At 41.1% G+C, this 144,179-nt stretch overlaps 1 protein-coding gene across 1 annotated transcript; it reads right to left on the reverse strand.

Annotated features, from left to right (window-relative positions):
- Positions 1 to 80,920: 80,920 nt before the first annotated feature.
- Positions 80,921 to 81,340, reverse strand: LOC138875629 (uncharacterized). Its single transcript, XM_070154479.1, has one exon. The coding sequence runs from the start codon at positions 81,338 to 81,340 to the stop codon at positions 80,921 to 80,923; it is 420 nt and encodes a 139-aa protein (XP_070010580.1).
- Between the last annotated feature and the right edge of the window lie 62,839 nt (positions 81,341 to 144,179).

The following is a 144,179-nucleotide window of genomic DNA, read 5'->3' on the forward strand; positions in this document are numbered from 1 at the left end:
TAAACACGCACAGACAAATACAAATAATTCTTCAAAAATATCACAAAATTGCACACCAAAGAAAAATCATTTTATTTTTGAATTTTTTGGGAGTAATTCTCATATTGGGAAAAAATCACGTGCTTACAGCTGCCCCTCTTTGCCCGAAGACACGAAGGGTTTTCGTGCAAAGATAAAGCGAGCGATTTTTGCCCATCCGAGTACTCCGTTGAAGCATTTTTTTGAAAAAGATTTGACCGAACCTTTGCTTCAAAGGTTTCCTACATATCCTGGGCTAAACAGGAATCAGGTCAATGTAGTTCGGGAAATTTTGGTAGCTGGGACTACCGTTGGACTGCAATGTTACTGTTGTTGCATGCTATTACTACTGCTTACCGATCTCCTTGTTACACCGTGCTTAAAAGAAAACATGAAGCTAGGCTAGAGTACAATTTGTTTTTGTTGCCTTGCTTCCTTGTCTGCTTGCATTTCTTCCGGTACTTTTCTTCTTTTGACACATGCACTTGAATTTGTGCTGTGACCTCTTGTTGCAACCTTCTGCTTCCCGGTGCCGGGGAATTTTATTGTTTCCTGCTGGGGATTCCTATTGTAACCCTCTGTTTTATTGTTCTCTGACTTGATCTTGAAATGTATGCCTCTGTTATCTGGGCGGGCTCCCAACTTCAATACTTGAAAATTAAAGACTTGAAATGTATGCCTCTGTTATCTGGGCGGGCTCCCAAGTTCAATGCTTGAAAATTAAAGACTGAAATGTATGCCTCTGTTCTATGGGCGGACTCCCAACTTTAACAACAAAAATGAATGTCATTCCTGTCTTCAATCGGGCTCCTGACTTCAACAACAACTTTGAAAATAATTCGCCATTCCTCTCTTCAGGCGGGCTCCTGACTTCAAACAATACATCGCCATTCCTTTCTTTAGGTTGGCAAGATTTCAACAACTTTTAAAAATGCCTTTCCTCTCTTCAGGCGGGCTCCTGACAACAACTTTGAAAATAATCGTCATTCCTCTCTTCAGGCGGGCTCCTGACTTCAAACCATACATCGCCATTCCTTTCTTTAGGTTGGCAAGATTTCAACAACTTTTTTTAAAAAATGCCTTTCCTCTCTTCAGGCGGGCTCCTGACAACAACTTTGAAAATAATCGCCATTCCTTTCTTCAGGCGGGCTCCTGACTTCAAACCATACATCGCCATTCCTTTCTTTAGGTTGGCAAGATTTCAACAACTTTTAAAAACGCCTTTCCTCTCTTCAGGCGGGCTCCTGACTTCAAATCATACATCGCCATTCCTTTCTTTAGGTTGGCAAGACTTCAACAACTTTTGACAATGCCTTTCCTCTCTTCAGGCGGGCTCCTGACAACAACTTTGAAAATAATCGCCATTCCTCTCTTCAGGCGGGCTCCTGACTTCAAACCATACATCGCCATTCCTTTCTTTAGGTTGGCAAGATTTCAACAACTTTTTTAAAACGCCTTTCCTCTCTTCAGGCGGGCTCCTGACAACAACTTTGAAAATAATCGACATTCCTCTCTTCAGGCGGGCTCCTGACTTCAAACCATACATCGCCATTCCTTTCTTTAGGTTGGCAAGATTTCAACAACTTTTTAAAACGCCTTTCCTCTCTTCAGGCGGGCTCCTGACAACAACTTTGAAAATAATCGCCATTCCTCTCTTCAGGCGGGCTCCTGACTTCAACCAATATATCGTCATTCTGTTCTTCAGGTGGGCTCCTGACTTCTTCTTAAATTCTTCATCCTCGTTCTCCAGGTGGACGCCTGACCTATTCTTAAATTCTTCATCCTCATTCTCCAGGTGGACGCCTGACTCCTTCTTTAATTCTTCATCCTCATTCTCCAGGTGGACGCCTGACTTCTTCTTCAATTTTTTTTTCATCCTCATTCTCCAGGTGGACGCCTGACTTCTTCTTCAATTTTTTCATCCTCGTTCTCCAGGTGGATGCCTGACTTCTTCTTAAATTCTTCATCCTCGTTCTCCAGGTGGACGCCTGATTTCTTCTTAAATTCTTCATCCTCATTCTCCAGGTGGACGCCTGACTTCTTCTTAAATTCTTCATCCTCATTCTCCAGGTGGACGCCTGATTTCTTCTTCAATTTTTTCATCCTCATTCTCCAGGTGGACGCCTGACTTCTTTTTCAATTTTTTCATTTTTTTTATTATTATTATCCTAGGAGAAAATTCATCAGACTAGGATTTGATATCTTATCTTAGGAGAAAGATTCATCTGACTAAGATTTTATCTTGGGAGAAAAATTTCATCAGACCAAGATTTTGACTCTAGGAGATAAATCGTCAGACTAGGTCCATTTGTTGTGATCTTAGGAGAAAGATTCATCCGACTAAGATTTTATCTTGGGAGAACAATTTCATCAGACCAAGATTTTGACTCTAGGAGATAAATCGTCAGACTAGGTCCATTTTGTTGTGATCTTAGGAGAAAGATTCATCCGACTAAGATTTTATCTTGGGAGAACAATTTCATCAGACCAAGATTTTGACTCTAGGAGATAAATCGTCAGACTAGGTCCATTTTGTTGTGATCTTAGGAGAAAGATTCATCCGACTAAGATTTTATCTTGGGAGAACAATTTCATCAGACCAAGATTTTGACTCTAGGAGATAAATCGTCAGACTAGGTCCATTTTGTTGTGATCTTAGGAGAAAGATTCATCCGACTAAGATTTTATCTTGGGAGAACAATTTCATCAGACCAAGATTTTGACTCTAGGAGATAAATCGTCAGACTAGGTCCATTTTGTTGTGATCTTAGGAGAAAGATTCATCCGACTAAGATTTGATATCTTATCTTGGGAGAAAAATTTCATCGGACCAAGATTGTATCGGGAGGTAAATTCATCAGACTAGGACTTTTTATCCTAGGAGAAAAATGTAGTAAAGATCAATGATTTGAGAAACTTACCTTCGTAATTTCTTCTTTTCTTTTCTCCTTCCTTTGCGCTGCTTTGTTCTTGCTTGCTGGGGATAATACCACTGTGGGAGTCTCCTTTCTTCCCCTCCTTCAAATTTGTTGTTTCTTTTTTCTTTTTTTTTTCAACACTGCTGGGGATAAAAGTGTTATCTTCTTGGGATAACGTTGTTGAGGATAACGCTGCTGGGGAATTTTATCCCTTCAAATCGATGCTTCATTCTTGTGGAAGCTGCTGGGGATGATAATGGCTTTTTGCTTTTCTGAGCACAAGCGTCATCCCTTTATTCTGTCTGCTGGGGATAACTTCCTCCATTGAAACTTATTATGTTGGGGCAACACTGGTTCAAAGACCACTTCCTTGGTGTTATCTTTATTCTTCCCCAGATGGGTACCTAACTTCCAGAAAATTTTCTAATTGAAAAGAAAATTTTCTGCCCCAGTTGGATAATCTTTTTTTTTTTTTTTATGGCATGCCTTTCCGTCATCAATGTCATTTCCTTTACCTGTTTCAAATCAAAAATTTGTTAGCTTAAAGCGTGGTAGTTGGCTGTGATACTCCACTCGGATGGCTTTTCCCTTTCTCCTTCCTTGCTCTGCATTCCACAACTTGCTGGGGGATGATATTATTTGCTGGGGATAATCCTTTTCTGCTGGGGATATCCCTCTTCTTTCGTGGCATGGCTCGGAGACTTGCATTTTCCCGACCTTTTAGTCGCGCATGAATTTCCCAAATCATGCTTATTGCTCTCCTTGTTTGTCCACGGGCCTTGGCCTTGAGGTTTTAATAACCTCTGATTTTGGCAAGGATATCCCTCTTACACTCGTCAATCCTTTTGTCAATTCCCTTTTGCTGGGGATATCTTTCTTGACACTGGCCTTGTGCTCGTTCCTTGCTGACTATACCACTTGGATGTACTAGCCATATCTCATCTTGCATAATTAGAAAGCTGATGGCCTATTTTGAAGTCATTTCCCACTGGTTCTGACCAAACAGACTCTACTGGGGAATTTTCTATGAAAGGAGAAAGATAAAAAGGAACAGAATAAAAGACAAAGGAAAAAGATGACTCTTTAACAAAAGAAATTATAAATAAAAACCTATCAAACGCAGACACCGACTCTAATGGTCATGACATGCATATGTGGCCTATCCTCCGTCGTCAATCGTCTTTCAAGATCTTCCCTTGACTATCCTCCATCTGATTCCCAATCTTATTCGACTTGTAGTGCCCAAAAGGTTTTCACCATCAAGTCTCTCTCATTTTGGTTTTTCTCTCATCTTTCATCGCCTTATGGTGTCCGTGAAGATTTTCACCGATAAGACTCTCTCATTTATATCACTTTCTAGCTGGGGATTTGGAGTGTTTCCGGTATGACTCTCTCTGCTGGAGATTAGAGTCTTTTTTGCTGTGGAACAGAATATTATGTTCGCCGGTAAGACTCTCATTTGTCTGACTTGGCATCTTTTTGCAGACTGGTCAGAAGGTCTTTCTTTGGACCGTAATGTGGGTTTTTTTTGGATAGGTTTAGAAAGAAAGGGTATTAAAGGCTCAAAAAACAAAATAAATTTGGGGTTTTAAAATTACAACCTTCGGAACCAATTTTGCTTACCACGAGCGCAACCCTTGCCCCAGTTTCTTGCTTGGGGATTATTTATTTATAATTTTTTTTTTTACTTTTCAACACCATGCACACCATGCACACTATGCATACTATGCACCCTATGACCGAGCTGTGAAGCGCCTACGTATCCTCTTTGAGGAATCAGGTCAAACGTAGTTCCCAATTCCTCTGTTTTCATTTGACTTTCTTTTGTTTTTTTTTTGTTGTCATTTTTCTTTTCTTTTCCTTTTTTTGTTTTTTTGTTTTTTTTTTATTTTTTTTTCTTTACCTTCCAGGCTCGTATTTCCTAGTCGTTGCTATTGATTCCGAACGAGGGGTATGAAAGAAAATAAATAAGGCTCAAAGGGGGGTAACGAAGGATAAAGTGTTTAGATAGCAGAACAAAATGCCTTCGTCATTCCAGTCTTCAAAACATGCCAAATGCAAACAACACAATTGATCATAGATTTATAGTCTCTTCCGATGGTGCTGGACTTGACAATTATGTTAAACACTTGCTTTTTCATTTGTCATTTCTAAAGCACCGTTGGGCGACACTCTCATTCTCATGAACGACCCTCATGCCAATTTGGCGAATCTTGCATTTAACGGTTTTCTTTAAGTTTTACTTGCCCCAGTTCCACATGACTCGGGCTTCAAATAATCTCAAACTGTTCTTATTTCCCTTAAATGCTTTGATCACCTCTCCAGGGTTTTATGATTAACTTTAAAGACCAGGCCCAAACTGTGTGCACATGTCATGTCACTAGAATCGGCGTTGAATAAAAATGATAAAAGGACTAAACAAAAGACGACTGGAAACAACAAAAGACCGACTTTTGTATTAGACTACTGGCGAAATGGTTTGAATAATAAAACAAACAAAACAACCAGAATAAAATCCTAACACAGCCTTGACAAAACTTAAACAAATTGATATGACAAACTGGAAAGATAAGAAGGTTTGACACAAGACAATATTCGGATTACAACCCTAAGAATAATCCGGACAACAGAAATGACAACAAAATAAGACACCACCAGCTTCTCTCTTGCTAACCAAGGAACGGAGCGTCCTCCCATTTTATCAAAGTTGGCATCTTTAGCCACTGAGCTTTGCAGTATTGTCCAGACCATTTCCAACTTCGATATCATTATCATCAGTTAGCGGCTTTCCGGGATGACTCTAAAATCCCATGTCACCAGGCATCCTCCCCATAAAATGTGCATCATGATGTGCAGGTAAAGGATTCTGCGCGATATTCTGGGTGTCATTACCTTGGATCACAATCAGATTTTCCTGTATCATCCTTTCTATTTCTTTTTTCAAATCCCGACAACTTTCAACATTGTGCCCCTGGGCATTGGAATGGTATTCACACCTTTTAGAAGGGTCAAAGCTTCTTGCACGTGGGTCCAGATGATTTGGAGGAATAGATGCAATCATGTCGTGATGCTTTAACCTCTCAAATAAGCTTTCATAGGACTCTCCTATTGGTGTAAAATTATCTTTCAACCTTCGTTCCCCTTTATACTTCTGGCTTGGATGTGGGTTATAGGGCACCTGAAAGTTATGTGGAGGCTTCTGGAGATTTTGTGACGCTCGTGCTCGCCTTCTGGGGCGTTTTTGTGGCCGGGCAACATACTGAGGTGGAACAATAGAGTGTTGTGGGTTCTGAGGGGGATAATCTTGCTCAGGGGATTCATAGATAACTTTAGGAGGCTGCTCATACCTTCGAGATGTTCTCCTAGGACCTCTTCTTGACCCTGATGTCATCATGATTTCTTCAGTCTTCTCATTTGTGTCGCAAAAATTATCAGACTCAACCCGGACAGCGTGAGTTGCAGCTTTAAAAACTGCTTGACTTATAATTTTTCCTGTCTTAAGACCGTTCTCTATTATTTCTCCCATTTTGATTGCTTCCGAGAAGGATTTGCCAACTGCGGACATCATGTTCTGAAAGTAATCTGGCTCTTGCGCTTGAAGGAAGACAGTTATTAGCTCGTGGTCATCCATGGGTGGCTTAACTCGAGCTGCTTGCTCTCTCCATTTAATGGCATATTCCCTGAAACTTTCACTTGGTTTCTTTTTCAGGTTTGAAAGGGAAATGCGGTCTGGGGCAATGTCGACGCTGTATTGGAACTGTTTGACAAATGCTTGTGCCATGTCGTCCCAGACATACCAGCGAGACGTGTCTTGATCCATAAACCATTCGGAAGCTACTCCCGTAAGGCTTTCCACAAAATAAGCCATCAACAATTCTTCATTTCTTCCCGCACCTCTCATTTGATTGCAATACCTTTTCAGGTGGGCAATGGGATCTCCATGTCCATCGTACTTTTCAAATTTGGGAGTCTTGAAACCAGGCGGCAAGTGGACATCGGGGAACATACATAGATCTTTGAAGGCAACACTCTTTTGACCAGACAACCCTTGCCTGTTTTTCAACCATTGTTCTAAGTTTTTCACTCTTTGGGTCATTTCTTCTTGTACCATCTTTCGGGCAGGCTCTTCAATCTTTGCAGGAAGATCAAACGAGTATGGGTGGTACTTAGGAGAGTGGTACTGCTCTTGTTGTGTCGCAAATTGTGACTCATGACGAGGTTGTCCTTGCCCACTGGCCCATGCTTGACACCCTCCGGTCATTTGCTGTTTCAGTATTCTATTTTTCCGGCACAGTAGACTCTTGTTGAACCCTCTCAACAAACCGACCAACTCAACTTTCTTCACAATTCAAAACAAAACGTGTTAGAATGGACTCAGTCGGTTCTTATTACTAGCAACATCTTTTTTTTCGATTTTTTTTTCAATTTTTTTTTCATTTTTTTTTGTTGTGGTCGAATCTTATGGAGATTGCCTACGTATCATGACCCCGCATGAATCAGACCTTGCGTAGTTCGGACCAATAAAAGATAAGCAATACTAATCATTTTTTTTCAATTTTCATATTGGGTTTCAAAGGTTTAAAATGACCTACAAACTTGAAAATCAAACAACCCGCATATTCTAATCAAAAGATTTACAAACTCAAAAACAAACGGCCAGCTTCCTTTCCCCGTTTGTCAAATGCAACCAAACGGCTATTTTTGTAAATGTGGCCCCTTCCAATTCTCACATGAATTTTGAGGCCGAGGAGGATTATTTTATGACACTTTACCAACTTGTTCATTCTTTTACGAAAATAACCTTTCGACAACTGAAAGATACTCTAAGGCTATTTCGGCAAGAACGGTTTAAGACGCGGCCGAAGCTGGCTCGGCTTATTATGACAAAAATTCAAACGGTATTCACCTTACCGCCGAATCTTTATTTTTTTATTTTTTCAAATTATAATAACAACCTGGTGTTGCAAACACGGCCCTTCAGCGCCTCGGGGACGAAGATTTTTTAAGGCTGTGTGGGTCAACTGGACCAAATCTTAAAAAACGACCCAAAGGTGGCTGTTTATGCAAAGTCAGCCTTCCGGCGTCCCTTTCGGGAATATTCGGCTGTGTCTTGACAAAACAGCGTCACCCGACTTCTTTATGTCAAAATTAAAATTTGACATAATATATATTTTTTTGGCTATTATTTTTTAGCAAATTTTTTTTGCTATTATTTTTTAGCAAAAGGGGAAGTTGGACACCGCCCGACTTATTTATGACAAAATTAAAATTTTGACACGTTTTTTTTATTATTATTTTTTTGGTTTTTGGCTATTTTAGCAAAAAGGGGGTTGGACCCGATGAGGGTTGCCTACGTATCTCACATCCGGTGAGAATCAAACCCGCGTAGTTCGGGCAGGTCATGAATAAAGTAAGTAAACTAATTTTAAATTATTATTATTTTTGAATTTGTAAAAGAACTGCTTTAAAAGAAGAAAGGAAGTATATATATATATATATATATATATATATTTTTTTTGGATTTTTGATTGATTTTCTTTTTGAAAGAAAGACTTCTAAGAATTCCTTTTCTTTTGATTCGAACTTTGAGAATTTCAAAAGTAAAATGAAGATATTTTTTTTGTTTGAATTTTCATTTGTTTTCTCTTATTCTAAAGAAGAAAGAAAAAATATATATATTTTTTTTTGGAATTTTACCTTTAATAAAAGAAATGCTTTCTAAAAAAAATATTTCTTGAATTTTGAATTTTCTTTTCAATTTTTAAAGAAGAAGGAAAATATTTTCGAATTTGTTTTATTTTATAATATATATTTTTTTTAATAATTAAAAAGACTTTCTAAAGAAGTCAATAATGGAAAATATTTTTGGATTTTTTTTTGTTTAGAAAATTGGGAGTCTAAAAAAACTTTTCCAGACTTTTTGGGCAGGACAAATATTTTTGCAACAAATAAAAATATATATACATTTTTTGGAAATAAAGAAAAACTTTTTGGATTTTTATATATATATATATATTTGTAACAAATAATAAAACCACTTTCAACGCGACTCGTTTTATTTTATTATTTTGAATTTTTCAGAAACGAATAAAAAAACTATTTTAAAAGTAAGACTCTTTTTCATTGTCATTTTCAGGGGAAGACAAACTATTTTCCTTTATATATATATATATTTTATTTTTTTGAAAAATAAGACAGAACAACGATTTTTTTTCTTTCTATTTTTTCTTTGGTTTTAATAAAACAAACTAATAAAACATTTGTTTTTCATTTTCTCAAAATTTCGGCAGAGTTTTGACAGTATTTGGGCATTGGTTTTTTTTTCAAAAATAAACAGTCAATTCCCTAACCGCTATTTCTTTTTTCAATTTTAAAATATTATTCATGATATTCAAAAGTCAGTCAACACACAAATCCGGATCAAATAAATGCGCAAGTAGCAGCAAGTAAGATGCATCAGGATGGTCATTTTTTTGGGTACACCTGTCCTAGACAGACTCAACCCCTGTGTTGAGTCTCCAAAGTCAAATGCACGTGATGCAAACAATCGCTCCTACTAGGGATCCGGCATGAAGCTGAGTTATTCTAAGTGAAAAAACCTGAGGCATATTGATCTAGCCCTGGCTTACCCAAACGGACAGTTTGAGCCGAAGCGGGGGCAACGTACCGGGAGCACGAAAGTCTACCCGGCCTAGTTACTTGTCCCAACTTCGTCTTATTTGGTATGACTTTAACAGAAAGGTGGGCCACGCGCACGTGTACACCATAAATTCAGAAGACTCAGAAAGAAGAAGGGTTTCGTAGCAGTTTTATATACACAATTCAAATAATATTAAAGCGGTAAAAGCATCATTTAGCACATTAAACATATATCATGTAAAAATCAGATAATAAATAAAGCCAACTGTAGCAGTTATTTTAAGCTCGAATTCTTGAACCCTGAACCAGTGGTTCTGGGTTTATCCCCAGCAGAGTCGCCAGAGCTGTCACACCTCCTTTTTCCGCGCCCGCGTGGGTGCAAGAGAGTTTTTTCCAATTAAAGGACAGTCGAAACAGGATTTATTTCTTTATTTCAGAGTCGCCACTTGGGAGATTTAGGGTGTCCCAAGTCACCTATTTTAATCCCGAATCGAGGAAAATAATGACTCTGTATTACAGTCTGCGCACCAGAAATCCGGATAAGGAATTCTGTTAACCCGGGAGAAGGTGTTAGGCATTCCCGAGTTCCGTGGTTCTAGCACGGTCGCTCAACTGTTATATTCGGCTTGATTATTTTGATTTGCTAAATACATTTTTTATTGCATGATTTTATTGTTACCGCTTCTATTTAGATTTAAAGTCCCTTCTTTGAATCGAATCACGCGTACGTATATTCGTGTTATAAATTATATTTTTTAAAACATGCGGAGTTGTGTCACGCGCACGTGTACACAATAATATAGATAATATTTTTATTAAAATAATTATTTTCGAAATTATGCTTTAAATAAAATCAAGAATATTCGCCCTTTTTGTATAATTAAGTAGTGAACCTCACATCTCGGGTTTTTATGAAATTAATAATGATATTCTCCGAGAAATCCCTTTTATTAAATATTCGATCGAAGTTGCGCGAACGCATAATCCGAATTGCCTTTAGAAATATAATTAGGTTACGCGAACGTATCCCTAATCACAAAAATATTCTTGATGGTAGTATAAATTTGTTTACAAATTGTTTATTATATCCACGTATTTTTATGTGAACATCATGAGAAATAAATATTCTATTAGTCTCTAAATTCCTTAAAAAGAATTTACAATTTATTGGACGTTGGTCGCAATTTATGTTTTTCGCGTATGAATTATATTCCTCAAACCATTCGAATTTGTGGAGTAAAAATAAATATGTGATTAATACTACCATTTAGTGAATACAATATTTGCCTACCCAAATAGACAACATGCAAATTATGTATAAAAATTGGGAAAGAATGGATGTAAGGAAGTGATATTTTTGAAGAATTTTCATTGTTCTATTTGAAGCGAATGCTAAAAAAATGTTATAATCTATAAATCTAATCACCTTCTACATTAATTGTTTTTTAATCCAAAATTATAATCGTTTGATTAATTTGTTTATGATGGTAGATAGACATCAAGTTGATAAGAAAGGGAATTATTATACAAATCGATTGAATAAAATTGCCTTACATGCAACACAATTGTCCGTCTTAAAACATTCATAACACTCTAACATCGTAACGAGCTATATCAAATCACCTTCCATATATGATTATATATATACTCATCATCATGCCATATATGAACATACAACTTATATCAATCTAAACCAAAAATCAGATTTTTTACAAGATATACTAATAATGTAATTTCTTGATACTTCCATTCTACTTTACATTTAGCTAACAATATTACGGGATGTAATTAATGACCCATTTTATGTCATGTTCCCTACCTTGATAATTCAATCATGACTTCACTTAATGAAAATTCCGAAATAGGTGATATTATTACAACACTTATACGAACTTTAAGAGGTAACAATTATCTTATATTCATCACGACAAACGTACTACTATATTAATCAACTGAAACAAAACCAAATTTTAAACTAATGAACTTGAACGAATGGAAAACAGAATTATAATTCCCGAACTTCATTAATATGTCATGTTGAAGCTTTTCATGACATGAATTTACAGATATGTACCTGATATTGGAAGCAAGAAAATGAAGATGAGAATCAGCGGCAGTAATAACAGTACAACATCAACAACTGCCCAGCAACAGTAACAACCCAGTACAAACCGGTGGAGTAGTAATCCCAAAAACAAAAGCTTTAAGCTTTAAATGAAACAACAACCATTAATACTAATTTCAAACAAAGAAAGAAAGCAGTAGATTTTTTAGCTTTTATTTTTATTTTGAAAGCTTAAATATTTTTCGGAATTTTTCTCTCTTCTATTCTCTGTCCGTTTTTTTTCTCTATCTGTGTGTGTATTTTTTCTCGTATCTTTTCTGTCTCTATCTGTATTCTTGTTATCCTCATTTGTCTTCAAGACTTCCCATATATATAATCCCATCCCATAAATCTTTTAATCAATTAAATCAATACTTTTTCTCTACCCAACCCATTATCTTTCCACTCATCCCCATTACATTAAATAAACATATCACACCACCCCATTATATTTTGTCCCCCATGCTTTAATTAAAATAATGCAAGATTCCCCTTTAATTTAAATCTTGTCCCCCCTTTATATTAAATAATCATATCACAACCCACCCCATTTCATTTTGTCCCCCATGCTTCAAATAAACAATTTCAAAATGTACAATTCCTAAACTACCCCTTCCGACCTTACTGAAATTACCAAACTACCCCTGAACGTATTACAAATTTACCAAACTACCCATCAGCTATAACACATCAATTAATCAAACTTAACCAAAATATAGACAATATGATCAATTTCTAACAATGTTCAAACAACAATATGAACATGGATGAACATCATAACAACAATATCACATGAACACGATTTTAACAACATTTCAACAACAAATCACATGAACACAAATTGAACAACAAAGAACAACTAAAATTTGATTGAACAATATTTTAGCAACAAACCTATTTTCGGATTTAAACAACAACAACAAACAAGTATATTTAGATTTCTAACTTCAATCATATTGAACTTAAAATCAACTACTAACAACATTACAACAAACAATTCTTATATTAAACTTTAAACAAGATTATGAGACCAATTCAAGAAATAATCATAAATGGTAAACAAGAAATCAAACTATACAAATTTCGGATTCAAGATCAACCAAACAAAGTATGAACATGAATGAAAATATACAATAACAATAACAAACAAACTTTGTTCAAACTTTGAATTAAACTTAAACAAAACAAATAAACATATTCAAATCACTAATCTTCAAATAATCAACTAATCTTTCTTAAATTAAATCCAACGAAACTTATAACAAAGATGCATGATCCAAAAATTAAAACCAAAACATAACTTCACATTAAATCACTAAATTAAAACCAACTTCAAAAAATGAATACGAATTAAATCTATATTAACAACAAACAACGGATTTAAACGATTTAAACTAACACCTTTCTACATTAAAACTAAATCCTCTTAAAATTAATAAAACAAACTGAAAATAATTAAATTAAATCTTCAACTTAAATCTAACAACAATATAACTAAACTAACAATTTTTATCTAAAACAAAATAAGAAAAATAAAGCAAACTTATGCTAATTCAAAATCTGAAAATATCAAACAAATTATGGACGTAATAGAACTTAGAATAACTAACCGTGAATGTCCAACGACGAACATCGAACGAACTCTAAACGAAACCAACGAACTTGGGCATAAACGGACTTGAAGACGACAAAGAAACAAGCATCATTTGAGGTGAAAGATGAAGAAAAACGCAGCAAGAAGCAGCTGGAACGGAGCAGCAGTAGCGCGATGGAGTTGGGCTTCGATGAAGAAGAAACAGCGGCGTCCATGGATGTCGAGCTCAAGCTTGAGCTCGACGAAGAGGACGAAGGCAGACCCGGCGAGAAGCAGCTGGAGCAGAAACGTGAGCAGCAGCAGCAATGGTGAAGCTGAAGACGCAGCGACGCAGCAACACGACGGAGCGACAATGGAGCTCGTTTTTGGGTTGGTTTCGAGCAGCTCTCATTGCTGCGTTTTGGAGAACGGAGCAGCATGGTCGCTTGGACTTGAAGTTGAGAAGATGGAAGTAGAAGGCCCTCCATGGATGACGAAGGAACAGCAGTAGCAGCTGCAACGACTGGAAGAAAACGCAGCAACAATGGCGGACGTGAAGCTACTCCAATGGTCATTTGGTTTCGACAACGGGAAATGGGGGGAGAAAGCAGCCATGGCTGCTCGTGTTGGGGTAGATGGGACGATGGAGAATGTCGTGTGTGTGTGTGTGTGTGTGTTGAGGTGGTGTAGGCGTGAGGAAGGGCAGCCATGGGAGGTGGAGAAGCTTGAGGAAGAAGAAGAAGATAGGAGGGGTGGGGGCGGATGACTTCTTAGTTTTTTAGGGTTTTTTCTTCTTTCTTTCTTTTGGTTTGTGTTGTTTGTAAGATAATAGGGGTGTTGGGTTATGGACTGGGTCGACCCAGTTCAAAATGGACTGGGTCGTAGGGAAGATTGGACCATTTTTTGGGCCTATAGCTTGAAATTGAAGAAGAGGCCCAATTCCGACTTTCTTTATATTTTCGCTCTCTTTTCTTCTTTTGTTTTTCTAAAACTAAATTATAAAAATACTTAAACTATTATTAAGAACTAAATTAAGTTATAAAGGCGCAAATTAACTCCCAATAACAATTAACGCACAATTAAGTATTAATTAAGCATAAAATTGTATATTTGGACATTAAATGCTAAAAATGCAAACGATGCCTATTTTTGTAATTTTTAATTTTTGTAAAATAATTTTAATTACTAACAATTGTAGAATTAAATCATACATGCAAAATGCGACATATTTTTGTATTTTTTAATTAATTTAGCGAATAAACACGCACAGACAAATACAAATAATTCTTCAAAATATCACAAAATTGCACACCAAAGAAAAATCATTTTATTTTTAAATTTTTTGGGAGTAATTCTCATATTGGGAAAAAATCACGTGCTTACAATGACTTGCTACCATACTTTCTTAAGGAGAGGATTGGTAACTGTTCATGTTACGAACAGTGCAGGGACTGAAGAATTAGTGTAAAATTAAAAAATTGGTGTGGCTGTTGCTCTTTCTCAATAGACTGTCTTTTTTTAATTTTTTTTTACCTTTGTTCTCGATATGAGTATACTACTAAATGCTACCAGATAACGAAATAGTGCATTTGGGATGCTGAAAACTATTTCTATCTCTCTTTTGGATTCATTTATTCTAGAAAAATTATGCCAGGTAAGAAGAAAATTATTTATAAAGAAAGAGTTGTAAGTATTTTATGACCCCAAAACCGACCCGGTCGTGATGGCGCCTATCGTGAAACTAGGCCAGCCAACTCATTTCCAAAATAAATCATATTTCATTTTAAAACTTAAGTAAAACCATTTTTCAACTGAAATCCGATAAAAGATATAAAGTCAAAATCAAACAAAGCGGAAAATACAATCCCCATCTTGGGTCTTACTAAGTCATGAGCAACGCCACAATAGTTCCGAAACAAGACAAGACCAAAATAGTCTGGAAATAACAACAATGTATTAATAGGAAGATAGAGAAGGAGAAAAGCGGAACTGTGATCGCCAGGAAGCTACCTCGCTATCTCCGTGAAGTCCACGACTAGAATATCAACAGCTGCTACCGTGGCCTGAGATACCTGGATCTGCACACAAGGTGCAGGGAGTAACGTGAGTACACCAACTCAGGATGTAACAAGTCCAAACTATGGACTGACAGGTAGTGACGAACCAAAACCTCAAGAGATAATACAATTAAACTGTACAGTAAAGTAGGCATGCTTGCAGTTCGAATATTCAACTCAACAGTAAATAAATACAATTTGAACAGTGTGGAGTATAAAGCTCAACGAAACTCTATGTACCAATGCATAGAAGGAATGAAAAATGCACCATGTACCTCCACTCTCAGGTCCTCAACCACTCGGTACTGCATATGGCCATCCGGCCCAGGGAAGATCCATCCCGGAATATATACACATTATAACCGCAGTCAACCAGTACCGAGGAAGGCCATTCCAGCCCTATGGAGAAAATCCATCTCCAGGTATACATACTTCGGACAAGATACATGTCTAGGGAAGATCCATCCTTCAATAATATCAACTGCGCTCACTGGAGGTGTAAAGATTCTGGAGGGGTTCCTTTCAGCCCAAGCGCTATAACAAGCCAACGAATGCATAATCAATATCCCGCTGCGACGTGAAGTCCGATCCTATACTGTCACTCAATGCCAGGCTCTCGGCCTCACTCAGTCATCACTCTCCAATCTCACACACACGGGCTCAAAATGCCATGATACTAGCCCGAAACAATGATATGATGTGCCAAATAATAATAATCGAGAGTGAGACATGATATAATATGCATAAACAGGATTGAGTATAGAATAACAATGAAGCTAATGATATGACAGCAAGAAACGACCTCCCGGGTCTCAACAGTATCGACGTGAAGCCTTAACATAATAATTAGCATGATTTACAACTCATTAACTTAATCACAATAATCACAACACAGATATCAGCAAGAAAGAGTCACTAAGCGGTGCCATGGAATGATCCAAGCCGCTATTCTCACGGTGCACGCCCATATGCCCGTCACATGGAATTTGCGTCACCTTAGTATTAATCATAGAACATATAGTTCAAGGTTTCTAACCCTCATAACCAAGTTTGGAAGCGTTACTTACCTCAAGCCAAGCCAAAACTCTAGCCCACGACGCCCTTGCCTCTCGATTCGGCCTCCAATTCCCCGAATCTAACCAAAATTAGTATATTACTAGCAATATACGCTAAAGGAATGAAACCCATACGAAAATCATCAAATTAAGTCAAAATCCTGAAATTGGTCAAACCTGACCCCCGGGTCCACGTCTCGGAATCCGATAAAAATCGCAAAACTAGAAAGCTCATTCGCTCACGAGTCTACCAATATCAAAATTCACAAAAATCTGACATCAAATGGCCATCCAAATCCTCAAATTCAATTCTCCAAATTTTCTTCAATTTTCCCCAATTTTCACCCAAAACTCCCAAATTAAATGATAAAAATCAAGACCTAATCATGAAATTTAACCAAATTTTAGTGAAGAACACTTACCCCAATCAATCCTCTAAAAATTCCCTCCAAAATTGCCTTCTCCCGAGATCCCTAATGAATTTTGGAGATATGGACGAAAACCCTCGATTTTGATCTTAAACTTTCTGCCCAGATGTGTCCTTCATCGCGAACACGACCATCTTCTCGCGTTCGCGAAGAACAAACCTCCACTGCTCACTTTTTTCCTCTTTCGCGAATGCGAGCTCCTTCTCGCGAACGCGAAGCTTCAGCTGCCAAAGCCTTCGCGAACGCGACCCTTCCTACGCGAATGCGATGAGCAAACTCCTGGGGTCCCAACTACTCCAACTTCCCTATGCGAACGGGACACCTCTCACGCGTTCACGATTCTCTGGAGACCAAACCTACGCGGACGCGTCCTTTGACTCGCGAACGCGAAGAGCATTTTCTCCCTTAGGCCAAGCTCTTTTTCGTGAACGCGGGACAATCTTCGCGAACGCGAAGAACAAACCTTCTGCAATAAAATACCAGCAAAAATCTGCCATCTCCCAAAACCAAGGATTGGTCCGTTAACCACCCGAAACTCACCCGAGGCCCTCGGGACCTCAACCAAACATGCCAACACATCCCATAACATCATTCAAACTTAGTCAAGCCTTCGAATCACTCAAAACAATACCAAAACATCAAATCAACCTCGGATTCAAGCCTAAGAACTTAGAAACTTTCAAATTCCACAAACGACGCCGAAACCTATCAAATCAACTCCGAATGACCTGAAATTTTGCACCACACGTCACAAATGACACTACGGGCCTACTCCAATTTTCGGAATTCCATTCCGACATCAAGATTTCCACTGCCGACCGAAAATGCCATAATTTCCAATTTTGCCAATTCACGCCTAAATCTACCACGGACCTCCAAACCACATTCCGAACATGCTCCTAAGCCCAAAATCAACTAACGGAGTTATCCGAACCATCAGAATTCATGTTCGAGACCTTCTACACATAAGTCAACGTCCGTTGACTTTTCCAACTTAAGCTTACTCAAAAGAGACTAAGTGTCTCATTCCTCTCCAAAACCACTCTGAACCCAAACCAACCACCCAATACCACATAATATAGTTGAACAACACATAAAGAAGCAGAAATGAGGGAAACGAGGCTGAAATTCAATAAACTACCGATCGAGTCATTATATCCTCCCCCTCTTAAACAAACGTTCGTCCTCGAATGAGTCAAGAAATATACCTGAAGCCTTAAACAAGTGTGGATATCTGCTCCGCATCTTGCGCACGGTCTCCCAAGTAGCCTCCTCCACTGTACTTTCACTCCCGCTATATCTTTTGATCTCAACTTTCAACCTGCCGCTCCAAAATAGCCATTGGATCCACATCATAAGTCAAATCACCATCTAACTAAACCGTGTTGAAATCCAAAACATGAGACGGGTCACCAATATACTTCTGGAGCATAGAAACATGAAATACTAGATGCATACTCAGCAAGTTAGGTGGCAAAACAAGCTCATAAGCCACCTCCCCAATCATCCGAAGCACCTCAAAAGACCCAATGAATAGAGGACTCAATTTACCCTTCTTGCAAAATCTCATAACACCCTTCATAGGCGAAACCTTTAGTAGGACCTTCTCCCTAACCATATAGACACATCTTGAACCTTTTTGTTAGCATAACTCTTTTGTCTTGACTACGCCGTACGAAGTCGCTCCTGAATCACTATCACCTTGTCCAAACCATCCTGTACCAAGTCTGCACCCAACAGCCTAGCCTCACCCGGCTCAAACCAACCCACTAGAGACCTACACCGTCTCCCATATAAACCCTCATATGGAGCCATCAGAATACTCGACTGATAACTATTGTTGTAAGCAAACTCTGCGAGCGGTAGAAACTGATCCCATGAACCCAAAATCAATGACACAAGCGCACAACATGTCCTCCAATATCTGAATAGTGCGCTCGGACTGTCCATCCTTCTAAGGGTGAAAAGCGGTGCTCAACTCGACCTGAGTACCCAACTCTTGCTGTACGGCTCTCCAAAACTGCAATGTGAACTGAGTACCTCTATCTGGAATGATGGAAATTAGGACACCATGCAGGCTAACAACAATTTCTTGGATATAAATCTTAGCTAACCGCTCTGAAGAATAGGTAGTGCACACAGGAATGAAGTGCGCGGACTTGGTCAGCCGATCCACAATCACCCAAATAGCATCGAACCTCTTCAAAGTCCGTGAGAGTCCAACTACGAAATCCATGCTGATCCGATCCCACTTCCACTTGGGAATATCCATCCGCTGAAGCAAGCCACCCGGTCTCTAATGCTCATATTTCACCTGCTGATAATTGAGGCACCGAGCTACAAATCCCACTATGTCTTTCTTCATTCTTCTCCACCAGTAGTGATGTCTCAAGTCATGATACATCTTCGCGGCACCTGGATGGATGGAATACCGCGAGCTGTGGGCCTCCTCCAGAATCAACTCCCGAAGCCCATCCACTTTAGGCACACATATCTGGCCCTGCATCCTCAATACTCCATCATCATCAATAGTCACATCTCTGGCATCGCTGTGCTGAACTCTGTCGTTGAGGACAAGCAAATGAGGATCATCATACTGGTGCTCTCTGATACGATCAAACAAGGAAGACCGAGAAACGACACAAGTTAAGATTCGACTGGGCTCTGAAATATCTAACCTCACAAACCGATTGGCCAAAGCCTGAACATCAACCGCAAGAGGTCTCTCCCCAACAGGAATAAATGCAAGACTGCCCATACTCACCGCCTTTCTATTGCAAGCATTGGCCACTACATTGGCCTTCCCCGGGTGGTACAAGATAGTAATATCATAGTCCTTTAGCAGCTCCAACCATCTCCGTTGCCTCAAATTGAGATCCTTTTGCTTGAACAAGTGCTGAAGGCTACGATAATCAATAAACACCTCACAAGACACACCATAGAGATAATGCCTCCAAATCTTCAACGCGTGAACAATGGAAGCCAACTCCAAATCATGAACGGGGTAGTTCTTCTCATGAGGCTTCAACTAACGAGAAGCATAAGCAATCACTCTACCCTTCTGCATCAACACACACCCGATACCAACTCTAGAAGCATCACAATATACTGTTTAGGAACCTAAAGTTGATGGCAACACTAATACTGGAGCTGTGGTCAAGGCAGTCTTGAGCTTCTAAAAGCTCACCTCACACTCATCCGACCACCTGAAAGGAGTACCCTTTTGAGTCAATTTGGTCAAGGGTGATGCTATAGATGAAAACCCCTGAACGAACCGACGGTAATAACCCGCCAAACCAAGAAAGTTGCAAATCTCTGTGGTTGAGGACGGTCTGGGCCAACTCTGGACCACCTCTATCTTCTTCGGATCAACCTGAATACCCTTGCTGGACACTACGTGCCCCAAGAAAGCCACTGAGCTGAGCCAAAACTCACACTTGGAGAACTTTGCATATAGCTTCTCCTCCCTCAACCGCTGCAGTACAACTCTCAAATGCTCGGCGTGCTCCTCCTGACTACGCAAGTACACCAGAATATCATCAATGTAAACAATTACAAATGAGTCGAGATAAGGCCGAAACACATTGTTCATGAGATGCATGAACGCTGCTGGGGCATTGGTTAGCCCAAATGACATCACAAGGAACTCATTATGACCGTGTCGGGTCCTGAAAGCTGTCTTAAGAATGTCCGAATCCTTGATCTTCAACTGGTGATACCCTGAATGAAGATCAATCTTGGAGAACACTCGCGCTCCCTGAAGCTGGTCAAATAAATCATCAATACGAGACAAAGGATACTTGTTCTTGATTGTGACTTTGTTCAACTGCCTATAGTAAATGCACATCCTCGTCGTGCCATCCTTCTTCTTCACAAATAGAACGGGCGCACCCCTAGGTGACACACTAGGTCGAATAAATCCCTTATCAAGGAGTTCCTGAAGCTGCTCCTTCAATCCTTCAACTCTGCCGGTGCTATACGATACGATGGAATAGAAATGGGCTGAGTGCCTGATACCAAATCAATACCAAAGTCAATATCCCTGTCCGGTGGCACACCCGGCAGGTCTGCAGGAAACACATCCGGAAAGTCCCTCACTACCGGAACTGAATCAATGGTAGGATCCTCTGTACCAATATCCCTCACGAAGGCCAAATAAGAAAGAAAACCCTTCCCAACCATTCGCTGGGCCTTCAAAAAATGAAATCACTCTACTGGGGACATAATCCGTCGAACCTCGCCACTCAATCCGTGGCAACCCCTGCATGGCTAACGTCACTGTCTTAGCATGACAGTCCAAAATAGCACAATACGAAAGTAACCAATCCATGCCCAATATCACATCAAAATCGACCATACTAAGCAATAAGAGATCCACTCGGGTATCCAAGCCCCCAGTAGTCACCTCACATGACCGATATACGCGGTCCACAACAATAGTATCGCCCACCAGAGTAGATACACTAGCAAATAAAAAAGAGACTCGCGGGGCGTATCCAAATAATGAGCAAAATATGACGACACATATGAATAAGTAGAACCAGGATAAAATAATGCAGAGGCATCTCTGTGGCATGCGGAGACAATACCTGTAATTACAGCGTCTGAAGTAATAACATCTGGCCTGGTTGGGAATGCATAGAAACGGGCCTAACCACCACCTGATCGACCTCCCCCTCTAGGGCGATCCCTAGTTGACTGTCCTCCATCCCGAGCTAGCTGGGCGGGTGGGGAAGTAACTGGTGCTAAAGCGAAGGCTGACTCCTCTACTGGGATGGACCTCCCGTAAGACGGGGACAGAACCTCTTGATATGACCCAAATTTCCACACTCGAAGCAACCTCTCCCAGCAAATGGCGGCGGGGACTGAAGGGAGCCCTGAGCACCGGGATACCCACTAGAAGAACCTGGCATAGATAAGCCCTGAACTGATGGTGCATGAGCCGAAATCTGAGCTGGAAGGGCATTAATAGATGAGTGACCCTGATGTGAACTGTGAGAACCATGGCCAGATGATCCACCACGGTGACCCGAACGGGCTGGCTGAGCATGTCTGAATGGACGGCCTCTGCCGTGCTGAAACTGACCTCCCAAAGGAACACCACAAAAACTACCAGATCCCCGAGGCCTCTTGGCCTCCCTCTCATCTCGCTCCTGGCGGCGAACTGACTCTATCTCTCTAGCAATGTCAACCACCTCCTCAAAAGAAGTGCTAGATACTCTCTCTCTGGTCTGAAAAATCTATAGCTGATAAGTGAGGCCATCAACGAACCTCCTGATCCTCTCCCTATCCGTGGGACCTAGCCAGATAGCATGACGGGCCAACTCGGAGAATCTCATCTCATATTGCGTCATGGTCATATACCCCTAACGCAGCTGCTTGAACTGCCTGCGCAACTCCTTTCTGCGGGAATACGGTACATACTTCTCTAAGAAGAGAATGGAGAACTGATGCCAAGTAAGGAGACTGCACCAACAGGCCTACGCCTCTTATAAGCCTTCCACCAAGTGAAGGAAGCTCTAGAAAACTAAAAAGTAGTAAATGAGACCCCACTAGTCTCCAAAATACCCATTGTAATAGAATCCTCTGGCACTTGTCCAAGAAACCCTGGGCATCCTCGCCCTCTGTACCATTGAAGGTCAGAGGCTGTAGTCTACCAAATCTCTCTAATCGACACTGCTCGTCATCAGGCATAACTAGAACCACATAATCCTGAGCAGGTGCAACCGGCTGGGCTGGTGGTGCCTCCGATTCTGGAGTCCCTGCACAACCTGCTCCGGTGTACGAACGGCGGGAGTCTGAGTACCTCCCCCGGCCTGAGAAGTAGCTGTTGTAGTGGAAACTGCGACCGCCTGAGCAAGACTAGTGCACATGGTCAAGATCTGAACCAAGGTCTCCTGGAGATCCCGAATAACAATAGGCACAGTCGGTGCCTGGGTTGGTCCTGCTGGAGCATCCCCTACTAGAGCCTGATCATGAACTGGGGCGGCTGGTGGATCTGCAGGTGCTGCCCTAGCTGCTGTGCGGGCTACACCCCTGCCCCTACCACGGCCTCGACCGCGACCTCGACCTCTAGTGGCCCCAACTGGTGGTACTAGTGGTCGTCCGACCTAACCGGTAGCACGTGTCCTCACCATCTGTGAGAGAAAAGAATAACAGAAGTTTAGTACCAGAATCAACAGATTCATACGACAAGAATTCAAGAATGTGAAGTTTTTCCTAAAGGTTCTGCAGCCTCCCGAGGATAAGTACAGACGTCTCCGTACCGATCTGCGAGACTTTACTAAACTTGCTCATGACCCGTGAGACCTATATAATCTAGGCTCTGATACCAACTTTTCACGACCCCAAAACTGACCCGGTCGTGATGGAGCCTATCGTGAAACTAGGCCAGCCAACTCATTTCCAAAATAATCCATATTTCATTTTAAAACTTAAATAAAACAATATTTCAACTGAAATCTGATAAAAGATATAAAATCAAAATCAAACAAAGCGTAAAATACAATCCCGACCTTGGGTGTCACTAATTCATGAGCAATGCTACAATAGTTCCGAAACAAGACAAGACCAAAATAGTCTGGAAATAACAACAATGTACTAATAGGAAGATAGGGAAGGAGAAAAGCGGAACTGCGATCACCAGGCAGCTACCTCGCTATCTCCGTGAAGTCCACGATTGGAATAGTCATCAGCTGCTACCGTGCGATGAGATACCTGGATCTGCACACAAGGTGCAAGGGGTAATGTGAGTACACCAACTCAATAAGTAACAAGTCCAAACTATAGACTGACACGTAGTGACGAACCAAAACCTCAACAGATAATATAATTAAACTGTACAGTAGAGTAGACATGCTTGCAGTTCGAATATTCAACTCAATAGTAAATAAATACAATTTGAATAGTGTGGAGTATAAAGCTTAGCGAAACTCTATGTACCAATGCACAGAAGGCATGAAAAATGCACCATGTACCTCCACTCTCAAGTCCTCAACCACTCGGTACTGTATATGGCCATCCGGCCCAGGATCATGACCGTAGTCACCCAGTACCGAGGAAGTCCATTCCAGCCCTATGGAGAAGATCCATCTCCAGGTATACATACTTTGGACAAGATTTATGTCTAGGGAGGATCCATCCCTCAATAATATCAACTGCGCTCACTGGGGTGTAAAGACTCCGGAGGGGCTCCTTTCAGCCTTAGCGCTATAACAAGCCAACGAAGGCATAATCAATATCCCGATACGGCGTGAAGGCCGATCCCATACTGTCACTCAATGTCAGGCTCTGAGCCTCACTCAGTCATCACTCTCTAGTCTCACACCCACATGCTCAAAATGCCATGATACTAGCCCGAAACAATGATATGATGTGCCAAATAACAATAATCGAGACTGAGACATGATATAATATGCATGAACATGACTGAGTACAGAATAACAATGAAGCTAATGATATAACAGCAAAAAACGACCTCCCAGGTCTCAACAGTATCGGCGTGAAGCCTTAACATAATAATTAGCATGATTTACAGCTCATTAACTTAATCACAATAATCACAACACAGATATCAGCAAGAAAGAGTCACTAAGCGGTGCCATGGAATGATCCAGGCCGCAATTCTCACGGTGCACGGCCACATGTCCGTCACTTGGCATTTGCGTCAATATTAATCATAGAACACATAGTTCGGGGTTTCGAACCCTCAGAACCAAGTTTAGAAGCGTTACTTACCTCAAGCCAAGCCAAAACTCTAGTCCATGACGCCCTTGCCTCTCGATTAGGCCTCCAATTGCCCCGAATCTAACCAAAATCAGTATATTACCATCAATATACGCTAAAGGAATGAAACCCATATGAAAATTATTAAATTAAGTAAAAAATTCTGAAATTAGCCAAACCCGACCCTCAGGCCCACATCTCGGAATCCGATAAAAATTACAAAACTAGAAAGCACATTCGTTCACGAGTCTACCCATATCAAATTCACCAAAATCCGACATCAAATGGCCATCCAAATACTCAAATTCAACTTTCCAAATTTTCTTCCATTTTCCTCAATTTTCACCCAAATTAAATGATACAAATCAAGACCTAATAATGGAATTTAACCAAATTTGAGTGAAGAACACTTACCATAATCAATCCTCTGAAAATCCCCTCTAAATTCGCCTTCTCCCTAGATCTCTAATGAATTTTGGAGTTATGGACTAAAACCCTCGATTTTGAACTTAAACTTTCTGCCCAGATGCGTCCTTCATCGCGAACGTGACCACCTTCTCGCGTTTGCGAAGAACAAACCTCCACTGCTCACCTTTTTCCTCTTTCGCGAGCGCGAGCTCCTTTTCGCGAACGCGAAGCTTCAGCTGCCAAAGCCTTCGCGAACGCGACCCTTCCTACGCGAATGCGATGAGCAAACTCCTGGGGTCCCAGTTACTCCAACTTCCCTACGTGAACGCGACACCTCTCACGTGTTCACGATTCTCTGGAGACCAAACCTACGCGGACGCGTCCCCTGACTTGCGAACGCGAAGAGCATTTTCTCCCCTAGGCCAAGCTCTTCTTCGCGAACGCGACTGCAATAAAATACCAGCAAAAATCTGCCATCTCCCAAAACCAAGGATTGGTCCGTTAACCACCCGAAACTCACCCGAGGCCCTCGGGACCTCAACCAAACATGCCAACACATCCCATAACATCATTCAAACTTAGTCAAGCCTTTGAATCACTCAAAACAACAACAAAACACCAATTCAACCGCGAATTTAAGCCTAAGAACTTAGAAACTTTCAAATTCCACAAACGACGCCAAAACCTATCAAATCAACTCCGAATGACCTGAAATTTTGCACACACGTCACAAATGAAACTACAGACCTACTCCAATTTCCGGAATTTCATTCCGACTCCGATATCAAGAATTCCACTGCCTACCGAAAAATGCCAAAATTTTCAATTTTGCCAATTCATGCCTAAATCTACCACGGACCTCTAAACCACATTCTGAACATGCTTCTAAGCACGAAATCACCTAACGGAGCTATCAAACTATCAGAATTCACATCCGAGACCTTCTACACATAAGTCAATGTTCAGTTGACTTTTCCAACTTAAGCTCACTCAAAAGAGACTAAGTGTCTCATTCCTCTCCAAAATCACTCCGAACCCGAACCAACCACCCCAATACTACATAATATAGTTGAACAACACATAAAGAAGCAAAAATGGGGGATTTGGGGCTAAAATTCATAAAACGACCGGCCGGGTCGTTACAAAGTATTTTATTATTATGTTTTGCGCTGAATATGCCAGTTAAATCCCAAAGCATCTCCATATTGGAAATATAGTTTCTCATTTGAATCATTTCTCAGAATCAAGTTATTCTGAAGATAGTTGAGACATAAATTTAGTTGAAAAAATAAGTAAAGTGGCAAGAACTGTCACACCTCCTTTTTCCGCCCCCGCGAGGGTGCAAAGGAGTTTTCTCCAATTAAAGGACAGTCGAAACGGGATTTGTTTATTTGTTTCAGAGTCGCCACCTGGGAATTTTAAGGCGTCCCAAGTCACCGGTTTTAATCCCTGAATCGAGGAGAATATGACTCTGTTTGTTATTCTGCGAACCAGAAATCCTGAGTAAGGAATTCTGTTAATTCGGGAGAAGGTGTTAGGCATTCCCAAATTCCGTGGTTCTAGCACGGTCGCTTAACCATTTTTATATTTGGCTTAATTATCTTGATTTACTAAATACATTTTTTATTTGTTGCCCAATTTTATTACCGCTTTTGTTTAGATTGTTTACAATTATGTAAACGAATCACGCGTACGTATATTCGTATTATATTCCCTTTGTAAAAAATCGTGCCACGCATACGTGTACACAGAAAGGTTAATAATATTATTTCTTGTTTATTTTTATTATAAAAAAATAAACTTATGTTCGAAATTGTGCTTAAAATTAAGAACGTTCGTCGCTCTTGTATGATTAAATAGTGGACTGCATATCTCGGGTTATGTGAAATTAATATTGATATTCTCCGAAGAACCCCCTTTTTATTAAATGTTCGCTCGAAGTTGCGCGAACGCATAATCCGAATTGCTTTTAGAAATATAATCAGGTTACGCGAACACATCCCTAATCACGCAAAATATTCTTAATAGTAGTATAGATTTTCCATAAATTGTTTATTACGTCCATGCATTTTTATGTGAAAGTCATGAGAAATCAATATTTTTCTAGTCTCTAAATTCCTCGTTGATCGCAAATTATATTTTTTTTCGCGTATAAATTATATTCCTCCGAGCCATTCTAATTTAAAGAATAAAATAAACAACGTGTGATTAATACTACCATTTTTCTCGTAAATACAGTATATGTATACTCAAATGCGAATGTATATGAAACTAAAAAAATCTGACTCATGACAGGGAATGCTATTTTTGAAGAATTTTCATTATTCTATTTGTAACGAATGCTATTTTTGCACTCTTAAAATTGTTACACATTATAAATCTAATCTACTCTTACATCGTTTGTTCTTAATCTAATAGGTGAAATTATTTTGATTAATTCTGCTTATGATTGAGTTTGGGATGGATATATATATAATCAAACCAATTTGATTCTCAATCTATGTGAACTATTGCTAAACACTAACTTTCGCATTGTATAAATTCCTAGGCCATTTGTTATTAAGAAAGAGAACAAATTTACCTGTTGACTTAATAAGATGATATTACATATAACATTATTCACCATATTTCAACATTATGAACATAACGGCGGATTGTACTAATGCATCTTTCAACTATTGATTATAAACATAACCATTATTATGCCATATATGAACAAAATAAAACTAACATCATTTGATCTACAACTAAATCGGATGGTTGACAAAATAGGCTAGCGATATAGTTTTTGCCATTTCCATATTATTCTTTACTTAACTAACAATGCCACAAGACTTAATTAATGGCCAACTTTATGCCGTATTTCCTATTTCTTGATAATTCAATCACAACTATACATAATGAAATTCTGAAATATATAACACTATTACAACACTTATGCGAACTTCAAATGGGAATGATTAACTATAGTCGTTATGTCAAGCATACTACCATGTTAAATAACTAAAACAAAACTGAAATTTAAACTAATAGATTTAAACGAGTAAAAGACATAATCATAATCCCAAACTTCATTTTTTCTTCCAATGTTCTTTTCACAACATGAGTCTTAAAAAATATGTACCTGGAAATGAGGGCAGAAAGAGTAAATTTCAGCAGTAGCAGCAGTAACAAAATCAGCAGATTTGAGCAACAAATGGGACCCGTGAAACCCAGATACACAATAGCAGTATTTTTTTAGAAATTTCAGATTTTTAACTAAACAATAGGATCACATAAATCCGGACAGATTCAATGAAAAACAATATTTCTGATTTTTGAGACTTAGGACAAAGCAGACTGAGAATAAAAAAACTTTCAATTTCAAAACACAGAATCAGCTTCAATACTAGTTTCTGATGTAGAATTCTATTTTACTGTTTCTGCTTTCCTTTCTTTCTATCTTCCTCTTATTTCAGATTTCTTTCTATATGGTTGTTCTGTTCTCTATCTCTCTCTTACAGGTCTGCCTTTTTTTTTCCTTCCAAAATCAGTCCCAACTCCTCTCTTATATAACTCATTCCCCTAATGCTGTCCGGACCCTTTCTTTCTTTTAAAATCAGAAAATCCTACTGAAATTCTGTTTTTATTACTTTAAGTTCCATTAAGTAAAACTTTTCCTGATTTTCAGCACTCCCATTACCCTTTGTTTCCCATTATCTCATTAAGTAATAGCCATTATCACTCCACTATCAGCACACTACTATTATCACATTACCCTACTGTTTCTATCCCAGAAATACCCTTGAAAATCCCTTAATATTACTGTTATTACTGCCCCAGACCAAAGACTGCCTAAACCTTAACAGATTTATCTGAATTAAACTATTTAGCAGCTAATAACCAATTCCTAAATCAAACAAACATTCTGTCCTTACAGACTATGCTAAATAGGGAAATGCATTAGTTAATGTACAAAAGCTAAATTCAGATTGAACACTGAACTTGCATACAAACATATTAACAAATAACAACTTAACAGAACAAAATTTGAATCGAGATTGAAGTTGGCATGAATTCAGGGGCATTGTCAGTATTGGCATTACCTGAAACTAACTGCACAGAAATCAATATACACACAACATCCATTTGACGGACTCATTGATTTACAAACAAGCATGATTTAAAAGACTAATCAACTGACTATCTATAACAATTGTCAACAAACAATAGGTAAACAGATTGTTTCAATCAGTATTATCATAAACGGGAATCCATAATATAACTAATCGACGAACCTAATCGAGTCGATTACACACATTGTAAACAAACATAACATACAGAGACAAATGCCATTATTTGATCACAGGAACGGGTATGAGACAGAATCACAAAACTAAATAAACAAATATGAAAAGCACACAGGCTATTGAAACAGGCAACAATATACACATAAAATACAGAAAGAAATAAGAAAATACCTCTGAATCTTCAAATGAATACGGACCCAAGCTTAACTTTGAATTCGGACCTTTTTGAGGCTAAACAGACTTTATTCGAAGTATTCTCAATTGAGAATACTTCGATTAAAGTCTCTTAGACCTCAATCCCTCACTTGAATTGAACAGATTCCATGACTGGAAATTTTTAGGGTTTCAAATTCTCCGATCTCAAATCCGAACATTTCTAGGTATATTCGAATCAAAGCAATGGTGTTCTAGGCACGAGGGGGGTGAAGTGGATAACTGGTGTGAGTTTGAGGTAGGTTGGAATAGGGTCAGGTTTCACTCGAATCTTCAAATGAAGATTCGAGCAGTTCCAGGCGGATTCGAACCATGCCACTAACAGATCCGTGATGAGGATGGACAGGGGAGACTGTGGTGTTAATTTGGAGGCCATCGGAGAAGGTTGGTTTTTCAGACCAACCTTCAATCGAAGATTCGAGACTATGTGATCTGATTCGAAGGAAACTAATATTAGATCCGTAAAGAGGGGGTTGTGAGGAATCGAGGGTGTTTAGGAGGTGACCGGCGGCGTTGTTGCCGCCGGGTTTCAGGCAATGGAGAATTAGGGTGGCTAGGGTTAGGGGTGTGTTTCGGAGATGACGATGAACATGAGAGGAGGGGGGGTGTTTAGTTAGGGGGCTGGGGTAGGGATTTGGATTTATATAGGATTGGGGTGGATGGATCAAGGCCGTCGGATTAGCCGAGATCAAAGGCCTGGATTAATTGGTATGAGAGGAACGGTGTCGTTTGAATTAAACTGGGGTATGGGTTGGCCCGGGTACTGGATCGGGTAGGGATCACGTGTTAGGTCAAAATCCTGGGAGCCCTTGGATCAGAAATAATGAACGGCCCCGATCTATTTCAACCAAACGACGCCGTATGGTTTGCATTTGTAATTAAATGACCGGGCATCATCAAACGGCGTAGTATTTGCCCTATACTACGTCGTTTGATGGTCTTTGGGTTGACTGACCTGGGCTGGGTAAAATGCATTGTTTTGGGCCTGAATTTTTTGTCAAAATAATGGCCCAGTCCGTTTTTCTTTACATTTTAATCAACTCTTTTCCTTTTCTAATTTTGTTCCTTAATTATTAAATTCCTAATTTTAATTATAAAAACAAAATTACCCTTACAAAAAATATTAATTACCTTTTAACAATTATTAACACATAGACAAAACATTAATCACACAATGACATAATTAAATGACCAAAATAAGGTAAATGCATATTTTTTTGTGATTTTCTTTTAATTATCTTTTAAATGCATAATTAAATCCTAGATATGCATGCAACATGTATTTTTTGTTTTATTTATTATTATTTAACTATAACAAAGTAAACATTTACGGACAAAACACAAATAATTAATAAACGCCACATAAATTCTAAAAACTACATACTAAGAGAATTTTTGTTTTATTTTTTGATTTATTTTAGAGTAGTTTTCGTGAGGAAAAAATTACGTGCTCACAGGTGCCCCTCTTTGTGCGGAAACTCGAAGAGTTTGCGTGCAAAGATAAAGTGAGCGGATACGAGCGATTTTTGCCTATTCGAATATTCTGTGGGAAGCATTTTTTGAAAGATTTGACCGAACCTCTGCTTCAAAGGTTTCCTACATATCCTTGGCTATAAAGGAATCAGGTCAATGTAGTTCGGGAAGTTTTGGGTAGCTGGGACTACCATGGGACTGTGATGCTACTGCTGTTTCGTGCTGCTTTTACTGCTTGCTGACCTCCTTATTACCCCCTGCTTTAAAGGTAAAACAAAAGCTAAACTAGACTATGGTATATGAATTACAAGATCTTATCTAGATCATGCCCTTGCGTTTCTTGTTGTCTTGATGTCTCGGTGACTCTCGGGCATCTTTTGCTTCTGACTTGTTCCGCATTTCCTTTCATTGTGCCTCATATTTCCTTTATTTGTTTGGGTCTATTGTTGTTTCTTGCTGGGGATTTGGTTGGACTCCTCTGCTTTATTGACTTTACGTGTGCTCCTTTCTCATATGGGCAAGCTTTTGACTTCAACCCGTAATGTCAAACTACATTGCCATTCTGTTCTTCAGGTGGGCGCCTGACTGCTGATCCTTCAATTGTATTCCCTTATTCTCCAGGTGGGCGCCTGACTGTTGATGCTTTAATTGTATTCCCTTATTCTCCAGGTGGACGTCTGATTGCCTTTTCGATTCTTCATCCTCATTCTTCAGGTGGACGCCTGATTTCTTCTTAAATTTTTCATCCTCATTCTCCAGGTGGACGCCTAATTTCTTCTTTAATTCTTCATCCTCATTCTTCAGGTGGACGCCTGATTTCTTCTTCAATTCTTCATCCTCATTCTCCAGGTGGACGCCTGATTTCTTCTTCAATTCTTCATCCTCATTCTCCAGGTGGACGCCTGATTTCTTCTTTAATTCTTCATCCTCATTCTCCAGGTGGACGCCTGACTTCTTCTTAAATTTTTCATCCTCATTCTCCAGGTGGACGCCTGACTTCTTCTTAAATTTTTCATCCTCATTCTCCAGGTGGACGCCTGATTTCTTCTTTAATTCTTCATCCTCATTCTCCAGGTGGACGCCTGATTTCTTCTTCAATTCTCCATCCTCATTCTCCAGGTGGACGCCTGACTTCTTCTTAAATTTTTCATCCTCATTCTCCAGGTGGACGCCTGACTTCTTCTTTAATTCTTCATCCTCATTCTCCAGGTGGACGCCTGACTTCTTCTTAAATTTTTCATCCTCATTCTCCAGGTGGACGCCTGATTTCTTCTTTAATTCTTCATCCTCATTATCCAGGTGGACGCCTGATTTCTTCTTTAATTCTTCATCCTCATTCTTCAGGTGGACGCCTGACTTCTTCTTAAATTTTTCATCCTCATTCTCCAGGTGGACGCCTGATTTCTTCTTTAATTCTTCATCATCATTATCCAGGTAGACGCCTGATTTCTTCTTTAATTGTTCAACCTCATTCTCCAGGTGGACGCCTGATTTCTTCTTTAATTCTTCATCCTCATTCTCCAGGTGGACGCCTGACTTCTTCTTAAATTTTTCATCCTCATTCTCCAGGTGGACGCCTGATTTCTTCTTTAATTCTTCATCCTCATTCTCCAGGTGGACGCCTGACTTCTTCTTAAATTTTTCATCCTCATTCTCCAGGTGGATGCCTGATTTCTTCTTTAATTCTTCATCCTCATTCTCCAGGTGGACGCCTGATTTCTTCTTTAATTCTTCATCCTCATTCTCCAGGTGGACGCCTGACTTCTTCTTTAATTCTTCATCCTCATTCTCCAGGTGGACGCCTGATTTCTTCTTTAATTCTTCATCCTCATTCTCCAGGTGGACGCCTGACTTCTTCTTAAATTTTTCATCCTCATTCTCCAGGTGGACGTCTGACTTCTTCTTAAATTCTTCATCCTCATTCTCCAGGTGGACGCCTGACTTCTTCTTTAATTCTTCATCCTCATTCTCCAGGTGGACGCCTGATTTCTTCTTCAATTCTTCATCCTCATTCTCCAGGTGGACGCCTGATTTCTTCTTCAATTCTTCATCCTCATTCTCCAGGTGGACGCCTGATTTCTTCTTTAATTCTTCATCCTCATTCTCCAGGTGGACGCCTGACTTCTTCTTAAATTTTTCATCCTCATTCTCCAGGTGGACGCCTGACTTCTTCTTAAATTTTTCATCCTCATTCTCCAGGTGGACGCCTGACTTCTTCTTAAATTTTTCATCCTCATTCTCCAGGTGGACGCCTGACTTCTTCTTTAATTCTTCATCCTCATTCTCCAGGTGGACGCCTGACTTCTTCTTAAATTTTTCATCCTCATTCTCCAGGTGGACGCCTGATTTCTTCTTTAATTCTTCATCCTCATTATCCAGGTGGACGCCTGATTTCTTATTTAATTCTTCATCCTCATTCTTAAGGTGGACGCCTGACTTCTTCTTAAATTTTTCATCCTCATTCTCCAGGTGGACGCCTGATTTCTTCTTTAATTCTTCATCATCATTATCCAGGTAGACGCCTGATTTCTTCTTTAATTGTTCAACCTCATTCTCCAGGTGGACGCCTGATTTCTTCTTTAATTCTTCATCCTCATTCTCCAGGTGGACGCCTGACTTCTTCTTAAATTTTTCATCCTCATTCTCCAGGTGGACGCCTGATTTCTTCTTTAATTCTTCATCCTCATTCTCCAGGTGGACGCCTGACTTCTTCTTAAATTTTTCATCCTCATTCTCCAGGTGGATGCCTGATTTCTTCTTTAATTCTTCATCCTCATTCTCCAAGTGGACGCCTGACTTCTTCTTAAATTTTTCAACCTCATTCTCCAGGTGGACGCCTGATTTCTTCTTTAATTCTTCATCCTCATTCTCCAAGTGGACGCCTGACTTCTTCTTAAATTTTTCATCCTCATTCTCCAGGTGGACGCATGATTTCTTCTTTAATTCTTCATCCTCATTCTCCACGTGGACGCCTGACTTCTTCTTAAATTTTTCATCCTCATTCTCCAGGTGGATGCCTGATTTCTTCTTTAATTCTTCATCCTCATTCTCCAGGTGGACGCCTGATTTATTCTTCAATTCTCCATCCTCATTCTCCAGGTGGACGCCTGACTTCTTCTTAAATTTTTCATCCTCATTCTCCAGGTGGACGCCTGACTTCTTCTTTAATTCTTCATCCTCATTCTCCAGGTGGACGCCTGACTTCTTCTTAAATTTTTCATCCTCATTCTCCAGGTGGACGCCTGATTTCTTCTTTAATTCTTCATCCTCATTATCCAGGTGGACGCCTGATTTCTTATTTAATTCTTCATCCTCATTCTTAAGGTGGACGCCTGACTTCTTCTTAAATTTTTCATCCTCATTCTCCAGGTGGACGCCTGATTTCTTCTTTAATTCTTCATCATCATTATCCAGGTAGACGCCTGATTTCTTCTTTAATTGTTCAACCTCATTCTCCAGGTGGACGCCTGATTTCTTCTTTAATTCTTCATCCTCATTCTCCAGGTGGACGCCTGACTTCTTCTTAAATTTTTCATCCTCATTCTCCAGGTGGACGCCTGATTTCTTCTTTAATTCTTCATCCTCATTCTCCAGGTGGACGCCTGACTTCTTCTTAAATTTTTCATCCTCATTCTCCAGGTGGATGCCTGATTTCTTCTTTAATTCTTCATCCTCATTCTCCAAGTGGACGCCTGACTTCTTCTTAAATTTTTCAACCTCATTCTCCAGGTGGACGCCTGATTTCTTCTTTAATTCTTCATCCTCATTCTCCAAGTGGACGCCTGACTTCTTCTTAAATTTTTCATCCTCATTCTCCAGGTGGACGCATGATTTCTTCTTTAATTCTTCATCCTCATTCTCCACGTGGACGCCTGACTTCTTCTTAAATTTTTCATCCTCATTCTCCAGGTGGATGCCTGATTTCTTCTTTAATTCTTCATCCTCATTCTCCAGGTGGACGCCTGATTTCTTCTTTAATTCTTCATCCTCATTCTCCAGGTGGATGCGTGACTTCTTCTTTAATTCTTCATCCTCATTCTTCAGGTGGACGCCTGATTTCTTCTTTAATTCTTCATCCTCATTCTTCAGGTGGACGCCTGATTTCTTCTTTAATTCTTCATCCTCATTCTCCAGGTGGATGCCTGATTTCTTCTTTAATTCTTCATCCTCATTCTCCAGGTGGACGCCTGATTTCTTCTTTAATTCTTCATCCTCATTCTCCAGGTGGACGCCTGATTTCTTCTTTAATTCTTCATCCTCATTCTCCAGGTGGACGCCTGATTTCTTCTTCAATTCTTCATCCTCATTCTCCAGGTGGACGCCTGACTTCTTCTTCAATTCTTCATCCTCATTCTCCAGGTGGACGCCTGATTTCTTCTTTAATTCTTCATCCTCATTCTCCAGGTGGACGCCTGACTTCTTCTTAAATTTTTCATCCTCATTCTCCAGGTGGACGCCTGATTTCTTCTTTAATTCTTCATCCTCATTCTCCAGGTGGACGCCTGATTTCTTCTTTAATTCTTCATCCTCATTCTCCAGGTGGACGCCTGATTTCTTCTTTAATTCTTCATCCTCATTCTCCAGGTGGACGCCTGATTTCTTCTTCAATTCTTCATCCTCATTCTCCAGGTGGACGCCTGATTTCTTCTTTAATTCTTCATTGGTTGAAAAGACTGTTTTGTCCTTATAATTGATCCTTAACTATAGGATCCCCAACTGTATGTTTTCCTTCAAACCCTTTTAACCGTAATCATATGTCTCTCCTGACATTGCTGATCCACTTTTGATTCCACTTTTCTTACACCCATATCTTATTTTTTGTCCTATTACCTCCTGCCCATCATGGCCGTATTTTTGTCCTATGCAACCTTGAATTTTGGTAGTATACCTTGACATTCCTCCTTATTTGTTTGGAACAAAGCTCATCTCAAAAGCTTTAGAAGAGTAAGATTATTAGTGACGAAAACATGACGATTTCGACAATCTAAAATGAAAAGAAAAATCCAAATTTGGATGACTGTTGGAGAAAGAATAAAGGACTTATCTGATCGGAGTCACTGGCACCAATGATCATGGTATGCATTTTGGATTAATCAACCCAGTCTTTTAATCAATCTCCTTTCAATTGTTTCATTTTGTTTTCCCAAAATTTCCATAACCCAACTTCACTTTTTTTTTATTTGACTTGCAATATCTTAAAGAGTTTTCACCGACAAACCTTCCTCATTTGTTCATTTCTTAATTCCTTTTCGCCTTATGGTGCCTGCGAAGGTTTTCACCAATAAAACTCTCTCATTTTACTTTCTCTCAACTTCCGTCGTCTCATGGTGCCCGTGTGGGTTTTCACCTATAAGACTCTCTCATTTTTACTTTCTTTTCTTCCGTCGTCTCATGGTGCCCGTGTGGGTTTTCACCTATAAGACTCTCTCCTTTTTACTTTCTTTTCTTGTTTGGACCAGAGTGTTATGAACCATTTTTATTTGCTCAACTCGGCATTTTTCTAAGATTGATCGAAAGGTCTTTTTTGGTATGTGGTTGGAATCAAAAGTTAAACAATTTTGATATGGGTTTAAAATTACAAGTTTTGGAATCTTTTCTTATTACCAATACAATTCCTACCCCAGTTTCTTGATTGGGGTCTCTTGATGTTTCTTTTTGTGCACATTATGCATATCGTGCACCCTATGACCGAGCCGTGAGGCGCCTACGTATCCTCTTTGAGAAATCAGGTCAAACGTAGTTCACAACTATAATAGTGATTTTATATATATATATATATATATTTTATTTGACTTTCATCGATTCCAAGAGAGGGCAAGAAAGAAACGAATGTGGTTCAAAGGGGAAAACAAAGGGTACAGTGTTTGGATAGCAGAATAAATTGCCTTTGTCATCCCAATCTTCGAAATAATGCCGAATACAAACATTTAATAATTATACCAAAAAATCATGCATAATATCTCTTTACCGCATCAGAATTGATAGCCATGTCTATGCATTTGCCTTCAATATCTGTTAAACATAATACACCATTGGATAATACTCTGGTCACGATGAATGATCCTTGCCAATTCGGGGCAAATTTGCCTTTTGCCTCAACCTGATGTGGAAGAATACGTTTCAGCACATGTTGACCCACTTCAAACTTCCGGGGACGCACCTTTTTGTTGTATGCTCTTGCTATTCTTCTTTGATACAATTGGCCATGACATACTGCGGTCAATCGTTTTTCATCAATCAAGTTTAACTGTTCCAGACGGGTTTTGACCCATTCATCATCATCAATCTTAGCTTCGGCGATGATCCGAAGGGAAGGAATTTCAACTTCTGCAGGAATTACTGCCTCAGTGCCATATACCAACAAATAAGGAGTTGCTCCTACTGAAGTGCGAACAGTAGTGCGATATCCCAATAACGCAAATGGTAATTTTTCATGCCATTGTCTTGAACCTTCTACCATTTTCCGAAGTATCTTCTTTATGTTTTTGTTGGCTGCCTCGACTGCTCCATTCGCCTTGGGCCGATATGGGGTAGAGTTGCGATGTGTAATCTTAAACTGTTGACATACTTCCTTCATTAAGTTACTGTTAAGATTAGCACCGTTATCTGTGATGATCACCTTTGGGATTCCGAATCGACATATGATATTTGAGTGGACAAAATCGACCACAGCTTTCTTGGTTACTGATTTGAATGTTTTGGCCTCAACCCATTTGGTAAAATAATCAATGGCTACCAGAATGAACCTGTGCCCATTGGATGCTGTCGGCTCAATTGGTCCAATAACATCCATGCCCCAAGCGACGAAGGGCCATGGTGCCGACATTGTGTGCAATTCGGATGGTGGAGAATGAATCAAATCTCCGTGTATCTGGCATTGATGACACTTGCGCGCAAAACTGATACAATCTCGTTCTGTGGTAAGCCAATAGTAACCAGCTCGGAGGATTTTCTTTGCCAACACATATCCGCTCATGTGGGGTTCGCAAACTCCCGAATGTACTTCAGACATGACAGCCGTAGCTTGTCGGGCATCTATGCATCTTAATAATCCAAGGTCTGGTGTTCTTTTATACAAAACTCCTCCGCTTAAGAAGAATCCATTTGCCAATCGCCTAATGGTTCTCTTTTGATCCCCTGTGGCTTGTGCTGGATATATCCCCATTCTGATATACTCCTTGATGTCGTGGAACCACGGTTCACCGTCAAATTCCTCTTCAACCATATTGCAGTAAGCGTGCTGATCGTGGACTTGAATATGTAGTGGATCCACATAAGCTTTGTCCGGATGGTGCAACATCGATGCCAGGGTAGCCAATGCATCGGAAACCTCATTATGGATCCTTGGAATATGCCGGAACTCCACTGATCGAAACCGCTGACAAAGATCATGTAGACATTGTCGGTATGGTATGAGCTTCATGTCTCGGGTTTCCCATTCTCCTTGAATTTGATGTACCAGAAGATCCGAATCTCCCATGACTAAGATTTCCTGGATACCCATGTCTACGGCTAGCCTTAACCCCAAAATACAAGCTTCATATTCAGCCATATTATTGGTGCAATAAAATCGTAGTTGAGCCGTAATAGGATAGTGATGCCCTGTTTCAGAAATGATTACAGCTCCTATCCCGACTCCTTTCACGTTAGCGGCCCTATCAAAGAAAAGTTTCCAGCCAGGTTTTTCAATTTGCTCCATCTCATCTATATGCATTATTTCTTCATCGGGAAAATAGGTTTTCAATGGCTCGTACTCCTCGTCGACCGGGTTTTCAGCTAAATGATCAGCCAGTGCTTGGGCTTTCATTGCAGTTCGAGTCACATAGATGATGTCAAATTCTGTGAGCAATATTTGCCACTTTGCAAGTCTTCCCGTTGGCATAGGCTTTTGAAAAATATATTTCAACGGATCCAGACGCGAAATGAGGTAAGTAGTGTAGGATGACAAATAGTGTTTCAATTTCTGAGCTACCAAGTTAGGGCGCAACATGTCTTCTCCAGATGAGTATACTTAACCTCATAAGCTGTGAATTTCTTGCTAAGGTAGTAGATGGCCTGTTCTTTTTTGCCGGTGAGGTCATGTTGCCCCAATACACAACCAAATGAATTTTCCAAGACCGTCTAGTAAAGAATCAGAGGTCTTCCTAGCTCTGGCGGGACCAACACGGGTGGGTTCGACAGGTATCCTTTTATCTTATCAAACGCCTCTTGACACTCATCGGTCCATTTGACCGCAGTTTTTTTTTCAAAAATTTGAAAATAGGCTCACAGGTTGTTGTGAGCTGAGCAATAAACCTGCTGATGTAATTCAACCTTCCCAACAAACTCATTACTTCAGTTTTGTTCCTTGGAGGTGGCAATTCTTGGATGGCTTTGATTTTTGATGGGTCTAGCTCGATGCCTCGCCGACTGACTATGAATCCCAGCAACTTTCCAGATGGAACTCCAAATGCGCATTTGGCAGGGTTAAGCTTGAGGTTGTACCTGCGAAGTCTTAAGAAGAATTTCCTCAAATCCCCAACGTGGTCGGCCTGATGCTTTGATTTTATGATCACATCGTCCACGTATACCTCAATCTCCTTGTGTATCATATCATGAAACACTGTGGTCATTGCTCTCATATAGGTTGCTCCGGCGTTCTTTAAACCGAATGGCATTACCCGGTAGCAATAAGTTCCCCATGGTGTGATGAATGCCGTCTTTTCTGCATCTTCTTCATCCATTAGAATTTGATGATACCCGGCATAACAATCCACGAAAGACCCTATATCATGCTTGGCACAATTGTCGATCAAAATATGGATATTGGGTAATGGGAAATTATCCTTCAGACTTGCTTTGTTGAGATTGCGGTAGTCGACGCATACTCTAATTTTGCCGTCTTTCTTTGGTACAGGAACGATATTAGCTAACCAAACAGGATATCGAGTGACTCGAATGACCTTTGCTTCCAACTGTTTGGTGATTTCTTCCTTAATTCTCACACTCATATCAGGCTTGAATTTTCTCAGCCTCTGCTTGACAGGAGGCACCATTGGATCGGTGGGCAATTTGTGAACCACTAAATCAGTGCTCAAGCCCGGCATGTCGTCATATGACCATGCAAAAACATCTTTGAATTCTATGAGTGCTTTAATTAACTCTTCTCGGATCCTTAGTTCGAGATGGACGCTTATTTTAGTTTCCCGGATATTATTCGTGTCCCATATATTGATGTCTTCGGTATCACTCAGGTTAGGTTTGGTTTTTTCCTCAAAGTGAATTAACTCTTTACTAATCTCTTCAAAAGCCTCATCTTCATCATATTCTGATTCATAATCACAATATATTTCTTGAATTATTATTTCGAAACCAGATTGATTTTTAAGACTGGGCTGAGGATTCCTCATGCATGCCATATCACTAGAGCCAGCGTAAAAAGAACTGTACAGAAAAAGAAGAAAAGGCAAAGAAAACTATCAGGAATGATAATGAAAAGGGAAACTGTATTTTATTGGATGATGAAAGATAACAAGGTTTGCACACTTCAAATAAACTGTAAGATAAGCATTGGGATTACAACCCTGAAGTAACCCAAACAAACTGAAGGAAAATCAAAAATAAACTACCAAGACTCCTTTCGAATGGGGAGAGGAGTGACTTTCCAATTATTAAGCTTTGTTTTTGGCCCAACGAATTGAACTTCTGCGTTGCTACAACCTTCCCCGCTTTCCACCATATTCACATCGTCAAACAATTTCTCGAATCTTTCAATTAATTCCTCCTCAGGATTGACCAGGGATTTAGGAATTGTTGTTATCGGGCGATTTTTAGCACCGGTCTTGACAAAAGACTTTGATAGATGTGGGACTGGTTTTGGAAGAACCCATGCCTTTTGTTTCAGCTTTCTGGCCTTTCTCACGTCGGTGACAGTGGGTATGAATCCCAAACCAAATGTTCCCCAGTTCTCGGGGAGAGATACTGGTTGTATAATTCCTTGCAAAGATGAGCCCAGACCTTTGCCGGGTATAAAACCATTTTTTAACATTTCATAGGCTACCATGACTGATGCAGAGGTTATCTTTGGATTCGGAAGGTACTTCCCCTCTGGAATTTTCTCTACCGACACTGTATCGGACACTTGGTATACCCATGGTCCCTGGTCATTTTCTATTCCCTCGACCGGTACAATGGCACTGCTGTGAGCATTTAAACTTTCTTCCCCATGCACAACTATTTCTTGATGATCCCATTCAAACTTGACCGCCTGGTGTAGTGTTGACGGGACTGCTTTAGCAGCATGGATCCATGATCGACCCAACAACATATTATAAGAAATAGTTATGTCCAGTACTTGAAACTCCATCGTGAATTCAACTGGCCCTATTGTCAGTTCCAACACTATGTCTCCAAATGAATCTCTGCTTCCACCGTCAAACCCCCGCACGCAAATGCTATTCTTCTGGATCCTCTCCTCTTTGATTTTCAATTTGCTTAAAGTGGAGAGAGGGCAGATGTTGGCACTTGACCCGTTGTCAACCAATACCCGGGTTACTACGGAGTTTTCACATTTCACGATGAGGTAAAGAGCTCTGTTGTGCTCAGTCCCTTCCACAGGCAATTCATCATCAGAAAATGTAATTCTGTTCGCCTCAAAGATTCTGTTGGCTATTCTTCCCAAATGATTTACAGAGATTTTATCGGGAACGTGAGCCTCATTCAGGATTTTCATCAAAGCCAGACGGTGCTCCTCTGAATGGATCAGTAATGACAATAATGAAATTTGAGCGGGCGTCTTCTTCAGTTGATCCACAACAGAATAGTCATGGAGCTTCATTTTTCTTAAAAACTCTTCCGCTTCTTCTTCCGTCACAGCTCTCTTTATTGGTGTTGGATTATTTTTAGTTTTTCTTAACTCTTCGGGAGTAAAACATCTTCCCGAACGAGTCAAGCCTTGCACCTCACAGACTTCTTCCTTGACTTCTTTTCCCTTGTACATTACAGTCACCCGTTCATAGTTCCATGGAATGGCCTTGTTGTTGATCACTGGTAGCTGGGTTACAGGTTTGATAATAACCCGATCTATACGGTCTCCTTCCACGAATACAATGGGTTCGCTGGCAACCCCTGGTACTATCACTTTCGGCCTTTCTTGCTTTGTGGCTACTTTGCTCGAAGATCCTTTCTCGACTACCACAGATGGTTCATCACCATTTCTGTTCTGCTTAGGTACCGACTTCTCCTCTGTTAACTGCTTATCCGGCTTGGCTTCATGAGACCTGATCATCATGACGGTTTGTGACGGCTTCTTTGTCTCCCCATCAACCTGTACTATTTCTATCATATTAGCCTCCTGATGGGCTGGCATTGGATTTCTATTGATATTGGGAGCTTCGGGGGTTTGAACCTCGATTTTATTAGTATCAATCAGCTCTTGTATTGCATTTTTTAAATGCCAGCATTTTTCCGTATCATGGCCTGGTGTACCGGAACAATACTCACAGCTAATGGTGTAGTCCAGATTCTTTGGAGGAGGATTGGGTAGCTTGGATTGTATTGGTCTTAGCATGTCCAGCTGTCTCAACCTGTGGAACAGACTAGTGTAGGACTCTCCCAATGGAGTGTAGATTTTCTTTTTCTGCCCCCTTTCACCCCTGAATACTGGACTAGGTCTGAAACCTGGTCCGGAGTGGGCTCGCGGATAAGGGTAGGTACTTGGTATGACAGGAGCACGCCAATTAGCGTGAGCAGGTGGATGATTGTATGCTTGTGCATGGTTGATGGAAAAATGAGGTTCTGAAGGGTGATAGTAGTGTTGAGGTGAATTGTGGTGGTGAGTTGATTGGTGAGGTCGATGTTGATTATAGTAAGGAGGTGAACCTCTGGATCCCGACCAAGTTCCTGAATCAACTACCGCTACTTCCTCCCTCTTCTTTCTTCCGATTCCTCCTACCCCGCCTTGAATAGCTTGAGTAGTCGCCTTAATAGCCGAATAGCTCATGATTTTATTTGTCTTGAGGCCTTCTTCCACCATACCTCCCATCTTCACTACTTCGTTGAATGATTTTCCTACCGCTGAAACCAAATGGGCATAGTAAGTTGGTTCCAAGGCTTGAAGGAAGTAGTCTACCATTTCACTCTCCTTCATAGGAGGATCCACTCTTGCTGCCTGTTCTCTCCACCGGAAGCCATACTCTCTGAAACTTTCATTGTGTTTTTTCTCAAATTTTGTGAAAGATAGTCGATCTGGGATGATTTCCAGATTGTATTGGAAATGGTATGCAAATGCCTGTGCTAGGTCATCCCAGGTGTACCATCTCCCATGGTCCTGGCGTGTATACCACTCCAAAGCTGATCCGCTTAAACTTTGACTGAAGTAAGCCATCAATAATTTGTCCTTTACCCTAGCTCCTCGCATCTTGCTGCAGAAACCCCTTAAGTGGGCTACTGGGTCGCCGTGCCCATTGTATAGGTCAAATTTAGGCATCTTGATGCCAACTGGTAATTGTACGTTTGGGAACAAGCACAAATCCTTGTATGCTACACTGACTTGCCCACCTAACCCTCGCATATCTTGGAACGATTGTTCTAGGCTTTTGACCTTTCTGAACATCTTTTCTTGTTCAGCATTTTGGCTGGCTTGTCAATTTCGGTTGGGAGGTCAAAACGAGGAGTAGTTGAATGGATTTCGGAGGCTTTGAGGGTGGGCTCCGGGGGTAATATTGGTTGTCCTGGGCTAGGAATGTAGGCTCACTAGGAGATTTGTGGAGTGTAGCTGTGGGAGGTGTCACAAAGACAGGATTTACAGGTGGAGGAAAGTATGGATCTGGTTTAGGAGGGGGAGACTGCGGTGTGTGAGAGGTGGTGCCTCGGTAGTGTTGGTAGATGGGGAAATTTGGGGATAATTCAGTGGTAAGATTATCCCGAGTTTGGGCCATTGATGGAGCAGGGTTAGTTGGGTAAGATGGGGGTGACTGCCCTATAGACCAGGCCTGGTACATCTCAGCCATTTGCTGCTTGAGTTTAAACATCTCTTCTTTCATTTTCCCGACATCCATCTCCTCTAGCTCAATACCTATGTCAACATCTGGGATAGACATACTTTCGGGTATTGGTCCTTTTGATCTCGTGTGATAATGATAATATTCCAGTATACTCTTTAGAGAAACTAACTGCTTGAATTCTGGAAATGAGTAAACTTGTTAGTTTTGAGAGTTTAACACATATATAATTACACGTTGAGATGCAATACTCCTAGACAAATAACCCATTTCTATTATGCATTTGCTTGGTTGCTTGTGTCATCCCAGCTTTTATTGGTCTTTTATTGTTGTTCACTCTTATTTTATTTTATTTTTTATATATTTTTTATTGTGGTCGAATCTTATAGAGATTGCCTACGTATCATGACCCCGCATGAATCAGACCTTACGTAGTTCGTACGTAAGGCAAACATTTTTATTTATTCTTGAAAATAATACAAAGATGGAACAAACATTACATTTGAAAACCTTATAAGAAAATGGTCTGAAACACACACACCTAAATCAAAATAAAAGACACAACTCTTAACATCTCTCATCATGCTCCACTTTCCACTTTTGTTGTCAATCATTGGATTATCTGCTCAATGTGGGGCTTGACCTGGATGACCTCCCAGCGTACGATACATCCTTTCTAACTCCATTGCCAGATGACGGGCAAAAATAGGTGCATGTTCTATAAACCTTTCATAATCCATCTCTTGGCAGTTCACATAACTTTGAGAGGTGTAAACCGCTAAATCATGGATTTGTGCCCTGAAATCTTGGAGACGTTGGTCTTGGTTTTGCAGTTGCTGTTGGCGAGTGGTGGCTATATCTCTGATACGGTCCTCACGATCTAAAGCTGACTCTAACTAAGCTCGGAGTCTAGCCAGATCGAGTCTTGCCTGTGCCCTTTCTCTGTCGATGTCCGCATGTTGATGTTCTCTGTTGTATCTTCTCGCCTCTTCCAGTTGTGTACGAAGTTGGTCTTCTGAACGTATCCAATGGTCTTTTTCCTTCTTGTATTGTGTCCTGTCTTCTTCGGATTGCCTTACTTGGAGTTCCTTATTAGATCTGGCTTCTTCGTTTAATTATTGGATTCTTTCTTTAGCTTTGCTCAACGCCCTTTCGTTTTTTGCAAGAATGGAATCATAATCTTGCATTCTTTCAAAAAGATTGGCGATGGTTTTTTGATCCTTCCAACTCCTCATTGGTGTTTCAGAAGCTTTTTTCATTTTTTGAAATCGAGCGTGAAGATTTTCATTCTCACAAGCTAGACTCTTCTTCTCGCCTTCGGCTTCTTGTGCTTGCAAATCTTTCTCCAGACTGAGGCTCCTCAGATTTTCCTTTAGGGCATGGATAGTTGCTTTGTACCCTTTTTCCTTTTCTCCCCAAATCAACCGCTCTTGGATTTTATCATTAAAGGTTTGAACATGGGGTCTTTTTGTTGGCCTTCTTAGCTCGGGTTCTGGTACATCATCCACGCGAGACCGTTTCTCAAACCACCTTGCATATCCTGGATTTATCTCGCCCCTTGTAGTGTCTGGGACTTGAGTATCACTTTTCAAGTATCGACATCCATTCCACATCTGCTGAATTAGAGCCTCGGGAATAGTGGCTTCAGGGTGTAATTCGATTACTTGCATACTCAAATCTTCATCATCAGGAACTACTTGGTATCTCCCTAGTTGTCTTAGAACTCTTAGTGGCGCATATGGCTGGATGCTTCTCAATCCCAATAGTAGCAAATAACTATTTGAGGTTGACATGTGTATCACTTCCCTCATCGGGAGCCATCCCAAAGTCCACTCAATTTGATTTGCCGTTAAAGCCCTTAGATGAGATACCCAGGCTTCTATCCCTTCTGGGGACTTATAATCTTTTATTCTTTCCTCATAACTCTCGATGGAATTATCATTGCTTGGCCCATACTGTATGATCTTGGGCTGATGTTGGAGATGTTCAATCACCCACATTTGCAACAAAATTTTGCATCCTTCGAAGACTTTTGCCCCTGATTTACATAAAGTCAACGCCCGATAAATGTCTGAGAGAATGATCGGGACAAGGGTGTGATTTTCCTTGGTGGTGAGGACCTGTACAACTTTCGCTGTGCGAATATCAATTGTTCGCTCTTTGTTTGGGAAGACCATGATTCCTAGAAAAGCCACCATGAAGGCGAAGCGACGGTGAATCTGCCAGGTGTCTTTGTTTTGCTTGTTAGTAAGGCCTTTCTCATGAATTTCAAATCCATCTGGCTTTCCGAACCTTGAATACAAGAAGTTGAAAGAACAACATCCGTTGATGACATTGCTTTTCCTGATTTGATTACTGATGTTCAGAAGACCGAAGAATCGATGTACCGAGGGAGCCTTTGTGAATATCAGGTTTTGATTTCTTAGACTTCCGTCAAAACCAGCATATCCAGCTATCTCTTCTAATGTAGGAGTAAGCTCGAAATCAGAGAAACGAAAGACATTGTGAACAGGGTCCCAAAAGGTTACTAACGCCGCAATCAGATCATCACGTGGTTTAACTTTCATAATATCTGTGATATTTCCCAAATGCTCAATGACCCATTTTTGACCATCTTCGCCTAACTCATACCACCACATTTGAAGCTGAAATAGAAACTCGTCTGTATTCGTGGACGGGGGTTTTGTGTGGTGCTCATTTTGTATCTGAAATTTAATTTTAACAAAATCAAGACTCATTTTGAAAATATACACTCAAAAAAAATCATTTTTATTTATTTAACACTTTTTTTTTCAAGATTTAAAAATATTTTTTTGGGAATTTTCTAAAACAACCCATTTTATTCCTTGGCTCTCACAATGATTTCAATTAAGCTGGTCAACAAGCAAATCCGAGGCAAATGAATGCACAGGTAGCAAGTAGGATGCATCAGGATAGTCTTTTCATCTTGGGTTCACCTGTCCTAGACAGACCCAACCTCTGTGTTGAGTCTCCAAGGCCAAATGTACATGATGCAAATAGACGTTCCTACTAGGGATCCGGTACATGGCTGAGTTATTCTAGGTGAAAAACCTGAGGCATATTGTTCTAAACCTGGCTCACCCAAACGGACAGTTTGAGCCGAAGTGGGGGCAACGTACCAGGAGCACGAAAGTCTACCCGGCCTAGTTACTTGTCCCAACTTCGTCTTATTTGGTATGACCTTTAATAGAAAGGTGGGCCACGCGCACGTGTGCACCATAAATTCAGAAGACTCAGAAAGAAGGGGGTTTCGTAGGAGTTGTATATATTCACAATTCAAATAATATTAAAGCGGTAAAAGCAACATTTAGCATATTAAGCATAAACGTGTGAAAATCATATAATAAATAAAGCCAACTATAACAATTATTTTAAGCTCGAATTCTTTAAACCCTCAACCAGTGGTTCTGGGTTACAGTTTTCACTTTTGTCCCCAGCAGAGTCGCCAGAGCTGTCACACCTCCTTTTTCCGCCCCCGCGAGGGTGCAAAGGAGTTTTCTCCAATTAAAGGACAGTCGAAACGGGATTTGTTTATTTGTTTCAGAGTCGCCACCTAGGAATTTTAAGGCGTCCCAAGTCACCGGTTTTAATCCCTGAATCGAGGAGAATATGACTCTGTTTGTTATTCTGCGAACCAGAAATCCTGAGTAAGGAATTCTGTTAATTCGGGAGAAGGTGTTAGGCATTCCCGAATTCCGTGGTTCTAGCACGGTCGCTTAACCATTTTTATATTTGGCTTAATTATCTTGATTTGTTAAATACATTTTTTATTTGTTGCCCAATTTTATTACCGCTTTTGTTTAGATTGTTTACAATTATGTAAACGAATCACGCGTACGTATATTCGTATTATATTCCCTTTGTAAAAAATCGTGCCACGCATACGTGTACACAGAAAGGTTAATAATATTATTTCTTGTTTATTTTTATTATAAAAAAATAAACTTATGTTCGAAATTGTGCTTAAAATTAAGAACGTTCGTCGCTCTTGTATGATTAAATAGTGGACTGCATATCTCGGGTTATGTGAAATTAATATTGATATTCTCCGAAGAACCCCCTTTTTATTAAATGTTCGCTCGAAGTTGCGCGAACGCATAATCCGAATTGCTTTTAGAAATATAATCAGGTTACGCGAACGCATCCCTAATCACGCAAAATATTCTTAATAGTAGTATAGATTTTCCATAAATTGTTTATTACGTCCATGCATTTTTATGTGAAAGTCATGAGAAATCAATATTTTTCTAGTCTCTAAATTCCTCGTTGATCGCAAATTATATATATTTTTTCGTGTATAAATTATATTCCTCCGAGCCATTCTAATTTAAAGAATAAAATAAACAACGTGTGATTAATACTACCATTTTTCTCGTAAATACAGTATATGTATACTCAAATGCGAATGTATATGAAACTAAAAAAAATCTGACTCATGATAGGGAATGCTATTTTTGAAGAATTTTCATTATTCTATTTGTAACGAATGCTATTTTTGCACTCTTAAAATTGTTACACATTATAAATCTAATCTACTCTTACATCGTTTGTTCTTAATCTAATAGGCGAAATTATTTTGATTAATTCTGCTTATGATTGAGTTTGGGATATATATATAATCAAACCAATTTGATTCTCAATCTATGTGAACTATTGCTAAACACTAACTTTCGCATTGTATAAATTCCTAGGCCATTTGTTATTAAGAAAGAGAACAAATCTACCTGTTGACTTAATAAGATGATATTACATATAACATTATTCACCATATTTCAACATTATGAACATAACAGCGGATTGTACTAATGCATCTTTCAACTATTGATTATAAACATAACCATTATTATGCCATATATGAACAAAATAAAACTAACATCATTTGATCTACAACTAAATCGGATGGTTGACAAAATAGGCTAGCGATATAGTTTTTGCCATTTTCATACTATTTTTTACTTAACTAACAATGCCACAAGACTTAATTAATGGCCAACTTTATGCCATATTTCCTATTTCTTGATAATTCAATCACAACTATACATAATGAAATTCTGAAATATATAACACTATTACAACACTTATGCGAACTTCAAATGGGAATGATTAACTATAGTCGTTATGTCAAGCATACTACCATGTTAAATAACTAAAACAAAACTGAAATTTAAACTAATAGATTTAAACGAGTAAAAGACATAATCATAATCCCAAACTTCATTTTTTATTCCAATGTTCTTTTCACAACATGAGTCTTAAAAAATATGTACCTGGAAATGAGGGCAGAAGGGGTAAATTTCAGCAGTAGCAGCAGTAACAAAATCAGCAGATTTGAGCAACAAATGGGACCCGTGAAACCCAGATACACATTAGCAGTATTTTTTTTTTTAGAAATTTCAGATTTTTAACTAAACAATAGGATCACATAAATCCGGACAGATTCAATGAAAAACAATATTTCTGATTTTTGAGACTTAGGACAAGGCAGACTGAGAAAAAAAAAGCTTTCAATTTCAAAACACAGAATCAGCTTCAATACTAGTTTCTGATGTAGAATTCTGTTTTACTGTTTTTGCTTTCCTTTCTTTCTATCTTCCTCTTATTTCAGATTTCTTTCTATATGGTTGTTCTGTTCTCTATCTCTCTCTTACAGGTCTGCCTTTTTTTTCCTTCCAAAATCAGTCCCAACTCCTATCTTATATAACTCATTCCCCTAATGCTGCCCGGACCCCTTCTTTCTTTTAAAATCAGAAAATCCCACTGAAATTCTGTTTTTATTACTTTAAGTTCCATTAAGTAAAACTTTTCCTGATTTTCAGCACTCCCATTACCCTTTGTTTCCCATTATCTCATTAAGTAATAGCCATTATCACTCCACTATCAGCACACTACTATTATCACATTACCCTACTGTTTCTATCCCAGAAATACCCTTGAAAATCCCTTAATATTACTGTTATTACTGCCCCAGACCAAAGAGTGCCTAAACCTTAACAGATTTATCTGGATTAAACTATTTAGCAGCTAATAACCAATTCCTAAATCAAACAAACATTCTGTCCTTACAGACTATGCTAAATAGGGAAATGCAATAGTTAATGTACAAAAACTAAATTCAGATTGAATACTGAACTTGCATACAAACATATTAACAAATAACAACTTAACAGAACAAAATTTGAATCGAGATTGAAGTTGGCATGAATGCAGGGGCATTGTCAGTATTGGCATTACCTGAAACTAACTGCCCAGAAATCAATATACACACAACATCCATTTGACGGACTCATTGATTTACAAACAAGCATGATTTAAAAGACTAATCAACTGACTATCTATAACAATTGTCAACAAACAATAGGTAAACAGATTGTTTCAATCAGTATTATCATAAACGGGAATCCATAATATAACTAATCGACGAACCTAATCGAGTCGATTACACACATTGTAAACAAACATAACATACAGAGACAAATGCCATTATTTGATCACAGGAACGGGTATGAGACAGAATCACAAAACTAAATAAACAAATATGAAAAGCACACAGGCTATTGAAACAGGCAACAATATACACATAAAATACAGAAAGAAATAAGAAAATACCTCTGAATCTTCAAATGAATACGGACCCAAGCTTAACTTTGAATTCGGACCTTTTTAGGCTAAATAGACTTTATTCGAAGTATTCTCAATTGAGAATACTTCGATTAAAGTCTCTTAGACCTCAATCCCTCACTTGAATTGAACAGATTCCATGAATGGAAATTTTTAGGGTTTCAAATTCTTCGATCTCAAATCCGAACATTTCTAGGTATATTCGAATCAAAGCAATGGTGTTCTAGGCACGAGGGGGGTGAGGTGGATAACTGGTGTGAGTTTGAGGTAGGTTGGAATAGGGTCAGGTTTCACTCGAATCTTCAAATGAAGATTCGAGCAGTTCCAGGCGGATTCGAACCATGCCACTAATAGATCCGTGATGAGGATGGACAGGGGAGACTGTGGTGTTAATTCGGATGCCATCGGAGAAGGTTGGTTTTTCAGACCAACCTTCAATCGAAGATTCAAGACTATGTGATCTGATTCGAAGGAAACTAATATTAGATCCGTAAAGAGGGTGTTGTGAGGAATCGAGGGTGTTTAGGAGGTGACCGGCGGCGTTGTTGCCGCCGGGTTTCAGGCAATGGGGAATTAGGGTGGCTAGGGTTAGGGGTGTGTTTCGGAGATGACGATGAACATGAGAGGAGGAGGGGTGTTTAGTTAGGGGGCCGGGGTAGGGATTTGGATTTATATAGGATTGGGGTGGATGGATCAGGGCCGTCGGATTAGCCGAGATCAAAGGCCTGGATTAATTGGTATGAGAGGAACGGTGTCGTTTGAATTAAACTGGGGTATGGGTTGGCCCGGGTACTGGATCGGGTAGGGATCACGGGTTAGGTCAAAATCCTGGGAGCCCTTGGATCAGAAATAATGAACGGCCCCGATCTATTTCAACCATACGACGCCGTATGGTTTGCATTTGTAATTAAATGACCGGGCATCATCAAACGGCGTAGTATTTGCCCTATACTACGTCGTTTGATGGTCTTTGGGTTGACTGACCTGGGCTGGGTAAAATGCATTGTTTTGGGCCTGAATTTTTTGTCAAAATAATGGCCCAGTCCGTTTTTCTTTACATTTTAATCAACTCTTTTCCTTTTCTAATTTTGTTCCTTAATTATTAAATTCCTAATTTTAATTATAAAAACAAAATTACCCTTACAAAAAATATTAATTACCTTTTAACAATTATTAACACATAGACAAAACATTAATCACACAATGACATAATTAAATGACCAAAATAAGGTAAATGCATATTTTTTGTGATTTTCTTTTAATTATCTTTTAAATGCATAATTAAATCCTAGATATGCATGCAACATGTATTTTTTGTTTTATTTATTATTATTTAACTATAACAAAGTAAACATTTACGGACAAAACACAAATAATTAATAAACGCCACATAAATTCTAAAAACTGCATACTAAGAGAATTTTTGTTTTATTTTTTGATTTATTTTAGAGTAGTTTTCGTGAGGCAAAAATTACGTGCTCACAAGAACTAGCAACCTTGAGAAACTATTTTAACTTTTCTCATGAGATCGAACCTTTGCAAAGCCTGCAAGTGAATCTGCTTCAAGGAAACTAGTAGTTTCTTTTATAATTTGTCTCTACAAGGTCTTAACTTTATTAGCTGATTCTAATCTTATAAAAAATGTTGAGCCTATGACTTGGTATAAATGTGATCATGATCTATCATTGAAATATCGTGTACTCGCTCTGCCATTTGAGGTACGTCAACAATCAAGCTATAATACTTAGAATTATCATGCTAAGAAAGTGCTACTACCTTTCAGATTTGTTGCATAAGAAGAGCTAATCCTCAAAATTATTGGACAGCTAGCACGGGAAAAAAGGTTCTTGAACTTCCATTGGATACTATCTTTATGTTGCAAAGAACATTTGTGAGATAAACTGTTTTTACTGGGAAAATAGGTTATGAAGAATTTAATTAACAATCACGAGAAGTGAAATGTAAGATTGACCATTAGAACTATGATAAGAAAAGAGCCTAATTAAATTAGGAATGACCATTAGTACATTGCTATTTTAAGTGTTGGATTTAATAAGGTTTATGAATGACTTTATATATAATATGGCTCTTCCCTCACCACTGTTTATATCTCTTATGCAATCATTTGTTTTGCTTTCAGGTGTATGGAGGATTGACGATACCTTTGATATGCTTTATTTGGTTGGAATATCAAGTTTGATGTCATTCTTCTGCATAGCCTCTCAAAAATCTGTAAGTCACCCAATTGCAATTAAGTATGATAGATTAGTTAAGGTGATACCAGTCTCGATAAAATTTTTTGTAAGTGTTAGTACTTGAAGTACTTGATGGAAAAATCTTTTGCCAATTGTTTAATACATGAAATATATCTACTTTTAGCCTGATGATATTACAATTGAACTTTTATGATCTATATGAATCTACAATATCGATTAGCCCCTTAACCCCTTCCCCGAACATGTCCACGTATGTACATATAAATATTATATTCATAATAAATATTATATTCATAATAAATATTTGTCCCGCTTTGGTCTTCTCAAGTTGAGGAGGAACATAATAAAAGATATATAAAAATTCATGAATGGTTAAATAGGAGGCCAAATTTAAGCTTTTAGTTTTCTTAAAAGGCTGTAAGGCTAGATAATTGAACGTGGAACTTGTAGACCTTTTCTTTGTTGGATTAGTGATTTATTTCATGACTCCCTTTCTTGGAAAGATTGGTAAAAATAATAAAATGAATTCAAAGATTCTTAATTATTTATTTTAATTGAATATGTTGGTTTTTCTTTTGTTGAAAGCAATTGGTCTATTTACGACACTTTGTAAGAGAGAATAACAAACAACTTTTGCTAGCCAAAACACATTTCCTTTAATATGCCTTTTAGAAACAAACTTTTAGGATCAAAACAAAATTGTTGGTAATGCTGTTTCCCAATAAATTTAATGTAAATCTCCGGATCCCTAATCAAGAAATGCGTTTGTAAGCTATTTACTAACAAAATATTTCATACAGAAAGAAAAATATAGTTCGTGCATAACTTTGATATGAGATATCTAAAAAATAGGTTTACTATACTTTTAAGTTAAGTAGGTATCATTGTGAGACAACCTATAAAAGAAAAGTGATCATTCAATTTGAGATGAGAATAGTACAAGTTTTCGCCAAAAAAATAATTCAGCAGGGAAGGGTCAAACTATGGATCTTTTAGTCTATATTTAGGTGTCAAATTCTTTACCTACTGACTTCATATAAAATACAATTATGAAAGTATTTGTGTGCCCTTTTCATGTACTTTTTGACTGGTCAGAAATTTAAAAATGTGTATAAGGAATCAACTGCTCAATATTATACTTTAAAATTTTAAATTGCCAATAACAATTGGATATCTGAGACTGCTTCTCTGCTATCTTTATTTCTTCTCACATATCTATATTTACATAGAAGATTGATGTTTGCTTGTCTTTTGAAGGAAATAAAAACTTCTCCTATATTGTTCTGTTCACTATGCTCTTGTTTCGAGTATAACAAGAGTAACTTCTGAGCTGGCCAATGTAGCTGATACTTAAAAGGGAACGATGAGTCAGAATGTGCTTGTGATGTGCTTTTAGACACACATTCCCTCTATTTTGTGGGTGTTGCATCAATAATAACTTATTATAATAGGTACATGAAAAGCAGTAGAGTAGTAGAGTGTTTTTACGTCCTCTTTTGCATATGTTATACTAGCCTACTATTTATGATGTCTTTTTTTATTTCTAAGGAAGGAGCACTATTCTATTGGCACTGGAATACTTGGACAAAAAAGAAAAAGTTTCTTATGTTCTAAGTTTACTCTTTTACAATTTTAATTATTAGATGCAAGGATTGGTACCATTTAACTTTCCTGAAAAGGAATCATATATTGCATATTTTAAATCAAGTTTAAAACCTTTAAGTTTGCTTTTGTATTCTCTCTCTGCATGTGTACTTATCTTACTGTCTAGTTGTGACGATCCGTCCAGTCGTCTCATGAGTTACCGCTCTGTTTTCTCCATTTCTGTTTCTTATTGCTTTATCTATCGATTCTATATGTGATCGGGTTGGTTCGCTCAGGTTCGGAAATGATTTGGTAAGGTTTGAGACACTTAGTCTCTTTTGAGGAATGCTTAAGTTGGAAAAGTCAACCGGATGTTGACTTATGTGTTAGAGGGCTCGGATGTGAGTTTTGATGGTTCGGATAGCTCCAGGAGGTGATTTGGGACTTCGAAGCATGATCGGAATGAGTTTCGGAAGTTCAGAGTAGATTTAGGCTTGAATTGACAAAGTTGGTATTTTGGCGATTTCCGGTTGGTAGGTGAGATTTTGATATAGGGGCCGGAATGGAATTTCGAGAGTTGCAGTAGTTCCGTTGTATTATTTGGGATGTGTGTGCAAAATTTCAGGTGATCCGATTTTGGAATTCGTAAGATTTTGGAAACTTAGGATTGAATCCGATGAGTTTTGGTTGATCCGATGTTGTTTGAGGTGTTTTGAAGATTGGTATAAGTTTGAATAATGTTATGGGTCATGTTTGTGCTTTTGGTTGAGGTCCCGGGGGCCTCGGGGTGATTTCGGATGGTTGAAAGAGGGTTTGGAAGTTTGATGAAGCTGTAGATTTTCTGCTTCTGGTGTTTCCGTACCTGCGGATTAAAGTGACAGAGATGCGAAGAAGCGGAAAGGGCCTGGGAAGGTTGGAGCTGCAGAAGCGGCTAAGGAGCTGCATCTGCGATGGCGCAGGTGGGGGAAAGGGATCGCAGAAGTAGAAGTGGGCGTTTAAGTGAAAAATTGCAGAAGCGGTGTTTGGACCGCAAAAGCGGTGCCGCAGATGCGGTGGATTGACCGCAGGTGCGAAAATGCCTGGGTCAGAATGTATATATTTCTTCCTTCGCGATTTTCAGAGGGTTTTACCATTTTTAAATGCGAGTTCTGGAGTTTTGGGCTATTTTGAAGAGAGAATTCAATGGGACTTCATTTAGGTAAGGATTTTGGATATAAAACTCGTTCCTATGGTGATATTTCACGGATTAGAGCTATAATTAATGGAATTTAAGGGTTAAAAATTAGGAAAAACTAGGGCTTGGTATTGGAGACCTAAACTTGAGGATTACAAGGGCCATTTGTGGTCGGATTTCAGAACTTTTGATATGTATGAACTCGTGGAGAGATAAGGAATCTATTGATGTGAATTTATCGAATTCTGAGACGAGGGCCCGTGGGTCGGGTTTTGGCAACTTCGAGATTTTTGGTATTATTTGATTATTTTCGCTTGGGCTTCGTTCCCTTAGCATATTTTGACGCCGTGATTCTGATTTTTGATAGATTCGATGCGAGTGGGGGCCGATTCGAGGGGCAAAGGCGCCGCAGAGTAGTATTTTCATCGGTTTCAGGTAAGTAACCATTGTAAATTTGGAACTGAGGGTACAAAACCCTGATATTTGAACTGTTTTGATAAATACGGTGACACACATGCTAGGTCGTGTGGGCATGCACGGGTAGGGATTGTGACTTGGTCCGTCCCGTAACGACTATTAAGCCGCGTATTTGATTTGAAATCTTATAATATTCCGTACTTTAGTCATTTGTACTGTATTATGGGCTGTATGCCATGTTTGAGGCCTTGTGCCGACCTGTTGAGACCCATAGGGGCATTTCTACTATTTTTCCTCACTCTATTTGTTTGAAAGCACATCCTCAGTCATGTTTTACCTGTTTATTGTTTAAAAACTGGTTTATCATTGTACATCTTAAAATGTGAGAACTGTTCGGACCGAGTTCCCTTATTCCTACTGTTATGTCCGAGTGACTGTGAGGTTAATGACTGAGAGAGGTTGAGAACCTAATGGTGAGGATATTCATATATATATATATATATATATATATATATATACATACATATACACACAATAATTTAAATATAGCTTATATATATATATAATATATATATATATATATATATATATATAATAATATATATATATATATATATATATATATATATATATATATATATATATATATATATATATATATATATAATAATTTCGGGAATATTATATATATATGACGCTTGGGTTGTAGGAGCCCCTCCGGAGTCTGTACACCCCTTGTGAGCATAGTCGATTATAAATTATGGATCGGGCTGCACGACGCAGTGGTTATTATTATTATTATTATTATTATTATTATTATTATTATTATTATTATTATTATTATTATTATTATTATTATTATTATTATAAGACATTAATGAGCCTGAGTGTTGAGATTGTGTACTGAGTGACGAGAGCTGAGTCACGAGTGACTGAGAGGTAGCCCGAGAGGCCATGTTCTGAGTGATACCTTGCCGGGGGGGCCCATTTATGATAGTTTTCACTGATTTTACTCTTCTCTTAAAATAAGCCTCTATTGAAAATTGCTAAGTAAATGATTTCAAGTATTCCAATTGAAACTGAAGTTTTTATGACAAAGTTGGTTTATAAACTGTGGAATTTGATCTGTTATTATGTTGTTTACTCCTTTATATGATTTTAACTGCTCGTCACTGCTTTCAGACCTTATTTACTTTAGTTATTTACTGAGTTGGCGTACTCACGTTACTCCTTGCACCTTGTGTGCAGATCCAGGTGCCCGAGTGGCAGAGTGAGGGTCCTCAGCTTATCCAGAGTTTGCCGAAGATAGCAAGGTAGCTGCATGGCGTCCGCAGCCCTGCTGTGCTCCTTCATATCTTGTTCTTTTCTGTATTTTTAGACTTATGATGTATTACACAGTCGATTGTGTATTTAGAGGCTCTAGACTCGTGGCACCAGATGTTTTAGCTGTGTTGTCTTATGTTTTATTGATTTCCACACATTTTTAGTTGTTTTAAACACTTATGAAAATTGGTATTTAAACCCGTGTTAGAAAAATTGCTTTATAAAAGAAAAAGGGTTGTAATAAATGTTTGGGTTGGCTTGCCTAGTAATGTGATAGGCTCCATCACGACCGGTTATTTGGGGTCATGACAAGTTGGTGTCAGATCCTAGGTTACATAGGTCTCGCGAGTCATGAGCCGATTTAGTAGAGTCTCGCAGATTGGTACGGAGACGTCTGTATTTATCCTCGAGAGGCTGCAGAACCTTTAGGAAAAACTTCATATTCTTGAAATTCTTGTCGTGCGAATCTGTTGACCCGAGTACTAAGATTCTGTTATTCTATTCTCTCATAGATGGTGAGGACACGTGCTACCGGGTAGGATGGACGACTACCAGTTCCACCAGCTGGGGCCACTAGAGGCCGAGTACGCGGTCGAGGCTGTGGTAGGGGCAGAGCAGCTAGGACAGCACCTACATGCCCACCAGCTGCCCCAGTTTAGGATCATGTCCCAGTTGTGGATGCTACAACATCACCAGCTCAGGTACCAACTGTGCCTATTGTGATTCCAGACCTTCAGAAGGCTTTAGCTTAGATTTTATCAGTGTGTACCAGTTTGGCTCAGGCAGTCTTAGTTATTACGGTCGCATCTACTTCTCAGGCTGGGGGAGCTACCCAGACTCCTGTTGCTCGCACACCTGAGCAGGTCGTGCACAGACTCCAGACACTGGGGGCACCTCCAGTCCAGCCGGTTGCACCAGCTCAGGAGTATGTGGTACCAGTTATGCCGGACGATGAGTAGCGTCGACTCGAGAGGTTTGGTAGACTCCAGCCTCCGACTTTCAGCGGTGCAGAGGGTGATGATCCCCAGAGTTTCTTGGATAAGTGTCAGAGGATGCTTCGTACAACAGGTATTCTAGAGACCAGTGGTGTAGCATTTACTACTTTCCAGTTTTCTGGAGTTACCTTTACTTGGTAAGGGGCTTATGAGAGGCGTAGGCTTGTTGGTGTAGCGCCCCTTACTTGGCAGCATTTCTCTGTTCTCTTCCTGGAGAAGTATGTACAACAGTTGAGTAGTTGCGTCAGGGAGAGATGACTGTGACACAATATGAGTTGCGGTTCTCTGAGTTAGCTCGTTATGCGGTCTGGTTGGTTCCGACAGATAGAGAGAGGATTAAGAGGTTTATTGATGGTCTCACTTATCAACTTCGTATTCTCATGACCAGAGAGAGGGTGATAGGTGCTACCTTTGAGGAGGTTGTAGACATTTCTCAGGAGATAAAGTCAGTTTGTCACCAGGAGCGAGAGGAGAGGGAGGCCAAGAGGCCTCGGGGATTTTGTAGCTTTAGTAGTGCTCATTCGAGGGGTCAGTTTCAACACGGCAGAGGTCGTCCATTCAGGCAGGCTCAGTCAACTCGCCCAGGTTATCGTGGGGCATCATCGGGTCATGGATCTCACAGTTCTCATCAGGGCCATTCATCACTCAATGCTCTTCCAGCCCAGAGTTCGTCCCGTGCTCCATCGGTTCAGGGTTCTTCCATGACAGGTCCTTCTACTGGTTATTTCGGTGCTAGGGGTTCCCTTCAGTCCCCATCTCCAGCACCGGGGAGTTATTATGAGTGTGGAGAGTTTGGGCATATGAGGAGGCAGTGTCCTCATCTTCATGATGGTCCGTCTCAGCAGAGGGGTCAACCCTCGACTTCAGCTCCAGTTACTTCACCACCCACCCACCCATCTAGGGGTGGAGGTCAATTGGCTAGGGGTCGCACTAGAGGGGGAGGTCGATCAGGTGGTGGTCAGGCTCGTTTCTATGCCCTCCCAGGTAGACTAGATGCTGCTGCTTCAGATGCCGTGATTTTAGGTATTGTTTCAATCTGCCACAGAGATGCCTCTGTATTATTTGATCTCGGTTCCACCTTTTCTTATGTGTTATCATACTTTGCCCGTTATTTGGATACGCCCCGTGAGTTTATTGTTTTACCTGTTCATGTATCTACTCCGGTAGGCGATACTGTTGTTGTAGACCGTGTGTACCGGTCGTGTGTGGTGACTATTGGGGTCTGGAGACCCGAGTGGATCTTTTATTATTGTGTATGGTGGATTTCGATGTCATTTTGGGCATGGATTGGCTATCTCTGTGTCGTGCTATTCTGGACTGTCATGCCAAGACAATCACATTGGCTATATCGGGTGTGCCATAGATCGAGTGGCGAGCTTTGACTGATTATGTTCCCAGTAGAGTGATCTCATTCTTTAAGGGCCAACGTATAGTTGAGAAGGGATGTTTTTCGTATCTAGCCTTTGTGAGGGATGTCGGTGCAGAGACTCCCGGTATTGATTCTGTCCCAGTTGTAAGGAATTTTCCTAATGTGTTTCCTGCAAACCTGTCGGGCATGCCGTCGGACAGGGATATTGATTTTGGTATTGATCTGGTTCTGGGTACTCATCCCATTTCTATTCCGCCGTATCGTATGGCATTAACGGAGTTGAAGGAGTTAAAGGAACACCTTTAGGAACTCCTTGATAAGGGGTTCATTCGGCCTAGTGTGTCACCTTGGGGAGCACCAGTTCTATTTGTGAAGAATAATGATGACACTATGAGGATGTGCATTGATTATAGGCAATTGAACAAGGTAAAAATTAAGAATAAGTATCCCTTGCCTCGCATTGATGATTTATTTGACAAGCTTCAGGGAGTGAGTGTTCTCCAAGATTGATCTCCGTTAAGGTTATCACCAGTTGAAGATCATGGACTCGGATATTCTTAAGACATCTTTCAGGACCCGATATGGTCATTATGAGTTCTTGGTGATGTCTTTTAGGCTGACCAACGCCCCAGCAACGTTCATGTATTTGATGAACAACGTGTTCCGGCCTTATCTCGACTCGTTTGTCATAGTCTTCATTGATGATATTCTGGTGTATTCGCATAGTCAGGAGAAGCACACGGAGCATTTGAGAGTTGTGTTGCAGAGATTGAGGGAGGATAAGCTTTATGCAAAATTCTCCAAGTGTGAGTTTTGGCTCAGTTCAGTTGCTTTCTTGGGGCATGTGGTGTCCAACAAGGGTATTTAGGTTGATCCGAAAGGGATAGAGGTGGTTCAGAGTTGGCCTAGACCGTCCTCAGCCACAGAGATTCGCAATTTTCTTGGTTTGGCGAGCTATTATCGCCAGTTTGTTCAGGGATTCTCATTTATCGCATCGCTCTTGACCAAGTTGACTCAGAAGGGTGCTTCATTTGTATGGTCGGATGAGTGTGAGGAGAGCTTTCAGAAGCTCAAGACAGCCTTGACCACAGCTCCAGTGTTGGTTTTGCCATCAGCTTCCGGTTCATATACTGTGTATTATGATGCTTCGAAAGTTGGTATTGGTTGTGTATTGATGCAGGAGGATAGAGTTATTGCTTATGCTTCTCGTTAGTTGAATCCCCATGAGAAGAACTACCCCGTTCATGATTTGGAGTTGGCTGCCATAGTTCACGCATTGAAGATTTGGAGGCATTACTTGTATGGTGTTTACTGATCATCGTAGCCTCTAGCACTTGTTCAAACAGAAGAATGGCAGTGGAGGTGGTTGGAGTTGCTAAAGGATTATGATATCACTATATTGTACCATCCGGGAAAGGCCAATGTGGTGGACGATGCTTTGACCCGAAAGACGGTGAGTATGGAGAGTTTGACATATATTCCAGTTGGGGAGAGACCTCTTGCAGTTGATGTTCAGGCCTTGGCCAATCGGTTCGTGAGGTTAGATATTTCGGAGCCCAATCGGGTATTGGCTTGTGTGATTTCTCGGTCTTCTTTATATGATCGCATTAGAGAGCGCCAATATGATGATCCACATTTGATTGTCCTTAAAGACAGAGTTCATCATGATGATGCCATAGATGTGACTATTGGTGATGTTGGGGTGTTGAGGATGCATGACCGGATTTGTGTGCCCAATGTGGATGGGCTTCGGGAGTTGATTCTGGAGGAGGCCCATAGCTCACGGTATTCCATTCATCCGGGTGCCACGAAGATGTACCAGAATTTGAGGCAGCACTATTGGTGGAGGAGAATGAAGAAAGACATCGTGGAATTTGTAGCTCGGTGTCTCAATTGTTAGTAGGTGAAATATGAGCATCAGAGACCAGGTGGCATGCTTTAGCGGATGGATATTCTAGAGTGGAAGTGGGAGTGGATCACCATGGACTTTGTAGTTGGGCTCCCACAGACTTTGAGGAAGCTCGATGCTATTTGGGTGATTGTGGATCGGCTGACCAAGTTCGCGCACTTCATTCCTGTGTGTACTACCTATTCTTCAGAGTGGTTGGCAGAGATATATATCCGAGAGATTGTTCATTTGCATGTTGTCCCAGTTTCCATCATTTCAGATAGGGGCACTAAGTTTACTTCACAGTTTTTGAGGTCTGTGCAGCGAGAGTTGGGTACTCAAGTGGAGTTGAGCACAGCTTTTCACCCTTAGACGGACGGGCAGTCCGAGCGCACTATTCAGATATTGGAGGACATGTTGCGTGCTTGTGTCATTGATTTAGGAGGGTCATGGAATCAGTTTCTACCGCTTGCAAAGTTTGCTTACAACAACAACTACCAGTCGAGTATTCAGATGGCACCATATGAGGCTTAGTATGAGAGACGATGTAGATCTCCAGTTGGTTGGTTTGATCCGGGCGAGGCTAGGCTATTGGGGATAGACTTGGTGCAGGATGCTTTAGAAAAGATGAAGGTGATTCAGGAGAGGCTTCGTACAGCGCAGTCGAGGCAAAAGAGTTATGCTAATAGGAAGGTTCGGGATGTGTCCTACATGGTTGGCGAGAAAGTTTTGTCGAAGGTTTCGCCCATGAAGGGTGTTATGAGATTTGGGAAGAAGGGTAAATTGAGTCCTCTGTTCATTGGGCCTTTTGAGCTTGCTTTGCCACTCAGCTTGTCGAGTGTGCATCCGGTATTTCATGTTTCTATGCTCCGGAAGTATATTGGGGATCCGTCTCATGTTCTGGATTTCAGCTTGGTTCAGTTGGATGGTGATTTGACTTATGATGTTTCCAGCCAACAGCTATTTTGGAGCGTCAGGTTCGAAAGTTGAGAACAAAGGATATAGCTTCAGTGAAAGTGTAGTGGAGAGGTCGGCCCATGGAGGAGGCTACTTGGGAGACCGAGCGAGAGATGCGAAGCAGATATCCTCACCTATTTGATGTTTCAGGTATGTTTCTTAACTCGTTCAAGGACGAACGTTTGTTTAAGTTGCGGAGGATGTGACGACCTGGCCACTCGTCTCATGAGTTACTGCTCCGTTTCCCCCATTTCTGTTTCTTATTTCTTTGTCTATCGGTTCTATATGTGATCGGGTTGGTTGGCTCGGGTTCGAAAATGATTTGGTAAAGTTTGAGACACTTAGTCTCTTTTGAGAAAAGCTTAAGTTGAAAAAGTCAACCGAATGTTGACTTATTTGTTAGAGGGGTCGGATGTGAGTTTCGATGGTTCGGATAGCTCCGGGAGGTGATTTGAAACTTAGGAGTGTGATCGGAATGGGTTTTGGAGGTTCGAAGTAGATTTAGGCTTGAATTGGCAAAGTTGGTATTTTGGCAATTTCTGGTTGGTAGGTGAGATTTTGATATTGGGGTCGGAATGGAATTTCGAGAGTTGCAGTAGTTTCGTTGTGTCATTTGGGATGTGTGTGCAAAATTTCAGGTCATTCGGACGAGGTTTGGTTGGGTTTTTTTATCAAAAGCGGAATTCGGAAGATTTTGGAAACTTAGGCTTGAATCCGATGAGTTTTTGTTGATCCAATGTTGTTTGAGGTGTTTTGAAGATTGGTATAAGTTTGAATAAGATTATGGGTCATGTTTGTGCTTTTGGTTGAGGTCCCGGGGGTTCGGGGTGATTTCGGATAGTTGACGGAGGGTTTGGAAGTTTGATGAAGCTGCAGATTTTCTTCTTCTGGTGTTTCCGCACCTACGGATTGGGCACTGCAGGTGCGATGCCGCAGATGCGAAGAAGAGGGGCGCAGAAGCGGAACGGGCCTGGGAAGACTGGAGCCGCATCTGCGATGGTGCAAGTGTCGGAAAGAGATCAGAGAAGTGGAAGTGGGCGTTTAAGTGAAAAACCGCAAAAGCGGTGCTTGGACCGCAAAAGCGGTACCGCAAATGCGGTGGATTGACCGCAGGTGCGAAAATGCCTGGGTTTAGAATGTATATGTTTCTTCCTTCGCGATTTTCAGAGGGTTTCACCATTTTTAAACGCGAGTTCTAGAGTTTTGGGCTATTTTGAAGAGAGAATTCGAGGGGACTTCATTTAGGTAAGGATTTTGAATCTAAAACTCGTTCCTATGGTATTATTTCACGGATTAGAGCCATAATTATTGGAATTTAAGGGTTAAAAATTGGGGAAAACTAGGGCTTGGTATTGGAGACCTAAACTTGAGGATTTGAAGGGCCATTTGTGGTCGGATTTCAGAACTTTTGATATGTATGAATTCGTGGGGAGATAAGGAATTTATTGATGTGAATTTTATCGAATTTCGAGATGTGGGACCGGGGTCGGGTTTTGGCAGCTTCGAGATTTTTGGTATTATTTGATTATTTTCGCTTGGACTTCATTCCCTTAGCATATTTTGATGTCGTGATTCTGATTTTGAATAGATTTGACGTGAGTGGAGGCCGATTCGAGGGGCAAAGGCATCACGAAGTAGTATTTTTACCAATTTAAGGTAAGTAACTATTGTAAATTTGGAACTGAGGGTACAAAACTCCGGTATCTGAACTGTTTTGATAAATGCGGTGACACACATGCTAGGTGACGAGTGTATGGGCATACACCGGTAGGGATTGTGACTTGGTCCATCCCGTAGCGACTATTAAGCCGCGTATTTGATTTGAAATTTTATAAAATTCCGTACTTTAGTCATTTGTCTTGTATTATGGGCTATATGCCATGTTTGGGGACTTGTGCCGACCTGTTGAGATCCTTAGGGGCATTTCTACTGTTTTTCCTCACTCTATTTGTTTGAAAGCACATCCTCAGTCATTGTTTACCTGTTTGTTGTTTAAAAATTGGTTTATCATTGTACTTCTTAAAATGTGAGAACTGTTCGGACTGAGTTCCCTGATTCCGAATGTTATGCCTGAGTGGCTGTGAGGGTAATGACTAAGAGAGGTTGAGAACCTAATGGTGAGGATATATATATATATATATATATATATATATATATATTGGATCGGGCTGCGCGCCGCAGCGATATGATGCTTGGGCTGTAGGAGCTCTTCCGGAGTCTGTACACCCCCAGTGAGCGTAGTCGACTATAAATTATGGATCGGGCTACACGCCGCAGCGGTTATTATGATTATTATTATTATAAGATATTAATGAGCCTGAGTGCTGAGATTGTGTACTGAGTGACGAGAGCTGAGTCACGAGTGACCGAGAGGCTGCCAGAGAGGCCATGTTCTGAGTGATACTTTGCCCGAGGGGCCTATTTATGATAGTTTTCACCGATTTTACTCTTTTCTTAAAATAAGCCTCTGTTGAAAATTGCTAAGTAAATGATTTCAAGTATTCCAATTGAAACTGAAGTTTTTATGACAAAGCTGGTTTATAAACTGTGGAATTTGATCTGTTATACTGTTGTTTACTCCATTATATGATTTTAACTGAACGTCACTGCTTTCAGACCTTATTTACTTTAGTTACTTACTGAGTTGGCATACTCACGTAACTCCATGCACCTTGTGTGTAGATCCAAGTGCCCGAGCGGCAGAGTGAGGGTCCTCAGCTTATCCAGAGTTTGCCGGAGATTGCAAGGTAGCTGCATGGCGTCCGCAGCCCTGCTTTCCTCCTTCCTATCTTGTTCTTTTCTGTATTTTTAGACTTATGATGTATTAGACAGTCGGTTGTGTATTTAGAGACTCTAGACTCGTGACATCAGATGTTTGGGCTGTGTTGTCTGATGTTTTATTGATTTCCGCACATTTTTAGTTGTTTTAAACACTTCTTATAAAAATTGGTATTTAAACCCTTGTTAGAAAAATGGCTTTATAAAAGAAAAAGGATTGTGATAAATGTTTGGGTTGACTTGCCTAGTAACGTCATAGGCGCCATCACGACCGGGTATTTGGGATCGTGACACTAGTTAAACATCTTCTCATATTTTTCTACTTTAATTACTAAGCTAATTTATTTTGGATCAGTAGCTACCGAGGAATAATTGGAGTTTTATTCTTTTTTGTCTCATAATGTTTACACGTGAGATTTGGTTGGAAACAAGTTTAGAATGTTGCAAAGTTTGTGATCATTTGCCGATAGCACCGGTTAGTCTATATGCCTTTTAGATTATGGATAAGAGAGCCTCCTTAACCTAATGTACGTAATCGTTTTTTTCCCTTTAAAACTGAGGATTGCTTCAGTTTAGGGTCATACGAATTATAGACTTGCTTTAATACCTTTTACCGGGAATTAAAATTTGTGTTTGGTGTGAATGCTTTTAGAATGATTTGATAGTATTTCTATCTTCAACAAATTCTTCTCTATTTTTTACCTGTTTTGCATGATGACCTTGTATCTTAAGTATCATCTGGTAAAATACTATGCCAATAATACTTCTAATTTCTTATTAATTATATGTATAATCAATCTTAAGATGTTTAGTTTGAAGAGAACTAAACAAATTGATGAAGGATATCTCACGTTGGAGGTCATTGTCCGCAGTGTATTTTAATCCTTTTAAAGTTTCGATTTTTTTTTAAAATTTTCATATATTGAGAACATTAGGAAACGTTACAAATATTTTATTTTTGAGCCTTTGTCTTTTTATATTTTTACATTAGGAAACATTACTAGGATTCTGGATAGGATCCATTCACCTTTAACTAAAGGTTTTGGGTTCGAACTGTGGGAATGGAAAAAAAATCTTGGCCTAAAGCACCTTCCCTTTAGTGGATCTCACAAGGTACAAATTGGATTAGTCGAGGCCCAATGCAGATATCGAACACAGAATATTTCCAGGTTAACTTTTGTTTAAACTATGGTACTCTTGCAGAAAGAAGATAATTGTTTACCTTGAAAATGGTATTAACAATTATATTTGATTTTTGTGGTTCTAAAAATATGTGATTATTTCAATACTAGTTGTTAGGCAATAGATGCTAAGTGTAAGTAAAGAGAATAAGATATGCAAACTGATGCTGTCGCAAGACTGGGTCTCGAGCTCGCTGGAACAGGGGGCCTCGAGGTCTAGTTAAGGTAGTTAGCAATGAACAATTGACGAAGAAACAATGATATCGTAGGCCTTGAAGATAGCCTTTTGCGGTTAACAATGGACTATAAATGAAGAACAATAAATGAACAAGTAATAAATCTGTAAAGTAATTGTTGAGCACGTTTAGGCAAGAAAAGCAGAGAATGTTCTATTGTATTGAATATTCATGTCCGTTACAAAATAACAAGGGTCCCCTTTATATAGGAGGGGAACCCCAACATAGTACATATCTAATAATGATGAGGAAATGCTATTGGTACAGATGTATAGTGGCTCAGTACGAATTTGTACTATTCTAGCAGACCTAGTCAGCTCTAACCACGTGTCTTTGGGAGCTTTACCGCCTTTCCATGACGATCATCGGTGTGTACTGCTCCGAGATAGACAACAGTGAACCTTCGATTTTGGTCAAAAAGTCGAACTCTCCAATTTTGGCCGTATATAGATAGTCCCCGCGTTTCTTAGAATGAAATGATAAGAAACTGTCACGACCCTAAAACGGATCCGGTCGTGATGGCGCCTATCGTGAAACTAGGACAGCTGATATAAACCCCCAAACCAACTAAACAGTTATAATAAGCCTTTTTAAAATCATTAATAAGCTATAAATCCCAAAATATAGAGTAGAATAGAGCAGTGCGGAAACAAACACAGCCCGACATCGGGGTGTCACCAGTCATGAGCATCTAAAATTTGTCTAAGAGTATGACAAGACAACATAGTCTGATACAAAACTAGTACAAAATGAAATAAAGATAGGAAGGAGAAGCATTGGGCTGCGAACACCGAGCAACTACCTAGTCAACTCCGAACAAGCTAGCTGGAAGGCAAATCAGCACTCGCTAGCGTGACCCGAGACTCCTGGATCTGCACACAGGGTGCAAGGAGTAATGTGAGTACGCCAACTCAGTAAGTAATAAAAGTAAAGGCAGTTGAGCGATAAGAAAATACGTAAAATACAACATAATGCTACAATAAAACAATATAAAATCAGAACCATGCAATAAAACTGTAAAAGCTCGTAAAAACACCTTAGTTCAGTAGAAACCTCTTTAAAACATCTTTCAGTAGTTCAAACGAGTGATGAAAATAGGGAGAAAAGGATAGAAGCATAAATCAGCCCCTCGGGCAAAATACCAACAAAACCAGCCCCTCGGGTTATCTCACAATCACTCGTATCAGCCCCTCGGGTAATAACATGAAACAATAACAGCTCCTCGGGCAATATCACATCTCACACTGGGTACCCGCGCTCACTGCGAGTGTGTAGACTCCGGAGGGGCTACTACAACCCAAGCGCTATATCAAGCCATCTCGTGGCATAATCAAACTTGCCCTCGGCCTCATAACAAGCTACCTCGAGGCATAAGAAATCAGGCCCTCAGCCTCATAATCATGAATCAATATAACACTATTGCGGCACGTAACCCGATCCTATAATATCCTCACAACAAAGGCCCTCGGCCTCACTCAGTCAGAAATCTCTCAAGCCACTCGATCAACAGTAAAACATGATGCTCAGCCCAAAAATATCATTTAAAAAGTCAAAACGGAGTAAATATAGCTGAGTTATGAAAACAGTAGAATATAATATGATTGAGTACAAATATGAAGTAAAACTAGTGAGGAACATTAGTTAAAATCCCCTAAGGGTCCAAAACAGTTGGCACGATGCCAAAATAAGGCATTTAGCCCAAAACAACATAATACTTTCCATAACACGATAATACTTTCCAAAACACAATGATAACAAACAGTTTTCAATCAAATACGCGGTTTAACAGTCATACGGGACGGACTAAATCACAATCTCCAACGGTGCACGACTCCATGCTCATCATCTAGCGTGTGCGTCACCTCAAAGTAGCACAACGATGTGAAATCCGGGATTTTATACCCTCATGATAGCATTTACAATTATTACTTACCTTTATCCGGTCCAAACTCTAGCCTGTGATGCCTTTGCCCTTCGAATTGCCTCTGGATGCTCCAAATCTATCCAAAAATAGATTTATACCATCAAAATATGCTAAGGTAACAACTCCCACTTGAAAATAACCAATTTACATAAAAAATCCCGGAATTGGCCAAACCTGACCCCCGGGCCCATGTCTCGAATTCCGATAAAAATCACAAAACTAGAATCCTTACACTCTCACGAGTTCATACATATCAAATACATCATAATCCGACCACAATGACCTATCAAATCCTCAAATCAAAGTCTCAAATTCCAAGCACTAACTCTCAAATTTTAGGCTTTAGATTCTACAAATTTCATGTTTAATTAGGTAGAAATCATAATAGGATCGAGTATTAAGTCCATAAATCTTACCTCCAAGTGTTCCCCTTTGATTCCCTTTTCAATCCTTCTCAAAAAGCTTCAAAATCACTCAACAATGGTGTAACATAGACCCAAAATCACGGAAGTGGTCTTTTAAACATTCTGCCCAGCACTTAAATCCCTTCTTCGCGAACGTGGTCAATACCTCGTGTTCGCGAAGCACAAACTTCCGTTGACCACTTATTCCTTCATTGAAAATGAGACGCCCTGTATGCAAACGCGAAGCTCCGGCTTCTCAATTCATCGCGAACGCGAAGCACAGATGACCTGGACCCAAGTGCTCCTATTAGCTCTACGCGAACGCGGTAATACCATTGCGAACGTGATGCACACTGACCTCAGCACTTCGCGAACGCGGGACCCCCTTTGCGAACATGAAGGCCAACCCTCTTGCCTCACATCCTACCCCTTCATGAACGTGAGAGCCCACTCGCGAATGCGAAGGCCAAACGTCTACAATACCAACAACAGATTTTCTGAAACTTTTTCCGACATGAATTGATCCGTTCAACCACCCGAAACTCACCTGAGGCCCTCGGGGCCTCAACCAAACATGCCAACATATCCCATGACATCATTCAAACTTGTTCCAATCTTCAGAACACTCAAAACAACATCAAAACACCAATTGACATCGGATTCAAGCCTAAGAATTTCAAAAACTTCCAAATTCTGCTTTCGATCAAAAAGTCTATTAAACCTCGTCCGAATGACCTAAAGTTTTGCACACCCGTCACAAATGACACAACGTACCTACTCCAACTTCCGGTATTCCATTTCGACCCCTATATCAAAATCTCACCTATCAACCGGAAAATGCTAAAATTCCAATTTCACCAATTCAAGCCTAAATCGACTTCGGACCTCCAAAACACATTCCGATCACGCTCCTAAGTCCCAAATCACCTCCCGAAGCTATCTGAACCATCAGAATTTAAATCTGAGACCTTTTTCACATAAGTCAACTTCCGATTGACTTTTCCAACCTAAGCTTACTCAAACGAGACTAAGTGTCTCGTTCCTTTCCAAAACCTCTCCGAACTCGAACCAAGAAACCCAATAACACATGATATAGCTGAAAAAGACAATAAGAAGCAGAAATGGGGAAAACAGAGCAGTGACTCATGAAACGACCGGCGGGATCATTACAGAAATGATATTGTGTTCTTGCCTCTTCGATACCCCCATTGTGATGTCAGCCACGTTAGATCATTAAATGATGTGACAGAAAAGTCATACATAGGCCTTGTCAACACGGTTCTCGAAAAGCCCACGAATCTCTATTGTTCTCCCTTTCGAATCCTCCAATACACTTAGATGACTCTTATAAATACTCCAATTCCCTATCTTTTAAACCTTTACAATATCTTCAAATCTTCAAATCTTTGTTAACAGTTTCCTATCTTCATCCTTCTTCTGTGTTCACTTCTTTGTCAGCTTACTTTGAAACTTTGTTATAACCATAGCCAAAACTTCTAAGATTGTACCTCAAAAAGAGGAAGCCCTTTCTTTGTCATGCTCGTCTAAAAGCAAAAAGATAGTGCCTCCTCGTTTTGAGGAGTGTATTCCTGGGCCCTTTGAGACATCCTCTGATTTCAAAATTGATAAACCTTCTTCGGTACCCGGCCGACGCGAGCCCATGTCCCGGTACATTAGTGTAATAACCGACATAGAGAAGGTGAAAACAGATTGCTACTGGGGAGAGGTGGTACAAGTAGAGATCCCTTCATCAGAAGAGGATATAATTACACACAGGGCTGGTTTCCTCAGCGTATATACGTATCCCTTTATCTTAGGTCCTGTAGATTCTTCTTCTCCACTGATAGACCCGGTGATCCTCGATTTTTTCCGACAATATCGAGTGACGCTTGGTTAAATTTATCCTTCTTTTTGGAGAATCTTCTATTTGATTAGATATTTCTCGAACATGGTCGAGGGGATGCCTTTCACTCTTGATCATCTGATTAGATTGTATAGCCCTCGTCTCTATCGAGGGGGCCTAGTCAAACTGCAACGTTGATCCACCAAAGTATTTTTTGCGAGCATTGATAAAGAAAAAGATCGAGGGTGGATGAGCCGCTTCGTTCGAGTCAGGACCTCGGACCTCATCCCTACTAAGAAGATGCCATTCCTTGAGGAATGGAATATGAGACGTACGTGTCATTACATCGAGCATGTTTTATCATCTGAATGTCCTCTTTTCCTCTTTCGAACTAATTCCTTTCTTTTTTGAATTGATTATCCTCTGATTGCGTAGCTATCGTGTGGTTCCCCGGCGCGGTCAAGGACGTCCCGGGCTGGATTAAACTCTTAGACTCCACCTCCTCATATGACAAGCGTGTTTGGCGTGATTTGGCCAAAACTCAATGGGAGGTCAAAAATCATAGTACGCCCTCACCACTGTCACTTCTAAATTCCTTATAAATAGATTTCTTGGCGGTATGTTTGACATTTTATGCTTGTACATACCTTCAATGAGACCACCTCCTCTTGACGAAGAGAAGACCCAAAAGCCCGCCAACGATAGAAAGAGAAAGAAAGAAACGCCGGCGGAGTCCTCAAAACCAAAGAGAGTTAAGGGTCGAAAGCGTAGGGCCGATGCAACGGTCCTAACTCTGGCAGCTGTTGAGAGTCTTCGTGTTGAAGACGAAGACGATGATAGTTGCCCACTGGTACATAGGGCAAGACAAAGTGCTGATGCTTCGAAGGTTGCTAGGTAGAAGACTGTCGAGTTAAAGGTGGCCGATGCGGTCCCACCTCGTATTGAGGAGACCCTGGAGGAGGGTTTGGATGTAGTCCCCGAGCCAACCATTGAACATGATACAACTTGTGTCGATGAGCACTTGGTTGGCGCATTCCGAGTATCCAACTCTGAGGCCCTTCGAGGGCGAGAGGAAGCCCCGATAGAGGTTGATTCCATAAGCGATCTTCAACCAAGCTCGTCGTTTTCCCTAGGGCAAATACGGGACACCCAGAATAGGGAGACTCCAGACGTAGGGGCATCCCGGGGAGAGGATTATGCATTTGGAGATTTTTTTGCCGGTGTTAAAGAGGATGCTGATCTCGATGCCCCAGTCGTTCTAGAGGAGGCTGCGAAGATCCAAAAACAAGTGATTTTTGACATAACCTTTGTGCCTTGAGTTTTGATCTTTATTTTTCTAACTTCTTTCCTTCATGCTATAGGTCACGATGCTGTACGACCGGGCCTTTTCAAAGTTACGAGCTGAACTGACTCATTGTGAGGAGGAGTTCAAGAAGCTCGCTTCGGAGTTGAATGAGTTAAAAACTCTATACGCCCGAAGGGAGGAGGAACTGAACAACCTTCGAGCAAGCTCGAAGAAAGTGCTCCAAGAGCGGGCCAACTTCATCGAGCAGGTAGTTCGGTATTCATGAGCTTGCCTTATGTTTTCATGACTTGGTATTTATTACCTTGACTCAGCATTTGTAGATTGGGCAAAAGAATGCCCTAGCAGGGTAGCTTCGGGAAGATATTGCGGCTAAAGATGGCGAGATTCTTGAGCTAAAGTGGTACAAGGATATCATGGCCTCGAAAAGGGATATTCTCCGACAGGAGCTGGCCTCGACTCAGAGTCTTCTTCAAGGTGCTAAAGAGGAGGCTTACAAATTTAAGACGCTTCATGCTGAGTTAGCGGCCGCATTATTCGCAGCCAAGTAGGTGGCTGATGCACTTATATTCTCATATCAGGAAGATGCTACTGCAACGAATACTCGAGCCAGGGAGATATCTGAAGAGACCGAGCTCAAACTGGATCGCGCCCTTGCACATGCTTGATTAGAAGCTCGGAGGCAGGTCATTGAGGAAGTGCACGCCAAGGGTTTCGATTTCTCTGCCAAGATCAATGAAGCGAAGGCCTTGGAAGAGGAGTCAGCAACTCCGACTACTTCGGACGAGGGCTCTGCAAGTAGCTTGGGGAGTAGCAAAGATGAAGACTAGGCCACCTTTGCTCTTTTTATTTCTTCTTATTTTGTATGTGGACTCCGCATGGGAGTTTTGTAAATTCACCTTTGTAAATATATTTATGGAATGCAAAGGATTTTCTTGTTTAATGTCTTCAATGTTTTGCCTTTTAGTGTTCATGCAAAAGTCAAGCTTCGAACTTGAATTTAACTTCTTCGAGCTCGGTCTTGGAGTAACAGAGACCCTTGAGATCGGGTTGTTCTGATTTCAATCGCATACCTTCCCTAGGTCGGGTTGGTATGGAATTGGTTTGACTCATCGATCCCTCAAACACTGTGTGGTGACATCATTCCTGTGACATAACCGTGAAGTGACCAAAATGGCCCCGTCGGTACATTTTCCCAAAAAGTCATAATTGCTTTGTCAGAGATGATTGGCTATCAAAGTTAATGAATAGTCACCTCTCCTCTTATATATACTTACTTTCCTTTCATTGAGGGCTTTGCCGCTTTTGCAACTACCTTTCTCTATAGAGTTCCTTTTTTGCGCTAGTTCTAGTGCCGCATCAGATCAAAGCATTCGCCTGAGTTTTCATCTTCCCTTTCTTGTTTTGAAGGAATCATGGCTATCATGCCCAAATACGCTCACTAGAAAGAGGGAGCTAACTTCGATTGGCGAAAAATGCCCAAATCCAGCATTTGGAGAGCTAACTTCGAACTATTTCATCTCGTTGAAAGATTTTACGATAGAGAAAACTCTCGACATTCTGGAACATCAAGAACATGCATCGAGGTTCATTCGATCAATAGAAGAGAGACACCTTGAGGCTGTGAGGAGACACTACGGATGGGGAGAAAAGGTGAGGCTGCAGATACCCTCCCAGGAAGAGGATATTATGGCCCACGTAGAGGGGTTTCTGAATGTGTACAAGTAACCTTTTACATCGGGTCCTCTCAACTGACTCGTGCTCGAATTCTGTCAAAGATATCGAGTTACTTTGGCTCAGATCCATCCGTCTTTCTGGCGGATCATGTTGATGATGAGATTTTTCGCTGAAAAGGCCGAGCTCGAGTTCACTCTTAGCCATCTCATCAGATTGTATCGGCCTTTGCATCATCGAGGTCTAATTACACTACGACACTGATCCACCAAGCCCTTTATTGCCAGTGATGACGAGAACATGGATAGAGGGTGGATGAGTCGGTTTGTTCGAGTGAGGGCTGTTGATATTATTCCTGCGGAGTTCCTACCGTTTCCCAAGAAATGGAATTTCAAGTGTAAGTGATATGCTGTACTCTATTATTTTTGTTTTCGTTGGAGCCAAACTCCGTAAGGACATTTTCTTTCCTTTTCCGCAGCTATCCCGTGGATGCCAAATGGTGTCCCCGATCTTGAGGACTTGGCCCGCAAACTGGCGGCCTCTTCGACTTATGACGAGCGCAAGTGGCGAGATTCGTCAAAGGGAAAATGGAAGGCTAAGCACCATGGTATGTGCTATGTAGTCCTTCTCTTGAGGAGTACTTTCCTTTACGTACACTAATTTCTTTATTGCAGGCATTAGTGAGTTTTTTGAGGTGAAATCGTCCCCTTTCGAGGAGGAGGAAGGACCTTCGACTTCCGAGACAATGAACGATAATAAAAGAAAAATATCTCCGAAGGACGAGGATTCCCACAGCAAAGCAGGACCCGCCTGGGGGCATGAGGATGACGTTGCTGCTGACAAAGATCTCATATTTATCAGTTGTTCTGTGGACATCAATGCACCTGGAGAGGATGATTCTACATTGATGGCGCGAATCAGAAGGCCCATTGAGACTGTTGAGCCTGCCGAGATTGAGTCCCCTAGTCTCGAGGGAGAGATACCACAAGAGAGGAGGGGTGAAGGTTCTTCATTACTTGATCTGGCAGCTGGTTCTCGAACGTCGGGAAGTATTCCGAGGAAATGGGCTTCAATGTATCTCCGCCCAATCAGAGCGCCTCGGGTTGCTCTACCGTGGTCGATGAGACCGAGCGGGTAGATGCGAAATCGACCTTCGAAGAAGCTTAGCGACTCTGCTCTATGGTGAATTTTGAAGTCATTATAACTTTTCTAACTTCATACTTTCTTCTTTTTAGCTGAACCTTCTTTCTCATAGGCCTTTGATAAGCTCAAGTCTGAGTTGCTTCGCTGTGAGGCTAAGTTGAGTAAAGCCTTGAATGGGGAGAAATTTCTCAGGCTTCTTTGTGATAAGAAGACAAGAGAGCTGATACATCTTTTATTGGAGTTGAAACGAAGTCATGATTACGAAGGCAACCTTGAGAAATAGGTAACCTCTTTTTTGAGGGAATATAGGTTTCTTCTCCCATCTTCGTAAAATAACATTTTTGGTATCTCCGTTGCAGAGAAAGACGGAGATGCTGGAATGCCTTCGGTGCGAAGCCAACCAGGTTAATTCTGAATGCAATGAATTGAAGGCACAAATAGATGCTCATGTTGTGGCCAAAAGGAATGCTTTGGCTAAGGCCTCCGCCCTCAAGATACAACTTCGTAATGCTCGATAAAGCAACTTGGTCCAGACGAGCAAGATTGATAAGCTTGAAATAGATCTTTTAAAGATGAAGGACGAAGTTGTGGACGCTCGAGCCGAAGCCGAAGAAGTCCAAGAAAAGGCTGATAAGAAAGTGGCCATCTATCTGAAAGATGCTGCTGAAGCTCATAAATATTTGAGGGGGGCTTCCGATTGAGAGAGGAGAAGCAATGAATATGTCCGATGCAGATCCCGGAGGGAAACTCTCGAGGAGATTCATGGTAAGGGCTTAGATCTCTCGGAGCAGATAGAGTAGGCCAAGGCAGAAGAGTTTGATGCCAAATTCCTTGTTTCCAATGCTGAAGACAACGAAGAGGAGGCCGGTGAGGGAGCTGGTCCCGAGGGAGCCGATGGAGACATAGTCCCCTAGGGGGAAAGGCTAGGTTTGCGAGGGTAGACTAGGTTTTCTTTCTTGTTCTTTGTATAGGGCTCCCTGTGGGAGTGTTGTAAATGTATCTTTGTATCTTTATTTATAATAAAAAAGGAACCCTTTGGTTTTCCCTTTATATAAATTTTCACTTGCTTGTGTCTTTGTTTATGTTTTGAGTTTTGATGCTTGCCGATAATTAGTCCGATATGTTGGACTTTAAGATAAGAACCCTTAGGTTGTGCTTGATGAGTAATTGACAATAGTTGACCGTTTAGGGCTCGATCCTCGAATCAAGCTTTGACTCGGGCTCATTGACCCTTAGGCTTTCAACATATTGGTCCTTAGGCTCTTTAGCTCAGCCCTGAGTCTCCGTGGATCAGCCCTGAGGCTCTTTATATTGGCCCTGAGGCTCTTTATGTTGGCCCTGAGGCTCTTTTTAGGTTGGGTCAATTCAACCTCTAATTTGGCTATAGTTTTCCCCTATTTCGGCTGAAGGCTTTGAAGTTTTGATTATGCCTTGGCATGTTTTGTGTTCGTTCGACTCTTCGAGGGCTCAAATAAGAACCTCGATCACGAGTCGATATGTGACAATAATTGAGTACCTCGGGAGGTTCTTTTGAAGGCTGATTTTTTGAAGCCTTTTTACTGAAGGCTAATTGTCTCGAAGCCTTTTCATTGTTTGGAGTTGATATGATCGAAGCTCCTTTGCTTATGCTAGGGGTAGCCTGATTAACCGGTTCTTTTCGAAGTATTTTGGAAGTATTATAAGGCCTTTAATTTTATGGCAATGGTCGGACGTCTCCAAGCTGTGTTAATTCGGCCGTAGCCTTTTATTTTGACCGTAGTCTTTATGTTTGTCCGTAACCTTTAGTCCCCGAGGGCGGTGACCTTGGTGTCTATATCGAGGGTATGCATTTTTAGTGGTTTTACAAGTTCAAATATATAGCCTTGGCCTTAATATCGAGGTTATGCCTTTTTAAGGTCTTATAAATTTTAGTACGCCTCGTTGAGATCTTATAAGCTCGGTATTGCCTCATTGAGGTCTTATAAGTTTGGGCATGCCTCGTTGAGGTTTTACAAATTCGATGCTGCCTCACTGAGGTCATACGAGCTCGAAGTTGCCTAATCGAGGTCTTACAAATTCGAGTTTTTGATGGCTTTGATGAGCTGACTGTCGATGGTAGTCCCCGAGTGTTAGAGAATTTTTGGCTCTTGACCCGTTTTGAGTGAAAGTAGTAAACTTCTTTGAGGCACACAGTGTTTTGACAAGAAAAGAGGCTTCATTGATTACTTGATATATGTGTACATGTTCTTGGCTTCGGAGGCTCGATTGTTCTACATAGACACATTTCATTCGGCTGTTTGGCCCAATATAATATTTTCCTATTGAGGTCCCCTTAGGCGTAACTCGATTTTTTTGAAAAGATAACCTACGAGGGGGATGCCCCCAGTATTCGAGGCTGATTGAGAAGAAGCCTTGAATACTTGTTGAGTTCTCCTTAGGTAGCATATAGATGTTGCCTCGTTAAAAACCTCACCGGTAAAACCTGTTTGGGATAAAACCCGATCTAAGGGAAAAAGAGTGGAACACATGCTTTAAAACCCAAGGTCTTTGAGCTGGAGGGTGCTTCGTTTCCTCTCAATAGAACACCTGCAATAAGTTAGTATTAAAAATAAATGAAAAGGGAGAGGGTTGTACCTTAGCAATGATAGCATCTGAGCCTCAATATGTTTCAATTGCTTGATCCGAGGACGCAACACAGTCATTTATTCACTCATTCAGGTGTAGCCGGGAGTGTAGGTTATGGTTGCTACTTGGCTGTTTGATTGTCTTGTGGCTTTTTTGATGTAGAGGGCGTCGATGTTAGGGCCACATCATGCACCGCAAACATCTCTCTAGCTGCATGTTGCTCCCCGTACATTGCTTTTACTCTATCCTTGGTTGGAAATGTCATGCCCCAAACTTGGGGGGGGGGTGGGCGAGATCGGCACCCGGTACCTTACTCAAACGAGTACCAACATGACGTATCTTTCTTATTTCATCATCATATACACGTGACATACGGGCCTAATAGGCCAACATGATCATTTATAATCTCAAAGCATAGGCCGCCAAGGCCGTACAAATTTTCACGTACACGATATATGTCTACAAGCCTCTAAGAGTACATAAATGTCATAAAGGTCGGGATAGATTCCCGCCATACCAAACATTACACGTCAAGTCATACTAACCAAACAAGCAACTTCGAAGCAAATGGAGCGCACCAACATCTTCCGCTGACTGATAGCCTACCTGGAGGGCTCTCGATCTGTCTATTGGGACCTGCGGGCATGAAATGTAGCGTCCCCAGGCATAAGGGACGTCAATACGAAAAATGTACAAAGTATGTGTGGCACATAAATAAGTACATAACATACATGGAAGAAATATAGAGTAATTGACTCAACCTGTAAGTCTGGATAACTCTGTCAATCATGAAATACTTTTAGCATCATGCATATGCGTATGAATATCATGTCGTATATAGGTACATATTTCATAACATCATCAGCTTCTGAGGGCATCCCATCATATTATATCGATCATTGTGGGCAAAATCATCAATGTATACTAGCTGATCAGGTGGTGGTGCATATATAACGTCATAACCTTTTCCATATCCCATATATATATATATATATATATATATATATATATATATATATATACATACATATATATGTGTATATAACTCCATCTGGTCACGGGTCAATGTACCTGAATGCAATGCATGAAAAGTACGTTAATAAAATCTTTCGGAATGTCATAAGACCATTTTGCCTTAGAGTAATATCATAACGTAAAATCTTTTCAACTTTCGTATTTTTCTGAGACCTATGAATAGATGATAAAATATTATGACACATGGAAATTCAAGAACATAGATATCTCTAATACTTCTATGAATAGAGTCATTTATGGAATTTGTGCATTTGCACGTTTTGTTCGTATTGTATGGATCATGCCAAAAGAAAGAAGGGATAACCTTAACATACCTGAGCTGATTTACTTGACAATCCCTCTAAGATACGTCAATTGCGACAACACGTAACGGCATATCAAATTAGGAGAAAATCCATATAATATTCTTGAGAAAGATTGCACCGTACTCCCTTAAAATCACAAAATCCCGTTACTATTACACTGAGTAATTTCGTATGAAATTTCTGAGGCAAACTCACGTCAATCTTCTTACTTTTGTAAAGGAGTCATATGTGTCTTGTTTGAGATTTTTGTCCGTATGAAAAAGTCTTAATAATGAAGATACAGAAGTCTCTTTACTTTGAAGTTTCAATCACCTTAGCAAATATGCATATCCTTCTTAAATGATATAGTTATCTTTGATGTTTGTAGGCCCCACTTGATAAAGATGACTCTTGCCCAAAATTCCCTAATTAAGCCACCTAGTACCTAATTTACCTAGTCATTATAAGGCTTATCTAACAATCCTACATTGCTGCCACGTTTTGGAGGTATTTCCACTAAGCTTATCTACCAATTTCTAGTTAATTTCTAATCTTCCCTCAAAAATTCACAAATAACCAAATACTCACATAATTAAGAATTATCTCAAATTACTTGAAATACTACACATTTTTAACACACTTTATACATCGTGCTATTATAGTCATGTGTTACCTTGTATGGCACTTGTCCATAAATACCAAGTGTTATCGCTCGGACCGTATTTTATCCCAAATCGACAACCTTCAACGAAACTCATTTTCTTTGATTCGCTTACCCTTTAACCTTCACGACACTTACTCATCGCTTGTTATAAATAGCATAAATACTTATAACCTCAAGATAATCTCATCCTCAAGTCTGCGTCGATTAACTTACGATAAAACTTTTATGTACAAAATGCGGGATATAACACTTCCATGTATGGAAACATAGGGTGTAATAGGAAACTTTATCATTTGATGAAGGATCGATGACACTGCCCTCATACTGTGTATCCACGACCTTCCAAGTAACAATTGTATCTCATGTCATCGAAGATGACATGAAACTTGGTATCTTAGATTGTACCGACCATGTTGACCGAGAGAATGATCTCCCCTTTCGTTGTCTCGCTCGCCATGTTGAATCCATTGAGGACTCGAGAGGTGGGTACGATCTGGTTGAGCAGTCCGAGCTACTCCACCATCCTTGACCGGATTATGTTGGCCGAGATACCTGGATCCACGAGCACATGTTTAATTTGAAATTTATTCAAAATAAAAGAAATTACCAGTGTATCATTATGAGGCTGAGACAAGGTCTCGATGTCCTCTTCACTAAATGTGAGAGCATCCTATAGTATGTAACCCCGAGTTAGCTTTTCCCTGGTGATGGATATTTTTGTTCGCTTGATAATGGGTCTCTGTGGGGCGTCGACCTGTCCAATGATCATGTGGATGACGTGCTGTCGTTCTTCTTATTCATTCTTCCTGTTTGTCTCTCTTTCCCGAAATTGGTTTTTAGCTCGGTCGCTGAGGAACTCTCGAAGGTGCCCTTCGCTGATCAGTCGGGCTACCTCTTCTTGAAGCTGTCTGCAATCCTCGGTCCTATAACCGTGAGTGCCGTGATATTTGCATACCATGTTAGGGTTCCTTTGTGAAGCATCTGACAATATGGGTTTTGGCCACCTGTTATCTTTGATTTTACCTATGGTCAATATGATGTCCGATACATCGACGTTGAAGTTGTATTCAGATAACCAGAGTGCCTCTACCGGCCCAGTGTGCCTATCGAACCTGGATTTACTCAGGAGTCCCCGGAAACATTGACCTCAATCTGTCCTTCGATCGCCTCAAGGTGTATTATGCCTCTAGGCGTTTCTTTGATCTTCTACATACGGTCGGTATCTTTCCTTGTTTGGTCTCGACTCCCTTTCTGTAAATCTTTGTTCCTTTGTTAAGAGCCTGCTAGGATATACTGAGCCCGAGGGGGCTCTTAATTGGTCGTTTTCGACCCTGATCTTTGATTGATACCTGTTGTGCACATCCGCCCAGGTCACGGCTGGATATTCGATCAAATTTTGCTTTAGCTACTTCACAACTATCGAGCTTCGTTTGTTCAAGCCAAGAGTGAAGGCCTGCACTGCCCAGTCATCGAAGACCGGTGGTAATTCTATTCGCTCCATCTGGAAGCGAGATACAAATTTCCTCAGCATCTCGTTCTCCCTTTGTTTAATCTTGAAGACGTTTGATTTCCTTGTAGCAACCTTGATGTCACTGGGATGTGCCTTTACAAGAGAATCTGCCAAGATGGCAAACGAATCTATCGAGTTCGGGGGTAGGTTGTGATACCACATCATGGCCCCCTTCGACAGTGTTTCTCCAAATTTCTTCAGCAAGACAGATTCAATCTCGTCATCCTTTAAGTCATTCCCTTTTACAACACATGTATAAGGGGTAATATGCTCATTGGGGTCCGTGGTCCCATTATACTTTGGGATATAGGGCATTCTGAATTTCTTCAGGATGGTCTTCGGAGTCGCATTTGATGGGAATGGTTTCTGCACGAACTTCTTTGAATCTATACCCTTCAGAATCGGGGGTGCGCCCGAGATCTGATCGACCCTCGAGTTATAAGTCTTCACCTTTTTTTCGTTAGCCTCTATCTTCTTTTATCCTGATTCAATCCTTTTGGTGAGGTCCTCGAGCGTCTTCATAATAGCGGGGTCTACTGCTGACCCATTGTTACTCGATATCTCTGGTGTCTGCTCGACTCGAGGAGCCGTTTCCGATGCTGCTGTGCTTGGAGATTTTTGTTGACTTTGTAACTGAGATGTAACATCTCAAAAATGACTTGAAGGCTAACTTCTCTTTCCTCCCGAGCTGGTGTCCCCTGTGCTTCATGTTGGTTTTCCCCGTGCAAACTTCTGCTGGTATAAGAGCTCACATTGACATGCACAACATTGCGTGAGCCCACGTCGATGGGGATTTGTGTTGGTGCCATCCTAGGGTTTTGCGGTGGTACACTGGCATCTGCACCGTTCTCTCCATGAATCTCAATACCGTTGTTTTCGTGTGCATTTGCTGAGTTAGAGATTTTTTGACCTGAAATCAAAGATTCTAGGACAAGAAAAAGTATGAAGAATAACTTATGTTTTCGGAAAACTAGCACCAAAACAATCACTATTATTTTTAGCCCCACAGTGGGCGCCAAACTGTTTACCTTGAAAATGGTATTAACAGTTATATTTGATTTTGTGGTTCTAAAAATATTTGATTTATTTCAATACTAGTTGTTAGGCAATAGATGCTAAGTATAAGTAAAGAGAATAAGATATGCAAACTAATGTTGTTGCAAGACTGGGCCTCGAGCTGGATGGAACAGGGGGCCTCGAGGTCTAGTTAAGGGAGTTAGCAATGAACAATTGACAAATAAACAATGATATCACAGGCCTCGAAGATAGCCTTTTGCGGTTAATAATGGGCAATAAATGAAGAATAATAAATGAACAAGTAATCAATCTGTAGAGTAATTGTTGAGTACGTTTAGGCAAGAAAAGTAGAGAATGTTCTATTGTATTGAATATTCATGTTCATTACAAAATAACAAGGGTCCCCTTTATATAGGAGGGAGGAACCCCAACATAGTACATGTCTAATAATGACGAGAAAATGCTATTGGTACAATTGTATAGTGGCTCAGCATGGATTTGTTCTATTCTAGCAGACATGGTCAGCTCTAACCACGTGTCATTGGGAGCTTCTCACCTTTCCATGACGATCATCGATGTGTACTGCTCTGAGATAGACGACAGTGGACCTTCGATTTTTGCCCCAAAGTTGAACTCCCCGATTTTGGCCGTATACAATAATAGAAGTCGACAAACTTCTCGAAGGTATAATTGGTTCTGTATTATTATTTTCTTGTTTGGAATTGAGGATTATTTTTGTTTAGGATCATATATAGTTATAAAAAATTGAATCAGAAGATCAACGTTTCTTTGTTTAGTTATTTTTTCTGATTATTATACTTTTGATTCAATCCAAAAGGCTATTTTTATTCTCAGAAGCCCAAGCGAATTATCCTCAAGGATCATCGACGGGTTCCAAAAGGCCCAGGTTTTAAAATTCAAAGCCCTACCCTCATTCAACTCAAAGTCGGGGGTCTAGACGGCCTAAGATCGTATTAAATTAATCTAGTCTCAAACCGAGGAATGGAAAAGGGCTCCACAAGATATCCTATTAATTGATCAAGGACCGGGAAACACCTACACCCAGGTCCGACATTCACACCGATCGGTAGAATTATACACTCAGATGTTTCACAAACACAAGCAAAAGGAGCGAGGTGCCGCACAGGGTAATTAGGGGAGATGAGTAGAAGTTCGCGGTCCACATATCCTTTAATGCAAAGATAATTTGAGATTTCTCTCTCATTACCTCGGGAAAACAACAAAAAATTAGTACAATCTCGCTCAGTAAGGGAAAGCTCTGGAAAAGGGCCATGGCATAACTAATGAGAACGCTGCCACGTAACCTTAAGGCCACGAGCCTCAAACTTGGGAAATAACAATGGATGAGGATGAAGAGAAGAAAGGGGTATGAGACTGTTGAAGAACACTTGAATGTAGTCTTGGTTCAAGAAGGCTTCCATTTATAGAAAGGGTGGCAGCGTAACCGACGAGCACAATCAATGCGTTTTAGGAACTGGACCAGCGGAGGTATTATCACTTTGGAGAATATAAATCAGCGGTACATTGAATGATTCTAGAAAGGTGAACCGATGGGACGCCTCAGTTATCGGAAAGGCTTATGTCATAAGCATGACATCATCGCGGGAAGTTCGAAGAGATAGATATCAAAGTCATTTCTTATCATTTCACTCTAAGAAACGTGGGGACTATCTGTATACGGTAAAATCGGAGGTCCAATTTTCGGTCATTACGACACTTCATAAGCACATTTTCATAGACTCGAGATTATGGTCGAGATTAACACCCGAAGGGTCATCGATGTTCGACCCCGGGACAGTGTAGATCGAGAATTATGGTGAAAAAGTGGGAAGCTCCCAAGGCATATGACTAAAGCTGACCTAGTCTATTTGGCTAGTTCAAGCCCGTACCGTGGAATTAAATAGCTGTACCAACCATGTATCTTGGTAATAAATGCATTTGTACTATGTTGGGATTCCGCCTCATATATAAAGGGAATCCTTGTCATTTTGTAAGGTCATCTGATACACAATATTGAATATACAACAATATTTTCTCTGCTCTCTAATATATTCTCTTGATTCCATTACTTACATTTATTGGTTATATTCATAGTTTTCTATTTATTGTTCTTCATTTATTGCTCATAATTAATCATGAAGAGCCGCCATCGTAGCTCTCATAACTATTAATCCTCCCTCGATTGCCCTAAGCCGGGCATCCGACTCGACCTTGAGGCCCCGTATACATCAGCTCGAGGCCCCGATTTCTGACCATTCGGTTCGGTTATTATATTATCTATAAGATTTTATCTTATTTTTCAGTATTTCACTTAGCATCTATTTCCTAACAACTAGCATAAAAATAGATCGCATATTTTTAGAACAACAAAATAAAATCTAATTGTAATTACCATTTTCAAGGTAAACAGTTTGGCGCCCACCGCGGGACTAAAAATAATAGTGATTATTTTCTTGCTGGTTTAGTATATAACGCAAGTTACCTTTCACTGTTTTTCTTATCCAAGATCATTGATTTCAGGTCAAAATGTCTAACTCAGTAAATGCACGTGAAAACAACAATCTTGAGAACAACGGGTCGGTAGCCGACCCCGCTATCATAAAGATGCTCAAAGACCTCACAAAGAGGATCGAGTCGGGCGAGAAGAAGATAGAAGCCAACGACAAGAAGGTAGAGACCTACAATTCTAGGGTCGATCAAATTCTGGGCATAACCCCGATTCTGAAAGGTATAGATTCGAAGAAGTTTGTACAAAAGCCGAACTTCCTATAGGAAGCGGCCCCAAAACCCATTCCAAAGAAGTTCAGAATGCCCGACCTTCCGAAGTAAACAGAACCTCAGACCCCAATGAGCACGCACTCCTTACACTTGTGCAGTGAAGGGCAACGACCTAAAGGACGATGAGATCGAGTCCGTCCTACTGAAAAAGTTCGAGGAGATGCTTTCAAAAGGGGCAATGATGTGGTATCACAACCTAGCCCCAAACTCGATAGATTAATTTGCCATGCTGGCAGATTCTTTCATAAAGGCATATGCTGGTGCCATCAAAGTAGCTACAAGGAAATCCGACGTCTTCAAAATCAAGCAAAGAGAGAACGAGATGCTGCGAGAATTCGTATCTCGCTTTCAAATGGAACGAATGGAACTGCCGTCAGTCTCCGACGACTGGTCAGTGTAGGCCTTCACTCAAGGCTTGAACGAGCGAAGCTCGATAGCTTCAAAGCAGCTGAAGCAACACTTAGTCGAATATCCTACTGTAACTTGGTCGAACGTCCACAACCGATACCAATCAAAGATCAGGATCGAAGACGACCAACTAGGAGTCCCCTCGGGCTTAGTATATCCTAGCAGGCTTCCGGCAAAGGAGCCAAAACAAATCAAAGAAAGATACCAACCATATACTGAGGATAGAAGGAATGACCCGAGGTGCAACATACCTAGCAATGACTGAAGGAAGGATCGAGGCCAGAATTCTCGAGGACTTGTTAGTAGGGCTGGTTTCGATAGGCACACAGGGCCAACAGAGGTGCCCCTCTTGTCAGAATATAACTTCAATGTTGACGTTTCAGACATCGTATTCGCCATCGGTAAAATCAGAGACACCAGGTGGCCAAGGCCTGTACAATCAGATTCTTCACAAAGGAACCATAACTTAGTGTGTGAATTTCACAACACACACGGTCATAAGACCGAAGATTGCCGACAAGTCTGGGAGAGGTAGCCCGACTACTCAGCAAAGGTCACCTCTGAGAATTCCTTAGCGACCGGGCCAAAACTCAGTTCTAGGAAAGAGAGGCGACCAAGAAGAATGAAACAAACGAGCCACAACATGTCCTCCACATGATCTTAGGAGGTATCGAAGCTCCACAAGAACCCATGACCAGAAGAACAAAAATATCCATCACCAGAGAAAAGTGAACTCGAGATTACATACCCGAGGACGCTCTCACATTGAGCAATGAGGACATCGAGACCTTGTCTCAGCCTCACAACAACTCACTAGTAATCTCTTTCCTTGTAAATACATTTCAAATTAAACGTGTACTTGTGGATCTAGGTTGTTCGGCATATATTATCAGGTCGAGGATGTAGAGCAGCTCGGACTGCTTGACCAAATCATTCCCGCCTCTCGAGTCCTCAACGGGTTCAACATGGCGAGTGAAACAATGTAAGGGAAAATCACCCTCCTAGTCAACGTGGCCGGTACAACCCAAAATGCCAAATTCCATGTCATCGAAGGAGACATGAGGTACAACGCCTTGTTCGGGAGGACATGGATACACTGCATGAGAGTAGTACCATCCACCCTCCATCAAATGATGAAATTCCCAAAAAAGGATGGGATAAAAACCGTCTACAGGGAACAACATGCGGCAAAAGAGATGTTCGTGGTGCACGATGTGAACCCGACACCAGTACCTCCATCATCGAATGAGCTGAAGGATAAGCAAATAGTAAGATAGTGATAACAAGTTACATTCTCGGCTACGCCCGACTAAACAAAATGAAGGACCGTACCGAGTCCTCATAACAAATGATTGAACCATATTGAGGTCCGAAGCGCCGTCAGCACTAAGATATGATTATCTCTCTTTTTAGTTACATTTTATACTAACTTTAGTGCAGGTATCCGATCGAAATGGCCTAAGCTCTTTCCAACTCGAAGGCCTTAGGTTGCAAAAGCATAAATTGCACTATTTTCCTTCGATCGAGTTTTTATCCCAAGAAGGGTTTTACTGGCAAGGTTTTAACGAGGCAACATTTATATGCTACCTAAGGAAGACTCAACAAGTATTCGAGGTTTCTTTTCAATCAACCTCGAATACTAGGGGGCATCCCCCCGGAAGAACATCTCCTTAGAGAAGCCAAGATGCGCTAAATGGGGTCTCGATAGGAAAATAATGTACCGGGCCAAACGGTCAAAGGAACTGTGTCTGTATAGAATAACTGGGTCCTTAACAACGAAAACGTGTATTATTTTACCAAGTAATCGAAGAACACTTCCCCCCTCCGTCAAAGCATTTCGCGTTTCTAAGGAGTTCGGTATTTTTTTCAAAAACGGCTCTAGAGCCAAAAATCTCCAGAACACTCGGGGACTAGCATCAAAAAATCAAAGCTAAGCCCTCAATGAGGCAACATCAAGTTTACAAAATGGCTCCAGAGCCAAAAAACATCCCGAGCACTCGGGGATTGGCGTAAAAAACTCGAGGACGTATGACCTCCGGGTCAGAAGATTAGAACTCGTAAGCCCTCGATGAGGCAATACCAAGTTTTCAAGGAATGGCTCCCGAGCCAAGAAACTTTCGATGACTCAGGGACTGCCGCCAATCTCCACCCCCATCAACTTATCAAAAACCCGAGGCCATAAGACCCCATATGGGTAGCCTCGGTCTTGTAAGACCTATATAAGGCAATAACAATATATGTAAGACCTCAAGTAAGGCATGAACCATAATTGTACCAAGTAACCAAACCTATAAAACCTCAAGCAAGGCATGAACCATACTTGTACCAAGTAACCAAAACTGTAAGACCTCAAGCAAAGCATGAACCGTACTTGTACCAAGTAACCAAAACTGTAAGACCTCAAAGGCATGCAAAAATTTATAAGACCTTACAAAAAGAATAATCTCGATCTTAAAGTTAAGGCTATATATCGACCTTGTAAGACCCCTAAAAAGGCATACCCTCGATATATACGCCGAAACTACTTCACTCGGGGACTGAAAGGCTCCGGCCAAACACAATGACTATGGTCACAAGGCTGTACCAGCCAAACTAACGCAACTCGGGGATGCCCGACCGTCACTATAAAATCACAGGCCTTCAATAACTTCGAATATACTTCGAAAAGAACCGGTTAAGCAGGTGATCGCAACAAACTCAACCTCACACAATGGTAGGAAGAGCGGGCGCTAAGACTTTTACCCCAATAGTGGTATCGGGGTCAATATCCATAGGGAGCTTGGAATGGAGTTGCGTATTTGTTCAGACTAGGAATGCGTGCTTGCTCCTAATTGTACTTCTAAAAGTTTTTGGGGTTTTTGTTTAATAACTACTATTATCAACTACAAATTTAGGCTATTTTATGCTAAAAGGGTATGTTCTAAGTTGTAATTAATATAGAGGAAGGCACTAGGGTTGTGGCATCACCTAGGTGGTTAACTAATGGGTAGAGACTACTAATAATAGATTGACAGAGTTGGTATCAATGTTATAACCGTTGCACAACTATACCCACTCTCACACCTCTCGGCAGTGAGAGCGATTTTGCCTAATTGACTCTCTCGAGACCAATTGGGTAGGCCAATTAGACCAAGCAACTAGGGTTCAAGTAGGGTGATTACTCTCTCGAGGTTTAACCCGTTAATTGGGACTACCATTTCTCATGGGTCCACCCCAATTCCTTGTTGGGTCAACTTTGGGATCATAGACTCTCTTTCTCAAGAAGAGTCAAGACCCACTAAGCTAGAATCAATGTTTGCAACCATCAATCCTTAGTTAAACCATAAAATTAATCCAAATAACAAACACCCAATATCAATCTACCATTAAGAAGCAACACCCATTAATTACCCATACTAGGGTTGAGCCACAACCCTAGCTAATGGATTTAGCTAGACATAATTAAAGAAGAAACTGAAGAAATAGAATATGAAACAACCATATTAATTAATTGCTAATGTTAAACTACAATAATCTATGATGAAACTAAGCTAAAAATGCACAAGATAGGCCAAAACATAAGTCTCACGAGTGCAGCAGCTATCAGATGTACAAAAAACTCCCCTAAAAATGGTAAAATGTTCTATTTATAGTGGGCTGGAAAAACTGAACAAAAATGCCCTTGCGGGGTTAGTGTGGACCGCACAAAGTTGGCACGCAGCCGCACTGGGTTGCTTGACCTCTGAATCTTGCTCTCTGAAGATGGTGATGCGGACCGCATAAAGATGGAATGCGGCCACATGAAGACTGACGTGGACCGCACAAAGTTCTTGTGCGGCCGCATGAATAGTTTGGCAGCTTCTCTGAACTTCTTGGACGCGGACCGCGTGACCATAGTGTGCGGCCGCATGGAGAGGGATGCGGGCCACATGAAGTGGGACGCGGCCGCGTGGTTTGCTTCTGGAATATGACACTCTCTGATCTTTTTTTGACGCGATCGCATAGCAAGATTGTGCGGCGGCATGAGTGAGACGCGGGCCGCATGAAGTGGGACGCGGCCGCATGAGCTTGACTTGTAGTTTCACAGTCTCTGAACTCCTATGGTGCGGCCGCATGACATGATGGTGCGGTCCGCATGAAGTTCTGAATGTCCTTACTTTAATGATCTTTGACACTTGAGCAGGTTTCACTCCGATTTGAGCAGATCTTTGACGATTTGTCACTTTATAGCTCAAACCTGCAATCAAGCGCAATCTGTAAGCATTTTGGGACTATTTTGTAGCAAATTACACTCAAAGCGCAGGCAAGTATGGGTATAAAACATATTAAAATCCTACTTATCAACTCCCCCAAACTGAAACCTTTGCTTGTCCTCAAGCAAACAAAACAAGAACCACCCCTCAAAGTCAACATCCAAGCAATTTCAGCTTATCCTAAAGTAACCTCAACAAGCATCAATTGGGACTAACAATTTCCCTCAATGCGAATACATCATTAACACATTTAAACTTTGAAAACTTGTGGATCGAGTGTGACACAAGAGCATCAAGATCATGTAGAACCTCACTTTTTAAAGTATTGACACACAAACTGAGGTTGATGGATTTTCACGCATCTCTCTCAAGGAAGAGGCCACAAGTTCGTCTCTAAGTACCATATGCTTACCCTTATGTAAGTATCCACTAATGTAGGTTCCCTTCAACTCAAAATCATGTAGGGCTTTTGTGGAGTCATTGTGAAGGCTTTTGGGTAAGGGTAGGACATATTTTTATTCAAGTAAGTTCAATCTTCCCTTAAGCACTTCTTTTGATTCATTTTGGAAGACTTTATTGACTCATTTGAGTATTCACTTCTTTTTCAAGGGGTTAGAGAGACACATTGTCACCCTTTCTTATGCAATTCAACATATTTCTCTTTTTTCTACTTTTTCCACACCCTTTTTCACTTTTGTTTTCTTTGAATCCCCTTTTTGACCTTATTCAATTAGGTCTTTCTTTTTGTCTTATCTTTTTTTTTCTTACCTTATTACCTTTCTTTTCTTTTTGTTTTTGTACCTTTTACCGCATTGTTTCCTTTCTTGTCTCCCCCCAAACTTAGATAATTGCCATCTACTCAAGGAAAGATTTGGGTGCCAAGAGAGGGTATTATTAAGAACGGGTATAGGCTTGTAGCATTGGTTCTTGAAAGAAGAAGGTTCAAGGCTCAAAAGGGTTAACTAATGATCATTTCATTGGTAGATCATGGAATTGTTAAATATTAGCATTTTGGATCAAGGAGAGCCTACAATCACTTCTCAAGTCAAATTTCACCAAAGATTTCGCCTCAACAAACAATCGGGGCAAGTTCTAGACCATCGGCTCGGGACTTGGACTCACAAATCGAATTTTCACCACACACTCTCAAGGATTGCTAAAGATATCGAGTCGATGGCCCACAACGACCTTAGTTATGATTCAAGTGCACAATGGTACAATACGACCACATGATGACTGTTTGGTCAACACAAGAGTCTCAAGGCCACGACTTTCACCATCCTAAGCAAAACATTATGTCTTTGACCATGGGATCAAAGACAAATGTGTTAGGCCTGAGTGAAGCTTTGCCTAAGGTACCTTTGACTGCAAAACTTGAAAAAAAAAGAAAAAAAATGGACTCAAACTCTTAAGAAGGTTGTCACGCTATCTCTCATTGGGAAGAGCCACCCGGTTCGCACAACACTCTACCCTTGGAAAGAACCGTGGCATTAAGAAAACCAAGGGCTTATTTCAAATGCCAATATAAAACAAAAAGGTTACGAGCCTGCTATGAAACTAAAAACAAAATTTTTAACGAAAATAGAAAAACCGAATGAATATGTACAATAGGGGAGTAGAATATACAACTGGGGGGGGGGGAATGAATATGTACATAAAGTAGAAAAGTATCTAGAATGAAAAGTTATGTACAGGCCAACTATCAACTAGCAACATAAGCTAAGAGTCAAATAAATATGTACAGTCATCTCAAATGTATCAACCATCAAAATACAAAATAGTAGCGCGCACCCCCACGAATAAAAGCTGGCATTGTCCCCAATGCCAACTACCAAAATAAGCATATAAACAGAGAAAGGATATAGAGTAGCTCCTCAAGCCAGATCCGTCATCATGGGCTGATTAGTGGTCCCCTGGTCCTCTGTACTGGCGGGAACCTCAGACTGGTCCCCGGCCTGCTGCTGCTCTACTGCTGGGACAGGGGCCGGGTCATGGACCGGCTGAACATCTGGTGGGGCACTGAAAGCGTCCTCCTAAACCTGTGCTACCTCTATCACAACACTCTCAGTGCTAGGAAGCATCCTCTTCTTCCTTGGGTGCCTAGGCTCCTCCTCCTGTTATGGCTCCGGTATAGCTACTGCTGGTGGAGGTGCTGACTCATCAAAGAACAAGTCTAAAGGCAGCTGGTCTGCCTTTAGCTTGTCAACCTCAGCTTGGAGCTCCTTCACCTCTTCCTTAGATGCACGGGATTTTCTCATCTTCTTGTGTTCTCTAGCAAGCTCCTTTAGAGCTTTGCCCTGTGCATCAACTACCTTTGTCAAGGCAGCCTGAGTAGCCAAAATCTTCTCCTGATTGGCCAGGAGTGTCTTCAATGTCTCCTCAATGGACTGAGGAATCTCAACGGTGGCTGGAACAGACTGGGCCGCAACTGTGGTAGCCAAAGTGGACAACTTGGATGTTGAGACTGACATCCAGTTGTTCAAACTGGCCAATGTCTTTGCTAACTGTTGGGCCGTGAGGGGGTTGGATTTGGATGTGGGAACCACTGGGCCACTTGAAGAACTGGGACCTGCAGAGGAGGATGGGATGTCTGGAACAGTAGTGGCAACAGGAGTAGGTGGCTCAATAGAAGCCTCTACCGCAACTGGCTCCTCAGACTGGCCAGTCGGGGCAGAGGTGGATGCTTTTCCCTTCTTATCCCCCTTCAGGTTGTCCGACCCCTGAATATTAAACCATGAGAATGGGGATACCGTCCGGAATCCAACATCGAAAGGGTATTTTTTCACCTTTGCATCTTCAAAGTACATTGTTAGGGTGTTCGGGTAGGGGTAGTTTCTCTCCGTATCAATGCCAATGGATGTGATCACACTGTACATAACATTCCCACATTGATGGGGAAACTTGCCATGATGGAAGCAATGAGAACCACTCGGGTGATTGGAATGGTCATGGGACGAAGGGTCGAACCTGTTGTTTACAAAAGTTAACCATCCTCTCTCCTCAAAATTGAGGTCCTTTCGCAGTATTTTCTTCCCCGCCTGAATCCACTCCGGAACAGTACCCAGCTGAGCTAAGAACTGTGCCACCCAAGGACGAGCTTCCTCTTTCAACGCTAACTTCTCTCTGTATAGAGAGTCATCCTCGTCATTGAAACCCAAGTACTCGTTCAATGCCTTCCCCGAGAACACTATCTTCTTATCCCGTACTTTTGTTGCAATTGACCCTTCTTTTGTGTGTGCCACATTGCTGTAGAATTCCTTCACCATATGTTCATTTGCATCAACCAGCTCATCTTTAAAGAAATCCCACCCCACTCTAGTAAGAAATTGTTCATGGACTCGGGGAAGGTAGGGTAACAAATCCCGGGTGACTACTCTTCTTTCTGGAATCACCTTCTTCTTGGGCCACACTTCCCGGAATTTTTGAAAGGCCACCTCGCTGACAAATCTGTCCTGCCATACAACTGGGTTTCTAGTTCTTTCAATTCCCCCAATTCTAAGTACCCCACTGTCCGAGACCTCCTCATCACTCTTGTTTTTATCTTCTGCACCCTCCCCGGATTCTGAAGTTGTGGGGGAGGTGGAGTATTTGGCACTGCCTGCTTCTAAGCCCTTAGACGCCTCAGGTTGTATAACAGTTGGAGCTTTAGCTGGGCCTACGAGGGCTTTCCCCGAATCAATTAAGACATCCTGGGAGGGGAGGTACTCACTCCCCGACTGCTCCTCAACACACAACACCTGCTTTCTTGTTTTTAGTTTTGATTGGGGAGTGAGTTTCTTCAATTTTGCTTTACCTCCCCGGGAGGGGTCACTTCTCGTCCGGGTGGTTTAGCTCCACGCCCTCGTTGTTTAACCATTTTCTGCACACAAATAATTCTAACATTGTTAGTTCAGGCAATTGCAGAGTTTCAGTACAGAGCAGAAACACAGATAGAGAACAGATGATAGTAGTGCGGACCGCACAAACAAGGCATGCGGACCGCACTGACCAAGTTAGGAAATGAACCCTCTCTGATTAGGAACTATGCGGACCGCATGAACAGGGGGTGCGGCCGCATGGGGGCCAACGCGGTCCACACAAACTGGTCATGCGGCCGCATTGGCCATACTATTAAAAACTGGTGCCCTCTGAACCTCACCCACGCGGACCGTGCAAACATGGGACGCGGAAGCGTGGGGCATGGCGCGGACCGCACAAACTGGGCATGCGGCCGCGCTGGGATAATCAACCTTTAGGTTCAAGGTTTACGCAGACCGCGTAGCAGAATGATGCGGCCGCGTAAAAGGCATGCGGACCGCATAATTAGGGGTTGCAGCCGCACTGGGCTTTAATTACAGGGGCAATTAGGGTTTTACAAAAAAACTCAAATTTTTCACGTTTTAGCATCCTACTTTGTCCCTACTCATTTATAACATGCCCATCATTTCAAAGAACAACAAGAACAGTATAAAACTATCCTAATCATGAAATGACGAAGAACAAAAAAGAAAAACGAAGAAGTTATGACTAGGAGAACATGTATAAAGTTTAAATTAATACTAAGTAAAGACTAATGTGAGAGATATGTTACCAGGAAGGCAAAGAAATGCTCTTGATATTAACACTAAGAGAAGTCTCTGAATGTGAACAGTAACTTTTAGGGCTCAGGGGTTAATTTTGGCAAAAAGTTCTAATGAAGATCCTAATGGTCTATTTATAGGAAACACAATGGGGCCCATCACTTACCGTCCAGTGCGGCCACATAATTAGGGGGTGCGGGCCGCACTGGGACTTTACCATTTACCGGTAGCTGCAGCGAAGGCGCGCAGACCGCATGAGACGGGCTGCGGCCGCATGAGAACCATGCGAGACGCACAAAGTGGGACGCGGCCGCGTGAACACAGTTTAGAGACTTGGCAATATTTTCTTTAGCTGGTGCGGACCGCACAAAGTGGGATTGCGGCCACACGGTCACTGTTCAGAGACTGTGCACTTTTTGCATAGTTGTTTTGCACTGGTTCAATCATAATTCCTGCAACATCTCACAAACCATTAGCTCAAAAATCCTAATCTACAACAGAAATCAAAAAAGAAAGAAAAAAAAGACATGGGTTGCCTCCCAAGAAGTGCCTGATTTAACATCGCGACATGACGCATATTAGCATCAAAGTCACTTCAAATGAATGAGTGCCACCACAGGGGTGTCATCAAACTTTCCCAAGTAATGCTTGACACGATGCCCATTGACTCGGAAAACTTCACCATTTTTGTTTTTGAGATCAGTAGCTCCAAATGGGGTTACACCAACAACTTCAAATGGACCACTCCACTTAGACTTAAGCTTTCCCGGGAATAACCTCAACCGGGAGTTGAAAAGAAGAACCATGTCACCAACTTTGAATTCCTTCCCTCGGGCATACTTATCGTGAAGGTACTTCATCTTGTCCTTGTACAAGGACGCACTGGAGTAGGCATGAAATCTAAACTCGTCTAGCTCATTGAGTTGCTCAACCCGGAGATTCGCAGCGACATCCCATTCTAAGTTCAATTTTCTCAAGGACCACATTGCCTTATGCTCCAATTCCACCGGAAGATGACAAGCTTTCCCAAACACCAACCGGTACGGAGACATACCAATCGGGGTCTTGTAAGCTGTCCGATAGGCCCAAAGAGCATCATCTTGTTTCTTCGACCAATCGGTCCTATTGGCATTGACAGTTTTGGACAAAATACTCTTGATCTCTCGGTTGGAAACCTCAACTTGTCCACTCGCTTGAGGATGATAAAGAGTGGTCACCTTGTGATTTACACCATACTTGGCAAGAAATGAATCAAAAGCCCGGTTGCAAAAGTGAGAACCACTATCACTAATGATAGCACGTGGAGTGCCAAACCTTGTGAAAATACTCTTTTTCAAGAACGCCACCACACTTCGAGCTTCATTTTTGGGCAAAGCAACAGCTTCGACCCATTTCGACACATAATCAACCGCTACCAAGATTAGGTGTTCCCACAAGAACTCACGAACGGCCCCATAAAGTCGATACCCCACACATAAAAAATGTCCACCTCTAGAATTGTGTTGAGAGGCATCTCATCCTTTTTAGAAATCCCACCGGCTCGTTGGCATTCATCACATCTCTTGACAAAATCACCGGCATCTTTAAACAAGGAGGGCCAATAGAAACCGCAACTAAGCACCTTAGAAGCCGTCCTCAGCCCGCCATGATGGCCACCATAGGGAGAGGAATGACAAGCCTCCAAAATACTCAATTGTTCTTTTTTTGGGACACATCGGCGAATCACACCATCGGTGCAAATCTTGAACAAATATGGCTCATCCCAATAATAATCCAAACTATACCGCTTGAGCTTCTTCCTTTGGTTAGAAGGGAGATCATATGGGATTATACCAGTCACAAGATAATTTTCCACATCGGCAAACCACGACATATCATGCATAGATACCGCAAGGAGTTGTTCATCTGGGAACGCATCATTGATCTCAAGGCCGTCATAAGGCCTCCCCTCTTCCTCCAAGCGGGACAAGTGGTCCGATACTTGATTTTCACTTCCTTTCCGATCCACAATTTCTAGATCAAACTCTTGAAGAAGTAGCACCCATCTCATCAACCTTGCTTTTGAATCTTTCTTGGTCATCAAATACCTAAGGGCGGCATGATCGGTATGGATAATCACTTTGGCCCCCATAAGGTATGGTCAGAACTTTTCCATGGCAAACACAATAGATAGCAACTCCTTCTCGGTGACTGTATAGTTTCTTTGAGCTTCATTCATCATCTTGCTTGAGTAGTACACCAGATGGAACATCTTGTTGATCCTTTGGCCCAAGACCGCCCCTACCGCAACATCACTAGCGTCGCACATGAGCTCAAATGGCAAGCTCTAATTGGGTGCGGTAATGATTGGGGTAGTTGTCAACTTGTGTTTTAGAAGCTCGAACACCTCCATGCATTTCTCATCAAAGACAAACTTGGCCTCCTTCTCTAACAACTTGCACAACGGGTTAACTACCTTAGAGAAATCTTTGATGAACCTTTGGTAGAAACCCGCGTGCCCCAAAAAGCTCCTCACCCCTTTGACAGAAGTAGGGGGAGGTAACCTTGAAATGACTTCAATCTTGGCTTTGTCAACTTCAATACCTCTCTTCGAAATCTTATGACCCAATACAATACCCTTTTCTACCATAAAATGGCATTTTTCCCAATTGAGAACTAGGTTTGTATCTTCACATCGGGCTAACACACGATCCATTTTTGTCAAGCATTCTTCAAAGGAGTCCCCCACCACGCTAAAATCATCCATAAAGACCTCCAATATATCTTCCACCATGTCGGTGAAAATTGCCATCATACATCGTTGAAAGGTCGTTGGGACATTACACAATCCAAACGGCATCCTCGAAAATGCGAATGTGTGTAGGGACAAATAAAGGTCGTCTTTTTCTGATCTTGCAGGGCGATGAGAATCTGATTGTACCCCGAATACCCATCTAAAAAGCAATAGAACGATCGACCCGCAAGACGATCAAGCATTTGGTCGTGGAACGACAACGAAAAATGATCCTTTCGAGTCACCTTGTTAAGCTTTCTATAGTCCATACAAACTCTCCATCCCGTCACCGTCCGAGTAGGAATCAACTCATTGTTAGCATTGGTTACCACAGTCATCCCGCCCTTCTCCGTCGGTACACATTCACCTCACAATCCAAAATAACGAAATCGGCCGGCAATATGAACTTATCAACACGAACAAGGACATCATAAATAATCCCCAAAGGCCGCTTCATTGACCGGTCCGCCATTTGAAGCCTCATAGAAGTTGGACGAGGTTGTCCGATTCCCAAGGTCTTGAAGACCGAATATGGCATTAAATTGATACTTGTCCCCAAGTCACAAAGGGCTTTTGCAAAGTCGACACTTCCAATGGTACATGGGATAGTGAATGCATCGGGGTCCTCAAGTTTCGGAGCCATAGAATGCACAATTGCGCTCACTTGATGGGTCATATTGACTGTGTCACACTCCACTGATCTCTTTTTTGTAACCAACTCTTTCATGAACTTTGCGTACCCCGGCATTTGCTCAAGCGCCTCCACCAAAGGCACGTTGATAGTCAAACAATTCATCATCTCAATGAATTTCTTAAATTGGTTTTCATCCTTTTGCTTGGCCAACCATTGAGGATAGGGCGGGGGAGGTCGAGGTAAGGGTGCTTGGGCTTTGGGCACCGCCGGCTCGGGCATATCAATCACGTGTTCCCTAGACGGGTTCACGGCCTCTTGTGTTTCCTCCTCAACCTCATGAACATCAATCCGCACATCATCTCTCACACTTGGTTCAACTACATCTTCAACCACCAAAGGCATTTCACTATCTCGTAACTCATCTTCATCCACCATAACTTGGTTTCCTCTTGAGGCATGCACATCACCGCCTCTTCCACTTCGCGTTGTCACCGCCATCACATGATTATTGTGCCTACCCTTGGGTTTTACTACCGTATCACTTGGTAGAGCACCCTTTGGACGAGTATTTAAAGACTGAGAGATTTGGCCTAATTGCACTTCCAAGTTCCGAATAGATGTGTTATGCGAAGCTAATTGGGCACCAGAATCTTGGTTCTTTTTCATCATTTGCTCGAACATGCTTTCAATTCTCCCCATCTCGCTTCCGGACGAACTCGGACCTTGAGAAGGAAAGGGGGTTGATTGTTTGGTTGTTGGTACATTGGGGGCCTTTGAAAACCTTGCCCCCGGTTGCCTTGGTTCCCGTTATTGTTCCACCCTCCTTGATTGTTGTTGTTGCCCCAATTATTGTTACTACCATGCCAATTTCCTTGGTTGCCTTGATTACCCCAATTGTTGTTTTGGTTGTTGTTATTCCAATTACCTCCGCCTTGTTGTTGACTGCCCCAATTACCTTGAAAATGTCATTGTTGATTTGAAGAGTTACCTCTATTCCCTTGATAGTTGTTGACATATTGGACTTCTTCGCTTTGATCATCATAGAACTCATTTGAATAACCACCACCATCATTGTTGTTGTCATATTGTTCACAATTACCTTGAGTTTGTTGTCCTCTTTGCCTTCTTTTCAACATAGAAACACCTTCCATTGCATTGACTTGGCGTGGGCTTTGGACTTATTGCAATTGCGCCTTTGCCAATTGATTCATAGTTGTTGTAAGCTCGGCAATAGCTTGGCCATGATCGTGGAATTCCTTGTGCAAATGGATGACCGTGGGGTCACCTTGGGGAACGTTTGCTCGGCTTTGCCATGCCAAAGAGGTGTCGGCCATTTCATCCAGTACATCACATGCCTCTTGGTAAGAAAGTTTCATAAAGTTCCCTCCGGCCAATTGGTTCATGATGCATTGATTTGTGGTGTTGATGCCCCTATAAAAGGTTTGTTGAATCATAGCCTCAGTCATATCGTTATTAGGGCACTCTTTCAGCATTGTTCTATATCTTTGCCATATCTCATGCAAAGGTTCCGTCGGCTCTTGCTTGAAAGCTAGAATTTCATCCCGAAGAGCTGCCATATGACTTGGAGAGAAGAACTTGGTAATAAATTTGTCCGTTAATTCATCCCATGTTGTAATAGAATGATTGGGGAGCCTTTCTAACCAATCCAATGCTTTACCCTGAAGAGAAAACAGGAAAAGCCTCAATCTCAACGCATCCTCGGACACGTTTGTCTGCTTGCTACCCCAACATGTATCCACGAACCCCTTCAAGTTCTTGTAGGCATTTTGATCAGAGGCACCCGTGAAATAACCTCTCTGCTCGAGCAAGGTCAACATAACATTTGTGATTTGAAAGTTACCCGCCCGGATGCGGGGAGGAACAATAGCACTGGCGTATCCTTGATTTGGTAAAACTCTAGGAGCCACTCTCGGTGGTGCCGGAAGAGGGTCTGGAATATTGTTGTTCTCATTTGTATTTATATTGACATGTCGTCCCCTCCGTGGAAGTTAAGGTAAGACCTCATCTTGTTCTAGATCCTCTACCTCCTCCCCCGCTATCACATTGCCTAGAGGGTCATTTGCATTAAGAGCCATTGTACCTGATTGATCGACACAAACAAAATTAGTAATCAAGAAGGAAAGAGAAGCAAAACACAAAACTAGCTACACAAATAGTCAACACCGTAAGCTCCCCGGCAACGGCGCCAAAAAGTGATCGCAGCAAACTCAACCTCACACAACGGTAGGAAGAGCGGGCGCTAAGACTTTTACCCGAATAGTGGTATCGGGGTAAATTTCCACAGGGAGCTTGGAATGGAGTTGCATATTTGTTCAGACTAGGAATGCGTGCTTGCTCCTAATTGTACTTCTAAAAGTTTTTGGGATTTTTGTTTAATAACTACTATTATCAACTACAAATTTAGGCTATTTTATGCTAAAGGGGTATGTTCTAAGTTGTGATTAATATAGAGGAAGGCACTAGGGTCGTGGCATCACATATGTGGTTAACTAATGGGTAGAGACTACTAATAATAGATTGACAGAGTTGGGATAAATGTTATAATCGTGCACAACTATACCCACTCTCACACCTCTCGGTAGTGAGAGCGATTTTGCCCAATTGACTCTCTCGAACCAATTGGGTAGGCCAATTAGACCAAGCAACTAGGGTTCAAGTAGGGTGATTACTCTCTCGAGGTTTAACCCGTTAATTGGGACTACCATTTCTCATGGGTCCACCCCAATTCCTTGTTGGGTCAACTTTGGGATCATAGACTCTCTTTCTCAAGAAGAGTCAAGACCCACTAAGCTAGAATCAATGTTTGCAACCATCAATCCTTAATTAAACCATAAAATTAACCTAAATAACAAACACCCAATATCAACCTATCATTAAGGAGCAACACCCATTAATTACCCACACTAGGGTTGAGCCACAACCCTAGATAATGGATTTAGCTAGACATAATTAAAGAAGAAACTGAAGAAATAGAAGATGAAACAACCATATTAATTAATTGCTAATGTTAAACTACAATAATGTATGATAAAACTAAGTTAAAAATGCCCAAGATAGTCCAAAACATAAGTCTCATGAGTGCAACAGCTATCAGATGTACAAAAAACTCCCCTAAAAATGGTAAAATGTTCTCTTTATAGTGGGCTGGAAAAACTGGACAAAAAATGCCCCTGCGGGGTTAGTGCGGACCGCACAAAGTTGGCACGCGGCCGCACTAGGTTTCTTGACCTCTGAATCTTGCTCTCTGAAGATGGTGATGCGGACCGCACAAAGATGGAATGCGGCGGCATGAAGACTGACGCGGACCGCACAAAGTTGTTGTGCGGCCGCATGAATAGTTTGGCAGCTTCTCTAAACTTCTTGGACACGGACCGCGTGACCATAGAGTGCGTCCGCATGGAGAGGGACGCGGGCCGCATGAAGTGGGACGCGGTCACGTGGTTTGCTTTTGGAATATGACACTCTTTGAACTTTTTTTGACGCGACTGCATAGCAAGATTGTGCGACCGCATGAGTGAGACGCGGGCCGCATGAAGTGGGATGCGACCACATGAGCTTGAATTGTAGTTTCAGAGTCTCTGAACTCCTATGGTGCGACCGCATGACATGATGGTGCGGTTCACATGAAGTTCTGAATGTCCTTACATTAATGATCTTTGACACTTGAGCAGGTTTCACTCCGATTTGAGCCGATCTTTGACGATTTGTCACTTTATAGCTCAAACCTGCAATCAAGCGCAATCTGTAAGTATTTTGGGACTATTTTGTAGCAAATTACACTCAAAGAGCAGGCAAGTATGGGTATAAAACATGTTAAAATCCTACTTATCAGCTGGCTACCCTCGACACAGGCAATAGAGCTTCGACCATGTCAGCTCCAAACTATAGGCTTCGAAACATTCAACCACCAAGTAAAACCTCCCGAGGTGCTCGATCATTGCCATATAAGGACTCACAATCGAGGCTTTCTATGGAATCATCAAAAGAGTCAGGCAAACACAATTTCAAAAGAGTCCTTAACGAGGGAAAAATAAAACATATAAAAGGTCATATCGACCCAATGCGTAAGAGACACTGCCGCCAGCCCATATAAAAGGTCATACTGATCCAATGCATAAGAGCCACTGCTGCCAGCCCATATCAAAGGTTGTACCGACCAAACGCGTAAGAGCCTAAGGGCCAGCTTTAAATTCAAAAACTTAAGGGTCGATGAGCTCGAGTCGAAACCCGACTCAGAGACTGAACCCGAAATAGTTAACTAAATATGCCTAAGAGCAAAAGCATAAGATCTCAAACGTCGGCTTATACTAAAAGGTCATACCGACCAAGCGCGTAAGAGCCTACGGGCTAGCCCAATTATCCCCAGGGTCGTACCATAAATCTTAGGATTCCTTTTAACTCGAAGTCCAATTCATCTGGCTAACAACTGACAAACATCAAGGCAAAGGGAAGTGCATTAAAAATGAAACCGCAAGGCTTCCTTTTATACATATATGTGAAAGAATACTAGCTTCATTTACAAAGTTCTTTGAAAGCACTATACAAAAAATAAGAAAAGAAAGGCCTAATCTACGTCCTCCTCGGGGACTATGGCCCGTCGGTCTCCTTCTCACTATCTTCGGCATTAGACGGAAGGAACTTAGCATCATATTCGTCTGCCTTTTCCTGCTTGATCTCTTCTAAAAGATTAAAGCCCCTAGTGTGGAACTCCTCGAGGGTTTCCCTTCGATATCTGCACCGAGTATACTCCTTGCTTCTGCCCTCCTGGTCAAGAGCCCCCCTCAGCTCACTATGAGCATCGGTAGCATCCTTCAAATAGACAACCACTCTCTTATCAACCTTAGTTTGGGTCGTTCCGGCTTCAGCTCGGGCATTCACAATTTCGGCCCTCATCTTCAGAAGCTCAGACTCGAGCCTTGTGATCATGTTCGTTCGGATCAAGCTGTTCTCCTGAACGTTACGAAGTTGTACTTTGAGGGCGGAAACCTTGGCCAAAGCATCCTTCTTAGCCGCAACCTGGGCGTCCAATAGAGCCTTTAGCTCATCACGCTCACACTTGGCTTGACCAACTTCGCTCCGAAGGCATTCCAGGTCCTCCGTCTTTTTCTGCAACTGAATTAAACAAGACATTAGCCTCAGACGGTAAAAGAAGATGGCAGCGGAGGAGGGATCATTTTTCTAAAACCAGAAATCTCGGGCGCTAGAGGTTTGGCTGATACACCCTCTTTGAGCCTCCGGGCTGGACTCGTCTTGCTATAATCACCGTCGCACTACAGAGGTCTTTTTTGCTTATTATTATTATTATTATTATTATTATTATTATTATTATTATTATTATTATTATTATTATTATTATTATTATTATTATTATCCCTCGTTCCTAAAGCCTACGATCCTTCTCCCTCACATAGAGGGCACAATCTTGCATCAAAGAACTCCCTAATACCTACGATGAGAGAGTTAGTACGCAAAAAAAAAATAGTGCCTTTCAAAAAAAGGAGCGAATCACATAGCACGTACCGTGGTGTTTCACCTCATATCTGCCCTTAGGCAAGGCTCGCCAATTATGCACATTATAAGTCGAGCGGGTCGCCAACTTCCAAGCCCAATCCGTCAGGTCAGGGATTGATAACTAGGGATTATGGTTCATTTTACACTCATTCTTACTTCAGTTTTGATTAAAAATGTGTACAAAATAGTCCCAAAGGCTTACATGTTGTACTTGTTTGCAGGGTTTGGTCAACAAGGTGACAATTAGTCAAAATCAGCTTAAAAGGGAGTGAAACATGCACAAGTACCAAGAACAAGTCCAAGCACAGTGCAACAGGTCCAATGCGGTCGCACTCCATTTTATGTGGTCCGCAGTGAGGAAGTTCAGAGAGGTGCTCATGTCAGACACTCAAGCAATGCGGCCGCAAAGCAGTTTGTGCGGACCGCATTGGGCTCATCGCGACCGCACTCGATATTGTACGGTTCTTAAAGCTGGAGTTTAGAGAGTTGGGAATTTTAAGGTTGACACCAATGTGGTCCGCGACCCTTTTTGTGTGGACCGTAATAGAAGCCACCATGGCCGCGGTGCATTTTGTGCGGCCCGCGGTGGCCAAGTTTAGAGAGTAGAGTTTAAAACCAATAAGCCTCATTGCGTACACACTCGATTTTGTGTGGACCGCACTACCCCCGCAGTGGTATTTTTGTCTAGAAAATTCAGGCTAGTATAAATAGTTTCTTTTCCCATTCTTAGGTCATCAGTTGTATTTTAACTTCCAGCTGCGCTCGTTAACAGGGTTTCTTAATCATTTTTAGTAATTTTAGAGTAGTTTTATCATTGAATCTTCAAGTATTAGCTTGTAAATAAATATTATGGGTTTTTCTTCATCTATTTCTCAGTTTTCTTCTATTATCATGATTAGCTAGACCCAATAGCTAGGGTTGTGGCTCAACCCTAGTATGGGTATTTGATGGGTCTTGAGTTTTAAGGCTTGAATGTCTATGTGTGTTTGATATTTGGATTAATTTGTGTTTTCCATGTTGAATTAGTGGTTGCAAACACTAATTTGTGCCTATTTGACTTGGGTTCTTCTTGAGAAAGAGAACTTGAGTCTAGGAAAATTAGTCCAACAAGGAATTGGGGTGTATTCAAGAGATTGATAGCCCTAATTAAAGGGTTAAACCTAGAGATAGTAATACCCGACTTGAACCTAAATTGCTTGCACAAATTATCATACCCAATTGGTCTTGAGAAAGTCAATTAGGGCAAAATCACTCAAACTACCGAGAGGTATAGAGTGAGAAGTTTAGTGCATTGGTTATATCGTAATCCCAAACATGACCACCTTGCCTTAGATTGGAGAACCTGTCAAGTATCCACTTAGGAGAAAGTCATTTCCCTAGTGCCTTCTTAACTATTTAGAAAACCTTTCAGGTATCTTACTCTTAGCTTAACTTAGTTTAATTTAGCATCTTATTAGTATAAATTTAGAAGTAATATCAAAACCAACTATGATTAGAAGTGTAACTAAGAGCAATTACGCATCTCAAATTTAGATAGGAACCCAATTCCCATTTCTAGCTCCCTGTGGAAATCGATCCCGACCTTCTCAGGTAAAAGCTGCTTCGACCACTCTCGCTACTTTGTAGTAGTCCAGGATTGGCTCCGATCACTTTTTGTCGCCGTTGCCGGGGTGCTAACGATTTTGGCTATCTATCTAAATAGTTTTGTGTATTGTTCTTCTTTCCTGCTGTGTTACTAATTTGTGTGTGTCACAACTTTAGGTACAAAATGGCAGCAAACAACCTACCTCTTGGAGATCTTCCGCCGGGGGAGGAGGTAGATGAATATGCTGATGATGAGGTCCCTATTGGGCCTCAAGGTCAAAGGAGAGGCCTCCAGGCCAATGATAATATTCTAGACCCTCCCCCACCACCTCCAAGAGTGGCTCCCCTAGTGCATCCCAACCAAGGATATGCTTGTGCAATTGTCCTACCTCGGATCTGGGCGGGGAATTTTCAAATTACCAATGGGATGCTCACATTGCTGGAGCAGCGTGGGTATTTCACGGGCGCTGCCAATCAGAATGCTTACAAACATCTCAAGGGTTTCGTGGATACCTGGTGGGGGAGCAAGAAAACTAATGTGTCGGAGGATGCACTTCGGTTGAGACTCTTCCCTTTCTCACTTAGAGGGAATGTATTGGATTGGCTTGAGCGACTTCCCAATCATTCCATCACTACTTGGGATCAGTTAGCGGATAAGTTCATTGCAAAGTTTTTCTCAACGGGGCACATGGAAGCATTGAGAGATGAGATCTTAGCTTTCAAGCAGGAGCCCACCGAACCATTAAATGAGATTTGGGAGCGATATAGAACCATGGTAATGGAATGCCCCAACAATGATATGACCGAGGCAATGATCCAATAGACTTTCTACCGAGGCATTAACACAACAAACCAGTGCATAGTCAACCAACTTGCTAGGGGTAACTTCATGAAGCTGTCTTATGATGAGGCTTGTGACATTCTTGACGAGATGACTGACACGTCCTCCGCTTGGCAAAGTAGAGCCAATGTGCCACAGGGTGACCGCACGGTCACTCACTTGCACAAAGAGCTACATGATCATGGGCAAGCTATAACAGAGCTGACAACAACAATGAACCAGCTAGCAAAGGCATAGTTACAATAGGTTCAAAATCCGCGCCAAGTAAATTCTATGGAGGGTGTCAACATGCTAGTGAACGAAAGAAGACAAAGAGGTCAACAGAACCAAGGGAGTTATGATGGTTATGATGGGCAGAATGAAGAGGTGCAATACGTGAACAATTATCAAGGCCAAAGGGGCAATTCTTCCAACCAACAACAATGGAGACCCCAAGGCAATTGGGGCAATCAACAACAACAAGAGAATAGCAATTAGGGGAACAACAACCAAAATTCCAATTGGGGTAATAAGAATAATAATTAGAACAATCAGGGTAATTGGAATGGCAACAACAACAACTGGGGTGGTAACAACAATCAGGGAGGTTGGAACAATAGTAATCAAGGGAATCAGGGGCAAGGCTTTCAAAGGCTCCCAATGGATCAACAACCGAATAATCCACCCCTATTTCCATCCCAAGATCCTAGCTCTTCCAACAATGAAAAGAGGAGAATTGAAATGATGTTTGAACAGATGATGAAAAAGAATGCGGACTCTGATGCTTAGTTGGCTTCCCACAATACTTCAATCAAAAACTTAGAGGTTCAATTAGGCCAAATCTCTCAATCTTTGAATACTTGTCCTAAGGGGGATATACCAAGTGATACGGTAGTTAACCCGAAGGGTGAGAACAATCATGTTATGGTGGTAACTACAAGAAGTGGAAGAGACGGTGATGTGAATGCCTCCAAGAAAAAAGCAATTTTGAGTGATGAAGTTGAGTTGCAAGAAGATGAGATTCCTTTGGTGGTTGAAAATATGGTTGATGAGAACGTGAATGAGGAAGTGAGGATTGATATCTAATATGCCGAGGTGGAGACTCAGAATGACATGAACCCGTTTAGGGAACACATAATAGACATGCCAAAAATGGTTGTGCCTAAAGCCAAGGCTCCTTTGCCAAGGCGACCTCCACCTTATCCTCAAAGGCTCGTGAAGTAGAAAAATGAGAATCATTTTAAAAAGTTCATTGACATGATGAAGAGCTTATCCATTAATGTGCCTTTGGTGGAGGCTCTAGAACAAATGCCAGGCTATGCTAAATTCATGAAATACTTGGTGATAAAGAAAAGATCCATGGATTGTGAAACTATCAAGATGACCCACCAAGTTAGTGCAATAGTGCATTCAATGGCCCCGAAGCTAAAAGATCCCAGTTCTTTCACCATTCCTTGCACCATTGGGAGTGCGGACTTTGCTAAAGCTCTATATGATTTGGGGGAAAGTATCAAATTGATGCCATACTCAGTTTTCAAGACTTTAGGTATTGGGAAACCGAGGCCGACTTCCATGAGATTGAAAATGATGGATAGAACTATGAAGAGACCATTGGGTATTATTGATGGTGTTCTTATCTGTGTGGACAAATTTATCTTGCCAGCTGATTCTGTGATCTTGGATTGTGAGGTAGATTATGAAGTTCCAATAATATTGGGAAGACCTTTACTTGCTACTGGGAAGGCCTTAGTTGATGTGGAAGCAGGGGAACTCACCTTCTGGGTGGGTGATGAGAAAGTGGTTATTCATGTGTGCAAGTCCATGAAGTAGCCCAACAGTTCTGAGATGTGCTCTTTTGTGCACCTTGTCACGATAGTGATTGTTGATGATACCAGTGCAATGATCAATATGGAAGACCCTCTAGAGGTAATCTTGTTTAATCTTGATGTAAATGATGATGAAGGCCGAGTGGAGTGTGTGAATGTTTTACATGGAATGGGCTCTTACTCTTATGAGCCTAGGAAACTATCTTTGGATCTGAAAATAGGAAGACTCCACCAACAAAACCTTCAATCGAGGAACCTCTGGTGTTGGAGTTGAAGCCGTTTCCTCCATACCTCAGGTATGAGTTCTTAGGCCCTAGTTCAACTTTGCCAGTTATTCTTTCTTCTTGTCTTACTAACATGCAGGTTGATGCCACATTGGCGGTGCTTCAAAAGAAAAAGAAGGCAATTGGATGGACCTTAGCTAATATTCGGGGGATAAGCCACACTTTTTGTATGCACAAGATTATTATGGAAGATGATACAAATCCCTCCTTGGAACATAAAAGGAGGTTGAACGAAACAATGCAAGAAGTTGTGAAAAAGGAGGTGATCAAGTGGTTGGATGTCGGGGTTGTGTACCTCATCTCTGATAGCTCTTGGACTTCGCTGGTGAAATGTGTACCGAAGAAAGGTGGCATGACCGTGGTTGCAAATTCACAGAATGAGTTGATTCCTACCAGGACCGTCACCAGGTGGAGGGTATGCATGGACTACCACAAGTTGAATAAAGTGACCCGCAAGGATTAATTTCCATTGCCTTTTTTGATCAGAAGTTAGATCGACTTGCTGGGCGTGCCTTCTACTATTTCTTGGATGGGTATTCTGGATACAACCAAATCTTGATTGCTCTGGAAGATCAGGAGAAGACCACATTCACTTGTTCATATGACACCTTTGCCTTTTCTCGGATGCCTTTTGGGTTGTGTAATGCACCGACTATATTTTAGCGCTGTATGATGGCCATTTTCATCGATATGGTAGAAGAATTTTGGAGGTGTTCATGGACGACTTTAGTGTTGTGGGTGATTCATTTGAGGAATGTTTGGAAAATCTTGATAGAGTGTTGGCCCGTTATGAAGAAACCAATCTTGTTCTTAATTGGGAGAAATGCCACTTCATGGTGGAAGATGGAATAGTTCTTGAGCATAAAATTTCAAATCATGGTATAGAGGTTGACAAAGCAAAAATTTATGTGATTTCAAGGCTCCCTCCCCCTACCTCTGTCAAGGGAGTTAGAAGTTTTCTTGGGCATGTGGGGTTCTACCAGAGATTTATCAAAGACTTTTCAAAGGTAGTGAAACCTTATGCAAGTTATTGGAAAAAGATGTCAAGTTCGTGTTCGATGAGAGATGTATGAAAGCATTTGAACTTATTAAGCACAAGTTGACCACCACTCATATTATTACCGCACCCAATTGGAGCTTGCCTTTTGAGCTCATGTGTGATGCGAGAGATGTTACGGTTGGGGCGGTTTTGGGTCAAAGAGTAAACAAAATGTTTCATCTGGTGTACTATGCAATCAAGACAATGAATGATGCTCAAGTTAACTACACGGTGATCGAGAAAGAGCTTTTAGCTATTCTGTTCGCAATGGAGAAATTTTGATCGTATCTTATGGGTGCCAAGGTCATAGTCCATACCGATCATGCTGCACTACGATACTTGATGACGAAGAAGGATTCCAAAGCTAGACTGATGCAATGGGTCTTTTTACTTCAAGAGTTTGATTTGGAGATTGTGGACCGGAAGGGTAGTGAAAACCAAGTGGCGGACCACTTGTCCCGCTTGGAGGAGGGGGGAGGCCTCGTGATGGCCTAGAGATCAATGATTCATTTCCCGACGAACAACTCCTTTTGATGTCACTGAATGGTATGCTATGGTTTGCGGACGTTGCTAATTTCCTTGTGATTGGTATAATCCCGTGTGAGCTCTCTTCTAACCAAAGGAAGAAGCTCAAACGGGATAGTTTGGATTTCTATTGGGATGAGCCTTACTTGTTCAAGATTTGCACAGATGTTGTGATCCGAAGGTATGTCCCAGAGGAGGAACAATTGAGTATCTTAGAGGCTTGCCATTCCTCTCCCTATGGTGGCCATCATGGCGGGACGAGGACGGCTTCAAAAGTTCTTAGTTGCTGGTTTTATTGGCCAACTTTGTACAAAGATGCAAGTGAACTTGTGAAGAGGTGCGACGAATGTTAAAGAGCGGGTGAAATTTCGAAGAAAGATGAGATGCCTCTCAATACAATTCTCGAAGTTGATATTTTTGATGTTTGGGGCATTGATTTTATGGGCCAGTTTGTTAGCTCGTATGGGAACACATACATTCTTATGGCGGTTGACTATGTTTCAAAGTGGGTTGAAGCCATGGCTTTACCCAACAATGAGGCCCGGAGTGTTGTTGCGTTTATCAAGAAGAACATTTTTACAAGGTTTGGCACTCCTCGTGCAATCATAAGTGATGGGGGGTCTCATTTTTGTAATAGAGGTTTTGACACTTTGCTTGCAAAGTATGGTGTCAATTACAAAGTTTCTACTACTTATCATCCTCAAGAGAGTGGCCAAGTTGAAGTTTCAAACAAGGAAATCAAGAGTATATTGTCAAAGACGGTAAATGCAAATAGGACCGATTGGTCAAAGAAGTTGGATGATGCTCTATGGGCTAATAGAACTACTTACAAGACTCCGATTGGTATGTCTCCGTATAGCGTTGGTGTTTGGTAAAGCTTTCCATCTACCGGTTTAGTTAGAGCACAAGGCCATGTGAGCTTTGAGGAAGCTAAATCTTGAATGGGATATGGCAGCAAATCTTCGTGTGGAGCAACTTAATGAACTTGATGAATTCCGATTCCATGCCTACTCTAGTTCATCTTTGTACAAGGACAAATTGAAGTACCTTCATAATAAATATGCTCGTGGCAAGGAGTTCAAAGTGGGTGATTTGGTTCTCTTATTCAATTCTCGGTTACATCTGTTTCTGGGAAAGCTTAAGTCAAAATGGAGTGGACCTTTTTAAGTGGTGTTTGTGACTCCGTTTGGTGCACTTGACTTGAAGAACAAAAATGGGGAGGTTTTTAGAGTTAATGGGCACAGGGTCAAGCATTACCTGGGCAAGATTGATGATAGCCACGTGGTGGCAATGCTCCATCTAAAGTGATTTGATGGTAACTTGCGTAGTGCCGCGACGTTAAATCAGGCGCTTCTTGGGAGGCAACCCATGTGTCTTTCTTTTTGTTTTTCTTTGATTTTCTTTATAGTATAGGATTTTCTTTTGGACTAACTAGTTGTGAGTTGATGTAGGATTGTTTTGATGCAGTGCAAGACTCAGTTGGAAAAATGCACACTCTCTGAAGTTTGCTGTGCAGACCGCAATGCATTTTGTGCGGGGGAAAAACTCAATACGGACCGCAGAGTTGGTTAGGGTAGGAAATGTTTGGTCTAAATAATGGTAAAATCACAAGGTAAAGGCGATAAACAGACAGGGAAAGGAGAGTCCTCCTGGAGTAGGGGACGAGGCATGATAAGATTGACCCCGCAAGCCCGTCAAAACATCAAAAACACTAGGAGGATCATAAAGGCTACTGACAGAGCTATTGACCAATAGAGTATTATGCCTCCTGTCAGTAGAGTATTATGGTCTGACTCTAGCTTGAGTTTTGATTAAAATTGTGTACAAAATAGTCCCAAAGGCTTACATGTTGTACTTATTTGCAGGGTTTGGTCAACAATGTGACAATTAGTCAAAATCAGCTCAAAAAGGAGTGAAACATGCACAAGTACCAAGAACAAGTCCAAGCACAGTGCAACAGGTCCAATGCGGCCGCACTCTATTTTGTACGGTCCGTAGTGAGGAAGTTCAGAGGGGTGCCCATTTCGGACACTCAAGTAATGCGTCCGCAAAGCAGTTTGTGCGGACCACATTGTCCTCATCGCAGCCGCACTCGATGTTGTGCGGTTTACAAAGCTAGAGTTCAGAGAGTTGGGAATTTTGAGGTTGACACCAATGCGGTCCGCGGTCCTTTTTGTGCCGACTGCAACAGAAGTCACCACGGTCGCGGTGCATTTTGTTCGGCCTGCGATGGCCATGTTCATAGAGCAGAGTTTAAAACCAAGAAGCCTCATTACGTCCGCACTCGATTTTGTGCGGACCGCACTACCCCCGTCGGGTTATTTTTGTCCAAAAAATTTGGGCTAGTATAAATAGTTTCTTTTCCCATTTTTAGGTCATCAATTGTATTTTAACTTCCAGCTGTGCTCGTGAATAGGGTTTATTAACCATTTTGAGTAATTTTAGAGTAGTTTTATCATTGAATCTTCAAGTATTAGCTTATAATTAAATATTATGGGGTTTTCTTCATCTATTTCTCAGTTTTCTTCTATTATCATGAGTAGCTAGACCCATTAGCTAGGGTTGTGGCTCAATCCTAGCGTGGGTATTTGATGGGTCTTGAGTTTTAAGGCTTGAATATCTATGGGTGTTTGATATTTTGACTAATTTGTGTTTTCCATATTGAATTAGTGGTTTCAAACACTAATTTGTGCCTATTTGACTTGGGTTCTTCTTGAGAAAGAGAACTTGAGTCTAGGAAAATTAGTCCAATAAGAAATAGGGGCGTATTCTAGAGATTGATAGCCCCAATTAAAGGGTTAAACCTAGAGATAGTAGTACCCGACTTGAACCTCAATTGCTTGCACAAATTATCATACCCAATTGATCTTGAGAAAGTCAATTAGGGCAAAATTACTCAAACTACCGAGAGGTATAGAGTTAGAAATTTAGTGCATTGGTTATATCGTAATCCCCAACATGAACACCTTGCCTTAGATTCGAGAACCCGCCAAGTATCCACCTAGGAGAAAGTCACTTCCCTAGTGCCTTCTTAACTATTTAGACAACCTTTCAAGTATCTTAATCTTAGCTTAACATAGCTTAATTTAGCATCTTATTAGTATAAATTTAGAAGTAATATAAAAACCAACTATGATTAGAAGTGAAACTAAGAGCAATTACGCATTTCCAATTTAGATAGGAACCCAATTCTCATTTCTAACTCCCTATGGAAATCGATCCCGACTTTCTCGGGTAAAAACTGCTTCGACCACTCTATCTACTTTGTAGTGGTGTAGGGTTGGCTCTGATCAGGGACCTCGCATGACGTCCATGAAATTGCTGCAAAAAGGGAACGAGAGGCGCATTTATGGAGCCTGCCTCCGCTATCGCGCCCCCTTTTTTCCCTCCGCGGAGGGAAGTTCGGGTTTCGACGTTTATGTGGGTAATAACTCATTTACTTTTGGGAATTTGGGTTTTGAAGAGTTGCCACCTAACGAATTATGGTGCATTAGGGCATCCAGAGCGATTAACTCTTGGATTGGTTTGCATTACCAGAGATTTAGGGTAAGGGCTCGAAATAACCTTAAAGGGAAGGTGTTAGGCACCCCTCTTGGTCCACAATGGTGGGTCCCGGCCGAACTTATAATTATGAACTAGTCTATTAACAAATAAATAGTTTTAAACACATAATTACAAATAAGAGCAGGTTTGGACATTACATGACTCAAATAATGAGACAAAGGAAAAGCTTAAACAACATGTATATATATAGGAAAAGTTTAAGCAAGGAATTTTTGGAAAGGAGAGGTCCTAGGTTGGTTAGCCTATAGGATCACCCCATACAATGTCTAGTAAACACTCCTCAATGAGGGGCTACACGTGACATTAGCCCGTAATCATCATATCCATATCTACCCTTCCCACCCCTTAGCGGTTATTAAAGCGAGTGTTGTTTAGCGATCTCTATTGGGTGCTGTTACCTATCCCTTCTTAATGGTCCTGGAGGAAATCAGGACCTCTACCTATAGGCAGTTCTAGACAGACCCTTACGGTTTAAAAGGAGAAAATACTAGGCGACAGGCAAGAACAAATAGGAATTTAGCAAATAAGGTAGAAAAGAAGCAATTAGAGGCTCAGGTTTACCTCCACAAATAATGCACATAAGCAGCACAACTCAAACACAAATAAGGGAAATATTATTAAACAGGATCCTAAGGCAAGATGTCTAAGTGAATATCAAAACATAGAAGATAGGCAATTTAATTTATAAACTCAGAAGCAATGGTCCTATCAGTTTGCCTACTGATTTTAAGCATGTTAACCATTAAACAGTAAATATATAATGAGGCAGTTTCCAGTTTTATAAAAATTTGGTTACCTAGGCGTGGGATCATGCACAAGATTTACCAGAGCTTTTAAAAACAATTTAGAAGTTATTATACCTAAAGTATGTTGTTCTAAGCGTTGTAAATCTGAGAATACATGGAGATATTACCAGTCTATTTAAAACAGTAGAATCAGAGGTGATACCATCTTATGTCCTTTTTCATGCATAAGTAGTTTAAGGTGTGACTAAGTGAGTATGAACGAGGTCCTAAAATAGGGTATCTAATATGCACATATAAAATTCAGAATGATTTATATGAAAAATTCCTGAAGCATGATTTCTAAATGCACAGAGAGTTACAACATTGTTAAGCATGACTTCCAGATGCATAGGAGTAACAATTTTGTGTTAATGCTGTTATTTAACCTAGAAGCAGGATTTTAAGTGATAAATAAGGTCAAATGAGATGCTGAAGCAGTAAACCTAAAACATGATATTTAATGCATGACATGCTTTGAATGTGTTGGTCCTAGACATGAATTCTAATGCGCATATAGGAAATGTAAACCTAAGGCATAGTTTCTACCCATTGATATTGATAACATATATAACTACCCTCCCCTTTTCACTACCCAACCCCAATATTCGTTTACAATAATTATTACAAACCAATATTAAAATGAATTACATAGATAAAGAAAAATAAGAAGTTACACTATAGGGAGCCTGAAAATAGGCCCAGATTTCCTGAACCTCAAATGCCTAGATTATTTCATAGCCTTTCTCATATGCAGGTGTGTCAGAGTTCCCTAAGCACCTCAAGGGATCCCGGGCAGTGCTCACACCCAAATTTCAAAACCATAACTGAGTAAGTGTAGTATGGAAGAGCCAGCTCCAATGCATCAGAGTTCATAGGGATCTCATAGGGATCCTTAAGCAGTCACACATTTGAGGGGCCAGAACTTAAGGACCTAAGAGTAGTATGAGAGTGCTTGACATAGTTTTGAAAAGGTTTGAATTAAAACAGTATTGAGAGAGACTCAGTTGAAATAGTTTTATATAATAAAGACAGTTGCTCAGTAAAATAGTTTTTTTACAAGAGTTGTGGAATTAAATAAACAACAGACCCAACACAGAGCCAAAACAAGTTCTGCAACATTCAAAGAACAGCCTTCACATAGGGGTAATGGGAATTGGGTACATATAAAGCATATGCAGTGCACATAACAGATAGAAGTGCACATAGCTACAGAATCAGAAGTATTCTGGGGGGTTCATGGGATTAGGGTACAACATGAACTTAAGAATTAACACAAAACCAAGTAACTTAAGGTACAAATTGTTTTGCCAAAGAAAGGTTCATACTAAAATCAGGTAAACATAAAATGGAACTGAGTCACATTGAGACATACTACAAAGGGTGTGGGAGTGGGGTAACATTTCATAAGCATGTTGATCCTAATGGGGGCAGTACATAACATATCTAGATAGACAAGAAAGCATCTCAACTACAGGTTACACAACAAAACCACAGATAGAAACATACTAGAAACAGGATGAACTGGAGTAGTAAAAGAAACATATTATTTTTGAAACTTGAATTGAAGTCAGAACATACTAGTAAAGAAGATAGTAAAAAAAAGTGGAGTATAGGAGAGCACAATTATTAGCCTTGGCTCACAGCCGGCTAATTCAAGACAATAGCAAGTAGCAAAGAAATAAAGCAGGAAGCTTTGAGTGTGGGAGATAGTTTTTTGAACCAATGTGTTCGTGTGTTTCTGTTAATGAGAGAGTATGTATATATAGTTTGAAACTAGGTAGAATAATAAGGTAAGAATCAAAGTCAAGAAGTAATTATAGGGACTCAGAATCAATCAATATAAAATCAATGTAAGTACTCCTTAATTAAGGGAGTTAACTTCAAACGGTAAAGACAAATAAGGAAAGAGATCACATAAGACTGGAACATAGAACATAAGGAAATATTTTTAGGCATAGTAAGTATGGCCAATTTTGACCGGGCAAGATGCTTTGAAAAACAGAGGCCGGACTCCGGTCTTCGAGTTGCTTACATATCCCTTGTTTTATAGGAATCAGGCCATGTGTAGTTCTGGATTCATTGGCGAAATATGCCGATGAAATCATTGCAAGAACGTATACGAGTTGTCGAAGTGGCTATGGTGAGTGGTTAAGGTCCGAGACAGTTAAAGGAACTGGATCAAGATCGCTCTGGCTAGGATAATGGTTACTTACTGGTTACCTGCAGATAAAAGATGCTACAAACTTGTATTTGCAAAATTTTAAACATGATGCAGATTCCCTTTGGACCATGAAGGTTGTCTTTGGACGTTTAAATATGACTTCCTTGGACCATGACGTCCTGGACCATGAATTGTTTAGTGAGGGATTCGCAGGCCATGAAATGATGTTCTCGGGCCATGAAAAATGGTGCCTCCAAACCATGACGCCATTGAATAATGATATGCAAGTTTGAGGGATCCTCAAGCTATGGCATGGTGCCTTCCGGCTATGAGGATGATACCTTTTAGACTATGATGACTTTGGATAAATTGGCTATATTTCAGCCCATGACATGCAGTAATATGATGTTAACAAGACAAGGCTCAGTCTTGTGAAACGAAGCGCAGAGCTTAGCCCGATTGAGAAGCAAATAAAGAGTACTAGAAATCGAGCAATATTTGTGCAAAGAGGGACAGTGCTTAGTCCCATGCAAATGGGGAGGCAAGGATTAGCCTCATGCAATTATGGAGGCAAGGATTAGCCTCATAAAAATATGGAGGCAAGGATTAGCCTCATGCAAATATGGAGGCAAGGATTAGCCTCATGCAAGTAAGGAGGAAAGGATAAGCCTCATGCAAGTATGGAGGCAGGGATTAACCTCATGCAAATAGGGAGGCAAGGATTAGCCTCATACATATATGGAGGCAAGGATTTGCCTCATACAGGTGTGGAGGCAAGGATTAGCCTCATGCAAGTAGGGAGGCAGGGATTAGCCTCATATAAATGCAGAAGCAAGGATTAGCTTCATACAGGTAGGGAGGCAAGGATTAGCCTCATGCAGATGTGGAGGCAAGGATTAGCCTCATGCAAATATGGAGGCAGGGATTATCCCCATGCAAATGTGGAGGCAGGGAGTAACCTCATACAGATATGGAGGCATAGATTAGCCTCATGCAAATAGGGAGGCAAGGATCAACCTCATGCAAATATGGAGGCAAGAATTAGTCTCATACAAATGCGGAGTCAAGGATTAGCCTCATGCAGGTAGGGAGGCAAGGATTAGCCTCATGCAGGTAGGGAGGCAGGGATTAGCCTCACGCAGATATGGAGGCAAGGATTAGCCTCATGCAAAAATGGAGGCAGGGATTAGCCTCATGCATAAGCCTCATACATATAGGGAGGCAAGGATTAGCCTCATGCAAATATGGAGGCAGGGATTAGCCTCATGCAGATGGGGAGGCTAGGATTAGCCTTATGCAGGTATGGAGGCAAGGATTAGCCTCAACAAATATGGAGGCAAGGATTAGCCTCATGCAGAGAGAAAGTAGCAAATAACAGTAGTATATATCTTAGATAGAGATATATTCGGTGTCTGATGTCTTGATTGATAGCAAATTTTGTTATGCGTATATATTTGCGGATGTTATCGCTACGTCAGATGTACCTACATTCAAAGAAAAATTGTAAGTTTTGTGAGGGGAGGTTGGTTCGTGCTTTCATCCTCTGGCCTTGCTTTGCTCTGCTCTGGAGGCCTTTTCGAGTTTCCCTAGATAACACCTGATTGTTATGGAAATAGAGTTTTTGAGAAATATGCAATTGTTGATAAAAATAGAGCTATTTTAGAAATATATTGATACATTAAGTAATTTGTGATGAACCAGTGACTATAACACGTTTCAAAGGCATTGCAGTTCTCTTATGTCGGAATTTTGAGGGCCCTCCTCAAAATTCTGCCCCAGTTTAGTAGATGATTTTTCGGATGTTTGCGGATAATGGATCTTGCTGAACCTAATTCGGAATTTTGAGAATCCTTCTCAAAATGCTGCCCCCGTTTCTTAACTGATTCCTCAAAATTCTGCCCCAGTTTTTGATCTTGGGGAAATGAAGATTTTATTATGATATGACCGAACCCACAAGGCTGAATACATATCCCCTCTTAAATGGGAATCAGGTCAAGCATAGTTCAATTACATCAGATGAGGAAGTGTAAATAATCTAAGCATAGTATCTCATGATTGCGTGTGAATTGATTGGTTTTGACCAGATTTCTACATCCATTTCTGCAAGTATGAGTGCTCTTCCTGTCAGCACCCTGTGAAACATGTACGGACCTTGCCAGTTGGGGGAAAATTTCTATTTGGCTTCATCATGATGTGAGAAGATCTTCTTCAGCACCAATTGAACTGGTGCAAATTGCCTTGGTTTGACCCTTTTATTGAAAGCTTTGGACATTCTATTCTGATAAAATTGGCCGTGACACACTGTGTTCATCCTCTTTCCATCGATAAGGCCCAATTGTTCATAATGACTTCTTATCCACTCTGCATCGCTAAGTTCAGCTTCCTGTATGATTCTTAAAGAAGAAATCTCTACCTCAGCTAGGATGACAGTCTCGGTACCATAAACAACATGTAGGGAGTTGCCCTGGTTGATGTGCTAACTGTAGTACAGTATCCCAATAAAGCAAAAGGTAGCTTCTCCTGCCATTGTTTGTGGTTATCTACCATTTTCCTTAGTATCTTCTTGATATTTTTATTGGCGGCTTCTACGACTCCATTCATCTGAGGTTAGTAGGCCGTGGAATTTTTGTGATTGATTTTGAAAGTTTCACACATAGCTTTCATCAGATCACTATTGAGATTGGTGGCATTATCAATAATAATGGATTGGGGAACACCGAATCGGCAAACAATTCGATCCTTGAAAAAATCTGCGACGACTAACTTGGTTACAGCTTTGTAGGACATAGCCGCTACCCATTTTGTGAAGTAATCAATGGCTACCAGAATAAGCCTGTGTTTGTTTGAAGCAGTGGGCTCAATTGGACCAATAACATCCATTCCCCAAGCGGCAAATGGCCAAGGTGAGCTTGTTGCATTTAGCTCATTTGGCGGCACTTTTATCATGTCGGTATGCACCTGGCATTGAAAGCATTTGCGGACATACTGGATGCAATCCGTTTCCATGGTCATCCAAAAGTAACCAGCCCTAAGTAGCTTTTTAGCCAAGAAAAAACCATTCATGTACGGGCCACAAGTCCCGGCATGTACATTCTCAAGTAGCGTAGAGTCTTTCTTTGCGTCGAGACATCTTAGCAAACCCAAATCGGAGGTTCTCCTATACAGGTTTCCTCCGCTGTGGAAGAAGTGATTGGACAATCTCTGGAGTGTGCATTTCTGAGTGTGGTTTGCATGTTCCGGATATTCTCACTTTGACAAATACTCCTTGATGTCATGAAACCAACACTTTCCATCTGCTTCTTCTTCAACATAGGCACAATATGTCGGCTGATTATGGATCTTCACCGGAATGGGATCAATATAATTCTTATCTGGATGTTGTATTATAGATGACAAGGTGGCCAATGCATCGGCAAACTCGTTCTGAATTCTTGGCACATGTCAGAGTTCTATCTTCATGAACCTCTTTCTCAATTCCTACACATGGTGCAGAGATGGCAATATCTTGGAATTCTTGGTGGCCCACTCTTCTTGTACCTGGTGCACAAGCAAAGCTAAATCACCGATTACCAGCAACTCCTGAATGTTCATGTCGACTGCCACGTTGAGACCTAGTATGCAGGCTTCATACTCTGCCATGTTGTTGGTGCAGGGAAATATGAGTTTAGCAGATACCAGATAATGTTGACCCGTTTCTGATACCAAAACTGCTCCAATGCCCACTCCTCTGAAATTTGCAGCTCCATCAAAGAACATCCTCCAATCGTCGTATGCTTCGGTAATGTATTCTCTTACAAATGATACTTCTTCATCAGGAAAATACATCTTCAAAGGTTTGTATGCTCCTCCCACTGGATTTTCAGCAAGGGATCTGTCAATGCTTGCCCTTTGACCGCCTTTTGAGTTACGTAGACGATATCGAACTCACTTAATAATATCTGCCATTTGGCCAACTTTCCAGTCGGCATGGGTTTCTGGAATATGTACTTCAGAGGGTCCATCCTGGATATAAGGTATGTAGTGTAGGCATAGAAATAATTCCTTAACTTTTGGGTCGTCCAAGTCAAAGCAGAGCAAGTGCGCTCTAGTAGAGAGTACCATGCTTCGTAAGGTGTGAAATTCTTACTCAAGTAATATATGGCTTGCTCTTTTCTTCCTGTCTCTTCATGTTGTCCAAGAACACCCGAAGGCCCCATCCAACATAGATAGATAGAGTAGCAAAGGCCATCCTTGTTCCAGCGGGACCAAAACTGGTGGTGTGGACAGGTACTCCTTGATTTTGTCCAAAGCTTTCTTACAATCCTCGGTCCAGCTTGTCTCGACATCTTTCCTCAGCATTTTGAAGATTGGTTCACATATGACTGTGGACTGTGCTATGAAGCGATTGATATAGTTGAGACGTTCTAGGAAGCTCATCATGTCCTTTTTACTCATGGGTGGCGGTAACTCCTGAATAACCTTGACTTTAGATGGATCCAGCTCGATCCCTCGACGACTGACGATGAATGCTAATAATTTTCCTGTGGGAACCCCGAATGCACACTTAGCGAGATTCAGTTTCAAATTGTACCTTCTTAGCCTGTCAAAGAACTTTCTCAGGTTCGCTGTGTGATCTACGACCCTCTTGGATTTGATAATGATGTCGTCCACATACACCTCTATTTACTTATGTATTAGATCATGGAAGTTGGTTGTCATGACTCTCATGTAAGTGGCCCCAGCATTCTTCAGACTGAATGGCATCATCTTGTAATAGTATACACCCCAAGGTGTAATAAAAGCTATCTTCTGTACATCTTCTTCATCCGTCCAAATCTGGTGATAGACCGCGAAGCAATCTACAAAGGATTGGAGTTCATGTTTGGCGCAATTATCGATCAGTATGTGTATATTTGGCAGTGGGAAGTCCTCCTTAGTACTTGCTCTATTTAAATCCCGATAGTCAACACATACTCTGACCTTCCCATCCTTCTTTGGGACTGTCACAATGTATGCTAACTAGGTTGGGTACTCAACCACCCTGAGAACTTTGGCCTTGAGCTGCTTGGTAACTTCCTCCTTGATTTTTAGGCTCATGTCTGGTTTGAACTTTCTGAGTTTCTGCTTTACTGGCAGACACGTGAGATTAGTGGGCAGCTTATGAGCCATTATGGATGTGCTCAAACCGGTCATGTCATCATATGACCATGCGAAAATATCCTCATACTCTTTTAGTAAACAAATGTACTATTCATTCTCTATTGGTGACAAGTGAATGCTAAGGCAAGTCTCCTTGATGGTCTCGACATCTCCCAAATTTACTGCTTCGGTCTCGTCCAGATTGGACTTAGGCATATTCTCAAAATTTTCAACCTCCTTGATAATTTCTTTAGGTATCTCATCTAAATCACTATCCTCATGTTGTGTTGCCTCATTACATGTCACAGTCATGGGTTTACCATGAAAAGTAATAATAACGCTATATAAAGAAAAGTGTAAAAATAGTAATGAATAATACAGAGCAAATGCATTTGATCAAAACTGAAAAATCATCCAGACAAGTACGGTTCGATGAATCAAGCATCTATTTTGAAACAAGTAAATCTTAAAACAAAATTACTGAAAATTTTAATGCCTAGAATGGCTATAGAAGTAAAATCTGCCAAGCTACCTAGGGACTCAGCAGGCTCGGATGTTGTAGCGGTCCAATTCCTAAGAACAGCTCCCTTCTTTATGGTCTGAATGGTGAGGCCTTCTTCCTCCTCCTCCTCCTCAATTATGGTATTGTAGTCCATGTCCTCATCCTCCAAGAACAAATTCTTCAACCCAGCTAGTGCTTCCTCTTCTGTAGTCCCCCATATCGTATCAGCTTGGTGAAAACTTGTTCCAAACGTGGCACTGGTTGCTTGAGAGTGTAGTACGGTCCACGCCTTGGAGGCGACCAATTTCTATACTCTTGTCATGTGTACTGGTATCCGAGCCCAAAGGTGGTACCATGAATTTTTAGCTGTATTGGTTTGGTGATACCTTGGAGGTTCTTTCCCAATCCTTTACAGGGTTCATATCCAGACAAAGCCAATATACTTTCTATTTTACTACTCCACCATTTATCCTTCTTGATGGCATTTACCCGTTCAATGTGATGATAAGTTTCCCCTCCTAGCCTTCTTTTATGTCCAATAGCTGGGATGGTTTGACTAGTGTAAATGGGGTTACTCCCATCTCCGTGAATTGTCACCTCCTGACGATTCCATTCGAACTTCACGGCTTGATGTAGTATGGAAGGCACGGCTCCAGCGGCATGGATCCATGGCCGGCCCAACAGAAGATTATATGAGGCTGGTATGTCAAGCACCTGAAACTCGACGTCGAACCAAGTTGTCCTCATCTGCAAGCAAAGATGGATTTCCCCGATTGTGGCCTTTTGGGACCCATCGAAAGCTTTCACGTTCATGCTTTCTACCCGTATTTCATGGAAACCTTTGTCCAACCTTTTTATAGTGTCAAATAGACAAATATTTAGGCTTGAACCTCCATCAACCAAGACCCTAGCAATGAATTTATGTTCAAATTGCACTGTAATGTGCAATGCCCGATTGTGATTCAGCCCCTCAAGTGGTAGATCGTCTTCGTGGAAGATAATCTTATGACTTTCCAATACTTGCCCCACCATGTTGGCCATTTCTCCGCCAGTGATGTTATTGGGTACATAAGCTTCACTCAGTACTTTCATTAAAGCATTTTTATGCGCCTCTGAATTTTGCAATGATGACAGGATAGATATCTGAGCTGGGGTTTTGTTCAGATGATCAACGATGGAATACTCCTTTGCTTGTACTTTCCTCCACAGGTCATCCAGCCCTGTCTTAATGATACGCTGCCTGGTAGTGGCATCTTTACTTGAACTTCCCAAATGTTCAGGCGTATAGACTCTCCCAGTCCTGCGACATAAGATTCCTCTACCTTGGCATTCCCTTTTCGCCGAGCCTCAGCAATATAATCCCAGGGTATTGCTTTTGAGTTGAATGGAGGTGTGATTGATACTGTCACAGTGAAAGGTGTGACCACTTTTACTTCAAATGGAGCAGGGGTGGCTGCAGGCGGAGCCACCTGCACCTCGAATGGAACTAATGCAGTTACCTCAACCTCAATTGGTGACTAAGTCTGTACTACGATAGGAGTAAGTGTGACTGCAACTTTAAAGTCATCACCTTCTCGAATAAGCCCAGTATACCCCTCAGGCTTGCCACTCATCGTTCGTCTCTATAACATGTACTGCACCACTTCTATGATCAGGGAGGGGGTTGTAGCGAACATTAGGTGCGACTTCCTTTGCCTATATGACCTTATTGTCAATTAGCATCTGGATCTTATCCTTCAATGTTTGGCACTCAGCAGTGGTATGCCCCTTCATATCAGAATGGTACGCACAATCTTTGTTCGGATTGACCCATTAGGATGGGTTTTCTAATGCCACAGTGGGAACAAGAGTGACGTAACCAACGGGTTTCAACATTTCATACAACTGGTCGATGGTTTCAGCAATGGTGGTGTATTGTCTGGGTGGCTTGCGATCGAAGTTGGGTCTTGGTCTTGGAAAGTTATGGTGAGTTGGAGGTGATTGGAAATGGGATGGTTGGGAGTTCTAGGTGTGATGGACAGTGGCTAGTTGGGAATATCTAGGAGATGAAGGCTGATATATAGGCAGTGATGCTTGGTATGTGGGTGCAGGTATTTGATATGTGAGTGGAGATGTTTGATAGATAAGTGGAGATTTTGGGCCCTGGGCCACCATTACTGCCCCAACATCTCTCTTCTATGATATGTCGCCCGATTGTAATGCCTTATTTGTGGCCTGTAGTGCCTAATAATTCATTACCATCCCGCTCTTGATCCCTTCTTCGATTCTTTCTCCTAGTTTGATGATATCAGAGAATTTATGATTTTCCATAACCATCAACCTTTCATAATATTGTGGATCCTATGCTCTGACGAAGAATTTGTTCATCTGTTCTTCGTCCAAAGATGGCCTGACCTTGGTCGCTTCTGACCTCCAACGAGTAGCATACTCACGGAAGGTCTCAGTAGGTTTCTTCTTAAGATTCTGTATGTAGAAAATATCTGGTGCGTTCTCTGTATTGAACCTGAATCGGTCCATGAAATCTGATGCCATACTTACCTAATTGGACCATTTCTTAGGATCTTGGCTGATGTACCAGGATAAAGCATCCCCAGTAAGACTCCTCATAAAGAGCTTCATCCGGGTCTTTTTGTCTTTTCCGACCCCAACAAGTTTGTCGCAATAGGTCTTCAAATGGACTCTGGGATCACCTGTGCTGTTGAACATCTCAAATTTGGGAGGTTTGTATCCTTCTGGTAGTTCTACATCCGGTTGTATGCATAGGTCTTCATAATTCAAACCTTTTATTCCTTTGCCGCCTTCGACACCTTGAACTTAGCTTGTCAACTTCTTGAGTTCTTCAGCCATGTTTTTAATGAGCAAGTCCTTTTCGGAGGATTCTGGTGTATATGATATGGGTTGGATGGAGTGAGGTACAGTTTCTACGTATATATGGTTGCTTTGATGGGTGACAAGAACTTGGGCATAATGATGGTTCTTGGTGGAGTTTTGGGGATCGGGAATGGGTTGTGGTGTGTTTTGGGGAGTGTGGTAAGTGGTGGTTGGTCGATACTGAGTTCGCTGATGGTGATGTGGTGGCGGAGTCAGTATTGGCAATGGATTGAGATTTTGGGGTGGAGTTGCATATTGATTTGGTGCGGGAGGTTTTTGTGAATGTTGGTTTTGTGCGTTTTGGGGAGGTATTGGATTCTTTGTGTTCTGTTGGTTAATGTCGGAGATATTCAAGGTGAGTGACAAGTTTGCCAAGTTGCGAACCTGCTCAAGTTCTCCTTGCAATTCCAATATCTTTTGTTCCAATCTCAGGACTAGATCATTTGGGGCCGGAGTACTACCACCATCTGAAGATTCTGCGTTCTCAACATTCTCTTTTCGGATACCACTTTAATCGTCCATTTTTGCTTTTCCTTTGCCTTTTGTATTGCTTGGAGGAGGAGGAAGTGGAGGGCCTCTATATCGGGTGTGGTACGCTGATGAGGCCAGTATGAGTGAACCAACCTAAGGGGATGAGAATAATAATAAAAAAAAGCAAAAAACAAAAAGGTAACAAATTAGTGAGGATCCTGAGATGTTTGCAGTGTTTAAACACATATTACAGAAATGTAAATTCGTGTCCTATTTTTGGAACCTCGCTGTGCCCGAGGTAGGCTTAGCGAAAAATAAATTTGGAGAACTTTAAGTGCCAATAAATGCTTCATTTCATAATATATAAATAGACGAATCCCAAAATGACACTAAGATAACAGAAAGAAGTCACTACTGGCACTTAGCCTTATTACATATAGGAAAGCAAATAATTCTAGCCTATTTGGTCCCAGAAGGACCTTCCTCAGGCTGAATGCTCTCGTTGATCAAATCCTCCAGTTCGCGTAGGTTCATCAGTAAGAATGTCTTTGCTAAATTTCCTCCTTCGTTTCCCTCAGCGTTCTGGCAGTCAGTGACTCTCTTCCTCACTTTTCCTTCCAATTCCAATAGACTGTATTCTAGATATTCCAGCTTTTCGCTAGATTTGACGGACCTCTCTTTCCATTCATTGATTTGGTCACTTTATGGAAGATTCCTCCACCAGTCTAGCAAGAGTGAGGGTGTGCTAACCATACCGAAGCTGGGGGACCTCGTTCCTCATTTTCTGCAAAACAAAGGGTTAGGCCTTTCTCCCCCACCAGACTCGACTATCTATACATTCATGATTAGCATATTGGTATTTAGTTCTCCAAATCAATGCACAAAACGTGGTTGTGCCCGTTGGGATTATGGAAACCCCAGTGGACTTTGGATAAGGCTTATCTTAAAGGATCATTATGTGGACAACATAACTGATCTGACTAGGTTCGACCATAATGCTTGCACGATTTCGATCAGTGTAAGGTTACTATGGGGTTTTAGACTGGTACCCTCAAGCGAACAACTTGAGGAAGGCACGGAACCGTCGACTGCACTGTTGGTCGATTGGTTTTACCGCAAATAAGACTTTACGAATTTAAGGGTAATAAATAAGAAGACCGCAACCACTCAATAAGCGTTGCTATAGGATTTGATACGCACAAGTGGAATATGACGTGGAGCATGATTTATAAAGCAATTAATAGCATGTAGTCAGGTATTTTCATGTAGAAAAAATAAATACAATATTTAAATAATTGAAATACAATTACGGAAAGGGAAAACAAAGAGATAAGTCAATCTCAAGAATAAAAAAACCATAAATGCTTAAAAGAAAATAGACAGTTATATCCAAATAAGGGGAAAAGGTATGGGATAAAACATGTTTGGACTAATTCACAAAAGATAAGTGCGTTATGGTAAGAGCCTAATGGTATCCCCAGCAGAGTCGCCATGCTATCATGCCCCCTTTTTTCCCTCCGCGGAGAGAAGTCCGGGTTTCGACCTTCATGGGGTAATAACTCATTTCCTTCTGGGAATTTGGGTTTTTGAAGAATCACCACCTAACAGATTATGGTGCGCTAGGGCAGCTAGAGCAATTAACTCTTGGATTGGTTTGCATTTCCAGAGATTTAGGCTAAGAGCTCGAAATAACCTTGAGGGGAAGGTGCTAGGCACCCCTCTTGGTGCACAATAGTGGGTCCCGACCGAACTTATACTTATGAACTAGTCCATTAACAAATAAATATTTTTAAACACATAATTACAAATAAGAGTAGGTTTGGACATTACATGACTCAAATAATGAGACAAAGGAAAAGCTTAAACAAATTGTATACATATAGGAAAAGTTTAAGCAAAGGAATTTTTGGGAAGGAGGGGTCCTAGGTTGGTTAGCCTATAGGATCACCTCACGCAATGTCCGGTAAACACTCCTCAATGAGGGGCTACATGTGACATTAGCACATAGTCATCATATGCATATCTACCCTTCCCACCCCTTAGCGGTTATTAAAGCGAGTGTTGTTTAACGATCTCTATTGTGTGCTGTTACCCGTCCCTTCTTAATGGTCCTGGAGGAAATCAGGACCTCTACCTATATGCAGTTCTAGACAGACCCTTAATGTTTAAAAGGAGAAAATACTAGGCGACAGGCAAAAACAAATAGGACTTTAGCAAATAAGACAGAAAAGAAGCAATTAGAGGCTCAGGTTTACCTCCACAAATAATGTACATAAGCAGCACGACTCAAACATAAATAAGGGAAGTATTATTAAACAGGATTCTAAGGCATGATGTCTAAGTGAATATCAAAACATAGAAGATAGGCAGTTTATTTTATACACTTAGAAGCAATGGCCCTATCAGTTTGCCTACTGATTTTAAGCATGTTAACCATTAAACAATAAACACATAAAGATGCAGTTTCCAGTTTTATAAAAATTTGATTACCTAGGGCTTGCCTGGGTGTGGGATCATGCACAAGATTTACCAGAGTTATTAAAAATAGTTTAGAAGTTATTATACCTAAAGTATGCTATTCTAAGAGTTGTAAATCTAAGAATACAAAGAGTTATTACCAGTCTATTTAAAATAGTATAATCAGAGGTAATACCATCTTATGTCCTTTTTCATGCATAAGTAGTTTAACTAGGTGTGACTGAGCGAGTATGAACGAGATCCTAAAATAGGGTATCTAATATGCACATATAAAATGCAGAATGATTTATATGCAAAATTCCTGAAGCATGATTTCTAAATGCACAGAGAGTTACAACATTGTTAAGCATGACTTCCAGATGCATAGGAGTAACAGTTTTGTGTTAATGCTGTTATTTAGCCTAGAAGCAGGATTTCTAAGTGATAAATAAGGTCAAATGAGATGCTGAAGCAGTTAACCTAAAACATGATATCTAATGCATGACATGCTTTGAATGTGTTGGTCCTAGACATGGATTCTAATGTGCATATAGAAAATGTAAATCTAAGGCATGGTTTCTACCCATTGATATTGATAGCATATATAACTACCCTCCCCTTTTCACTAGCCAACCCCAATATTCGTTTACAATAATTATTACAAACCAATATTGAAATGAATTACATAGATAAAGAAAAATAAGAAGTTACACTATAGGGAGCCTGAAAGCAGACCCAGATTTCCAGAACCTCAAATGCCCAGATTTTTTCATAGCCTTTCTCATATCCGAGTGTGTTAGAGTTCCCTAAGGACCTCAAGGGATCCCGGGCAATGCTCACACCTAGATTTCACAACCATAACTGAGTAAGTGCAGTGTGGAAGAGACAACTCCAATGCATCAGAGTTCATAGGGATGTCATAGGGATCCCTAAGTAGTCACACATTGGAGGGGCTAGAACTTAAGGACCTAAGAGTAGTGTGAGAGTGCTTGACATGGTTTTGAAAAGGTTTAAATGAAAACAGTGTTGAGAGAGACTCGGTTGAAATAGTTTTATATAATAAAGAGAGTTGCTCAGTAAAACAGTTTTTTGACAAGAGTTGTGAAATCAAATAAACAACATACCCAACACAAAATGAAAATAGGTTATGCAACATTCAAAGAACAACATTCACACATGGGTAATGGGAATTGGGGACATACAAAGCATATGCAGTGAACACATAACAGATAGAAGTGCACGTAGCTACCGAATCAGAAGTATCTAGGGGGGTTCATAGGATTAGGGTACAACATGAACTTCAGAATTAACACAGAACCAAGTAACTTAAGGTACAAATTGTTTTGCCAAAGAAAGGTTCATACTAAAACCAGCTAAACATAAAATGGAACAGAGTCACATTGAGACATACTACAAAGGGGGGGGGGCATCTCATAAGCATGCTGATCCTAATGGGGGTAGTACATAACATAACTAGATAGACAAGAAAGCATCTCAACTACAGGTTGCACAACAAAACCATAGATAGAAACATACTAGAAACAGGATGAACTGAAGTAACAAAAGAAATATATTATTTTTGAAACTTGAATTGAAATTAGAACATACCAGTAAAGAAGATAGTAAACACAAAGTGGAGGATAGGAGAGCACAATAATTAGCCTTGGCTCACAGCCGGCTAATTCAAGACAGTAGCAAAGAAAGAAAGCAGAAAGCTTTGAGTGTAGGAGATAGTTTTTTGAACCAATGTGTTCGTGTGTTTGTGTTAATGAGTGAGTATGTATATATAGTTTGAAACTAGGTAGAATAATAAGGTAAGAATCAAAGTCAAGAAGTAATTATGGGGATTTAGAATCAATCAGTATAAAATCAATGTAAGTACTCCTCAATTAAGGGAGTTAACTTCAAACGGTAAAGACAAATAAGGAAAGAGATCACATAAGACTGGAACATAGAACATAAGAAAATATTTTCAGGCATAGTAATTATAGAACAAGCAATTAGGCTAGGTTCAGAAAATCTAAATAAGGAAACTATTAAGAATCAATTGACAGCATAGTCGACCAAAACATAAGGCAAGAAAATATCTTCAAGGTTGAAAATCAGTAAGGAAATCATCACAAAAAATTAGTGAAAGGTATCAATTACAGGAAATTAGGGATTCAGACGAGAGTAGTACTGATTAAGGGGAGATTACCACAAGTCTCTATGCATACACGAAATAAACACATAATAGGCAAGAAGAGGCAAAAAATCATAAACCCTAATTAGCATAGTAGTAAAAATCACATAGAATCAGGGATTCAACTGGAAAAAGGTAATAATTAGAGGAATTGACAGAATAAACATAATATAAGCGGAAGAAGCAAAAATCAGAAACCCTAATGAATATAATAGGGTAAAATTACAGAAACTCAGAACGTTCATGAGAAACAAGCACACATACGAATCAAATCATCAGAGACAGACTCAGAACCCAGGATTAGGACCAAGGGACTTAGGGTTTTAACATAATAAATCAGATAAAAGAGGAAAAATATGAATACACATTTAAACGTAGTAAATATCATAGCATAATACGGAAAATCAGAAGGAAAACTCATTTTGAAAAGGGGTTAAGAAACCCTAGTTTGAAGATGAAAAGGCGTTTTTGAAAAATCAGAAAGACTCTTACCAAAATAGTAAAGATAACTCAAAATATACTCAGATCTGTGGTAGATCTGAAGAGTCAAGAGATGATTTAGGGTTTCAGAGAGAGATAACCCAGAGATGAAGAGATTCTGACTTAGAAGCCATGGATCTAGACGGAAAATATAAGGATCTTACTCGGACGGCCAAGGGTGGCCTGAGAATGGCATGAAAAGGCCATGGGTGTGAGTTGAACAACCTCTGGTCCCCTTGAGGACCTCAAGGTAGCAATGATCCGGTATGTGAGGGAGCCATGGAGGCTAGGGATGGTGGTTGAGACACCATTGTTATCGGCGAGCCAACGGCCGGTGAGAGGAGCTTAGGGTTTAGCAGAGAGAGCTTGAGAGAGATGAGAGGATGTAACGGCAGAGCGGGAGAGATAATGAGAGAATGGGAATGAGGGTTTGGGGGGGTAGTCTTTTAGGTTAATTATGGTATAGAAAGATCTGGTCTGTTGATCAAAATCGATCAACGGTCCAGATTAAACCAGACGTTGGGTCAGGTGGAATTAATGGATTGGGCCTGGTATTTGGGCTGTTTTAATTGGGTTTGGGGTCTAGTTAATTAGGCTAGAATTGAACTGAACATATGCTATTTGTTAAATACCCAATTAAATTAATTAAATTAATTTGTAAAAATAGCTAATAATCACAAAAAATGAATTTCATGCATAGAAAATAATTTAAAATGATTATTTAGTATTTTAAAATACAAATGACTAAATTTTGGATAAAGATGGTATAAAATTATATGATTGGGCTATAATTGCAAATTTATTGCAATTATAGCCAAAGATGCCAATTTGGCTAATTATGAAATAATTTGATTTAAATATGACCATGAATAATAAATTAAATCAATAAATGCTTTTGAGATCATTTGTAATGCCATTTTGTAATTATTTATTCGAAATAAAATGCTGGCTAAATTAATAAAAATATAGGAACATTATGGAAAAATACCAATTGCTATTAATGTATGATTTTGAAGGTATATATGCAATTTTAAAATGTTCTGGGGAAAAATTGGGTATCAACATCCTCCATAAGCAAAACTACGAAGGCACAAGCGTACCATTTACGTGTAAAATTCCATTCATCAGGAAATGGAAGAAACTTCACAAGGATAATATCGATAGTCCGTACTCTGACAAATCAGCTCATCCAGCCCCAATCCCCATCTTTTTCATCATCAACAACAAAAGGCGTGGTGGATCCGCATCGTAGGGTTAGCAAACCTCGATAGTGGAAAGGCTGGTACAGCCTGATAGGATGGCTAAGAGTGAATCCAAGCCCTGCTTCTTTCGCAAAGAAACCCATCATCAATGCTATCCTCCAAAATGACGGATGAACCTGTGCAAAGGTAACCTGGTACTTTCGGCAGAAGTAAAACACGACCCTGTCAAGGGGGCCCAGTGTAATGGGGTACGTGTATACGTTTAGAAACCCCTCGGCATGATCCATGATACTCTCTTTTGGGGAAGGCACCCGCAGTACTACCTTTTCCACCCATCCACAATCTTTCCTCACTAACTCAAGGTGCCCTTCTCCTATTAAAGAAGTAATCTTCGAGGCATACTCCCAATGACCCCGAACATTGGGAGGTTTTTCTGACGGAAAGTCCCCCCTCGAAACAAAATGTCCAGAGGATGGATCGCCTGGCACCAACGACACACCGCCAACCAGGTGGGAACCAGAGGCAGAACTCTCTTCTCTTTGCCGAGCGGACCCTGATGTAGCACCCATGATTGTGGTAAAACTAGGGAGTTGAAGAGGGAATTCGAGCAAGGGCTTCAAAGTTGAAATGGTGAAGGACCTGAAGCAGGAAAGAAGAACTCTATAAAGGAGGATAACTAATCAGCATAGCAGAATCTTCAAAAGAGGGAAGACAACCCTATATATGGAGAAAGCGGTAACTATCCGCCTGCCTCAAAGGCCAGTTGACTAAGCCATTTTTTGCTTTGGGAAGATGTACCAGTGGGATTGGTTTGGTCGTTTCATAGCCATGTCATGCAATTAACACTGTCGTGCGATGCTTCGGGGATCAAAGATCCCCGCATCATTACAAGCCTAGAGATGGTACCCGATCTCGAGAACCTCTATTATGAGGAAGATAGGATTTAAGGAGCCATTAATATGATTATAAGCCTCGAGATGGTACCCGATATCGAGGATTTTTGCCATAAGGAAGATAGGCTCTAAGGAGCCATTAATATCATTACAAGCCTCGAGATGGTACCCGATCTCGAGGATTTCTGTCAAAAGAAAGATAGTCTCTAAGGATCCATTAAAGTCATTACGAGCCTCGAGATGGTATCCGATCTCGAGGACTTATGTCAAAAAGAAGATAGGCTCTAAGGAGCCATTGATATCGCTACAAGCCTCAAGATGGTACCCGATCTCGAGGACCTCTATCAAGAAGAATATGTGCTCTAAGGAGCCATTGATGTCAGTACAAGCCTTGATATGGTACCCGATCTCGAGGACCTCTGTAAAAAAGAATATAAGCTCTAAAAACCTACTCATATGGGCTTGACCTCGAGGTGGTACCCTACCCCGAGGATTTCTTCTATTACAAGTATGAATCATTTACCCGATCCTCCGGCCCTCGAGCTACCTAAGCCCGATCCAACTTCCACTCAAAAACTACCAATAAAGCCTTAGGGCTATCTTTTGCCTTCGGATCAAGTTATACGTTCTCTCGGTTACTTTAACCTAGCATCTATCCGAATCTAGGCTTCTGTCAATTTTATATGCCATTGTCTAGGTGCTTGTTTTAGGCCGTATAGGGATTTAATAAGTCTGTATATCCGCTTCTCAACCTACCCATTAAATTCTTAGGAATCTGGAAGCCATGTAGAAGGGCTATATAAATGTAATGACCCGGCCGATTTTTTCGAGAGTAATAGCCCCATTACCCCTATTTCTTCTTCTTTTTGAATTCTTCAGCTATATTATGATATGTCGGTTTGGTTGGTTTGGGTCTGGAGTGGTTTCGGAGAGAATTTGAGACACTTCGTCTCTAAAGTAGAAGCTTAAGTTGGAAAAGTCAACTGGATATTGACTTATGTGTAAACAATCTCGAATTTGAATTTTTATGGTTTTGCTAGCTCCGTTAGGTGATTTTAGACTTAGGAGCATGTCCAGAATGTGAATTGGAGGTCCGTAGTAGAATTAGGCTTGAATTGGCGAAAGTTGAAATTTTGGCGATTTTGGTCGGCTGTTGAAAATTTGATATCAGGGTTAGAATGGATTTCCAAAAGTTGGAGTAGGTTTATTTTTGACGTTTGTGTAAAATTTGAGGTCATTCGGACGTAGTTTGATAGGTTTCGACATCGTTTGTGGAATTTTGAAGTTTAGAAGTTCTTAGGCTTGAATCCGAGGGAAATTTGGTGTTTTGATGTTGTTTTGAGTGATTCGAAGGTTCGACTAAGTTTGAATGATGTTATGGAACGTGTCGGTATGTTTGATTCTGGGTGGTTAACGGAAGGTTTGTAACTTGGAAAATGAAGCTGATGCTGCTGGTTTTGGTGTCTTCCGCACCTATGGAGTGGGAGCCCGCAGGAGCGACTTAGGAGTCGCAAATGCGGCCATGGAGGACCTGGGAAGGAACCGCTTGTGTGAAGGCATTCCTGCACCTGCGCGTAGGCATGCGCATGTGCGAGAGTGAATTCGCAAGTGCGAGGTAGTTTCCACCCCTGCGATGATTGTAGATGCAGTTGCGAGGCACATAAGTGGTCCCAGGGATTTTAAGTGATTTATCCAGAAGCGGAACTTGGCCCGCAGATGACGAGAAGGGACCGCAGGTGCGGCTTCGCTGGGCAGAATGTACAAATAGGGGACTTCATGATTTTTCCTCATTTGCACCATTTTCAACTCGGACTTTGGAGATTTTGAGGTGATTTTTGAAGAGGATTCAAGGATTTTCACTGAGGTAAGTCTCTTAAGCCTAAGTATCCTCAGCTATGGTATTTTCCCGTTGATTTCTCATCTAATTAATGAGTTTTTTAAAGTGAAAATTGGGCGTTGTCACACCTCCTTTTTCCGCACCCGAGAGGGTACAAGGGAGTTTTTCCAATTAAAGGACAATCGAAACGGGACGAGTTTATTTATTTCAGAGTCGCCACTTGGGAGATTTAGGGTGTCCCAAGTCACCCATTTTAATCCCGAATCGAGGAAAAGAATGACTCTATATTACAGTCTGCGTACCAGAAATCCGGATAAGGAATTCTGTTAACCCGGGAGAAGGTGTTAGGCATTCCCGAATTCCGTGGTTCTAGCACGGTCGCTCAACTGTTATATTCGGCTTGATTATCTGATTTTAAATACAATACGAACTTATGTGCAAATTTTATCTTTCAACCGTTTTTATCATTTACCGTTATTTTTATCAAGAATTGCAACGTTATAAAATGTATCTCGAACCACGTTACAATCAATGTACCCGTGGTCATCGACACGCTTTGACTCCGTTGAGATTCGGATTTGGGTCACATCAATGTGCACCCGAGTTTAAGGAAATTAAATTATTAAAGGCGCGCCTAAAGCGACTAGCGTATTTATTTTGGGTAGGACCGTGAAATTTTACTAAACGGTCCATCCCGAAGTCTAAACAATTTTTAAAGCAAATATTTATTGAGGGCCCCGCAATTTGTATTTTATTTGGCGAGGCTCATCTCGTTCTTTATTTTTAATGAATTTGCAACGTCATGGACATGCATCTCGAACCACGTCACAGTCAATGTACCCGTGATTAGAAAGGCATTTCGAATCCGTCGAGATTTGGATTTGGGTCACATAAATGTGCACCCGAGTTTAAGAAGGTAAAGTTTATTAAAGCGTATCCTAAAGAGACTAACGTGTTGTCATTTCAGGAAGGTTGCGAGATTTGCTAAGCAACCCGTCCTGGAAACTAAATGCTTCAATAATATACATTTAACAAGGGCCCCGCATCTGCGCGTTTTGTTTATTTCATCGAGGCTCATCTCGTTCTTATTTTAAAGGGATATCTTATAGCAACTACGTTTCTTGTCGTGTTTGTCTCTATCAATTGAAAATAGTAGAAAGTCCTAATTAATTACATGTTTGAAGATGTTGTAACAACATTCAGAAAGGCTTAAAAATCCGAAACGGGGCTGCATACACAGTCAGCCGATCCAGTAACCACGGGCCCAAATCCAGCCCAAGCATGATTGGCCAGACCCGGGCCACTGCTTGTTCGATGCGAGCCTGCCGGGTCTGTTTTGACCCGGGCTCGACCTCTCGTGGGGTTGAGATTGTAAACCGTGTTCTTTATCTAAAAAAAAGGTTTTAGCAGTTATATATGGAACATGTATTGGAAAGGAAAGAAATTAATTTATAGTGTACGATTTTCATGCTTTGCATACATTACTTGTTTATACTACACTATTGCATTAAATCTGAGATACAACCCACTGCCTTGGGCATACTCTTATCACCATCCTATATACACAATCTAACATTCAACTACCATTCATTGACAGTTTACTAGGACTGTAAGCTAACTTCAGTATCCAAAACAAGAAGGTAAACTATTATACATTATATGAGGTCTAACATAATATTCTATGTATATATAGACATCTGCAGATCTTCTCCATTCATGCTCAAACTTTTCAAGTTACATTGGTAATATATTTGTGTACCTGGTATAGAGGACAACAGGAGGGAGAAAATGATCAGCTGAGTGGTATGCAACAAACACAGCAACAACAACCAAACAGTAACAACTCAACAACAAACCAACAGCCACAAATGCTCTCCACAGTCCAACAGACAAATAGCAACAGTTTCCAGAACAACAGAAACCACAGATGGTCGAGGCCCAAACAAACAATCCCAGAAAAAGAGTAATGAACCAGTAGAAAATCCAAGATACCAAATGTGACAGCAACAGAAAACCCAATAACCCCAAAGCTCAGCTAATACCCGATACAGTTCCAGCAATCAGGAAGACTAAGACTCGAACCACAGCCCACAGAAAACTCAGTATAGTAACAATCACAGCAGAAAACACACAGCCTTCTCTTAATGGAACAGTAATCAACCTAGTTAGGATGACCAGCTTGATTTCTTACGCAGTTTTGGACAATGTTCAGTTACAGTATTTTTGGAAATTTCTTTCTGTTTTTCTTCACTTTTCTTTAACTCACAAAATCCCTCTCAAGAGTAAAAATTTTTTTGTTTAAGTTATCAAATGGCCTATTTATAGGCCAAATGAAACAGTACAGCTGAGCTGCCTGCCCTGCGAATTGGCAGAATGCCCATATCCTTTAAGCCCATGCCTAAGCATCTTTGGTGCCAGCCCCTTTGTTCCCCACGCCTGGTATTTGTTTAATCAAGAGTTATGGGCTTGTTTTATTTATTCATTTTAAGCCCCATACTCTTATGTCTTGTCCCCCCATTGGCATTAGTTTAATCCTAATTTAGTACCCCATTTGTCAGCTCACTTAAACTAATTACTTCTGTTCTTTTTAACACCCCAGAATACCCCTGTCAACCTTGATTATTACTGCCCCTGCCTATTGCAGCATCAGGGCATTTTTTGAACTGATGAAAGTTCGAACTCAAGACTGCCTGGGCTGTACCTTTTCAGTCAGTTTTACAGTGCAAACGACCCATTTCAAACAATCCTGGGTCATACAGTCAGTGGCAAAGCTCAATTAGTCATGCGACATTATTAGCTCATTCGGTTTATTAGTTATAGAAAACTAATCGACGACATTTATCGAGTCGACTATACTAATTATAGCAGGTAATAATCAATCGCTCACATAAACAATACATTTAGGGACCTAAAGGGCATCAGACAATTTTTGTTCAATTACTGGGGGCCTATATGAGTTAACTTATCTGACGATTAAACTAATCGACGATCATGTTTATCACAGAGTACATTCAGAATCATACACAGAACACAATCGACCAAATAAAAAGGTCTTTACAGAGAAGAAAGAAATCCGGATGAAAAATAACAAAAATAACAAACAAACACAACGAAACATGCTGACCACTTAATCAAAATTAACACAAAAGAAAGGAAAACTTACCGAAAATGTTTAAATCAAACAGACCCAAATCTGATTCATCTTCGACCTTTTGAGGCCGAACAAACTTTAATCAGGGTGTTCTCACATGAGAACACCTTGATTAAGGTCTATTAGACCTCAAACCCATGTCCAAACCGGCCGGATTCCCCAGGTGCATGTGTTCTAAAGTCTGGATTTCCAGATCTGATTTTTAGGGAGTTGTGGGTAGATTCGGACCAAACCAAGCTTGGTTTGGTCACGAGGAAAGTCAGGGGAGTGTCTGGTATGAAGATGGGATGGTTTGGCATAGATCCAGGTTCGACTCAAATCTTCAAATGAAGATTCGAGACGAACGGAAGTGATTCGAGGCTCGTGGTTAGTGGATTTGTGTTCAGGACAGTGAGGTGGTCCTAGGGTGTTCAGGAGGCGGTCACCGGCGTTCGTGCCGCCGGGTTCTGGTGAAAGGGAAGCTAGGGCGGCTGCTAGGGTTTGGGGGGCTTCAGTGTTTGGATGAAGACGATGAGTGGGGGGTTAGAATAGGGGGCGTGGGGTGTGATAGGAGGCTTATATACGGGGAGGCTGATTCAATCCTGGCCGTTGGATTGATTAAAATTGATGGCCAGGATTGGGTAGGCTAGACCATACGGTGTCGTTTGGTTAATCAAGGGGTCGGTCAAAAACGGGAATGGGTCGGGTCATGAGGGCTAATAAGGGCCATCGGATCAATGGAAATGAACGGCCCAGATTAACCGTCCCTGAAACGACGTCGTTTCAGGAGGTGCCTGGGCAGGCCTGGTTCGGACCGGGTCAGATCGTTGGTTTGGGCCTATTTTTGGTTTATTTCCTTGGCCCAAACCGCTTCCTTCATTCTTTTCTCCCTTTCTTTTTTTTTCTTTTTCCTTTTTTTTTCTAATTTTAAAACTAAGAAAAAATGAAATTCAAACAAACATAATTATCAAAATATTTAAATAGGTTAAATCGTACCCTAGAATATTTTTGTGAATTTTTCTTTTACTGAATGAATTATGGTCTAATTACCAGGACATACACATTTTGTATTTTGTTTAATAATGTAAAAATGGACAAAATGGACAGAACCACACATGACTAACAGCACATGTTACGGAAACTTGAAAATTGTACAGCGAGGTCCTTTGTTACTATTTCTTTTGGAGTGACTGTCCGTGAAGCAAAAATCACGTGCTTACAGCTGCCCCTCTTTGCTCGAAGACACGAAGGGTTTTCGCGCAAAGATAAAGCGTGCGATTTTTGCCCGTCCGAATACTCCGTGTGAAGCGTTTTTTGAAAAAAAGATTTGACCGAACCTTTGCTTCAGAGGTTTCCTACATATCCTGGGCTGAACAGGAATCAGGTCAATGTAGTTCGGGAAATTTTGGTAGCTGGGACTACCGTGTGACTGTAGTGTTTGCTGTTGTTGTGCGCTGTTGTATGCTGCTGTAGGATGCTACTGCTCAACCGATCTCCCTATTACATTGCTCTAAAAGGAAAACAAGAAGCTAAGCTAAACTGAGGATCCTGAAATCTCATCCATCTTCAACTTGTTCTTGCTGCCTTGCTTTCTTGTCGGCTAACGCTTTCCTCTGACGCCTTTATTTTGTGAACTTGGAGATGATGCTGGTCCTTCACCTTTTTTGAATGTCAGTTCTCATCACTTTGCTTGATTTGCTGGGGACACGGCTTTCTTCTTTAGATCTTCCAATGGTTTCTTCAGTGGTATGGCTTTTCATCAGAATTGTTATACTGGGCATGCTACAACGTTCCCAAACTACTTCTTTTGAGACGCGTTCCTTCTTCCCTTTGAATGTGCGCTTGCTTTTGCAGTTGTCTGCTTCTTGGTGCTGGGGATTTTATTGTTTCCCGTTTGGGGATCTCTGTTGTAACCTTCTGTCTTCAGGTGGGGTGACTGATTCCAAAATCTAGAGCTGAATGTATTCCCGCATTATACTGGTGGGCGACCTAGAACTTAAATGTGTATTCCCGCATTATACTGGTGGGCGACCTAGAACTTAAAAATGTATTCCCGCATTATACTGGTGGGCGACCTAGAACTTAAAAGTATTCCCGCATTATACTGGTGGGCGACCTAGAACTTAAATGTATTCCCGCATTATACTGGTGGGCGACCTAGAACTTTAGATGTATTCCCGCATTATACTGGTGGGCGGCCTAGAACTTAAATGTATTCCCGCATTATACTGGTGGGCGACCTAGAACTTAAATGTATTCCCGCATTATACTGGTGGGCGACCTAGAACTTAAATGTATTCCCGTATTATACTGGTGGGCGACCTAGAACTTAAATGTATTCCCGCATTATACTGGTGGGCGACCTAGAACTTAAATGTATTCCCGCGTTATACTGGTGGGCGACCTAGAACTTAAAATGTATTCCCGCGTTATACTGGTGGGCGACCTAGAACTTAAATGTATTCCCGCATTATACTGGTGGGCGACCTAGAACATAAATGTATTCCCGCATTATACTGGTGGGCGACCTAGAACTTAAATGTATTCCCGCATTATACTGGTGGGCGACCTAGAACTTAAATGTATTCCCGCATTATACTGGTGGGCGACCTAGAACTTAAATGTATTCCCGCATTATACTGGTGGGCGACCTAGAACTTAAATGTATTCCCGCATTATACTGGTGGGCGACCTAGAACTTAAATGTATTCCCGCATTATACTGGTGGGCGACCTAGAACTTAAATGTATTCCCGCATTATACTGGTGGGCGACCTAGAACTTAAATGTATTCCCGCATTATACTGGTGGGCGACCTAGAACTTAAAAGTATTCCCGCATTATACTGGTGGGCGACCTAGAACTTAAATGTATTCCCGCATTATACTGGTGGGCGACCTAGAACTTAAAAGTATTCCCGCATTATACTGGTGGGCGACCTAGAACTTAAATGTATTCCCGCATTATACTGGTGGGCGACCTAGAACTTAAAAGTATTCCCGCATTATACTGGTGGGCGACCTAGAACTTAAAATGTATTCCCGCATTATACTGGTGGGCGACCTAGAACTTAAAAGTATTCCCGCATTATACTGGTGGGCGACCTAGAACTTAAAATGTATTCCCGCATTATACTGGTGGGCGACCTAGAACTTAAAAGTATTCCCGCATTATACTGGTGGGCGACCTAGAACTTAAAAGTATTCCCGCATTATACTGGTGGGCGACCTAGAACTTAAATGTATTCCCGCATTATACTGGTGGGCGACCTAGAACTTAAATGTATTGAAATTGCTTTCCCGTTCTTCCAGAAAATTTTCGACAATCGGCAGAAAATTTTCTGCCCCGGTTTTTGGTGACTTCCATGGCGTTGCATCTTGCTGCCATCATCAATTCTTTGATCTCCTGCAACAGACAAAAGGATTTAGTCAGTTTTAATCGTGGTGGTGCCTTTCTGGCAAGCCATTTTTCTCTCTTCCCCTTTTCTTGCTCTTTGTCCCCATAATTGGTTGGCGGGCAAAGTTGCCTGTTGGGGGTCTCTAGCCTGCTGGGGATCGGTTTTCAATTTATCCCCTTTTCTTCTTTCTCTTTAAACACATGATGTGGGAGTCTGCTTCTAACTCCCGAAACCACTCCCTTTTGGAGCTTACTTCTTCCAAAATTTCCGGGCACAATCCCTGCATTGCCTGGGACCGGCCTGTTTGTATCATCCTGCATTGGATGAATTCCCCTTTGATTTCTGGTAGTAAGCTTTGTAAAATCCTTTAAAGACACTTTTTAGGAAAAGAAATAAAGATATGGAAAAGAGAAAAACTTTCTGAACCAATATTTTGTGGGAGGAGACAATCCACAGAACTTATCTGGAGGACAAAACTGGTCCCCGTGATCATGGCGTGCACCATAGATTCCGACCCAGTCTATTTGTATCGATTGATTTGCTCGATGGTTTGACTTGCTGGGGATGATAGATGGATGTTCATCTTGTTGCGAATGTGGTAGCTTTGCTGATCTGTCTTGCCGCCCCATAGTGCCCTTCGAGGGGTTTTCACTAATGAGACTCTCTCTTTTCTCTCATCTCCCGGCGCCTTATGGTGCCTGTGAAGGTTTTCACCAATAAGACTCTCTCATTTCATATCCCTCATCTTACATCGCCTCTCGGTGCCTGCGAAGGTTTTCACCGATGAGACTCTCTCATTTTATTTCTTTCGAGGAATCGGGGCGTTGTAGATACGACCCTCTCTTCTGGAGACTCCTTTGGCTATCAGTTCATCCCCAGTCTTACGATCCTCTTCTTTGCTGGGGATCAGTGTATTACTCTTGGCCTTATTTGCCGGATTTGGCATCTCTCGAACATTGATCGGGAGGTCTTTTGGATGTTGATGTTGGTTCTTGGCGTGGAGTTAAAGAAAGGCTATGAAAAAATGAAAATAATTTGATGGGTGATGTGCTACAACTTTTGGAATCAAACCTTTGTTGAAATTTTTTTTTTTTTTTTTAAAACATAACTTCTGCCCCAGTTTTCTTGCTTGGGGAATTTATTTATTTTTTACTCTTATGTTGTGCTACGTGCGTTACGCACGCTGTGTCTATTATGCACACTATGTACATTATGCATCCTATATTTATTATGATGCATACTATGACCGAGCCGTGAGGCGCCTACGTATCCTCTTTGAGGAATCAGGTCAAACGTAGTTCCCACGGTTTTATATTCCTTGATTTTTCTTTTCTTTCTTTTCATTTTCTTTTCCTTTTCTTTTTCTTTTTCTTTTCTTTTCCTTTCGTTTCTTTTCCCTTTTTTTCGTATCTTTCCCATTAGTGATTCCAAAAGAGGGGTATTGAAAGAATTTGCTCAAGGCTCAAAGAGGGAAGCGAAGGTTAAAAGTGTTTGGATAGAAGAAAGAATTGCCTCCGTCATCTCATTATCCAATAAATGCCAAATACAAACAAATAAACCAAAATTGCCATAATTTAAAGAAATTACGCATAATATCTCTTGACTGCATCTGAATTGATAGCCATGTCGACACATCTACCTTCGACATCTGTCAAACACAAAGCACCATTGGCCAATATTCTGGTCACGATATAAGGCCCTTGCCAATTTGGGGCGAATTTGCCTTTTGCCTCGACCTGATGTGGGAGGATCTTCTTTAACACCTGCTGCCCTACCTCAAACTTCCTGGGGCGCACCTTCTTGTTATATGCTCTTGCCATTCTCTTCTGATACAGTTGACCATGGCACACTGCTGCCAATCTTTTCTCATTCTATCAGGCTCAACTGTTCCAATCGAGCTTTGACCCATTCATCATCATCAATCCCGGCTTCAGCGACAATTCGGAGGGACGGAATTTCGACCTCCGCTGGTATCACGGCCTCAGTCCCATACACCAACAAATAAGGAGTTGTGCCTATGGAAGTCCGGACGGTAGTGCGGTAACCCAACAAAGCAAAGGGCAATTTCTCGTGCCACTGTCTGGACCCTTCCACCATTTTTCGCAGTATCTTCTTGATATTCTTATTGGCTGCTTCGACTGCTCCATTTGCCTTAGGACGATATGGGGTGGAATTGCGGTGTGTAATCTTGAATTGTTGGCATACCTCTTTCATCAGGCTGCTATTAAGATTCGCACCGTTATCCGTGATGATCACTTTTGGGATCCCAAATCTGCAGATGATATGGGAGTGAACAAAGTCCACCACTGCCTTCTTGGTTACCGACTTGAAGGTTTTAGCCTCAACCCATTTGGTGAAGTAATCAATGGTCACTAGAATGAACCTGTGACCGTTGGACGCTGCTGGCTCGATGGGCCCAATGACATCCATGCCCCAGGCCACAAACGGCCAAGGTGCTGACATCGTATGTAACTCTGTTGGCGGAGAATGAATCAAATCTCCGTGTATCTGGCACTGATGGCATTTCCTCACAAAAGTGATACAGTCGCGTTCCATGGTGAGCCAATAACACCCTGTTCGAAGGATCTTTCTCGCCAATACATATCCACTCATGTGTGGCCCACAAACTCCAGCATGTACTTCTGCCATAACCGTTGTTGCCTGCCTGGCATCTATGCATCTCAACAATCCCAGATCCGGGGTTCTTTTGTACAATATTCCCCCACTGAGGAAGAAACCATTCGACAAACGCCGGAGGGCTCTTTTTTGGTCTCCAGAGGTATGTTCTGGATATATCCCCATCCTGAGGTATTCCTTGATATCATGAAACCAGGGTTCGCCATCTGCTTCTTCTTCTATGGCGTTGCAGTAGGCGTGCTGATCACGGACCTGGATGTGTAGAGGATCAACATACATTTTGTCAGGGTGGTGCAGCATTGATGCCAAGGTGGCCAAGGCATCCGCAACCTCATTGTGAACTCTCGGGATGTGTTTGAACTTCACCGATCGAAATTGCTTGCTCAGATCATGCAAGCATTGTCGGTATGGTATGAGCTTTAGATCTCGTGTTTCCCATTCACCCTGAATTTGATGTACCAAGAGGTCCGAGTCTCCCAAGACCAAGACGTCTTGGACATCCATGTCGGCAGCCAGGCGCAGACCCAGAATGCAAGCCTCATACTCGGCCATATTGTTGGTGCAATAGAAGCGTAGTTGAGCCGTGACAGGATAATGGCGCCCTGTTTCAGAAATGAGTACTGCTCCTATTCCAACCCCTTTTGCGTTTGCAGCTCCATCGAAGAAAAGCTTCCAACCCGGTTCCTCAGGTAATTCCAAATCAGTCGTGTGCATCACCTCTTCGTCAGGAAAATACGTTCTTAAGGGCTCGTATTTTTCGTCAACGGGATTCTCTGCCAAATGGTCTGCCAGTGCCTGGGCTTTCATGGCCGTCCTCGTTACGTAGATGATATCAAACTCTGTGAGCAGAATTTGCCACTTTGCCAACCTTCCCGTGGGCATAGGTTTCTGAAAGATATACTTCAATGGGTCCAAGCGGGATATGAGATAAGTAGTATATGAAGACAGGTAGTGCTTCAACTTCTGAGCTACCCAAGTTAGGGCGCAGCATGTTTTCTCGAGTTGAGTGTACTTGACCTCATGCACTGTGAATTTCTTGCTAAGATAGTAGAATGGCCTGCTCCTTCCTTCCTGTGTCATCATGTTGCCCCAGTACACAACCAAATGAATTTTCCAAGACCGTCAGGTAAAGGATTAGGGGTTTCCCGGGCTTAGGCGGGACCAATACGGGTGGATTAGACAGATACCCTTTGATTTGGTCGAAAGCCTCCTGACACTCTGCCGTCCAACCTACTGCAGCATCCTTTCTCAGTAGCCGAAATATGGGCTCACAAGTTGCTGTGAGTTGAGCGATGAACCTGCTGATGTAATTGAGTCTACCCAGCAAACTCATTACCTCTGTTTTGTTCCTTGGCGGTGGCAAGTCTCGGATGGATTCAATTTTGGATGGGTCTAACTCAATCCCCCGTCGACTGACGATGAATCCTAGCAACTTT

The sequence above is a fragment of the Nicotiana sylvestris genome, chromosome 8, assembly GCF_000393655.2.
Source record: "Nicotiana sylvestris chromosome 8, ASM39365v2, whole genome shotgun sequence".
Taxonomy (NCBI): Eukaryota; Viridiplantae; Streptophyta; class Magnoliopsida; order Solanales; family Solanaceae; genus Nicotiana; species Nicotiana sylvestris.

Coding starts and splice junctions, on each gene's coding strand:
- LOC138875629 (XM_070154479.1), bottom strand. CDS start 81,340: ATGCCCTATATCCCAAAGTATAATGGGACCACGGACCCCAATGAGCAT.